The following is a 136,667-nucleotide window of genomic DNA, read 5'->3' on the forward strand; positions in this document are numbered from 1 at the left end:
TGTAGAAATTCTGGAGATGGATTCACAACAATGAATGATTATGAATGAATATTATTAATTTATAATTAATGCCACAGAGCAGTGCATTTAAGAAATGGTTTAAAAGGTTTGTTTTATATTATGTATACTTCACTGTGTACGGGAGAGGAAAATTCCTCTCTCTGTTACACTTCTAGGCTCTCTGGATGGAGCCTTGGAAATTCAAATGATGTAAGACAGATGAACAGGAGAAATACAGTTTATTAACCTGTGCAGCATGCACATTTATGGAAAAATCTTACATCCTTTACAGATTGCTATTGTTGTACTCAGACAGTTTTGCAAAAGTGCTTTATATTCAAGAAGATTCATAGGAAGGACTTTTGGTAAATATGGGTTTCTGATAAATTTCAGACCATGCTGTTCAACTTTGTAAGAAATTTTATAAATCTAGCAGAAAGCCTGATTGCTTCATAATACTGTTAACAAAAAGGATTAGTTTCTGAGTGAACTGGTGAATATGGTTATGATTTTTATGGTTTTTGTCTAAAATATTACCAGTTTAAGTTTGCATTTTCCAGATATAATGAAACCCTTCCCTTCAAGATAATTGTGACTTATAACTTGGAAAATTAGACCTTTGTAAGTAGAACTAAAACATGTATTTTCTTTCTACCTGATCCCTTCAAAAATTGGAAACTCTTAGGTTGCCAGCAGCTGTATCAGATAAATAAGGAAGGCCACCTTCTAACAGGGACAACTCTCCCACATCCAGTTGATAATTGTGTTCCCTGAACAAAGTTTCTCATCTGTAAAGTGGGTACTGAAAATCAGTATCAATTTCATGGAGTTATTTTTTATGTGAAAGTGCTTAGTGCAGTTCCTAGCACAGAAGAGATGTTCAATAAGTGGAAACAATTATGGAAAGGTATTTTACCAGAGTATTAAATTGACTGTCCCTTGCTATGGTGTGAATGTTTGTGTAAAAGGAATGAAAATGATATTCTTGAGGTTATAGCTTAAAGGGTACTGTTGCTGGTATAAAGAGCACAATTGGCAAGAAAACAGCCAACCAATATTTCCTCCACAGAAGAGAGATCAAAACCCAAGTCAGAGGAGAGCAAAGGTCTGGGAATGAGAGGCAGAGAACTGGAGACGCATGTCCCCAGTGATCACCATCCCCAAAGTAGGGTGATACAGGATATGATAGAAACCCCTTCAACTATGGCTCATCCCTTACCTCCTTCTAGAAGCCAGCAGAGTTATCAGTTTTGTAGAGGAGACTCTCATGCCATAAACCTGTGTTATGAGTGAAGTAGAACACCCTAATTTCCCACTTGGGGTCTGGAAAATTCAGAAAGTAGGAGGCAGTAGGCTTATGGAGTCTGGATCCGGGATGAGAGAATGCCATAGAGGGAGATGAAGCCTGTGCCATCCAGCTGGGGAGCAGATGAGAACAAAATTACATCCTGCCTTTAAAATCCCATGAAGCAAAGTGAGGTGAAAGTCACTCAGTCATGTCAAACTCTTTGTGATCCCATGGATTACACAGTCTATGGAATTATCCAGGCCAGAATATTGGAGTGGGTAGTCTTTTGATTTTCCAGGGGATCTTCCCAACCCAGGGATGGAATCAAGGTCTCCTGCATTGCAGGCAGATTCTTTACCAGCTGAGCCACCAGGGAAGCCCAAGAATACTGTGGGTAGCCTATCCCTTCTCCAGCAGATCTTTCCAACCTAGGAATCAAACTGGGGTCTCCTACATTGCAGGTGGATTCTTTACCAACTGAGCTATCAGGGAAGCCCTAAAATCCCATAGCAAAGTAGATTTTAAAAATAAAACAAATTAAAAAAGCAAAATCTGCTGGGAAAGCAGAAACCAGACTTTGCTAAAGTTTGAGGGACACTAGGACAATAAATGAGAATTCCTCTTAAATGTAGGTCAACTACTTTACAATCAGGTTAGATCTATAATTGCTATCCTTCATTCTCCAGGTTACCAGTGGTGCAGGAAAAGGAAATATCATGTCCTGGGAGCCCTGAGATTAGCTTCACAGTGAGGGTCCATAGCTTCTGCAGGAATGAATACAAAAGCAAGCTGAAATAGAGTGAAAATGGACTGATTCCAGGAGGTACACACTCCACAGACAGAATGTGGACTTTCTCAGAAGGCAAGAGTGCCCCCAAAGTATGGGGTTGTGAATTTTTATGGACTGGGTAATTTCATAGAATAGCGAGTGGGAGGAATATTCTTGCTATTCTGAGGAAGGGACGGGGAGTGTCAGGAACTGGGTCACTGCACACTGACCCCACTGCATACTGGCCTTTCATAGTCAGCCTTGGAATTAGCACAGTGCCTGTTGTGGTGTGAGGGGAGTGATTTGCAGTGTAATGATGAAGGTGTAATGAGTTAGAGGTCAGTGACCAGACCATGTCAACACCTTGATTATAGCTGGTCTGAGCCAGTTTTTGTGGGATCCTGTTTTTCTTAAGATCTGTGTCCCCTCCTCATTCTGTTAACAATTGTGCCCCCTCTTCCCTGTCTCACAAGCACAGACACACCGTGCTCAGGTCCTGAGAGCAGTTCTGGGAAAGGGACAGAGCAGGAGGTGAGGGGGGAATTCCCCACAGTAGCAGGGAGTTCTCTTTACTGCACAGTCAGAAACACCAGGGAGGATGAATCTGCTGTCAGTCACTACATCAGCCACCTGATACATAAGTGGCTTAAAACAGTGGTTACTTATTTATTACACAGTACAGTTGTGAGGTCTGATTGTTGCTGGCCTCCTGGGCCCACTCACAGGCCTGCCCACAGCTGAGAGCCCCTCGCTGGCACTGGGTGTCCAGACAGGCCTCACTTCCACTGTGGGCCGAGGATGGCTGGAGGAGTGGGGTTGGCCTGGTTTCTCTCTTCATGTGGCCTCTTATCTCAGGCTGCTGACAGCTCAGTGTTCAGGGAGGGAGTCTCTGATGGAGTCACCTCTGTGATGACCTCTCCTAAAGGATTAGAAGGCAGTGGTGAGCAGACAAAAAGGAGAGAGTGTGGTAAGAGGGTGGAAATTGACTTATAAAAGAGAATAACATGTGCCAAGACCTTGTGAGGTAGGAGGAAGTATGATGCTTTCTAGAAAAACAGAATGAAGTTACTTTCGTTACTGCAAGGAATATAAGAAAAGAGGGGAAGTGAGTGTCAGGTCATGCAAGTTCAAGGAACTAAGGAGTTCTTTCTTCCTATGTTTTTAATCTTTGTACTAAGAGTGGGAAACCATTGAAAAGTTTTACACAGTGAGGGTGACATGATCTGATATTCTCTTTAAAGAAGGGGCATGATAATGCATTTCAGTTTTTACAAGGGGACAGGAGCAGGCTTTCTCAACCTTAGCACTGTTGACATTTGAACCAGACAAATCTTTTTTTGGTGAAGAGACCTGTATATTGCAGGATGTGTAACAGCATCTCTGACCTCTGTCTACTGGTTTGCCAGTAGTCATCTCCCCACTTTAGTTGTGACAACCAAAAACATATCCAGACATTGTTGATGAGATGTCCTTGGGGAAGCCAATTCCTAGCTGAGAGCCACAGGGCTGGAGTGAATGTAGGGTTTCCTCTGTCTTCCAGGAGAGAAATTATCATCACCTGGCTTGAGTGGTGGAGGAGAAGCTGATATAAGCAGATGGGTCTGCAGAGACCAGGAGATGAACTCAGCAGTACTTGGGTGGACAGACACATCATGATGATCCAGTCCTCAGTATTTTCTCTGCTTCCCTCCTTCAACATTCCACCTGCTCTGAAGAAAGAATCTGGTCTTGTGTTGGGGATACTCATAGTTGGGTGGCAAAGGATAGTTATGTGTAATGTAAAGTTCTCTTTCACCCTGTTGTAGTTTGCTGATGCAACACTCATATAGTATCAAAGTTTGATCAAGGAACTGATTGAAAATCAGCAAGGCAGGGGAAAAAAAAAAAGTTAAGAAACAACAGCAACAAAATGGACTTCCCTGATGGTACAGTGGTTAAGACTATGTGCTTCCAATGCAGGAGGGACAGGTTTAATCTTAGTTTCCCTCATCAGGGAACTAAGATCCCACCTGCCACAGTGTGACATTTAAAAAAATAAGAAATAAGGCAGGTTATTGTTTGTTTACTTGTTTTATTTTTGGCTGTGGTGGTCTTTTGGCCTTTCTTGCCTTCATATGGCTTTCTCTGGTAGGGGAGAGCAGGGGCTACTCTTCATTGTGGTGTGTGGGCTCCTCATTGCGCTGGCTTCTCATTGTGAAGCACAGGCTCTAGGCATGTGGGCTTCAGTAGTTGCAGCATGGGCACTCAGCAGTTGTGGCATACAGGCTTGGATGTTTCACAGCATGTGGAATCTTCCCGGACCAGGGATTGAACCTGTGTCCACTGCATTGGCAGGTGGATTCTTATTCACTGTGCCACCAGGGAACTCCTCCCAGGCTTATTTTTGAATGAGGGAAATCTAGAGGTCTGAATAGCAAACTGAGACATGAGGGCAATGGAGAGAGGGCTCTGGAATGAACTTGTATGTGGCACTCGCAGCAAAACTTAGAACATCTTTCTGCAGAGGCAACCATGTTCTTTTAAAATATAATTGTGCCTTCATTCCCTTGGATTTTGTGGATCATATTCAGTCACTTAGTCATGTCCAACTCTTTGTGACCTTATGAACTATAGAACAACAGACTCCTCTGTCCTTCACTGTCTCCCGGAGTTTGCTCAAATTCATATCCATTTAGTCGATGAAGCTATCTAAGCGTCTCATCTTGTGCCACCCCCTTCTCCTTTGCCTTCAGTCTTTCCCAGCATCAGAGTCTTTTCCAATGAGTTGGCTTTTTGCATTAGGTGGCCAAAGTATTGGAGTTTCATCAACAGTCTGTCCAATGAATATTCAGGGTTGATTTCCTTTAGGATTGACTGGTTTGATATCCTTGCTATTCAAGGGATTCTCAAGAGTCTTCTCCAGACCACAATTCGAAAATATCTATTCTTTGGCCCTCAGCCTTCCATACCCAGCTATGGGAAAAACCCTAGCTCTGACTATACGGAACTTTGTCAGCAATGTAACGTCTGCTTTTTACTACACTATCTAGTTTCTCATAGCTTCCCTTCCAAGGAGCAAATTTCTTTTAATTTCATAACTGCAGTCACTGTCTGCAGTGATTTTGGAGCCTAAAAAAATAAAATTTGTTACTGCTTTCAATTTTCCTTTTCTGTTTGCCATGAAGTGATGGGATCATATACCATGATCTTAATTTTTTTCATGTTGAGTTGCAAGCCAGCTTTTTACTCTCCTCTTTACCCTCATCAAGAGGCTCTTTGTTTCCTATTCACTTTCTGCCATTAGAGTGGTATTATCCACATGTCTGAGCCTGTTGATTTTTCTTCTGGAAATCTTGATTCCAACTTGTGTTTCATCCAGCCCAGCATTTTGCATGATGTAGTCTGCATAGAAGTTAAATAAGCAGGGTGACAACATATAGCCTTGACGTACCCCTTTCCCAAATTTGAATCAATCCGTTGTTCCACATCTGGTTCTAAGTTTTGCTTCTTGACCCTCATATAGGTTTATTTTTACATAATGAATAGTAATTCTCTATCTTGTGCCTGCCGGTTAAGGAAGTATCATGAGGAATTATGAGTTCCCAACCCTAAAACACTGGGAGTTCATCTGATCAGAGACCCTGACCTTAGTTCTTATTTGTTCATATCCTATCATGGGAAGTAGATGTTTAAACTTTTTATTATGGAAATTTTAAAACATATAGAAAAGTATAATACAACATTGAACTTCCACAAAACAAGCTTCAACAATTATCTTCATGTTGTCCATCTCATTTCATTAAACTCTGCTTTTTTTTGCAGCAGAGCCACCAGTATTTAGCACGACTCCCAGATTCATATATTTTCACCCACTGATACGCCAGTACACATTTCTAAAAGTTAAAAACTAGAGAAAGAGAAGCACAGTACAATTATCCCTTTAATAATCACCTTAACATTAATAGGGGCTTCCCTGGTAGTACAGTGGTAAGGAATCTGCCTGCAATGTGGGAGACCCAGGTTCGATCCCTGGGTTGGGAAGATCCCCTGGAGAAGGAAATGGCCACCCACTCCAGTATTCTTACCTGGAGAATCCGATGGACTGAGGAGCCTGGCAGGCAGCAATCAATGGGGTAAAAAAGAGTCGGACATGACAGAGTGACTAATCCTTCAGTTCAGTCGCTTAGTCGTGTCCGAATCTTTGCAACCCCATGAATCGCAGCGTGCCAAGCCTCCCTGTCCATCATCAACTCCCAGAGTTCACTCAGACTAATGTCCATCAAGTCAGTGATGCCATCCAGCCATCTTATGCTATGCCGTCCCCTTCTCCTCCTGCCCCCAATCCCTCCCAACATCAGAGTGTTTTCCAATGAGTCAACTCTTCACATGAGGTGGCCAAAGTACTGGAGTTTCAGCTTTAGCATCATTCTTTCGAAGAAATCCCAAGGTTGATCTCCTTCAGAATGGACTGTTTGGATCCCCCTGCAGTCCAAGGGACTCTCAAGAGGCTTCTCCAACACCGCAGTTCAAAAGCATCAATTCTTCAGCGCTCAGCTTTCTTCACAGTCCAACTCTCACATGCATACATGACCACTGGAAAAATCATAGCCTTGACTAGATGGACCTTTGTTGGCAAAGTAATGTCTCTGCTTTTGAATATGCTATCTAGGTTGGTCATAACTTTCCTTCCAAGGAATAAGCGTCTTTTAATTTCATGGCTGCAGTCCCCATCTGCAGTGATTTTGAAGCCACAAAAAAATAAAGTCTGACACTGTTTCCACTGTTTCCCCATCTATTTCCCATAAAGTGATGGGACCAGATGCCATGACCTTTGTTTTCTGAACGTTGAGTTTTAAGCCAACTTTTTCACTCCCCTCTTTCACCTTCATCAAGAGGCTTTTTAGTTCCTCTTTGCTTTCTTCCATAAGGGTGGTGTCATCTGCATATCTGAGGTCATTGATATTTCTCCCAGAAATCTTGATTCCAGCTTGTGCTTCTTCCAGCCCAGCTTTTCTCATGATGTACCCTGCATATAAGTTAGATAAGCAGGGTGACAATATACAGCCTTGACATACTCCTTTTCCTATTTGGAACCAGTCTGTTGTTCCATGTCCAGTTCTAACTGTTGCTTCCTGACCTGCATATAGGTTTCTCAAGAGGCAGATCAGGTGCTCTGGTATTCCCATCTCTTTCAGAATTTTCCACAGTTTATTGTGATCCACACAGTCAAAGGCTTTGGCGTAGTCAATAGAGCAGAAATAGATGTTTTTCTGGAACTCTCATGCTTTTTCCATGATCCAGAGGATGTTGGCAATTTGGTCTCTGGTTCCTCTGCCTTTTCTAAAACCAGCTTGAACAACTGGAAGTTCACGGTTCGCATATTGCTGAAGCCTGGCTTGGAGAATTTTGAGCATTACTTTAGTAGCGTGTGAGATGAGTGCAATTGTGCGGTAGTTTGAGCATTCTTTGGCATTGCCTTTCTTTGGGATTGGAATAGAAACTAAACTTTTCCAGTCCTGTGGCCATTGCTGAGTTTTCCAAATTTGCTAGCAAATTGAGTGCAGCACTTTCACAGCATCATCTCTCAGGATTTGAAATAGCTCCACTGGAATTCCATCACGTCCACTACCTTTGTTCATAGTGATGCTTTCTAAGGCCCACTTGACTTCACATTCCAGGATGTCTGGCTCTAGGTGAGTGATCACACCATCGTGATTATCTGGGTCATGAAGATCTTTTTTGAACAGTTTTTCTGTGTATTCTTGCCACCTCTTCTTAATATCTTCTGCTTCTGTGAGGTCCCCATTTCTGTCCTTTATCGAGCCCTTCTTTGCATGAAATGTTCCGTTGGTATCTCTAATTTTCTTGAAGAGATCCCTAGTCTTTCTCATTCTGTTGTTTTCCTCTATTTCTTTGCATTGATCGCTGAGGAAGGCTTTCTTATCTCTCCTTGCTATTATTTGGAACTCTGCATTCAGATGCTTATATCTTTCTTTTTCTCCTTTACTTTTCACTTCTCTTCTTTTCACAGCTATTTGTAAGGCTTCCCTAGACACCCATTTTGCTTTTTTGCATTTCTTTTCTATGGGAATGGTCTTGATCCCTGTCTCCTGTACATGTCACGAACCTCAGTCCATAGTTCATCAGGCACTCTATCAGATCTAGTCACTTAAATCTATTTCTCACTTCCATTGTATAATCATAAGGGATTTGATTTAGGTCATACCTGACTGGTCTAGTGGTTTTCCCTACTTTCTTCAATTTAAGTCTGAACTTGGCAATAAGGAGTTCATGATGTGAGTCACAGTCAGCTCCTGTTCTTGTTTTTGTTGACTGTATACAGCTTCTCCATCTTTGGCTGCAAAGAATATAATCAATCTGATTTCAGTGTTGACTATCTGGTGATGTCCATGTTGTTGGGTATTTGCTATGACCAGTGAATTTTCTTGGCAAAACTCTATTAGTCTTTGCCCTGCTTCATTCTGTATTCCAAGGCCAAATTTGCCTGTTACTCCAGGTGTTTCATTCTTCCTACTTTTGCATTCCAGTCCCCTATAATGAAAAGGACATCTTTTTAGGGTATTAGTTCTAAAAGGTCTTGTAGGTCTTCATAGAACTGTTCAACTTCAGCTTCTTCAGTGTTCCTGGTTGGGGCATAGACTTGGGTTACCATGATATTGAATGGTTTGCCTTGGAAATGAACAGAGATCATTCTGTCGTTTTTGAGATTGCTTCCAAGTACTGCATTTTGAACTCTTTTGTTGACCATGATGGCTACTCCATTTCTTCTGAGGGATTCCTGCCCGCAGCAGTAGATATAATGGTCATCTGAGTTAAATTCACCCATTCCAGTCCATTTTAGTTCGCTGCTTCCTAGAATGTTGACATTCACTCTTGCCATCTCTTGTTTAACGACTTCCAATTTGCCTTGATTCATGGACCTGACATTCCAGGTTCCTATGCAATATTGCTCTTTACAGCATCGGCCCTTGCTTCTATCACCAGTCACATCCACAACTGGGTATTGTTTTTGTTTTAGCTCCATCCCTTCATTCTTTCTGGAGTTATTTCTCCACTGATCTCCAGTAGCATACTGGGCACCTACTGACCTGGGAGTTCCTCTTTCAGTATCCTATCATTTTGCCTTTCCATACTGTTCATGGGGTTCTCAAGGCAAGAATACTGAAGTGGTTTGCCATTCCCTTCTCCAGTGGACCACATTCTGTTAGCCCTCTCCACCATGACCCGCCCATCTTGGGTTGCCCCACAGGCATGGCTTAGTTTCATTGAGTTAGACAAGGCTGTGGTTCTAGTGTGATTAGATTAACGAGCTTTCTATGAGTATGGTTTCAGTGTGTCTGCCCTCTGATGCCCTCTTGCAACACCTACCATCTTACTTGGGTTTCTCTTACCTTGGACATGGGATATCTCTTCACGGCTGCTCCAGCAAAGTACAGCCGCTGCTCCTTACCTTGGATGAGGGGTGTCTCCTCACCGCCGCCCCTTCTGACCTTGAACATAGAATATCTCCTCTAGGCCCTCCTGCGCCCACGCAGCCACCACTCCTTGGAGGTGGGGTTGCTCTTCCCAGCCACCGCCCCTGGCCTCGGGCATGGGTAGCTCCTCTAGGTCGCTACCCCTAACCTCGGATGCGGGGTAACTCCTCTTGGCTGCCTCCTCTTGGGCGTGGAGTCCTCCCGGCTTCTGCCCCTGACCTCGGACATGGGGTAGCCACCTGCGGCTAATCCTTACCTTTACCTTAATATTAATATATGTGTGTGTGCATATAATACATATCCATAATACACTCACACTCAGTACTGTATCTCAAGAACATCTTAAGAAACTAACATCTTAAGATGCCTGCCAAAATCTTAATGCTATGGTTTCACTACAGTTTCCTTCAGATCTATCAGCCTTTATAAGTATATGCATTTAATTCAGCACTACAATCCTTTATTTATGGAACCCAAGAGGTTGTTCTAATGATCCCTGCTTCCTTTTCTAAGTCATCACAAGCCATTGGTTTATTACCGCACTTTGGAATTTTACATGAAAGAAGTTTCTGGAATGGTTTATTTCTTCCCATTGAAACACTGAATAAGCAGCTTCAGTCTTGATACCACTCCTTTTCTTTTGTCATTATTATGCAATGGGCAGAGGAACCTGGCAGGCTACACTGCATGGGGTCACAAAGAGTCGGACATGACTCAGCAGCTAATACTTTTACTTTCACTTTGAGGAGAAGTAGGAACAGACCAAAGACCTGGAGTGTTGGGAGGGGCTGCCGGTGACATGGAGGTCATGAGCCAACAAAGGTAACTTTTCTTCCCTGTCACAGTTGTAGGGGATCTGGTTCTGGTGAAAATGCTGTGATGTTTGCCTTTGCAACATGTTATGAGCTGAGAGAAGAACCCAATCAACACCTAGACCCTCTTGCCTTTTCCATCCTTCCACCTTCCACCTTTTCCTTCTGAGTGAAGTCACTCAAATATCAAGGGCTAAGCTTTTAAACAACAGAGAAGATGGTTTAAGAAATATTTCAGCTCTGAGTCAGAACTCTGGGGAGCCCTGCATGCATGTGAGGGGAAGACCAACAGCAGAGGGAACAGAAGGGTGGAGGTGGGGGACCGGGGGGGGGACTGGCCGTAGGGTCAGAGGATGCTCATTTATCTCACCCTCCTCCCACCTCTCAGTCATGGGCTCACTAGCAGTCAGGGGGCTGGGGATGGAGACACGACAAGCCTTCTCTTGGCCTCAGCCCTACTTTTCTGAGGAAGATGAGGGAAGAATTTGCAGAGGCTGAAGGACAGGACTTAGTGATATCCATATCCTTCCTTCCCTGGGAGGGGATGCTCGATCTGGACACTATAAAATGTGTGATGTCCATACTAAAATGGCTTCTTTTGGGGTTGAGAGTAGCAACTATTTATACAAGGAGACATGTGTTTCCCTCAAGTTCAGTTTTCATTCACAGCCTTGACCTCAGAGCCTCAACATATCAGAGAACCAGCCAGAGTGAGCCCTTAGGGAATGTCTGCATGGCACATTCATCCTGAGAGCCCCCTTCACACACAGAGAACAGTCTTTGTACAAATCACAGCAAATGGCAAGCAAGTTACTTTCTGAACTCACAAGTTCTTTTCTCCCTTCCCTTTCCAACTGTCTTCTATTTAAATGAAACATGTGTCCTTACTCTGATGCCCTCCCCCCACCACACCTGAAATGTATTAGCCACTAAGTCCCTAGTTCAAGGGGAAAGAGAAGCATTTGGGACTGGAAAGTTATTCACCTACAGCCTGGGCACTTTCAAAGTCTAGCTGAACTAGATGAGCCCTCCTGTGTGCCAGGTTCCCAGTTAGGTGCTGGGGTCAGTGGAAGAGACACAGCTGCTGCTCTTCCAGGCTGAAGGAGGAAGAAGACAAGAAAGGAGCGGATACAAGAGAGTCAGGAGAGGGGACAGGGAAGTGTGGGTCTCATCTCATGGAGGAGAAGTCCTGTTTGGCAGACCCATGTTTCACGTGTGACCTGAGAGTAAGAGTCAGTCAATAAAAGACAGAAGGGAGTTTCCAGGCAGTGGAAATATGGGCCCAAAGATCCAGAACAAAGGAGAGGTTGGTGAATTCGAGGAACTGAAAGGGATTAAGACACATTGGAGCTCGGGCTGGAGAGAAGAGAGAAAGTCTGGAGATGCCGACCTAGGGATCGAACCCAGGTCCCCTGCGTTGCAGGCAGATTCTTTACTGTCTGAGCCACCAGGGAAGCTGTAAAGAACTGTACCTGGATAAAGAAACAGTAAACGTGATCAGGTGATTCTGCAGGAGCAGGAGTGTGTGTTTCTGTGTGTGGAGGGTGGGGTAGATGGGGAGGGTGAGGCTCGGGCCCCTTCCCTTCTAGTTGCCTGTGTGGCCTACTGGGCCCACATTCCATGGCCTTTCCCCTTTGCTCACCTGGATGCCTGGATTCTGCTGCTCCCTGGTGGTAGTTTTCAGTATGGCATAGTTATCCGTGGAAAGAAAAGTGAAAGTGAGTCACTCAGTCCTGTCTGACTCTTTGGGACTCCATGAACTATAGCATCCATGGAATTCTCCAGGCAAGAATACTGGAGTGGGTCGACTTTCCCTTCTCCAGGTTATCTTCCCAACCCAGGGATTGAACCCAGGTCTCCCACATTGCAGGTGGATTGTTTACCAGCTGAGCCACAGGGAAGAGTTTTCATAAAAGCCTGGCCTTAGTTCAGCACAACCTTAAGAGCATGAGTCCCAAGCTGTGGCTTGCTGGGAGGGAAATCCTGGGAACTATATGTGATGAGCATCTTGGCAGTAACTTCAGGAATCACTACTGAGCAGGAAAGCTCAGGAAGCCTTAGGTCACTGGCCAAGCACGTGTCTGGCACATGCCTGTGACTGGAGCCTTCCTGTGCCTGCAGTTCGAGGAAATTGGTCTTATGAGCCAGTGACAAGTGCCTAAGATATCAAGCATCAGGAAGTGCCGAGGTGTAAGGTGATAAGCTTCACAATAAATAGAAACAGCCCCTTATTCTGCTCTGTGTGGCAGGATGTCCTTTAACTTATCATGTTTAATTTTAACTCAAGCTTAGAGGGTACTAGGATCCCCATCTCAGAGACAAGGAAACAAGCCTATAGAGCTTAAGTACCTTGATCGATGTCATAGACTCTTAACTGACAGATGCAGCTTCTGAGCCCTTGTAGGACCACACAGTATCTCAGTTCCATCCATGTCCCAGCAGGACCAGGAGGTCTCCCTGCCCAAAGATCTGCTCAGCGGCTTCAGCCTGACCCTGTGGGTGGGTCCGTGTGGTCTCTCCAGGTGCCCACAGCCCCTTTGCTCCTATTGCCCCGATTTGGATCCTTCCTTCTGCAGGGCAGCCCCCAAGAACCCCACGGTCGGCAGGAAGACACACTTGCCCCGTTCTGGCAGTTCCTCCTGTAGTCAGCTCCCAAGGGTGGGGTCAGGCCAGGTTTCAGGCCAGGTTGTGAGGAGAATCAGGAGAGAAGCAGGAAGGTAAGAGCTGGTGATCGGCACCTTTCTTTGACCTGGGACCTCCCTCTCTTTCCCCTGATGCTTCCTGCCCCTTGGGGGAGGTCCTCTCCACACATACCCCCATTACAAGTGCTCCTGTAGCTCTGTTGCAGATCAAAAGTCAAAAGGAAAGGGTCAGAATGCGGAGTCCTAGGCACCAGCCCCAAAGATCTGATCCAAGGGGTCTGGGAATTTAAATTTTTGATAAACAACCCAGTGGATTCCATCAGGAGTTCCGGCAGGGATTCTAAGGTCTAGGTGCTCAGAGCACGGCCTGGAGGGGGTGGGGCTCCAGGTGGCCACACCCCCTGGTCTTCTCTGGCTGCCTGCACCTGGGGGATTGTGCAACCACAGGATGACCCGAGCAGAGCCTCTAAACCAGCGCTTCTCAAACTGTAATGTGATCAGGACTCACCTGGAATCTGGAGATTCTGAGTCAATGGGTCTGCGGTAGAGACAAGATTCCATGTTCCCAACAGCCTCCCAGGGCAAGCTGGTTCTGCTGGCCCACAGGCCATGCTTAGAACAGCAGAGCCCTAGGGCAGAGTGGGCAGAATTTTCCTACAAAGTGCCAGGAAGTCCATAAGGTCTCTACTCAGAAAAAAACATCTACTTCTGCTTTATTGACTACACTAAAGCCTTTGAATGGATTCATCACCACAAACTGGAAAATTCTTCAAGAGATGGGAATACCAGACCACCTTACCTGACTTCTGAGAAATCTATATGCAGGTCAAGAAACAATATTAAGAAGCAGATGTGGAACAACTGACAGGGTCAAAATTGCAAAAAGAGTATAACAAGGCTGTATATTGTCTTGCTTATTTAACTTATTGGCACCCCACTCCAGTACTCTTGCCTGGAAAATCCCATGGACTGAGGAGCCTGGTAGGCTGTAGTTCATGGGGTCGCAAAGAGTTGGCCATGACTGAGCGACTTCACTTTCACTTTTCACTTTCATACATTGGAGAAGGAAATGGCAACACACTCCAGTGTTCTTGCCTGGAGAATCCCAGGGATGGGGGAGCCTGGTGGGCTGCCGTCTATGGGGTCGCACAGAGTCAAACACGACTGAAGTGACTTAGCAGCAGCAGCAGAATACATCATGTAAATGACAGGCTGGATGAATCACAAGCGGGAATCAAAATTTCTAGGAGAAATATCAACAGCCTCAGATAGGCAGTTGATACCACTCTAATGGCAGAAAATGAAGAGGAACTAAAGAACCTCTTGATGAGGATGAAAGAGGAGAGTGAAAAAGCTGGCTTGAAACTCATCATTAAAAAAATCTAAGATCATGGCATCAGATTCCATCACTTCATGTCAAATAGAAAAGGAAAAAGTGGAAGCAGTGACAGATTTTATTTTGGGGGGTTCTAAAATCACTGCAGATGGTGACTGCAGCTATAAAAATAAAAAGGCACTTGCTCCTTGGAAGGAAAACTATGACGAACCTGCTGCTGCTACTGCTAAGTCGCTTCAGTCATGTCCAACTCTGTGCGACCCCATAGATGGCAGCCCACCAGACTCCCCCGTCCCTGGGATTCTCCAGGGACAAACACTGGAGTGGGTTGCCATTTCCTTCTCCAATGCATGAAAGTGAAAAGTGAAAGTGAAGTCGCTCAGTTGTGTCTGACCCTCAGCGACCCCATGGACTGCAGCCTACCAGGCTCTTCCATCCATGGGATTTTCCAGGCAAGAGTACTGGAGTGGGGTGCCATTGCCTTCTCCGATGACAAACCTAGACAGCATATTAAAAAACAGAGACATCACTTTTCCAACAAAGGTCTGTATAGTCAAAGCTACGGTTTTTTCCAGTAGATATGAACGGATGTGTGATCTAGACTATAAAAAAGGCTTATCACCAAAGAATTGATGCTTTTGAACTGTGGTGTTGGAGAAGACTCTTGAGAGTCCCTTGGACTGCAAGGAGAACCAACCAGTCAATCCTAAAGGAAATCAACCCTGAATATTCATTGGAAGAACTGATCTTGAAGCTGAAGCTCCAATACTTTGGCCACCTGATGCAAAGAGCTGACTCATCAGAAATGACCCCAGTGCTGGGAAAGATGGAAGGAGAAAGGATAAGGGAGTAACAGAGGATGAAATGGCTATATAGCATCACCAACTCAATGGACATGTATTTGAGGAGATAGTAGAGGACAGAGGAGCCTGGCATGCTACAGTGCAGGGGGAGGGACTGAACAATAATTCATTGGAAGGACTGATGCTGAAGCTGAAGGCCAAATACTTTGGCCACCTCATGCATAGAGCCAACTCATTGGGAAAGACTCTGATGCTGGAAAAGACTGAAGGCGAGAGAAAAAAAAAAACGGTGGCAGAGGATGAGATAGCATCACCACCACAATGGACATAAGTCTGAGCAAACTCCAGAAGATAGTGAAGGACAGAGGAGTCTGGCTTACTGCAGTCCACGGGGTCGCAAAGAGTCGGACATGACAGTGACTGAACAACAACAACAACAACAAATTCTTTCTTCTTCTTCATGGGGCCTGGGGGATGGGTGGCAGGCAAGAAAACCAGAAACAATATACTGTTGCCATTATCTTACACATCAAAAGCCATGAGGATCAGCAATGAACTTATCTACGAAACAGAAACAGACTCACAGAAATAGAGAACAGATTTGTGGTTGCCAAGGGGGAGGACATGTAGGAGAGAGATAGATTGGGAGTTCTGGATTAGCAGATGCAAACTATTTATATCTAGAATGGATAAACAACAAGGTCCTACATCATAGCACAGGGAAGTATATTCAATATCCTGTCATACATCATAACAGAAAAAAATGAAAAAGAACCTATGTATGCAGATGGTGATTGCAGCCATGAAATTAAAAGACGCTTACTCCTTGGAAGAAAAGTTATGACCAACCTAGACAGCATATTCAAAAGCAGAGACATTACTTTGCCAACAAAGGTCCATCTAATCAGGCTATGGTTTTTCCAGTGGTCATGTATGGATGTGAAAGTTGGACTGTGAAGAAAGCTGAGTGCCGAAGAATTGATGCTTTTGACCTGTGGTGTTGGAGAAGACTCTTGAGAGTCCCTTGGACTGCAAGGAGATCCAACCAGTCCATTCTAAAGGAGATCAGTCCTGGGTGTTCTTTGGAAGGACTGATGCTAAAGCTGAAACTCCAATACTTTGGCCTCATGCAAAGAGTTGACTCATTGGAAAAGACTCTGATGCTGGGAGGGATTGAGGGCAGGAGGAGAAGGGGATGACAGAGGATGAGATGGCTGGATGACATCACCGACTCAATGGACATGAGTTTGGGTGAACTCTGAAAGTTGGTGATGGACAGGGAGGACTGGTGTGCTGGAATTCATGGGGTTGCAAAGAGTTGGACATGACTGAGCAACTGAACTGAACTGAACTGAACTGATATGTAAACTGAATCTCAGAAGAAATTACCACAACATTGTAAATCAACTATACTTCAATGAAATACATTTTTAAAGAAACAAGGAAAAAAAAAAAAGCCAAGGGTGTCAGTAGGTTCATTATTAGTAACATTAACTCTGGTCATTTGCTTAGCCTGGAGTCTACCAGATTTTTCCAATTTAAAAATACAATCCTTCTCTAAAGAATTAATCTGGGAAGATACTTTGAGTCTATGAAAATTCCATGTCTTCCTCAACTCGCCAAATATTCACCACCAATTCAGCTAATGATGAATTTTGTCTGAATTATTTATAACAACGATGGCTGCTATATGGTGCTATTGTGTCAATATTTCTACATTTGTGAGTTGGCATTCTATTGCAAAAAGAACTTTCCCTTTCAATTTTTATATCTTATCAGAATCAGTATAGAACCGTCTTATGGACTCTGTGGGAGAGCGAGAGGGTGGGAAGATTTGGGAGAATGGCATTGAAACATGTATAATATCATATATGAAACGAGTCGCCAGTCCAGGTTCGATGCACGATACTGGATGCTTGGGGCTGGTGCACTGGGACGACCCAGAGAGATGGTGTGGGGAGGGAGAAGGGTGGAGGGTTCAGGATGGGGAACACATGTATACCTGTGGTGGATTCATTTCAATATTTGGCAAAACTAATACAATATTTTAAAGTTTAAAAATAAAATAAAAAAAATACTCATGGATTTTTAAAAATTTTAGTGTTGTAAAATTTAGGGTTTAAAAACCCTCAATCCTCTTTTGCTACTTACTTACAACACTTCTAATGTGATATAAACTCCATCTTAGAGACTCATTGCTTTTCTAGGTAGTCTGCAAAATTTAATTAAAAAATATTTTTTCCAATAATGCCATCCAAATTTAAATATGATTAACCATTGGATCAAACACTGGTTTGGAATACCCAAAGCCTCCAACTATTGGGATGGATAATTGTGAGCATGATTACTGAATGAAAGAGTGTATTTAGTTGGAACCATCCAATGTAAGCTTTGTGTAAAGCAGTCTTAGTGTGTCTAAGTCTTAACCTTGGTTTTTAAAATATCACACAATCCCAATTTGACTCCTAAGGCAAGTCTGATGGGCCTGGTGTATAGATGGAGGTCTCATAGGGCTGGGGCATCTTATTCCTTCTGGTAATGTTATTTTTTTAGTTCTAAGTTAGAATATATATATATTTCTCCCAGCTTTCAACCCATTGTTGTTTTAGTTTATGAAAAAAAAAATTCCTTTGGAAAATTAGGTTTAAAAAGCAAAATTTCAATTAATCCATATTCTTTCTATCTTTAAAGGAAAATTAACAGCTTCCACATAAAAACTTGTGCATTGAAAAAAAAAAAACAAAAACAAACCTCTGGAGGATTTTAAAGTGGCCAGTTGTGTTTCCAGAGACCTTCCTCAACATTGGGCCCATGCTGCTGATTAGAGAGTAGAATCAGTATCAATATATGCATAGTATTGTTTTTAGACTTAAAAAAAAAAAACAACTCTAAACTTGAACAGTAATCTAATTATTTCTAACTTTTAAATTCTATTAAATATATGGATAATGTATAATAGGGCCTTTTGAAAGCTTATATGTTCCTATTTTAAACATAAATATGATGGTAACAATTAATAAAGAAGGTAGCGCTAGAGAGGGTAGTACTGATTGACAGCTAATCACACATTAAGCATTGTTCAAAAGCAGTGTTTCTCACCTATCTGGGGTTAAGAAGGAGTTTTATTTAATTTTACATTTTCAGCCCACTGCCATCTAATCACTGATCCACTGAGCATGGCTATGTGTAGCTCAGCCTTGTGCCCCTCTCCCTGAAAGTGCAACACACACACTGGTTTCTGGGCTGTTCAGGATTCCACCCATCCTGAGTGTGGCTGTCACAGCAATAGCTGATGGCTATGAGTTTCCAGCTTTATTAAATTTCCTGTACTTCTTTAAGACCTATTTGCAAAGAGTTCATGGCACTAGTGCACAGACCCCACTGGAGCATCACTGTCATAGTTAATCTTTGCAACAGGGCTCTGAGAATTGTACTATCCCCACCACAACCTTCAGATAAAGACCCTGAAGCATGGTGCACTTCTCAACCTTAAGAGCCCATGATTAGCAGGTAGCAGAATATGTATCCAAACCCAGTCAGTGCCCAGAGGAGCCAGTATTTGTCCCTGGAAGGCTGACTCCAGAACTTGTGCTCCTTCCTGTGTGCTTGTGTCATTTTAACTACATGTGAAGGAAGAGCAGTTTGGTTTAGGCCATCAGATGAGGACCTCCTCAAATACATCTTCTACAGTCTACAAACCTCCTTCATCCATGCCCATCCTGCTCTCCTCTCTTGGTGATTAGGAATCACCTAGGTCAATGATTCCACCCTGTGTCTTTGGATGCTCTTGGTCCATCCATCATCCCAACCAAAGCAACTGTTCAAGAGCAGGAATTAAATTAATTTCTCAAAGAAGCTGAGATTTCAATGGGTAAGACACTTACCCAAGCATGTAACTATGGTTACATGACTGTAGGGTGTGTCCAGAGCCCATTTTGTTAAGGATGGTGCCAGTTTATTGTCTTGGAACCTTGGCTGGTTATCATTTTCCTTTCACTCTCAAGTGTCCCACTCTGGACAGTACATTCTTTGGGCACCCACACTGCTAGTGAGGAGTAGAGAAAGACCTGACAGGCATAACAGTGTGGCTGACTCCAAAACCAGGACTTTCTCTTATCCCAGGCTACCTCTTAAAATTTCAAAATTATAATGTTTAGAAGGAAAGTTTGTTCTCAGTCATCATTTATTCATCCAGTAAATATTTACTGAGCAACCCCTGTGTGACAGACGCTGTGCTGGAAGATGTAATTAAAAAGTGACTAGGGCACAATTCCAAGTATTTTCTCACTTGATTTAGTGAGGAAACAGACCATGTGTGAACACTCACAGACAGGGCAGACTCCATGATTTAGATGGCCCAGTGCACAGTGGAAAGAACAGGGCCCTTGTTTACAAATAAAGTATCTCAGGATGGTGACAATGGGACACTAACCAAGCATGGTTCAGTTTAACACATGAGAGGTGCTCAGGGTATTACAGAAGTACGAGTTACCTGGGATGATGACTGATCTTAAGGTGACTTCTTAGAAGAGGTGAAAATTGGGCTAACCCTTGAAAATGAGGATTTCTGTCCTACATGGACCTTCTCCCCTGTTTTTTATACCAGGAGGTAGTGAGGAGAATCACTAAGTCACCATTTTGACTTACACATCAGTCAAGAATTTCCCCCACAGTACACCCTCATCACCTCTGGAGCTGTGATACATGCTGTGGGGGGAACATGGAGACGTGCTGTCCTGACCTCCCTTCAAGGACTTGTTGTCCAACTGCTGTAAGTGCTGCCAGTGGGCAATATTAAACCACCAGCCCCTCTAGGGGCAGCCTACGTACGATGATCCATCCAGGGAGAGGTATAAAGTCCTGGCCAGTGGACGTGTCAGGACAACCCTGAAGGGCCATCATCACTCCAGGTCCACACGGGGTCAGCTCAGGTCATCTGGCCAATGATGCAGCTTGATCCTTCCCTCTGCCCTACCCTGTTTCTTCCCTGTTGATTCCACAGTGTTGACCCCAAGGGCACCCCTGATACACATCCCAGCACTAAACTCCATCCGAGTAAGCATGTCAGAGAACCAGCCCGCAACACGTATCAGAAAACATTCCAGTACTCAGGGAGGATTTTCATTTGAAAATTACTGATTACACACATATTTATAACATTTTAAAACCCCCAAATAAAACACAAAATGGTAGAAATAAGGACTTTTGTGTGAATGTGGTTACCTTTGGTTTAAAATCCAAAATCTAACATTGTCTGACCAAAATGAAATTAAGTTATATAGTAATAAAAGAAAACTATTATGTTGGAATATATGAAAGTGCCATTTTATAGCTTATAAAAAGACTGAATGTTAGCAGTTTGACATAATTCATTCTAATAGAAAAAATTCATTAGCATTTAAAATTTAGAGAACATTATACTTCTGAATAACTCATAGGTAAAAGATATAGTTAATTAAATTAGGAATTAGAAAATACATAATACTATGGCTAGTGATTGGTGGTAAGTATCAAAACTTGCAGGTTGCAGCTAAAGTGGATCTCAGAAAAATATGTTGGCTTTATATCCTTATATTAGAAAAATAATGATGTTATTAATCTGTTTCCAATTTAAGAATTTAGAGAAAAAATTCTGAAAGTAAAGGAAAAGTTGAAGGAAAGAATGAAACGATGAGCTAGGGAAAGAAAAACAAAACAGAAAGCATCAATCAAGCACAAAGCTGATTCTTTGAAAACAGGAAAAAAGTTATGCAAGGTTGTTAATAAAAATGAGAAGGCTCAAAGAAAATTAAAAAGCCCAAAGAACACAGAGATGCTACAGTTTAAATATATAAGGTATTGTGAATACATTTATGCCAATCAAGCTCAAAACTCACAGGAAACAGATCCACTCCTAGAAAAATGAAACTTACCAAAATGACTCTGCAGAAATAACACACTGAATAGGAAGCACATAATTACCAAAAGTTACCTAGACAATGTGGCTGCACAACACTGTGAATGTGATTAATACCACTGAACTGTATGATCAAAAATGGCTATATGGTAAATTTCATGCTATATATACTTTACCACAATTTTTAGAAAATGTAAAAAAATAAAATCTTCTATCTAGAAGACAGTCTAGAACATGGCTGTCCTTCATTAGCAAATACCCTGGAAGTGTTCCTACTTTGATAAAACATATTTTCTCTTCCTTCTCTTTTAGAGGACTTCCCCAATGGCTCAGCGGTAAAGCATCTGCCTGCAATGCAGGAGACACAGGAGAAGAACACATAATATTGTCCCTCTGTATTTTAAACATATTTCTTTTTGGAGGGTGATACCCTCTCTTCTATAATGTCATTTAAACTACAGGTATGTTTTTCCTATTAGTTTTTTCTGTAGTATTTTAACTAGAGGTCTTTGAGTGGCAAAATGGACAGTAGGTCTGTTAAAGGAAGTGGTTACACAAAACGGCAACTTCCCACAGTCTTCAAGTAAACAGAATCCCTGATGTAATTGGAAAGTAATACGTAATTCTGGGAACAGTAAAAAAAATAATCTGTGACAACTTTGTCTCAAATCTTAGAAAATCAGTTTGGCTCTGGCATCTCTCAAGACACAAAACCTGGGAGACAGCTTTTATTGATGGCCTGCAACCTCTGATTTGGATAAGAAAGAAAATAGTTTAACATATAAATTAACATAATAAATCATTTTGCAAGAGCTTGAAATCACTGCGTGAAGTTGGAGGAAAAAATTATAGATTAACATCTTGGAATATGTAAATAGTTGTTGCTGGTATAAAAAATGTATAATATAATTTATGCAGTGCAAAAACCTATTGGAAAAATGCCTTTGGAATAGACATGAACTCATGGTAGAAACAGAACATTGACTCAAAAATTGTTGAGGCTGAGGGCTGTCCACTGGAAATATTATAATCACACGGTCACTGTAATATCTGGCTATTTCCTTTCAGTGTGCACCTAAGGGGGGAAAAAGACAAAAACAACATGGTTAAGAATTTTAAAGTCCTTCAAAGGCAACACATTTCTAGGTTAACTTCTTCATGTGAAGCAAATCATACTGAAGGAGGAGACAGAACAGGCTCTATCTTGAAAGCAGGACTCCATCTTGGGCCGAACTGTGGACTTTGAGCTATATGCCCAGTATCTATGGAAACAACATACCAACTGGAAAACCAGGTCCCCAGAAGGAAGAGCCCCAGGGCTCTACATCGCCTAAAAGAATACCCTAATTATCTGTGTGACCGAATAGAATCATACATTCTATTATGCTTATTGGGGTATAACCACAAGCCTATTGATAACTGTTCACTGTTTAACTACCTAGGCTTAAGGCTTATGAATCATGGGTTAACTTTGATTGTATCTTTCTTTTTCTTTTGTTCAGACTAGTTTCAGGGAATTTTGGAGAGGTGGGTTTGGGCTCGAATGCTTAGGATATATAAGGTTTTCACAAAAACTGGTTGGGGTCCTTGGCTAAGAGAAGACCCTCCCTTGGGCCCGCCGGTTTAATAAACAGCACTCCACTATCTGCATTGTCCTTCTGAGTAAGTTTGTTTCCTGGAACGCATGGCTACACCATATCACTAGTGGAGGCACAATTTAAAAAACCAGGGGTGTATTTATTCTATGGAGAAACTAGCCTCCCTCAGTGGGACTAGACTTAATGCCACACAACTTGTAGATACACTTGCATTCTGATGATTCTGATTCATTCTGATCATTCCGTTTTGTCACTAGGGTAAACTGATAAGTAAAATCATTTTACTGACTCAAAGCCTGGAGATAAGTTAAAAACAAGGTGACAAAGAGGCTGGGAAATCTATTAATAGTGCCTGCCAAGGGTTTCTCATCTTCACACATAAAATGAGCACAACAAATTTGGATGTCAATATCAGGTTGTAATCTCTACATTTTATAAACTCTGATTGACAAGCACTGAAAATAAGGAGTAGGACATGGAAAAAGCATAACACTTTTTCATGTAGCCATGAAAAAGAATGAGACAACTGTATGTACTAATATAATGAGATACAATATGGAAAGAACAACTATCATTCGTGCTTAAAAACCAGAAGACCACATATTCACAAGTTCTTCCTGATACACAGAACAGTCAGCAGTGGTGCTGGGGCTCCACCTGGGGGATGAACTTGTAATGACAGGAATGGAAAGTGATTTACTTTTTGCTTATAATTTTTTTAAAAGTATTTTTTAAAGTGTTTACCTTTTCTAGCAGTAGATGTATCATTTGTTTTAAAACATTATTAAAATACATTTTAATTATTTAGAGTAGTGGCCCCCAACCTTTTTGGCACCAAGGACCCAGTTTCATGGAAGACAAGTTGTCCACAGACAGGACAGGGGTGGGAGGGGAGTTGGGGAGGTTCAGGTGTAATGTGAGTGATGGGGCAGCAGACGAAGCTTTGCTCCTTTGCCCACCACTCACCTCCTGCTGTGTGCCCATGGACCAGCACCAGACTGCAGTCCAGAGGTTGGGGATCCCTGATTTAGAGTCTCTAAAGTTACTTAGAAGAACTGTGGGTATATTTTTTATTATTGAGATGCAAGGCTTCTGTCTATGACCTTTTGAAAAATGATCACACTTTTACACTGTAAAATGCTCTACAGTCTCAAAGTACGTAAGCATGTGCTCTATCATCTGATCCCCATGATAAACTGAAGAAGCCTGCAGGACTGTAATCCCTGCTTTACACACAGGTGAAGACCTGAGGTTCAGAGACCTGGGGGACACAAGGCCACATGGATGCTAAGTGCCTCCTCCATCTATTCAAACTGGTCCAGGCTCCTCGAGCTAGAATATGAGGATTTTATAACTTCTGGGCTCTATTAGGTGATTTCCTGAATAGACAAATTGACACCTCTGTTACACACTGGGAACAAAGAAACTTCAGAAAACCTCAACCAGATTTGCTTCATCACAGAACAGAATGGACGATAGGCATTCATACTTTGAGGTGAACTGTGTCCCCTCCAATTTTTACATGTTGAAGTCCTAAACCCCCTAGTACCTCAGAATGTGACTGTATTTGGAGACAGGGTATTTAAAGAGGCAATAAAGTTAAAATGAAGTCATACAGGTGGGTCCTAACCTAACAGACTGGAGCTCTTATAAGAAGAGGAGATCAGGACACAGGCACACAGAAGGAAGACCATGTGAGACACAGAGAGAAGACGGCATATATAGAGTAAAAACTTGCTGATTTAGGCTAATGCTTCCAGTGTTATAACTCTGAACAATGCATTGGTATCTGATGCTTGCACATTCAAAAAATTGATAATCTGACAGCTTACCTAAAAGGATGCAGAGTATGCAGAAATAATGCCAAGAAAATATTCCACTGGAATGGGAATCAAGAAATGGATTTCTGAAGAGGTGACCTAACCCAGGTGTAGGACTGAAATCCAAAAGTGAGGTTCTGCACTCTGTGAACTTGGGTGATGGCCCCACCTTGGCTACTATGTGAAAGGAGCAGTGTTCTCAGACTCAACACAGAACATAGTACTTAAGGTGGCACTCAGCCTCCCCCAGCAATTCCCGCTTTGTGCACCCTGGATCAGCTCTGTGACCTTAGGTGAGCCCTGGACCCAATCTCCTCATCCATGACATGAATAAAAATGGACCATCATGAGATTAAGTGAAATCATATATGTGAGAACGATGTAGAAGAAATGATAAAGAACTATACAAATGTAACTTACCATTAATATCGTTAGAGTAGGTGCAGGATTACTAGACAGGAATCACAAGATTTCTAATTCTGTGACCTATGTCTGCTTCCATATGTATGTTACACAGACTTAAAATATTCACTGAAAGAACAGATTTCTAATTCTGTATCTGCTGCAAACCAGCTTAACACTAGTTATATACATAGGGAAACTGTGGAAAATTCTTACAGAGATGGGAATACCAGACCACCTGACCTGCCTCTTGAGAAACCTGTATGCAGGTCAGGAAGCAACAGTTAGAACTGGACATCGAACAACAGACTGGTTCCAAATAGGAAAAGGAGTCCGTCAAGGCTGTATATTGTCACCCTGCTTATTTAACTTATATGCAGAGTACATCCTGAGAAATGCTGGGCTGGAAGAAGCACAAGCTGGAATCAAGATTGCTGAGAGAAATATCAATATCCTCAGATTTGCAGATGACACCACCCTTATGGAAGAAAGTGAAGAGGAACTAAAAAGCCTCTTGATGAAAGTGAAAGAGGAGAGTGAAAAAGTTGGCTTAAAGCTCAACATTCAGAAAACGAAGATCATGGCATCTGGTCCCATCACTTCATGGAAAATAGATGGGGAAACAGTGGAAGCAGTGTCAGACTTTATTTTTTGGGGCTCCAAAATCACTGTAGATGGTGATTGCAGCCATGAAATTAAAAGACGCTTACTCCTTGGAAGGAAAGTTATGACCAACCTAGATAGCATATTGAAAAGCAGAGATATTACTTTGCCAACAAATGTCCATCTAGTCAAGGCTATGGTTTTTCCAGTGGTCATGTATGGATGTGAGAGTTGGACTGTGAAGAAAGCTGAGTGCCAAAGAATTGATGCTTTTGAACTGTGGTGTTGGAGAAGACTCTTGAGAGTCCCTTGGACTGCAAGGAGATCCAACCAGTCCATACTAAAGGAGATCAGTCCTGGGTGTTCTTTGGAAGGAATGATGCTAAAGCTGAATCTCCAGTACTTTGGCCACCTCATGCGAAGCGTTGACTCATTGGAAAAGACCCTGATGCTGGGAGGGATTGGGGGCAGGAGGAGAAGGGGACGACAGAGGATGAGATGGCTGGATGGCATCACCAACTCAATGGACGTGAGTCTGAGTGAACTCCGGGAGATGGTGATGGACAGGGAGGCCCGGTGTGCTGCAATTCATGCGATCACAAAGAGCTGGACACGACTGAGTGACTGAACTGAACTGAACCTTCCTTCTAAAGGGCCTTAGTTTCCTCACCTATAAAGTGAGGGTGTTGAATCCTATTATCTTATGATATCTGGACCTATCTAAAGTTCTGTGATCTATTTCTCATTACTCAATGTCTTAATAATATATAATGATAATATAGTTTCTAAATGAAGACTTTGACACATAGGTGGGTACAACTATTTTTGATGCGAAAAGCATAAGGTCAAAAGAGCAAAAGGGTTTGGGAGGTTCCTGGGTCTCTTGGTCTCAGGAGGGAAGCTCTGACTAGGAGATACTCTAGTAGATGAAAGCACTTTGTGAATTTCAGGCAGAAAAATACAGAGTTCTTTGTTCAGCTTCTCAACATTTGCACACAATATAAGTACTTATGAAAAGTTCAGAACACAGACTTCCTTGTCCCTAAGCCTAAGTATGAACTCTAACTCTGCCACCTCTTCAGCCAGCTCTGCGACCCAGGCAATTTCCTACCTGTGAACAGTGGAAGGTCCTGCTCGGCATTTCCTCCTTTCTAAGGAGGACTGAGATGAGACACTGGTAGAGGGAACTTAGACAACAATTCATATAAAGCTTTCATATAGAAGTACTTAAGATATTGGGACATGTTTTCTTTAAGAAATATTTTAGTAAACTTCTTCTACTTACAAATGAAAATCTAGGAAATGCAGAAAAGTATGAAGAAGGGAAAATATATCCATAATCTAACAGAGATAAATTTTCAATGGGAAACCTCACCACAGGCAGCTGGAAGCCTCATCCCATCCCAAGCCATGAATGATAAGGGGCAAGAACACCAGACCTCCCTTCTCTCCCTCCATCTTCTCATCAACCCTATTCCCACTCCCACCTTGTTTCAAATTACAGATGGCTGTATGACAATGGCTAAGTCTCCTAAACCAGACGTCAGTTACCACCTCATCATTTTTAGGAAGATGTCATGTGACCTGAATGTTACCCATGCACAGAGCTTAGTGCTTCATACACCTCATCTCTGTGAAAGTGCTTTGTAAACCTTCACGCATCATTCAGACTACAGTGTGAAGCTATTGTAAGTTCTTGATTTGTCCTGAAGACAGTTACATCTTCTAGAAGGTAGAGGAAGCATGGGAGGCAAATGGACCTAATTCTAAACAACAAAGAATTAGGGAGAAATTGACAGTATTGGGTTGGCATTTTCTTTACAGATTAGAAAACAGAACAGGCCTACACCTTTCCCTGTAAAGTCTTCCTAGAACCAAAATATTCCAAAATTTTCCTTAAACTCTCAAATTCCCTGGATATTCTTTGACAGCAATCAGAATGAACGTAAAGGGTCTGCAAAATGGGTGTTCTGTTCTCTCTGAGAATCTGAATCCAGGGTCCAAAATGTGGAAAGTCCAATTTGACATCTCTCTCTCAGGCACAGGTGTGGTCACAGAGAAGAGCACATATCCCGACCCCACTCACAGCACTGCTGCAGATTCTCAGCAGACCTGCCTTCTATCTGCCATGTGTTGTTAAGACCAAGTCATGAAGCTTCCTCTCTGGAGGCTTATAAGGGCACAGAGTGCTTGTTATCAGACCCCTGGTGGAACTCATGTGAAGGGTGAACCCTGGAGATGAACTTTAATTACAACTTCCCGCAGCAGGCTCACCTGTTTTGCCCTTTCAGTGAGGGCAGCAGCCTCGGTCTCACCCAGTTGTTGTACCATCTTATAAAATAGTTTGTCTTTATTTTGCAGCAAACCATATGGGTTATCATATTCTTTAAGTCTCCCTGAATCCAAAACCTGTTGAACAGCAGAAAGAAAGCCATTAGCACACAATGTCTCCCAGGAACATATTATAACTCAGACAGTATTTCAAAAAGAGGCAGCACAGGGAGAATAGAGAGAATCTGTTTAGATGGTATGACTGGCTGGTGTTTAAATGGCTCGATTACCTTGTTTTACTAGGCAAAGGCCTAAGCCAACCATTTAATATTATAATATTATAGGAAAGGAAGAAAACAAAAGTTTTAGACTAGGATTACTGGCACTCTGTAGCATCTTACATTCTGCCCAGAGCATTTGGTGTTGTTATCTTTACCTACTGCTTTTAACTCTCAGGCTCTGAGCTTTCAAGCAATTTATACAGATACATTGAGTTGGAAAATAACTTGATTCAAGAAAATCAAAGTCCATTTATCTAAAAAGTAGGTTGATGTCATATAAATGAAAGGGCAGTGCCCTGACAACAAATTAATGGCCAAGTTGATTTGGAAATTCAAGCAATATTTGAGGAAAAGAGTAAGTGCTTCTGGGACTTCTTTAGGGTCCTGGATTATGTCAGCTGCTAAGAGGAGCAGAATCCCTTATCTGAGAGGTTGGGATGCTTCATGAAGTTGGATGTGGTGTAGTTTACTTTTCCGAGTGAAAGCCTGGTAAAAAGATCTGGTACATAAGCAGCTTTTGCAGGACTGCTCTGCACAAAAGAAATTTATAAAAACCAGTTTTCTCTTTGGACAAGACTAAAGAAGCAAGTAAGAAATTGAGCTTCAAATTCCTGTGATTACAGCCTGCAGAGCACACAGGGCCAGCCCAACCTGAACTGCCTAGGATCTGAATCTGTTTTCACAAACTATCTTTCTTCCCCTTTCTTTCCTCAGCTTCCTGCCTTTTACCCCTTTTATTGCTCATTAGTAAGTCTGCTAATTTGAAACTGAAAGGGAGAGGAAGGGGCTCTCAACTCTTTCTGCGTATTAGTGACTGTGGTTAATGGTTCTGGAGGGGAAAAAGGTGATACAAATTTAAAAATAGTTTTGATGTTCAGTGATATTTAATTCATTTAGGTCATATTTAGAGTAAATGTATCTTAAGAGAATATGCTGGATGGGCTTCCCTGGTGGCTCAGTGGTAAAAGAATCTGCCTGCCATTGCAGGAGTCATGAGTTTGATCCATGGTCCAGGAAGATCCCACGTGTCACAGAGCAACTAAGACCATGCTCCATAACTATAGAGCCTATGCTCTAGAACCTGGGAGCCACAACTACTGGTCCCACATACATAGAGCCTGTGTTCTGCAGCAAGAGAAGCCATGCAATGAGAAGACTGCATACTGCAATGAAGAGTAGCTCCCACTCACTGCAACTAGAGAAAAGACCACACAGCAAGGAAGACCCAGCACAGGGAAAAATTAATAAATAAGATTAATTTTTTTAAAAAGAAGAGAATATGCTGGAACTCTAAACAAGACATGGATTGTTTTTCCACATCCAGATACTGCAGCTAATTTCATCCTTTGTATTTAACTGGAAACTTTTATTAAGTGGCATAAAGGCCATTTTCCTGTTAATCTTTTGTTTACTACTGTGAATCATTGCTAAGGGCAGCTTTCTCTAAAGAGTTCAAAAATACCTGAATCTGTCTCAGTTCAGTCACTCAGTTGTGTCCAACTCTTTTCAACCCCATGGACTGCAGCACGCCAGCCCTCCCTGACCATCACCAAGTCCCAGAGTTTACTCAAATTCATGTCCATTGACTTGGTCATGCCATCCAACTATCGCATCCTCTGTCATCTCCTTCTCCCTCCACCTTCAATCTTTCCCAGTATCAGGGTCTTTTCCAATGAGTCAGTTCTTCACATCAGGTGGGGAGTTTCAGCTTCAGCATCAGTCCTTCCAACTAATATTCATGACTGATTTCCTTTAGGATGGATTGGTTGGATCTCCTTGCAGTCCTGGGGACTCTCAAGAGTCTTCTCCAACACCATAGTTCAAAAGCATCCATTCTTCAGCACTCTGCTTTCTTTATAGTCCAACTTTCACATCCATATATGACTACTGGAAAACCATAACTTTGACTAGATAGATCTTTGTTGGTAAAGTGATGTCTCTGTTTTTTAATATGCTGTCTAGGTTGGTCATAACTTTCCTTCCAAGGAGCAAGCGTCTTTTAATTTCATGGCTGCAATCACCATCTGCAGTGATTTTGGAGCCCAACAATTCTATTACTGTTTCCACTCTTCCCCATCTATTTGCCATGAAGTGATGGGATCAGATGCCATGATCTTAATTTTCTGAATGTTGAGCTTTAAGCCAACTTTTTCACTCTCCTTTTTCACTTTCATCAAGAGGCTTTTTAGTTCTTCACTTTCTGCCATAAGTGTGGTGTCATCTGCATATCTGAGGTTATCGATATTTCTCCTGGCAATCTTGATTCCAGCTTGTAATTCATCCAGCCTGGCATTTCTCATGATGTACTCTGCATATAAGTTAAATAAGCAGGGTGACAATATACAGCCTTGACATACTCCTTTCCCAATTTGGAACCAGTCTGTTGTTCCATGTCCAGTTCTAACTGTTGCTTTTTGACCTGCATACAGATTTCTCATGAGGAAGGTAAGGTGGTCTGGTATTCCTATCTCTTTAAGAATTTTCCATAGTTTGTGAAATTATACAGTAACTAGAATTATAGAGCAGCTATAACGATTGTGGAAAAGTTTGACATATAGTGAGAATTACCAAAAGGTGAGACAGAGACATGGAATGAGCAAACACTGTTGGGAAAATGATGCCCATAGACTTCGAAGCAGGGTCATGATAAGCTCTCAAGTTGTAAAAAATGCAGTTCTGGGAAGTGCAATAAAACAAGGTATGTCTGTATTTCTAAAGCAAACAATACTAATAAGGTTCAAAATTGGGAAAGAAGCATGTCAAGGCTGTATATTGTCACCCTACTTATTTAACTTATATCCAGAGAACATCATGCAAAATACTGGGCTGCAGGAAGCACAAGCTGGAATCAAGATTGCTGGGAGAAATATCAATAACCACAGATATGACACAGATGACACCACCCTTATAGCAGAAAGCAAAGAGGAACTGAAAACCTCTGGATGAAGGTGAAAGAGAAGAGTGAAAAAGCTGGCTTAAAACTCAACATTCAAAAGACTAAGATCATGGCATCCAATCCTACACGTCACAGCAAATAGACAGAGAAACAATGGACATAGTGACAGCTTTTATTTTCTTGGGCTCCAAAATCACTGCAGACCATGACTGCAGTCATGAAATTAAAAGACGCTTGCTCCTTGGAAGAAAAGCTATGACCAACCTAGACAGCATATTAAAAAGCAGAGACATTACTTTACCGACAAAGGTCCATATAGTCAAATATATGGTTTTACCAGTAGTCAAATACAGATGTGAGAATTGGACCATAAATAAAGCAGAGTGCTGAAGAATTGATGCTTTTGAACTGTGGTATTAGAGAAGACTCTTTAGAGTCCCTTGGACTTCAAGAAGATAAAACCAGTCAATCCTAAAGGAAATTAACCCTGAATATTCATTGGAATGACTGCTGCTGAAGTTTAAGCTCCAATAGATTGACCACCTGATGTGAGGAGCCTACTCATTGGAAAAGACACTGATGCTGGGAAAGTTTGAAGGCAGGAGGAGGAGGGGATGACAGAGGATGTGATGTTTGGATGGAATTACTGACTCAATGGACATGAATTTGAACAAACTATGGGATATAGTGAAGGAAAGAGAGGCCTGGCATGCCAAAGTCCAGGGGGTCACAAAGAGTCGGACACAACTGAGCGACTGAACAACAACAATTTTCAGGAATGAGAGGAGAAACTAAGAGAAAATTAAATTACTGGAGGTTCCTATCAAGTTTTACAAGGATGGATATGCTGAAAAACTTAACATAAATGAAAAAAGCTAAAATGGTAGGGTCTTACCATTATCTGTGTACAGTCAATGACGTTGCTCAAACTGTGTGTGATGGTTAGCACAGTGCACTGGGAAAATTTCTCATGAATTGTTTTTTGTATTAACTCATCAGTTCTATATTTAAAAAAAGTTAATATAGTTCAGTAAAGACATGACAAGCAGACTTAAGACTTAAAAATATATGATATTTTTATAATGTTTCTAAAAATCAGTATGTTAACATATAATCTTGTTCCTAAAAAACTAAGCATAAAAATCTATTTAGAAATTTACTCTTTTTCATAAAATGATGGAAAATAATCTTCCCTCAAAATTGCTTGAAACTATAAGGAGCTGGATTTAGGAATATAGCTCTCTCAGGATGCCTCATAACAACATTAATGCCATACAAAATGTCTTGGTTTTTCCTTTGTTTTCTGGAATTGATATTATCAAAAGATATCCATTGGACTAAGAGAGCACTTAGAAACATTTCTAAGCATCACTAAATGTTTTCCATTTACCACACTGACAAGTCAGATTCAAGGTTTCCCGGTCTCAGCTCCATACCTTGGATCCACATTCGATGTGGCTTTGTCAATAATCAATATCCGATTTTCTCTGAGGATAGCCCTAGCAAGACACACCAATTGTCTCTGTCCAGAACTCAAGTTCAACCCGGATTCTGCTAATTCAGCATTCATTTTACCAGGAAGACCTTCAATAGCTTCTTTAAGTTGCACCTGTAGGTACAGAAAGAATGACTTTTTCCTAAGCAAACTATTACTAAAGTAGACAAACCTCTTAGACATTAGAGCTTTGATGTCCTCAGGACTTCTTACACATATTGCATGTACAGCCAGGGTGATAGGAAGAGCTCTTTCCAATGAGCATTCACTGAGAAAGATGGTGGAGTCAACTAAGGACAGAAAGATCTCAGTGTCCTCCATCCCTGCTACAGGATATACACCAGAAACCCTGCCTAGGGATTAGTTAAGTAAGTCTCTCAAAAAATGAAGCCATTTCTCCCAGTGTGGTTTCAACAGAAAAGTTAAAATGATCTTTATGGTTGAGTCAAGTTTCCCAAAGTACACTTTGCATAGGAGTTGGTACACTAAAGAAAAACTTTAAAAATATTTACAGTAAGTCTTTTTCTCTGAAGATATAATCTTACCAACACTTTACCATTTGTTGAAGTTTACAATATGCAAATTCAAACAATGGCAACTGGAGCCTATTTTGATAACAACTCTTTCCCAAGTTTAATTCTATAAATAGTGGACCAATCAAGTGCATTTTCCTCAGTGTCATAAATGTCTTACAGTGAATGAAAACTCATTCACGGAGTTTCATATGAAAACTCATTATATGAAAATAAGACACAACACCTTATTTCCCCCAGAATATGGATATAGGTGATGTCTATATTAATCTATCTTCATAAAATTGTACTTATTAGAGGAAAAACAAATTTTTGACTACCACAGATACTTGAAAAGTACGTTTGGTGGTAGGGGTCAATTAAATAAGTATTTACTTTGGAAAAATATTATAGAGCATGAACCAAACTCAGGCTATACTTAAAGAACAAAGACAAAATGCACTTCAAATTAAGAGACCAACAGATTGATGAGTGATGGCCGATAAGTTATCTGACACATTATAATGTCAGATAATAACACACCAAGGGTTAGTGAGGAGTATTTTCATTTTTTTATTTTCAGGTATCCTAAATGATGGAACATATCTATGAATGTAAACCTGAATTGTGCTATTGATGGAGTCCAATCCCAAGAAAGGGGAATTCTGAGTTAGAATTAAATATGGTATTGTTATGCAGCATTATCCTGAGAAGTACACACAATCTAAAGGGTAAGACTTGGACTGTGGTACAAGTGGTTGGACTTTCTTAAGACACATCCTGACTCACACTTGCCCCTGACTTGGATGACATCTCATCACTAATTTGGTTTTCTACTTTCCTTCGATTTTGTCCATATCCACTTTATGAGGAAAAAGGGTTGTTAGAGGAAATGTTTTCAGAAAATGATGTTTTCTGAGACTCTGTTTTCATTTATAAATCAGGGATGGCTATGAGAATATACTGAATATAAAGGTTTTCTGTAGTGTAATCATAAAATCAAGTTATAATTAAGTATTAAAATGGGAAAAAGGATAGTAGAAGGGGTAAACAAAAATAACTAGGAATTATAACTAGTGAATCTGAAAATATCCTGGATAACAGTGTAATATTACTATTAAATTTATTGATTGAGATAACTGTATTAGGACATATAAGAGAATGTCCTGTTCTCACAAGGTATATATTTATATGTTTAAAGCCAGAAAGAAAAACACCAATACAGTATACTAACACATATATATGGAATTCAGAAAGATGGTAACAATAACCCGTATATGAGACAGCAAAAGAGACACTGATGTATAGAACAGTCTTTTGGACTCTGTGGGAGAGGGAGACTGTGGGATGATTTGGGAGAATGGCATTGAAACATGAATAATATCATATATGAAATGAGTCGCCAGTCCAGGTTTGATGAAGGATACTGGATGCTTGGGGCTGGTGCACTGAGACAACTCAGAGGGATGGTACAGGGAGGGAGGAAGGAGGAGGGTTCAGGATGGGGAACGTGTGTATACCTGTGATGTATTCATATTGATATATGGTAAAACCAATACAATATTGTAAAGTTAAAAAATAAAATTAAATTTTAAAAAGTGATTCTAACTTTTAAATAAACATTTCTTCAACTTACAAACAATTCATCAAAATATAGACTTTTAAAAGAGAGGAAGAAAAAACAGGAAGACATAACAGCTGATGAATCCAGGTGAAGGTGTATATGTCTTCATCATATTATTCCTTTCATGTTCCTGTAATTTGAAATTTTTAAAACAAAAAATTGGAGGCTTGGTACTTCCCTGGTGGTCCAGTGGTTAAGAATCCACCTGCCAATGCAGGGAACATGGGTTCGATCCCTGGCTCAGGAAGATCCCACATGGAATGGAGTAAGTAAACCCATGTGCCACAACTACTGAGGCCACATTCTAAAGCCCACAAGCCTCAGCTATAGAGCCTGCGTGTCGCAACTACTGAAGTCTGTGTCTCTAGAGCTAAAGAGCCGCAACAAGGGAAGCCATGGCAATGAGAAGCCCATGCACTGCAATAAAGAGATAGCCTGCCAGGGTCCAGCCCCGGCTGATCCAAGGTATTCGAAGGAGAGACGGCGTAGGCGAGGATCAGGAAACAACTGCTTAATTAAACGTTAATTAAGGATATAAAGAGTAATAGAATGAGGATAGCTCAGTAGGAAAATTCAGTGGAGAAAAGAGGCTGAGTAGCTTGGTTTACGCGGGAGACCAATAAAACTTCAAGACAAGAAGTTTGCACCACTTACGTAGGCCGCAGGCATCCTTCCATTCTCCCGAAGGAGAGGAGACATTGAGGCCTCCCCGGTCGGATCTTAGAAGCCCAGGCATAATTAGCAAGCATGGCGGGTTCTGCGCTCCAGATGGAGACTCAGCCAGAATTTGAGAGAGAGAGCGACATGGGGAGACCAAGTTTCGGTGAACAAGGCCCGCACTTTATTTTCCAAAGTAGTTTTTATACCTTAAGTTGTGCATAGAGGATAATGGGGGAAGGGGTGGAGTCATGCAAGGACAGCAGTTCCTGGTCCTAATCGAAGCCAGGCTTTCAAACTTATCATATGCAAAAGTTCAGGTGAATTACATCATCTTCTGGCCAGGAGGCCTGTTAACATTTTAAGAAACTTATTTTTCTCTAAAGGTGATTATTCCAAAGTCAGGCGCCAGCCTCCAAAAAAGCATTGGACAGAGTTGCATTCCTATAGGGCAAAGGTGAGGTGGGCTCAATCAAGAAAAGAATTAACTCAAGGGTGCAAGGTTACAAACATTGAGGCTACTACTTACATTTCTATACACACATTATATCAATCAATACATTGCCAAGGACACAGTAGGTAAGGAGTATGGAGACTTAGCAGCAAACATTGGCCCAATAAGTGAAAAACCCTTCACCAATACAATTTCTAATCAATCTTTTAACTACTCAAAGGAATCTGTGTTTAGACCATTTAGAACATCTCCTGCCTCTCACAGCTGGGAAGCTCTGAACAATCACATGTGGCTGGAAAAACCTATTCAGGCAGGCTAGAGGATATCCAAAGGAGTTTGTAGGTTAAATACTGTCACACCCAGGAATTATTAACTGGAGCTGTAAGCTAACTCTTTTTTCAGAGAGAGGTAGTGGGGGACAGACCCCCATAAAGTCAGAGGTGTAGGTGAAAGCACAAAGCAGAAAGTAGGCAGATTCTGGTTTTGGGGGTAGATGCTTGAGAATTTCCAGGGGGACTCCTGAGGCTCGATCCCACCTTTGCGTATGCCAAGCCTCCTTCCTCATGACCTTTGCCATGGGTGGAGCTCCTGTTCCCAGCAGTGATAGAATTCTAGTTGAGCTATTCCAGATCCTGAAAGATGATGCTGTGGAAAGTGCTGCACTCAATATGCAATATGCAATATGCACTCAATATGCAATATGCCGGCTCCTGGCAATAGTCCATTTGCTGCAGCTATAGTAAGTCTGGGAGAAGGCAATGTCACCCCACTCCAGTACTGTTGCCTGGAAAATCCCATGGATGGAGGAGCCTGGTAGGCTGCAGTCCACAGGGTCGCTAAGAGTCAGACACGACTGAGCGACTTCGCTTTCACTTTCCACTTTCATGCATTGGAGAAGGAAATGGCAACCCACTCCAGTGTTCTTGCCTGGAGAATCCCATGGACAGAGAAGCCTGGTAGGCTGCAGTCCATGGGGTCGCACAGAGTCAGACACGACTGAAGTGACTAAGCAGCAGCAGCAGCAGAGAACGTCTGCAAGCAGCAATGAAGAACTAGCACAGCAAAAAAAAAAAAAAACTGGAGGATTAAAGGCAGGCAGCCTGGGCATAAGTCCTACCTAGCTCTGCCAACTGGGCAAGTTACTAAACTTACTCTGCCTTAGCTTCCTAAATTCTCAGACTATAATACCATAATTATAAAGGTGGGTACCTCATAACATTGATAGAGTACAAAATAAATCAGTACATGTAGAATTTACAGCAGATCAATAGATATTGCCCATTATTACTAATGCTTCCAGTATGCTACTGGGGAAGAGTGGAGAAGAATTACCAATAGCCCCAGAATGAATGAAGCAGCTTGGCCAAAGCAAATATGATGCTCAGTTGTTGATGTGTCTGTTGGTGAAAGTAAAATAAAATGGCGCAAAGAACAGTATTGTATAGGAACCTGAAATGTTAGGTCCATGAATCAAGGAAAATCAGACATGGTCAAGCAGGAGATGGTAAGAATAAACAATGACATTCTAGGAATCAGCGAACTAAAATGGTTGGGAATGCGTGAATTGAATTCAAATAGCCATTATATTTACTACTGTGGGCAAGAATCCCATAGAAGACACAAAGTAACCCTCATAATCAACAAAAGTCCGAAACACAGTACTTGGGTGCAACCTCAAAAATGAATGATCTCAGTTTGTTTTCAAGGCAAGCCATTCAACATCACAGTAATCAAAGTCTATGTCCCTACTACCAAAGTTGAAAAAGCTGAAGTTGATCAGTTCTGTGAAGACCTAGAAGACCTCCTAGCTGCTAAGTCGCTTCAGTCGTGTCCAACTCTGTGCAACCCCATAGACGGCAGCCTACCAGGCTCCCCTGTCCCTGAGATTCTCCAGGCAAGAACACTGGAGTGGGTTGCCATTTCCTTCTCCAATGCATGAAAGTGAAAAGTGAAAGTGAAGTCACTCAGTCATGCCCAACTCTTAGCGACCCCATGGACTGCAGCCTACCAGGCTCCTCCGCCCATGAGATTTTCCAGGCAAGAGTACTGGAGTGGGGTGCCATTGCCTTCTCCAAGACCTCCTAGAACTAACACCTAAAAAAGATATTCTATTCATCATCAGAGATTGGAATGCAAAAGTAGGAAGTCAAAATATACCTTGAGTAACAGGCAAGTTTGGCCTGGGAGAACAAAATGAAGCAGGCAAAGGTTGATTGAACTCTGCCAAGAGAATGCACTAGTCATAAAAAAAAAAATACTCTTTTTCAACAACACAACAGACAACTTTACACATGGGCATCACCAAATGGTCAATACTGAAATCAAAATGATTACATTCTTTGTAGCGGAAGATGGAGAAGCTATACACAATCAGCAAAAACAAGACTGGGAGCTGACTATGGCTCAGATCACCAACCTCCCATAGCAAAATTCAGGCTTAAACTAAAGAAAACCATGAAAAACACTAGACAGACATTTATGACTTAAATCAAATCCTGTACGAATTTGCAGAGGAGATAACAAATAGATTCAAGGGACTAGATCTAGATAACAGTGTGCCTGAAGAACTATTGACAGAAGTACATAATATTGTGCAGGAGGTGGCAAACAAACCATCCCAAAGAAAAAGAAAAGCAAGAAGGCAAAGTGGTTATCTGAGGAGGCTTTCTGAATAGCAGAAGAACGAAAAGAGGTGAAAAATAAGGGAGAGAGGGAAAGGTACATCAGATTAAACACAGAGCTTTGAAGAATAGGTAGGAGAGATAAGAAGGCCTTCTTCAATGAACAAAGCTTAATAACACAAGAAAACAACAAAAGGGGAAAGACTAGAGGTGTCTTCAGGAAAACTGGAAACATCAAGGGAGCATTCTGCCCAAAGATGATCACAATAAAGGATAAAAATGGCAGAGACCTAGTAAATGCTAAAGAGATCAAGAAGAGGTGGAAAGAATACACCAAAGAACTAAAAAAAAAAATCTTAGTGAACTGGATTACTACGATGGCGTGGTTAGTCACCCAGATCCAGACATTCTGGAGTGCAAAGTCAAGTGGGCCTTAAGAAGCACTGCTGTTAATAAAGCTAATCGACGCAATGAAATTCCAGAAGAACTATTCAAATCTCTAAAGGACAATGCCATCAAGATTTTGCATACATTATGTTGGCAAATCTGTAAGACTCAGCAGCGGCCACAGGACTGAAAAAGGTCAATCCTCATCCTAATTCCCAAGAAGGGTAGTACCAAGAATGTGCCAGCCATCAATTGTACTCATTTCCCAAGCTGGTAAGGTCATGTTTAAAATCATCCATGCTAGGCTTCATCATTATGTGAATCAAGAACTTCCAGATGTCTAAGATGGATTTAGAAAAGGAAGAGGAACTAGAGATCAAATTGCCAACATTCACTGGATTATAGAGGAAGCAAGGGAATTTCACAGAAACATTTATCTTTGTTTAATCAACTATGTTAAAGTCTTTGACGTGTAGATTATGACAAACTGTGGAAAGCTCTTAGAGAGATGGGACTATCAAACCATCTTACCTGTCTCCTGAGAAGCCTGTATGTGGGTCAAGAAGCAACAGTTAGAACCCTGTATGGAATAACTGATTGGTTCAAGATAGAGAAAGGAGTACAACAGGGCTGTCTGTTGTCACCCTGTTTGCTTAACCTACATGCTGAGCAAATCATGAAGAATGCCGGGCTGGATAAGTTACAAGCCTGAATCAAGACAGGCTAGAGAAACATCAATAACCTCAGACATGCAGATAATACCACTCTAATGGCAGAAAGCAAAGAACTAAAGAGCCTCTTGATGAGGGTGAAGGAAGAGAGTGAAAGAGCAGGCTTAAGACTAAATACTAAAAAAAGAAAAAGAAAGAAAAAAAAAAACTAAGATCATGGCATCACATCCCATTACTGCATGGTAAATAGAAGGGGAAAAAGTGGAAGTAGTGACAAATTTCCCTTCTTTGGCTCCAAAATCACTACAGATGGTGACTACACCCATGAAATCAGAAGATGATTGCTTCTTGGCTGAAAATGATGACAAACCTAGACAGTGTGTTGAAAAGCAGAGACATTACTGTGCCAACCAAGATCCATATAGTGAAGGCTATGGTCTTCCCAGTGGTCACATATGGTTGTGAGAACTGGACCACAAAGAAGGCAGAATGCGAAAGAATTGATTCCTTCAGTGTGGTGCTGGAGAAGATTTCTGAAAGTCCCTTGGATAGCAAGGAGATCAAACCAGTCAATCTTAAGGGAGATCAAGTCTGAATATTTACTGGAAGAACTGACGCCGAAGATGAAGCTCCAGTCTTCTGGCCATCAGACAACTCACTGGAAAAGTCCCTGATGCTGGGAAAGATTGAGGGCAGAAGAAGAAGAGAGTGTCAGAGGATGACAAGGCTGAATGGCTTCACTGATGCAATGAACATGAACTTGGGCAAACTCCAGGAGATGGTGAGGGCCAGGAAGGCCTGGCGTGCTGCAGTCCATGGGGTAGCAAAGAGTCAGACACAACTGGGCAACTGAACAACAGTAACAACCTCCTAACATTGATAGAGTATAAAATGAATCAGTACATGTAGAATTTATAACAGATCAATAGATATTGCCCAATATTAGTAATGCCCTCAGCTAGCACCTCTTCCAGAGAAGGCAATGGCAACCCACTCCAGTACTCTTGCCTGGAAAATCCTATGGACGGAGGAGCCCGGTGGGCTGCAGTCCATGGGGTTGCGAAGAGTCAGACACGACTGAGCGACTTCACTTTCACATTTCACTTTCATACACTGGAGAAGGAAATGGCAACCCACTCCAGTGTTCTTGCCTGGAGAATCCCAGGGATGGCAGAGCCTGGTGGGCTGCCATCTATGGGGTCGCACAGAGTCGGGCACGACTGAAGCGACTTAGCAGCAGCAGCAGTGCCTCTTCACGTTCTGCTCCATTTTCTTCCTTTGCAGGTATCAGCATTGAGACTTTGTTACATATGCACAGGCTTGTTTTCCATCTTCTCCAAGAGAATTTAAGCTCCAACAGGGCAGAGACTTTGTCTCTTGATGACTGATAGCCCCAGAATCTGTAACACTGCCTGTCTAACAAGCTCTCAGAAGATATTTGTTGGCTGTATGAATGAAGGCATAAGTGAATCTCCTTGTGTGATATGTCTGTTCCTATAAATTAGAAAATAAATCCATATAGATAAATAATTTTATATAACACTATTTTCTTATTAAGAATAAGTGTAAAAGGAATGTATTGTTATAACAATTAACTGGCTCCAAGATATCATAACATCACACTTTAAACAGTGGAAAGCACTGAAAAAGTTATTATTTAAGGAAAATGGATCAAATAATATTATGACTCAGGGAATTAAAACAGGGGCTCTATAACAATCTAGAAGGATGGGATGGGGAAGGAGATGGGAATGAGGTCCAGGAGGGATAGGACATGGGTGTGACTATGGTTAATTCTTGTTGATGTTTGACAGAAAATAACAACAAAATTCTGTACAGCAATTTTCCTTCAATTAAAAAAATAAATAAATTAAAAAAACTATAATCTCAGTACAGAATACTTCAGATTGTTTTTGAGCTTGGGAAAAAATAGAATATAGCAAAATTGAAAAATAATAAACTGAAATGTAAGGCACTCTATCACCTTAAACATTTTCAAAATAATCTACTAAATGTACTGTATATACCAACCAGGCACCAGCACCCCTCACAGGCAGTCAACATAGATGTCAGATAGTTTCTATATTTTGTGGAACCTTCTTACTTTTCAAAAAGAAAGGCTGGTGTGGGCTAGAATGAGACAGGGAAATGCAATCAACAGACAGGGAAGAGGTTTTACTAGAGCAGGACCAGCAGTAAAAGAAATCGAGGGAGAGCCCCTTCACCAAAACATAAGGCCCCAGGAAATGGACATATAAACTGTCCCACAGCAAGGACTGAACCACGTGATTCCTAATGCACGTGCTGCTGATGCCCAGATTTCTGTATCTTGGTTTTCCTCTGTGATGAGACATTTTGTTGTTCAGTCGCTCAGTCATGTCCGACTATTTGTCAGACTGCAGCACACCAGGCTTCCCTGTCCTTCACCATCTCCTTACTGGATGCTAGGGGCTGGTGCACTGGGACGACCCAGAGGGATGGTATGGGGAGGGAGGAGGGTGGAGGGTTCAGGATGGGGAACACATGTACACCTGTGGCGGATTCATTTCGATATTTGGCAAAACTAATACAATATTGTAAAGTTTAAAAACAAAAAAACTAATGCCCATTGAGCTGATGATATCATCGAACCATCTCATCCTCTGTCTCCCTCTCCTCCTCCTGCCCTCAATATTTCCCAGCATCAGGGTATTTTCCAATGAGTCAGCTCTTTGCATCAGGTGGCCAAAGTATTGCAGCTTTAGCTTCAGCAGCAGTCCTTCCAATATATATTGAGTTGATTTCTTTTAGGATTGACTGATTTGATCTCCTTGCTCTCCATGGGACTCTCAAGAGTCTTCTCCAGCACCACAGTTCAAAAGCATCAATTCAGCCTTCCTTATGGTCCAACTTTCACATCCATCCGTGACTACTGGAAACACCATAGTTTTGACTATATGGACATATGAGACATACTTCTGTCCTAATAAAGATACTATCAGTGTTGACCATTTGACTGTGTGCTTTCTTCCCAGTTTTGATGTAATAGCCCATATACTTAATTCCATATCCTAGAATCTAAGCTGTTTTGTTTTTGTTTTTAGAAGCAAGACTTCAATGATTCATTTTGAGAGTTTTATCTACTGTGATCTTTTAACCTTTGATAAAGTGCTTCATTTTCAGGTACATTCCTGTTACATTTGTGGAGTTGCCTTTGCACCCCAATCAGCACTAATTTCTGATGAACTTTTGTCAGTTTATAGTAAGTTAATTAGTTTTCAGTATATGAAAAATGTATTTTCAGCATATTTTGAAAAATAACCAAGATGAGACAGGCAGCATCCACAGGACTGTATCCCTTCTGAATGTCCACCTCTCCCAAGGAAGAAGGAAGAAATAGAACTAGAGGACTTTAAAAGAGGAAACATAGTGGTTTCCTCCTACTCACTCTCAGGCCAACTCTGTGAGTTTGGGTTCACATGTCCAGTTTGGCATCATTTATAAACTAGTAACTAGGGTTTTGATTTCACTTAAAAATTGATCTCACTGATTTAGTGATACCTCTTAGAGTGATGGGCTTCCCAGGTGGTGCAGGGATAAAGAATCCTCCTGCCAGTGCAGGAGATGCAAGATACGTGAGTTTGATTCCTGGTTTGGGAAGATTCTCTGGAATAGGAAATGGCCATCCACTCCAGTATTTCTTGTCTGGAAAACTCCATGGACAGATGTTTCTGGCGGAGTATAGTTACATAGGGGGTCGCAAAGAGTCAGACATGACTGAGCATGCACATGCATGCACTTAGAGTGATTAATCATCCCATTATTCTTTTTCTCTAGGAATGATTTATCACATTTGTATGTTTTTCAATGAAAGATTTGGTAGGTTTTCTTTAAAACAGTCATAAAGAAGCAATTCCTAGAGAAACACAATGATGGGATGATTTCTCCAAGCATTATCACTAAAGCTAACATGGTCAATCCCAGAAGCAATACATCTAAACCACACACTTCACTTTTGAAATAAACTCATATTTATTTCTTTTTATAGAAACCTCCAAATGTACTTTATTTTATTTTTTTTTTTACAGAAAATTTTAGAAGAAGGGCCTCTGTCCTTGAGTCATTTGTATCCCCCATAGCAATGATCTCCACTCAAAGGGTAGATCTTAGTATTATCTACCACTTGTACCACCTCATCATTTTTAGAATTTAGATTAGCATTGACCCTTTGTCCATGGAACAATATGTTCTGAAATTCTAGACTAATTTTGCTACCTGAGAATCCATGAAAAAAAGATCTCAAACTTGGAAACAAATAGGAAAATAATTAACTAGTACTTCCTTTTTTTTAAGATGTCATAATTTCACCATTAAATAGTCCTGTGAGTTCAAGATCAGCAGATCATCCTTTCTTGTTTTTCACATTTGATGGTTAACTAATCTCCCCACCTCTTCTCTTTAGAATTGCACTGTAAAAGACTCACAAACTTAAATGAAATCAGAGGTGTAATTCTTTTCAGGCAGGAAAAAGTGAAGCAATTGGCCCAACTTAGGAAAATAAAATCCCCACAGTTGCTGGAAAGCAGGGTGGGTGTGTAAAGACTGTGTGCTTACATCCTTCAGAAACCAGAATTACTGGATGGACATTGTCAGACCTCCAAATCTGCCTGCTCATAGTCAAGGCTCGCCTACATTTTACAGGTTTCAGAGCTTCCCTGGAAGGGTGACTCTAAATGGCACACACAACAACTCAAAACATCACGAACAATTGGTCACTCAGATTTGCACAGTAGAAATTTTTTTAAAAGAAATACACCGCACTTCTCTGAAATGAAAAGATCAATAAAACATCTAGCAGTTATTTTTTCATGTCAAAATGTATTTTTCCTATTTTCCTCTAAGAGTATTATAGTGTCTGGTCTTACATTCAGTCTTTAAATCATTTTGAGTTTATTTCTGTATATGGTATTAGGGAGTATTCTCATTTCATTCTTTTACATGTAGCTGTCCAGTTTTCCCAGCAGCTGGGAAGAGGCTGTCTTTTTGAAGAGACTGTCTTTTCTCCATTGAAAAGAGAAAAGACCATCTTTTCTCCATTGCACATTCTTGCCTCCTTTGTTATAGATTTGGTGACTATCTGTGAGTTCATCTCTGGGCTCTCTAGCCTGTTCCATTGATTTATGTTTCTGTCTTTGTGCCAGTGCCATACATCTAGAGTACTGCAGCTCTGTAGTGAGTTGACCAAAAAATTCATTTAGGTTTTCCCATAACATTTTATGTAACAAACTTTTTGACCAACTCAGTGTCTTAAATCAGGGAACCTTATTTCTCCAGCTTAATTTTTCTTTCTCAAGAGTGCTTTGACTATTTGAGGTTTTTTGTGTTTCCATACAAATTGTAAAATTTGGGGCTCTAATTCTATGAAAAATGTCATTGGATTTTTCTGATAGGGATTGTACTGAACCTGTAGATTGCTTTGGGTAGTATAGTCATTTTCACAATATTGATTCTTCCAGCCCAAGAACATGGTATATCCCTCCATCTGGTTGTGTCATATTTGGTTTCCCTTGTCAGTATCTTTTAGTGTTCTGAGTACAGGTCTTTTGCCTCCTTAGGTGGGTTTATTCTTAGGTATTTTATTCTTTTTGTTGCAATAGTAAATGGGATTATTTTCTTAATCTCTCAGACCTTTCATTGTTAGTGTATAAGAATGCACATGCTTATTTTTTAAAAGCACAAGACTGAGCTAGGTTCTATGAGAAATTAGAAGTCTGTCTACTGTTTAGATATCTAGACTTTCTGCCATCAGTAGAAGTGATTTGTAAAACAAGGAAAATATACAAAGTACTTTGTATTAAAATACACAAGGCAATGGAAACTTAATAGTCAATTTTTTTTTTCATTCAATGGTAAGGAAATTCAAAGAAGTGGGGAAAGGGAGAACATGATACAAATAACAGAAAATTCTCTAGAAATGAACCTGTCCACATAAAAAGTAAGCAAACACTCTAGGGTTCTGTTAGCTGCATTCATGCTACAGCATTAAAATGGCATAATCACCAATAAATAATCATTAGCACATTCCAGTTATATATTCTATCTTTATAAACACTTTCCTGTGAAACTGCATAGCATTTTATTGGTATAATCTGTCACATTTTTAAGTTAATAATGAAAAATTACTATTGTCTCCACATCATGGATGTTTCCTAAGACCAGAGGAATAAAATGAACATTGGAGGGTAATTAGGGTAATTAATTCACCAGGTCACTAGTGGAATTTGATCCCACAGCTTTAACATCTAATTTAGTGTTCTGCTAAGGACAAGATAATGTATCTAGTTGCTCACAGTATTAGGGAAAAAGCAAAAACAGAAACATGAAGCATTATATTGTTGGTTTTCATCACCATCATCAATACACACATTTTAAGTGCACTCATGTCATCAGAATTTTCCTAGGAGGTAAACAAAGTCAGTTAAACTGATAAGCTCCCTTTAATTACCTTCAATGTTAAAAATGTATATACACATATACTCATACTTACACATTACATTTAATAAATTACCTCTTCTAAGACTTTCCACAGTTCCACATCCATATGCTCATGAAAGGGATCCAGATTTTTCCTCATTGTTCCAGTAAATAAAACAGGTTCCTAAATGCAACAAAATAGTGAATGTTTTTACCTTAACCTCTTTTCATTTTATTCCAGTGCTTACAGGACAGAAATAAAATATAAAATATCAAAATTCACTGTGATCATTAATAATAAGGTTTCAAATGTATATTTACAAAATAGTATCTCTAAAATAATTTTCCATTGTACAAAGCATGCTACTAAATATCCTCTGGACTATTGAACACTAACAGAAGGTAGTGTTGAAGAAGCTTTTTCATATTAAGAAAGAAACTGAAGAATAGAAAGGAAGATCTGTTTGTTTATTTGTTTTAAATACCTTCCTGGTAATGAATATCTACTTAAACACACACACAAAATGATGATATAAGTATTTGAGAAACTTTACATCAAGATTTACATAAATTAACTGTCAATCCTGGTGTGATGCTGGGAAACATCAAAAGCATGATTAGTTGAGGTTTGTGCCTCAAAGCAAAATTGTGAACTATTTTCACATTGCAATGAAGAATAAACTAGGATATTTTCTCCATTTGGTAAAACAGTATTCTGGGATGGGGACTCTCTCAATAGGTGTGAATGAACATCCCCACACATGCAAAGAGAAGTCAGCTCCTGGGGCCTGTGGCTCCTCTGTCCATGGAGAGAGATTCTGTGATCCTGCACCAGCTGGTCCCACATTCTCTCACCTGTACATCAGCACAGAACACCTCAGAGAGCCTCGTTACTAACTTCAAAGCCAGGAGGACCTAAAACCCACTGTGACCTGTGTCATAATAATATTATTTTAATTTAATAGCTCCTTTTATTCATCTATTTTAGGAGGAGCCACAGGTAAATTACTCTGGAAATGCATCCCTCTTCTTGTGGCTCAGATGTTAAGAGTCTGCCTGCAATATGGGAGATCCGGGTTCAATTCCTAGGTTGGGTAGATCCCCTGGAGAAGGAAATGGCAGCCCACTCCAGTGTTCTTGCTTGGAAAATCCCATGGATGGAGAAGCCTGGCAGGCTACAGTCCATGGGGTCACAAAGAGTTGGACATGACTGAGCGACTTGATTTTCTTTCTTTTCTTTCATTCTGTGTTTAAGAGAGAATCTTGTACATAAACTCATGTAGGCCATTTAAGTTTCTTATGGAAGGCTCAAGTAAGCGAGGACATAAAATATGAGCAGCAGAGAAGAGCCCAACTGGCTCTTTTCAACGAAGGGGGCAGAACAAGGGGATGCACACGTGTAGGAATAAGAGGAGACTTGATTCTTCCACAAGTGCCCGGGAACTGATCAGAATCACCATGTTCAATTCCTGCCTGGACTTAGAGCTGTTCTGTTCCTCATCATTTCACAAAAGCCTGAGAAGGAAAATGAATATAGATAATTCTTCACTCCAGCCATGAAGAAGAATGTCACTCGGAGCGCCTCCCACATCGTCTTTCCCTATTGTCTTAGTTTTAAGTCTTGTAAGAGAGAAATGGATGCAGAAAGCACATGGTAGGCCATCAAAAAAAGATGTACCCCTAAGTAGAATGCAAAATTAAAAAGACATTATAAGGGGAGCTACATTTGCACATTGTTGAGCAAACAGCCAATATGCTTCTAAAGCACTGAAAATCACTGGTCACAGGATGTTTCAAAATGGTTACTGAATTGAACTGAAAAATCACAAGAACCACATTTAAGGCCTCCTTTAAAACTCTGGAATTTAGGATCAAAGACTAAATAACCATCTAAGCAATGGTAAGAGTTCCTTGTCAGGGAATAATCATCATTCTACTTCAGATTTTTAGAAAACGTTTTATTCTTTGTAAGATTGCAACATGCAGGCAATTTCTCTTCCTTTAGCTGTTTCCATTAGATTTACACATATGACGTCACCAGGAAAGAGGAAACTGGTCTGTGATATTCCCCCCTTTCCTCTGACTCTCCTCCACCTTCCCTCCAAGGATCTAAACTATGGCAGGATTTTACTCTGGGGCCCAAAACAAGAGACGTTTCAAGCATTTGTGTTTGAGGAGATAAAGGGCTTGAAAAAGGCCAGCTTAAGCAACCAGCTTTGAGCTCAATTGGGAAAAGTGAGATGGGGTCTCTCTGCTTACAATGATGACAAGAATGCTTTGCTCATCCTGGCTTACACGACCTGAACACTTTTTCTCTCAGGTTCCTCTCATAAAGCAAATTCACATCCTGTTAAGACGTCTAAGGTATGAAGCATCAACCTGGTTTTCAAAATATAGTCTATTAAAGTGCTATCTAAGATAGTCTATGAAAAAAATCAGCTTACTATTTTTTAAGTTCTTATTATTTATCATTTTTATTTTTATATATTTTATTTTTTTTTACTTTACAATATTGTATTGGTTTTGCCATACATCAACATGCATCTGCCGTGGGTATACACATGTTCCCCATCCTGAACCACCCTCCCACCTCAGCTTATTTTTTAAAGACCTTTCTTCCTTCCTTAAACAATGAAAAGTGTCACAGTATTAGCACATTTGTGAAGGGCAGTTTTGGTGATTCAGGAGAACAGGCACAGTGTCCTCATTTAAAATTCAGTCACCAATTACATAATTAGAGCCTCTTTTTATTGTCACCTCCCTCACCTTCTTCTCTTGGGAACACTCTTTGAAGGGGATGAAGTTCTTTAAAGACTAGGGGACTAAAGCAGGATTCTTTGCAGAAAGAGGAGTCCCTCACTTCTGAGCCCCTGACCAGTGCCTGCAGCTGCTTCAGACTGAGCTTTTATCAGAGCCCTCAGACACTACGTAGGCCTTAAGGAGGTTCTGCTAATTATCACCAAACCACTGCTGAATGTCATACAAAAAACAGAAATTAAGCATTTCCCATTGTAATAAGGGTCCCCACTCAAGTCTATACCATCAATCTAAAAGGATATATTGAGAATTATGAACGTTTATTTTGCAGTATTAAATGGAAGATATAGTTTAGTAAATAAGACTATTTCTCTTTGCTAAGACATTTCAAAATCAGTAAAGTTTTAATCGAAACTTGCTGAATAAAAAGAATGACTAATTAAAAGTTTAACTGATTGAAGTTATATTTTTCTTTAAAGCTGGCAGGCAATTTTTGATCAATCTGTTTTAATATGTCAGTGTTTTATGCATAGTGTTCATTTCAGTTTCTACTCATTCTACTTCCAACATTTGCCAAATAAGAAACCATTATCTTCAAAAGGTAATAAATGTGCCCACAGTAAACATATACCGCAAGGGCAAATAAGGGTCAAATGAATGATCATTTCTGATAGATATTAAATTACCCACCTCTAAGCAATAAAGTTAAGAAATTAATCTTATAAATAAGTGCAGGCAGAACAGTGTAGAGATTTATGGTAGGACACACAACCTACATGTAAATATACACTATTTATTGTCTCTTGCATTTTTTCTGAAGGTACACAATTAAACCTCATATAATAAGAGTAAGCAGCTCAACAGGTAAAGAATCCACAATGTAGGAGATGTGGATTGGAACTTTGAGTCAGGAAAATCCCCTGGAAAAGGGAACACCTATCCAGTACTTTTGCCTGGAGAATCCCATAGACAGAGGAGCCTGATGGGGTACAGTCCATGGGGTCACAAAGAGCTGGACACGACTGAGCACACTCTTGCACAACTGGCACCACAGAGTCAGGAAAACAGACACTTATTCAATGTAATATTTTAAGTGGAGCATTAGATTCAAAACTGTTTTTCATCATGGTTTAATTGTTTCCTTTGTTACTAATATAATACAAGTTCATATTGGATGTGCGTAGAGAAATTAACTGACAACACGGTGTCACTCAGGCTCTCCTGCCCCACTCTCTCCCCACCTCTTACCTTGTGCTCTGTAAAAAAACCATACTACTGACATTGGTAGTACTGGGCCTGAGCACCCACTTGGTGATGGGCCACTTTCGTCTGTTTTAGTATATCAGTAGACTTTGAAGACTCCTGGCTGCTGCTGCCCAGAGAGAACAAAACTTTCTGTAGTCCCCACAGCTCCTCAAATCTTCTTCTAGCTTCCCCAGTGGCACCTTATCTACCCTGGGTCTAGTGAACCATATGAGTGGAAAGACAGTGTGTGACCCAAAAATGGCCACTCTGAATCAGAACATTTAATGTAGTACAGCGATCATACTAGACCCTTTGTAGAGGGTGCTAGAAGACGAACCTCTCATTATCTTACAAAGAAACCTAACCACTAGCCTTCAGAGGCTTAAAAAGACCTGGGATGAAGGCAAAAAACATACAAGTGGTTACAAACAAAGCAGATGAAGCACAGCACTGTACCCTGATCATGTCAGTCCCAAATCAGGAAACTGCATTCCACTGAAGTATATTTTCAAGTGTATCTACCACTGCGGCTTCCTTTGTAAAATGTATAAAGGCTATGTTTTCATTTTTAATCTGAGTAGAAAGGCTACATTTTCATTTCTAATCTGAGCACCTTATTTAAGGGGTAGAGTGAAAAAGTTGGCTTAAAGCTCAACATTCAGAAAATGAAGATCATGGCATCTGCTCCCATCCCTTCATGGGAAATAGATGGGGAAACAGTGGAAACAGTGTCAGACTTTATTTTTTGGGCTCCAAAATCACTGCAGATGGTGACTGCAGCCATGAAATTAAAAGACGCTTACTCCTTGGAAGGAAAGTTATGACCAACTAGATAGCATATTCAAAAGCAGAGATATTACTTTGCCAACAAAGGTTTATCTAGTTAGGTCAGATCAGATCAGTTGCTCAGTCATGTCCGACTCTTTGTGACCCCATGAATCCCAGCACGCCAGGCCTCCCTGTCCATCACCAACTCCCGGAGTTCACCCAGACTCACGTCCATCGAGTCAGCGATGCCATCCAGCCATCTCATCTTCTGTCATCCCCTTCTCCTCCTGCCCCCAATCCCTCCCAGCATCAGAGTCTTTTCCAATGAGTCAACACTTCACATGAGGTCACCAAAGTACTGGAGTTTCAGCTTTAGCATCATTCTTTCCAAAGAAATCTCAGGGCTGATCTCCTTCAGAATGGACTGGTTGGATCTCCTTGCAGTCCAAGGGACTCTCAAGAGTCTTCTCCAACACCACAGTTCAAAAGCATCAATTCTTTGGCACTCAGCCTTCTTCACAGTCCAACTCTCACATCCATACATGACCACAGGAAAAACCATAGCCTTGACTAGACGAACCTTTGTTGGCAAAGTAATGTCTCTGCTTTTGAATATGCTATCTAGGTTGGTCACAACTTTCCATCCAAGGAGTAAGTGTCTTTTAATTTCATGACTGCAGTCACCATCTGCAGTGATTTTGGAGCCCAGAAAAATAAAGTCTGACAGTGTTTGCACTGTTTCCCCATCTATTTCCCATGAAGTGGTGGGACCGGATGCCATGATCTTTGTTTTCTGAATGTTGAGCTTTAAGCCAACTTTTTCACTCTCCACTTTCACTTTCATCAAGAGGCTTTTGAGTTCCTCTTCACATTCTGCCATAAGGGTGGTGTCATCTGCATATCTGAGGTTATTGATATTTCTCCTGGCAATCTTGATTCCAGTTTGTATTTCTTCCAGTCCAGCGTTTGTCATGATGTACTCTGCATATAAGTTAAATAAACAGGGTGACAATATACAGCCTTGACGAATTCCTTTTCCTATTTGAAACCAGTCTGTTGTTCCATGTCCAGTTCTAATTGTTGCTTCCTGACCTGCATACAAATTTCTCAAGAGGCAGATCAGGTGGTCTGGTATTCCCATCTCTTTCAGAATTTCCCACAGTTTATTGTGATTCACACAGTCAAAGGCTTTGGTATACTCAATAAAGCAGAAATAGATGTTTTTCTGGAACTCTCTTGCTTTTTCTATGATCCAGCGGATGTTGGCATTTGATCTCTGGTTCCTCTGCCTTTTCTAAAACCAGCTTGAACATCTGGAAGTTCATGGTTCACATATTGTTGAAGCCTAGCTTGGAGAATTTTGAGCATTACTTTACTAGCGTGTGAGATGAGTGCAATTGTGTGGTAGTTTGAGCATTCTTTCGAATTGCCTTTCTTTGGGATTGGAATGAAAACTGATCTTTTCCAGTCCTGTGGCCACTGCTGAGTTTTCCAAATTTGCTGGCATATTGAGTGCAGCACTTTCACAGCATCATCTTTCAGGATTTGGAATAGTTCAACTGGAATTCCATCACCTCCACTAGCTTTGTTCGTAGTGATGCTTTCTAAGGCCCACTTGACTTCACATTCCAGGATGTCTGGCTCTAGGTCAGTCATCACATCATTGTGATTATCTGGGTCATGAAGATCTTTTTTGTACAGTTCTTCTGTGTATTCTTGCCATCTCTTCTTAATATCTTCTGCTTCTGTTAGGTCCACACCATTTCTGTCCTTTATTGAGCTCATCTTTTCATGAAATGTTCCTTTTGTATCTCTGATTTTCTTGAAGAGATCCCTAGTCTTTCCCATTCTGTTGTTTCCTCTATTTCTTGTCTAGTCAAGGCTATGGTTTTTCCTGTGGTCATGTATGGATGTGAGAGTTAGACTGTGAAGAAGGCTGAGTGCCAAAGAATTGATGCTTTTGAACTGTGGTGTTGGAGAAGACTCTTGAGAGTCCCTTGGACTGCAAGGAGATCCAACCAGTCCATTCTGAAGGAGATCAGCCCTGGGATTCCTTTGGCAGGAATGATTCTAAAGCTGAAACTCCAGTACTTTGGTGACCTCATGTGAAGTGTTGACTCATTGGAAAAGACTCTGATGCTGGGAGGGATTGGGGGCAGGAGGAGAAGGGGACGACAGAGGATGAGATGGCTGGATGGTATCATTGACTCGATGGACGTGAGTCTGGGTGTACTCCAGGAGTTGGTGATGGACAGGGAGGCCTGGCCTGCTGTGACTCATGGGGTCGCAAAGAGTCAGACACGACTGAGCGAATGAACTGAACTGAAATGAGTGTCTCTCTTTCAAGAATGTGGGAATCACATGAAGTTGCTTTAATCTTGTTTTCTTTTTCTTCTTTTTTAATCCTAAACCCTCTGAATGAACTGATCATCACCCATAAAGTGAGTGAAGGTCACTCAGTCATGTCCGACTCTTTGCGACCCCGTGGACTATACAGTCCATGGAATTCTTTAGGCCAGAATACTGGGTGGGTACCCTTTCCCTTCTCCAGGGGATCTTCCCAACCCAGGGATCTAACTCAGGTCTCCCACAGTGCAGGTGGATTCTTTACCAGCTAAGCCATAGGGAAGCCCAAGAATCCTGGATTGGGTAGCCTATCCCTTCTCCAGTGGATCTTCCTGACCCAGGAATCAAACCAGGGTCTCCTCCATTGCAGGTGGATTCTCTACCAACTGAGCTATGAGGGACGCAGCTATAATCATCACCCATATTCAGACAAAAACATTCTTTTCCAAGAAATGAAAAAGAATTTAAGTCCCTAAAGTCCTCCTTCAGGGGCTCCAGGAAGCAATTCCATGGGATTTAATGGAGTCTTCAGTGTCAGGAACAAAGGGCCAACTGCATTAGGCTAGATTCCAGTGTATATCTTAACAACAGTAAAGAAATGTATAGTATATCCACCTATTTTCTTTTTCTTTTTCTCTTTTTCTCAACAAGAAACAATGGAAATAAAGCCAGGTAATCACAGAGAAGTCATAGAGACAGCTCTACCTTCACCTTCAACCTACTGCAGAAAACTCACAGAATGGAAATAAGAAAGAGCAGAGAGGGCTATTTAAAAACTACCAAGTTTTTGCTTTGATTTTTAAAAAAACTATTAAATATAAAAATGAATCTGATTAATCAGGATAAAGATGATGGCTGCTGATCTGTGCCAACACTTGCAGTGCAAACATAAATACTGAATGTGTATGGAATCCCTCTTAAACTGCAAATATTTCCTTTGTGCCAACAGCATAAGGGGCTCTTGGTGCAGAGAATCATCTGAAGAGGGTCTGAAATCCATTTTCCACATCCTTTCAGATAAGCAGCTACTCCAGAATATAATCTCCCCTTGATATTCTTTATGGGGAGCATACTTACCTAAATACTTCAGGTTGTGAGCACAAAGGATACATACACTTCATCTACCTGTTATGTTTAAGAAAATTATTTAGGAAAAAGTTTCATTTTTGCTTTTCCTGAAACTGTGAACACAAAGTGAGGAGTACTTTCTTAAGAATACAGTATTTGTCTCTGAAAGTTCCCTACCAGACTCCAGGACTGATGGTCTATGTCACCACTACCCTGCCTCTGGTTCCTATGCAGGTCCTTGATGATGTCACACCTCCCTCACTTCTGACCTGCTCATGGTGGAGTCAACAGTGATGGGGGTGAGCCTGGGGGAGAGAGAGATGACACTGGAAGCTCACTGCTACTCCCAGGATCACAGGGAGCGGGGAACCAAGTAGGATGATGCAGGCCTGGATCACCTAAGTGGGGCAACTCACAGAAACAGCTCCCCCTCTACAGAGTCTGCTCTCAGCTTCCCAGGTTCCCTAAATCAGGATATTGAGACACAGGCATCATTGCTTCCTATTGGTACTTAAACAAGTAGCTTAATTAACCAAACCAACAGATTTTCTCCACTTCCACAGCCAGCTAGACATTGTAAAGAGAAAGGGCTCTTGGCTGGGGAGGAGTGAGATTTTGAGTATCTTTCCCTGACACTTATTAGTCCATGGTGTATAAGTGAACAAATCTGTTTCTAAACAGATACTGTCCAAATAACAGACATAACATTAGAAGTAGTATCTTCCAGTTTTGCTTTATACATATTCATGTTTGTTATGGTTAGGGGAATCCTTTTTAGTGGGTTGGTAGGAAAAAATGGGAAAATATCTGATGAGAATATCATTCAACAAACATATTTTTTTAAAAAGACAATTCTTTTTTTTTTAATTTTATTTTATTTTTAAACCTCAAACACTGTATTAGTTTTACCAAACATCAAAACGAATCCGCCACAGGTATACATGTTACCGTTTATTAGCTATTTGGTTCAGAGTATGTTACAAATCTCCCTGAGCCCTTATTCCATTACCGGAAAATAGGCTCTACTGTGAGAACCTGAAACATCAATGAAGCTCCTAAAGTGATGCTAACATAGACCAGTGAAGCCCAGTCCAACGGGATGACAATGAGGAGCCATGTTTGGAAACTGCAGGTGCAGTCAGTGGATCATGATATCAATTTTGGGCTTGTGACCATCATTTTGTCTTTTGTATGAACTAAAATATAACATATATAATAGAAAATATTGGAGCACAGTGCAAGAATAACATTGTTTCATAAAATTTTTGTTTCTCGTGTGTGTGTCTGTATGTGTGTGTATGTGTGTGTGAGAGAGAGACGTTTGCACAAGCATGAAATCATAATACGAAGCAGTTTTACTGTGGATTACAGTCAACAGCATGTTGAAGTCACTAATAGAACAGTTAGCTACTCAGGTTCTGGAGTTGGGAATCTCCTCAAATTTGAACAATGCTTATATATTTTGTAAATTGATTCCTTGTTGGTCACATCATTTGTAAGTATTTTCTGCCTTTCCATAGGTTGTTTTTTTTGTTCTGTTTATGGTTTCCTTTGCTGTGCAAAATCTTTTAAATTTCATTAGGCCTCATTTGTCTATTTTTGCTTTTGTTTCTTTTACTGTAGGAGATGGAACCAAGAAAATATCACTGTAATTTATGTCAAATAGTATTCTGCCTGCATTTTCCTCTAGGAGTTTTGTAGTACCTGGTCTTACATTTAGGTCTTTAATTCATTTTAAGTTTATTTTTGTATATGGTGTTATAGAATGTTCTAATTTCATTCTTCTACATGTTGTGTCCAGATTTCCCAGCATCACTTATTAGAGAGACTGTCATTTATCCATTGTATTATATAGTCTCACCTTCTTTGTCTTAGATGAATTGACCATAAGTGTGGGGGTTTATTTCTGAACTTTCTATGTTATTTCACTAATCTATATGTCTGATTTCTGTGCCATTATCATACTGTTTTTATTAAAGTAGCTTTTGTAGTATGGTATGAAGTCACAGCATGTGATTCCTCCAGGTCTGTTCTTCTTTCTAAAGACTGTTTCTAGTATTCAAGGTTTTCTGTGTTTCCATAAAAATTTTAATTTTTTTTGTTCTTGTTTTATGAAAAATATTATTGTTAACTTGATAGGAATTGCACTCAATTTGTAGGGTACCTTGACTAGTGTGGTCATTTTAACAATATTGAAACTTCCAATTAAGAACATGGTATATCTTTCCATGGACTTCCCTGGTGGCTCAGATGGTAAAGCGTCTGTCTACAATGCGGGAGACCTGGGTTCCATCCCTGGGTCAGGAAGATCCACTGGAGAAGGAAATGGCAACCCACTCCAGTACTATTGCCTGGAAAATCCCATGGACAGAGGAGCCTGGTAGGCTACAGTCCATGGGGTTGCAAAGAGTCGGACACGACTGAGTGACTTTTTCATTAAAGTAGCTTTTGTAGTATGGTATGAAGTCACAGCGTGTGATTCCGCCAGGTCTGTTCTTCTTTCTAAAGACTGTTTCTAGTATTCAAGATTTTCTGTGTTTCCATAAAAATTTTAATTTTTTTTGTTCTTGTTTTATGAAAAATATTATTGTTAACTTGATAGGAATTGCACTCAATTTGTAGGGTACCTTGACTAGTATGGTCATTTTAACAATATTGAAACTTCCAATTTAAGAACATAGTATATCTTTCCATCTGTTCACGTTGTCTTTAATTTCTTTAATCAGTGTCTTACAGTTTCCTTTTGCCTCCTTAAATAGGTTTATTCTCAGATTTTTTGTTCATTTTCTCATGCAATGATAAATGGGTATTTCCCTTAATTTCTCTTTCTGTTTTCTTGATGATAATGCATAGAAGTGCAACAGATGTCTGTATATATAATAGCTTATAAATCTCAATATCAAAAAAACAAACTACTCAATCAAAAAATAGACAGAATGCCTAAGAAGAAATTTCTCCAAATAAGAAATACACATGGCCAAGAGGGACATGAAAAGATGCTCAATATCACTAATTATTAGATAAATGCAAATCCAAACTACAATGAGGTATTGCCTCACATCAGACAGAATGGCCATCATTAAAAAGCCTACAAAAAATAAATAGTGAAGGAGGTATGGAGAAAAGAGGACCCTTATACACTGTTGGTAAATTGGGAATGTAAATTGGTACATTATGGAAAACAGTATGGAAGTTTCTTAAAAAAAAAAAAAAAAAAAAAAAAAACAAGAGTTATCATATGACCCAGCAAACCCACTCCTATCCACGTATCCAGAAAAGACAAAAACTCTAATTCAAAAGATACATGCTCCCCGATGTTCACAGCAGCACTACTTACAAGACATGGAAGCAACCTAATTGTCCATTGACAGATGAACTGATAAATCAGTTGCTTCCATGTCTTGTTAAGTAGTGCTTATAAGACATTAAGCATCTCTTTATCTGTTCAACTGATAAAAGCACCTCTTTATCAGTTCATCTGTCAATGTATATTTAGGTTGCTTCCATGTCTTGTTAAGTAGTGCTTACAAGTAGTATGCATATATATATATATATATATATATACACATGCATATATATATATATACATATATATAGCACTATATATATATATACACACTATATTTATATATACATACACAGTATATACACACAAAGACATACACATAGAATATTACTCAGTCATAAAGAAGAATGAAATAATGCAATTTGTAGTAACATGGATGGACCTAGAGATTATCATACCAAGTAGGTCAGAGAAAGACAAATGTAGTATGATATCACTTATATGTAGAATCTAAAAAAGATGATATAAATGAACTTATTTATAAAACAGAAATAATCTCACCAACATAGAAAACAAACTAGATTACCAAAGGGCAAAGCAGGAGGAAGGGATAAATCAGGAATTTGTGATTAACAGATACACACTACTGTATATATATATAAAAAAAAAGAACAAGGATCTATTGTATAGCACAGGTAACTATACTCAGTATTTTGTAATAACCTATAATGGAAAATAGAATGAAAAAGAATATACTTGCTCACACACACATACACACACACACACACACACACACACACATAAAATTGAATCACTTTGTTGAACATTTGAAGCACTGTAAAGAACCATACTTCAACTTAAAAAAAAATAAACAGACACACACAGAATTCAAACCCTGACTTCACTGCTTGCTGCTTACCTGGGCAGTGGGTTAAGCTCACAGTTGTTGTTGTTTAATCACTAAGTCATGTATGACTCTTTTGCAACCCCATGGACTGTAGCTGTCAGGCTCCTGTGTCCATGGGATTTCTCAGGCAAGAATACTAGAGTGGGGTGCCATTTCCTTCTCCAGGGAATCTTCCCAACCCAGGGATCAAACCCACGTCTGTGCACTGGCAAGAAGATTCTTTACTGCTGAGCCACCAAGGATGCCCTAAACTCACATGTTGTGGTTTTTAAATCTGTCAGATAAGGAAAACAGGAGAATTGTGAGGATTAGCTAGGACATGGTAGGGATAAAGTCTAAAACCTGTTAGGGATTCCACAAACTTTTGAAAATATTACTAATACCTGTGTAGCTTGTAAGAGTCTGCAACAAGCACTGGAACAACAGAAATGAGAGACACAGGCCCTGTCCTTAAGGACAGGGAGACAATAGTTAAGAATATGGGGAGAGCTGAGAAAAAGGCCAGAGGTCTTGGTGGGGGACTGGAAAGTAAGAGTGTGTACAGGGTGGTAGTCAGGAAAGAAGCTGGTGGGAAGGGAATATGAAATCAAAATGAAATTAAAAGTGATATTCTCTCCTCTTGTTCCTCATAGAAAAGAGGTTAGACATATTTTTCTGGTTTACTTTTCCCCAAAACTCCTATTGTGTGTGTTGGGTTGGTGGGGGGTGTTTTTCTGGTTTTTATTTTTTGCTTTACTGTTTAAACTTATATAAATAATTTGGTTTATAACCAATAAATATAAATAAAATCACACAAAAAAACATAAATAGAAATTGAAAAGCAAAATTGTTTCAGAATGTATTACTCTTTTTATTTAAGTAGAAACAATCTCTGAAAGTCCAGTGCCCCAATCCTTAAGAATAAAGATAATTACTACTGACTGAGCATTCTCAAGAACCAGACATGGAACACAAACATTTTCTCACCCAGCTACATCTTCACAACATATCTGTGCAGCAGTAATTCCTAGATCTAGTTTAAGGATAAGGAGTCTGAAGTTTGGAAACCGAGTGACTTCATCAAGTCTCAACAGTTGTAAGAGGCACAGCAGGAATTAAAATGTGGGTCATGGTAACATTTGGTCTAAATTCTTAAATATTCTATCCCTGGCTGCCTTCTGTATGATTTCCTGAGACCTTTCACATTGCAGGGTACCAGGGTCTAGCCCCGGTTGGATCCAGGAATATCTTCAGGAGGATGGCTTTGGTGAAAGAGTAGCAAAAGGGGAGAGACAGAAGCTTGATCTGACTGGTTTACATGGGAAACCAATAAAGTTCGTGACACCAAACTTGCTCTGACCACGGAGGCCGCAGGCGCCCTCTCGAATAGCTGAAGGTGCCCCACCTTAGGTACCTTCTCGAGTGGGTCTTAGAAGCCCAGGCAGGTAAGTGGTCTCAGAGAGCCCCCACGCTCCGATCAGTCATCCTGAAGGAAGAACAGAGAAGAAAAGGAGAGAAAAGGAAGCAAGAACAACAAGGGGAGACCAAGCCTGATGAGCGAGGCCCGTAGCTTTATTTTTAAAGGGAGCTTATATACCTTAATTTGTGCATAGAGGATAATAGGGGGTATAAAGTCATGCAAAGTCGGCAGTCCTTGATCCTTATTGAGACCAGCCTTTCTTTTCTGTAAACTTATCGTATGCAAATGCTTTAGGTGATTTACATCATCTTCTGGCCAGGAGGCCTATTAACATTTTATGACTCTTTGTTCTGATAAAGGTTAGTTAACCAGAAAACTTTTTTTTTCTAAGAGTGATCATTTTAAAGTTTGGTGCCATCCTCCGAAAGTGTTAGATAAATTTGCATTCCTATAGGGCAAAGGTGTAGTGGGCTTGCAACAAGGAAAGAATTTATTACCTTAAGGATCTAAACTTGCTAACACCAAGGCCACTACTTATTTTTTTCTATATATCAACTATATTAATTATAATCCCAAGGACACAATACAGGGGACGTGGAAACTTGGCAGCAAGCATTGGCTCAACAATGAAATCCTCCACCAGTTCTATTCTAATAATTTCTAACTCTCCGAGAGGCTCTATATTATTTGAATATCTTAAGCTTCCCATGCCTCTCACAGTTAGGAGGCTGTAAACAATCGTATGCGTAGCTGTAGGAGTCCGGATAAACCTGTCAGGCAAGTTAGAGAGCCATCTGAGGGGTTTGGATTGAAACACTCCTACTATGCCCAGGAGGCTAATTAACTAGAGCTCTAAGTTGATTTTCTTCAGAGAAAGGTGGTCGGGGATAGGCCCCCGTTAATGTCAGAGGAGTTGGTGAAAGTCGTAAAATAGCAAAACAGACAGATTCTGGTTCTGGGGGTAGATGCTCAAGCAGATCCAGGGGCCCCCTTGAGTCCTGGCTCGCCTTTGCATATCAGGCCTTTCCACATGACCTTTGTCATGGGTGGGAACTCCTGCGCTGGCTCCCAGCAGTAGGGTCTCTGTAGAAACTCTCTCTTTTATCAACCAACATTGTGCCTTGGAGACAAAGGCATATAAAGTGGAATAATAAGTTTTGTAGTTATAATGGTTGGTGATCATTATTTACCTGAATACAAAGTTTAGCACTGCTTTGTAATCATGTTCTCCTCCTCCTCCAGAGTGTGTACACAGAGCATGAGCAAAAGTATGGTGGAGACTGATAGAACAGAACCAAAACCTAGTGATGTCGAGAGATGTTTAGTCTTCGCTCAGATGTGATTCCAAATATTACCAGCAGGGCCAAGAATCATCCCATGTTTTTCTTTATTGATAAAGTTCTCTTATACACACAAGTATACAACCTATTTTTTTAATTAAGAGATATTAAAAATAACACAGGGCACATTTATAGATTCTTTCATCTGAGGATATAAAAGGACTTAGACACGTCGACTATTTCTGCTAATTAGTCTCATTTGATTCATTTCAGAGATCGGTACAATCAAAACTTGGGAATCTAAACTCCTTCATTCTACTGAAACTACTAAGTCATGAATCTGGTAGCCAGAGGAAATCTTTAAATATAAGGGTTACAGGTGCTGAAAATTTATTCCAATTTTTCCTGAAAGGCATATATTTTAAAAATTGTTTTTAAACTGTGGCAAAATAGTGTGGCTCAGCAGTAAAGAATCTGCCTGCCAATGTCTGCAATGGAGGAAATGTGGGTTTGATCACTGGGTTGAGGAGCTCTGGAGAAGGAAATGGCAATGCACTCCAGTATTCTTGATTGGAAAATCCAATGGACAGAGGAGCCTGGTAGGTTGTAGTCCATGTGGTGCAAAAAGTCAGACATGACTTAGTCACTCAACAAGACATAATATTTACCATCTTAATGACTTTTAAGTATACATTTCAGTAATATTAAATACACTCCCATTATTGTACGGCCATCACCACCATCTAGCCACAGACTCCTTCCATTTTGCACAAGTGAAACTCTATAGCCATTAAACAACTTCCCTCCCTGCAACTCTAGGTACCCACCATTCTTCCTGTCTCTATGAACTGACTAACCTGGGTACTTCATATTAATAAAATTATATAGCAATTATCATCTGTGACTGGCTTATTTCACTTAACATAGTTTCCTCAAGGTTCATCTGTATTGTAGCATGTGTCAGAATTGGCTTTCTTTCTAAGGCTGAATTATATTCCATTGTGTACATGTGTGTGTGTGTATGTATGTATGTGTGTTTATATATATATATATAAACACACATATATATATATAACAGAGTCGGACATGGCTGAAGTGACTTAGCAGCAGCAGCAGCAACCATTTTTTGTTTTTGCAGTTATCTGTCAATGGGACCTTAGGTGACTCCATATTTTTGCTATTGTGAATAATGTTGCTATGAACACACATATATAGAGATCTACTCATGACCCTGCTTTCAATATTTGGGGTTTATATCCTAAAATAGAATTGCAGTATCATATGATAATTCTGGTTCCAAATTGGGAAAGGAGTATGTCAAGGCTGTATATTGTCACTCTGCTTATTTAACTTAATTGCAAGTACACAGGATTAGAAAAGTTCAGTTTTCATTCCAATCCCAAAGAAAGGCAATGCCAAAGAAAGTTCAAACTACAACACAATTGCACTCATCTCACACACTAGTAAAGAAATGCTCAAAATTCTCCAAGCCAGGCTTCAACAGTATGTGAACCATGAATTTCCAGATGTTCAAGCTGGATTTAGGAAAGGCAGAGGAACCAGAGATCAAATTGCCAACATCTGCTGGATCATCGAAAAGGCAAGAGAGTTCCAGAAAAATATTTACTTATGCTTTAGTGACTATGCCAAAGCTTTTGACTGTGTGGACCACAACAAACTGTAGAAAATTCTTACAGAGATGAGAATACCAGACCACCTGATCTGCCTCCTGAGAAATCCGTATGCAGGTCAAGAAGCAACAGTTAGTACTGTACCTGGAACAACAGACTGGTTCTAAATCAGGAAAAAAGCACATCAAGGCAGTTTATTGTCACCCTGATTATTTAACTTATATGCACAGTACATCATGCAAAATGCTGGCCAGGATGAAGCACAAGCTGGAATCAAGATCGCGGGAGAAATATCAATAACCTCAGATATGCAGATAACTCCACCCTTATGGCAGAAAGTGAAGAAGAAATAAAGAGCCTCTTGATGAAAGTGAAAGAGGAGAGTGAAAAAGTTGGCTTAAAACTCAACATTCAGAAAACTAAGATCATGGCATCTGGTCACATCACTTCATGGCAAATAGGAGAAACAATGGAAACAGTGAGAGACTTTGTTTCCTTGGGCTCCAAAATCACTGAAGAATGTGATTGCAGCCATGAAATTAAAAGATGCTTGCTCCTTGGAAGAAAAGTTATGACCAACCTAGACAGCATATTCAAAAGCAGAGACATTACTTTGCCAACAAAGGTCCATCTAGTCAGGCTATGGTTTTCCCGGTGGTCATGTATGGATGTGAAAGTTGGACTGTGAAGAAAGCTGAGCGCCGAAGAATTGATGCTTTTGAACTGTGGTGTTGGAGAAGACTCTTGAGAGTCCCTAAGACTGCAAGGAGATAAAATCAGCCCATTCTAGAGGAAATCAGTCCTGAATATTCATTGGAAGGACTGATGTTGAAGCTGAAACTCCAATACTTTGGCCACCTGATGCAAAGAACTGACTCACTTGAAAAGACCCTCATGCTGGGAAAGATTGACGGCAGGAGGAGAAGGGGATGACAGAGGTTAAGATGGTTGTATGGCATCACTGACTTGATGAACGTGAGTTTGAGCAAGCTCCGGATATTGGTGATGGATGGGAAAGCCTGGCGTGCTGCAGTCCCTGGGGTCGCAAAGAGTTGGACACAACTGAGCAACTGTACTGAACTGAACTGATGATAATACTATTTTTAACTTTCAGGAGTTTCTACTGTGCATATTTATATAATCCAGCCTCTAAAACACTCCCTAAAAATCATATTTCTTTAGCAAGAAGAACAAAAACAGCAAACCAAAAACAAACCCACATGAAACAAACAAAAACAAAGAATCAGAACAAAGGAATACAGAATCAGAGCCCAGGAAGAGATCAATTCAAAGCTTCACCATCACAACCATCACATAAGGGGTCTACATGAAGCACCGCACATGAACTGGCCCATTTAACCCTCACAACAGCTCAACGAGTTGGACTGTTAGCTGCCTTGTAAGGGAGAAAAAACTGAGGTACACAAAGATGGAATTCCAAGTCCTCTGTTCTAAGTCATTATTCTGTACTGCCTCCCTGGTTAAAATAATTTACTAATAGCTGAATTCTGAAAGACTCCCCAAAGCATCTATATACCCTATAATTTTCAAAGCCCCACAGTTTCACAGAAAGTCCTCCAGGGAGGTAATCACCCTTGAAAAGGTGGTTTTATTTCCTACAACAAAATTCCATCATTAAAACACAAAATTCAGGTTTCCCTATAGGAATCTCTCCAGTGCTGCACAAACCAGTTATCATTTTGCCTTAGAATTATGTGGTTATTAATAGACAAAATCATGACACCTAAAAAAGTCTAAGTCCAGAAATCTGTCTGGGTCAGTTATAAAATAACACGTACACAAAAGAAACAAATGAATAAACAAACAGAGTCTGGTATCTGATAAAATGCCCATTGAAAATACCTGCTGCCAAAGATATTCTCTATTGGGAGAAAAAGGATCAACCTTTCATGCAATTTGGAAAAAAAAAAAAAAAAAACAATCAAATTAAAAGCAATTAAATCAGGTGCCTCATAAAAAGAACACGTGAGAATACTCTGATGTGCATACCTGAGGTGCAACTGTCATTTTCTTCCTTAAATCATGAAGTCCAATTTCAGTTGTCCAGATGCCATCAATTAGAATTCTACCTTCAGGCTCTGACAATCTAAGAAGGGCAGCAATGAGGGAACTTTTTCCAGCTCCCGTTCTTCCCACGATGCCAACCTGTGAAGTGATCCAGGAAGAATTAAGAATTAACAGTATGCAACCAACCTAGCAGAAAATCTGATTGCTGAAGATGATTTTAGAAAGTTCTATATAAAGAGTAGTCTCTGAGTTTCTCAAACATGGATGGCACTATTGATATTTTGTTGAGGGGATAGGGGACTACCCTGTGTATTTCTGGAGGGTTAACAGTAGCCACTCTACCCACTGGATACCAGAATCACCCCACAAACTATGGCGACCAAAAATTTCAGACATTGACAACTGTCCCCTGGTTGGGAACCCATGGTCACAAGACAGGTTAAAACTAATAGAATCAATATACTAGCAGTGAAAAGCCAGCAGTCTTCTAAGTGGTCCATAAGAAGTCAGCTTATAAATTAGCTTTATCCCTACTTGTCTGGGTATTTTGACTTTTAGAATTATATGGGTAATTGTACAGAGATGTCAAGTCTAGTCAGAAGTGTGATACATAACCAAATACTCACTTTTTCAGGGATCTGTTATTTAAGAGGAATTATTCTTTGGTAGAGAAAATAAATCACTTATGTTAAATATTTTGATTATATTCTATCTTGAAAGGAAACACCTTAAAATTATAAAATGCATTTCTCAGTGTCTTAAAAGACAGTGGCCAATAGACAGAATACACATAATGAGTCAACAACAACACAAACAACATTTGCTATTTATATGGGGCCTTTCATTTGAGCAGTTCAAAAGGCATTTTATAACAAATTAATACTTACAACTGAATCTTGGAAAGATACATGTCAAGTGTCAGTCTAGTTATTAAAACCAAAACAGAGATAGGGAGTTTGGGACTGACATGTACACACTGCTATATTTAAAATGGATAACCAACAAGAACCTACTGTACAGCACAGGCAGCTCTGCTCAATGCTATGTAATAATCTAAATGGAAAAGAATTTGAAAAAGAATACACACATGTATATGTATAACTGAATCACTCTGCTGTACACATTAAGCTAACATACCACTGTTAATCAACTATAATATAAAATTTAAAGATTTTTTTAAAAAGCAGAGAAAAATTAAGTGTACTAACAGTAAGATTAAAGAATCTGTATAATACAGGTAAAAATCTTGGTGGGGAATAAAACTATACTGTAAAGACTGGCTTTTAACTATGTGCATTCAATATGTATGCAGAGACATTTTTTTTTTTTTTTCCTGACCAATGAGCTTGCTCAACTGCAAATTCCCTGGTGGGAACTTCCCAAGAGATGATTTCAATTTCTCTATTTAGGGATTTGGAATCAATGAGGGGTGTAAGACATGCATTCAATCATTTGTCAATTAACTCAGTAAATTTTTAAAACTCTTGGATTTGAACAGAGAACTAAATTTTTCTGAGCACTGTTATCAGAATGCCCATGCTCAGAACCTTTCATATTTTCTCACTTGAATATCTCCAAAGTATCGAATCTTAGCCTGCAAAATCAATCATGGCATTTAAAAAAATAATTTATCATTACAGAGGTTAAATGTAAGAAAAGAGGGTTTACCTAATTTTATTATCTTTGAGGCCATTTTGTACCTTATATTATACCCTAATTTATATAATATAGATGGACCAGTCTCTGTACATAGGCAGGTCTAGGGTATGTATGGATGTATATGTATGTGTGTGTGTGTGTGTGTGTGTGTGTGTATACATATATACATATATATATATATATAAACTCATGTGCTCTGTGTACACACAGACCTCAAAGATATTGCAGAGTTGGTTCCAGACCACCTCAATAATATAAATACCACAATATTGACACTATATTATAGTCTACATTATGTCTACAATGTACATACCTTAATTTTCAAATACTTTATTGTTCTAAAAACACTAACCACTATCTGAGCCTTTATTCGGTTATAGTAACATGAAATTTCAGATCACCACAATAAAAGCAAAACAAAAAAGTTTGAAATATTGCAAGAATCACCAAAATGTGAGAGATACAAACTGAGCAAATGCTGTAGGAAAAATGGTGCTGATTCATTTCCTCGATGCAGGGCTGCGATGAATGCTCAATTTTTTTTTTTTTTAAAGCACTATCTGTGATGCACAATCAAACCAGGTATGTCTGTATTTATGGCTATTCCCATATATAAATATATATATTTATGTATGTATATGTGTATATATATATATACAGCCATATATATGGCTGTTCCCATATATAAATCAACACAAATCAGGACACAGGTGAGAACTGTGTCTATGAGAATGTTACTCTCAGCTCCACTAAAACAGATCCACCTGTGCAAACAGGAACAAACTCTTGGTAAATGGCCAAGATTCTCAGGGGCACCACAGGCTGCTCACAACAGGACTGTGAGCTCCAAACCCCAGTGAGGAGAGTAAGAAAAAGGCTACTCAAAGAAAACCAGGCTCTGGCTATTTCTACCATTCAGTAATCAAAACTATAGTCTCAAGTCTTTCCCAGGTCATCAATGTGTTTTACCAATTGGCCATGCAGAGTGTCACCAGCAGGAATAAGTTTGCATTCCTAACAAAAAGATATTTGGAGACAATCTTATTTTAGCTGCTTTGTGATGGCCCCTTGCTGTTTTCCCAGACCATAGAGGTGTTGGTTTCTGATGATCACACCAACTTGTTAGATAATTGCATTTAGATCTCTCTTCATATACCAAACCTAACATGATCAACACCCAATGGCCCACACAAAACAGCTGCTTCCTCTGATTTCCCCACTCTAATCTCATTACTTCTTTCCCAGGCTCATAGGCTCAAAATGTCTACCTTACTTCCAGTTTTCCCAAAGTCCAGTGTAGTGCCAAGCCCTGAAAATTCTTCCCATGCAATGCTTCATGACTCAATTCCTCATTTTAAGGACCACATTCAGTACTGGAATGCCAGCTGTACTACTTTTGAAAAACAGAATAAATTCTTTCCTTAATTATGTTGTTGTTGTTGTTTAGTTGCTAAGTTGTATCTGACTCTTTTGTAATCCCATGGACTGTAGCCTGCCAGGCTCCTCTGTCCATGAGATTTCCCAGGCAAGAATATCAGAGTGGGTAGCCATTTCCTTCTCCAGGAGATCTTTCTGACCCATAGACTGAACCCATGTCTCCTGCATTGCAGGTGAATTCTTTACCACTGAGCCACCTGGGAAGCCCACAGAAGATTACTTCAGTCAGTCAGTTCAGTTGCTCAGTCGTGTCCGACTCTGTGACCCCATGGACTGCAGCATGCCAGGCGTCCCTGTCCATTACCAACTCCTGGAGTTTGCTCAAACTCATGACAGCCAGCCAACCTGACCTCAGGTACCCTCTTTGCTCAGTGAAGTCATCCCTCTTGTTCCACCCATCACATTTTATGCATCTATGTTCATGTTATGCTTCAACTCTCCCGTCATAAGATCTCTATGTTAGACATGTTCCTTTAACTGCAGATACACCTCTCCCCTAGAGAAGAAAACGGCAACCCCTCCAGTGTTCTTTCCTGGAGAATCCCAGGGATGGGGGAGCCTGGTGAGCTGCCGTCTATGGGGTCGCACAGAGTCGGACACGACTGAAGCGACTTAACAGCAACAGTAACAGCACACCTCTCCCCACTTTCTCTGTTTTAGCTACACAGAGGGACAAGATAAAAGTATCAGGCCATCTAAGTAGCCTGGCAACTAAGGCCATGCCTAAAGTGTCAGGCAACTAAGTCTACCTGAAATAACAGAGCCTAAAAGTCACAAGATGGGACTCAAGTCCACATATATTGACTTCTTTTCCATCTGCTGATGGTTTTCTTATCACCTGGATGGCCTGACACTTTATTATGTCCCTCTCTGTAGGTAAAACAGAGAAAGTGAGGTCAGGTGGGCTGGCTGTCTGCAGGAAGAACCTACCCATAGTTGGGCTGGGAGAGAAACCTGCAGCTAAGTGGGGTACATTGTTCCTGGGGAACAGGCCAAACAGACCTCTTGCCCTGCTTGGGGAGCAAGACTCATTTTGGATCCCATCAGGTGGTGAAAGAGTCACACATATATGCTGTTGGGTGGGGCTGTCTCTGACTCCAGGTCCAGGCAGGGCTGAGCCTGTGGGGAATCCCTCTAGTCCTTGCAAGAGTCTGATGTGGGGAAGGCGGGAGCAGGATGAAAACTGCCCATGATGAAGACAGACTCCATGGAAAGGATTCAAACAAATGCAGTGGGATCACACAGAATTGGATTATAATGTAGAGGTGTGATTTGCAGAATATGAAAGTAAATAAATCTATAGGGTATTAAGTGCTGTAGAATGTTCCAGAGCCTCACGCTCAAACACAGCAGGCATTTCAATGATTCATGAGTTTGGTTTCAAACTGTCAAAGGACATTTCTTGGGAATCATGGGTTATGTGTCATCAAAAACTGTCTATGGGAGAGAAAGGACTTTCTTGGAAGGTCCTGTTCAAATGCAATGCTGAGAAAGTGGTCTGGGTGAGCCTGAGATTCTGTATAAGAAGATTGAAGATATGCAGGTGATACTGACCCTGGCAACACAGTCTGAGTCACAAGGAATCAGGAAACTTGGAGGGAAAGTGGGACAAACTGGAAGTGAGGGGATGAGTTACTGAGAAAATATGTAAAAAAAGGAGAAAATGTAGGAAACCAATATTTTTACACATCATAGCAAGTATCTGTTAAATTTCAAGTAATATCTCTGAGCAAGAAAAAAATAACAAAGCAAAATCAATCTACCTCTAGAGATGGAAAATGCTTTAAAATTGCCCAGGAATCTTTAAAATTATCAAAGCAACCAAAGATCATCTAAATGAGAAATTCAGCCCAAGTCAAAATCTACCCAGGAAGCCTAGGGTTGCATTGATCTCATTTTGGATCTTTAGATTTACTTGGTATTTCTTCCATGAATTAAAAACCAGTATAGCACCAATGACACTTTTCTATTAACTTTAACTTCCATGAATCAGGACAGCAGAGGACATGGCAGAAAGACAACAGAGCACCTCTTCTACTGGGTGGGCTCACTCCCAAGTCCTCCTATCTCCTGCAGCAGCCTTTCTTAATCAAAGCCAACTCCAAAGGACTTTCAGGAGTGACAGGGCTGGGACAGGTGAGTAGGAAAGGAAAACTGGGTTGTACACTGCTGCTGCTGCTGTTAAGTCACTTCAGTCATGTCTAACTCTGTGCGACCCCATAGACGGCAGCCCACCAGACTTCCTCGCCCCTGGGATTCTCCAGGCAAGAATACTGGAGTGGGTTGCCATTTCCTTCTCCAATGCATGAAAGTGAAAAGTCAAAGTGAAGTCGCTCAGTCGTGCCCAACTCTTAGCGACCCCATGGACTGCAGCCTACCACACTCCTCTGTCCATGGATTTTCCAGGCAAGAGTACTGGAGTGAGGTGCCTTTGCCTTCTCAATGGGTTGTACACAGGTAGAGTGAAATCATTTCAAGAACACACTGCCTGGGTATCATCTCACAACACAGAAGTGAAGCTAATGGTGATGCTGAGTGGACCAAGACACAGATCAAAAGTCAGATTGTCATATTAATTCAGTCTCCAAATTAAATGTTTCCTCAAACATTTTAGAATCTCAGATAGTCCTACGATTTTGGGAGATTTAAGATGGAAGAATACAAAACTGTTATGTTCTTAAGCTATATATGAAGTTTATAAGATAATTCATATTTTATGGCTTTGGAAGAAACACACACAAATTAGTGGAGTTATACTGACAAGGTGAAATCTGATGGACACAGAACTATGAGTAATCAAACACTGATTTGCCTACAGTACTCTCAGGGACAGGGCTGCATCAAGAGCTGTGGTTAATGTTTCCAAACACGGAAGTCCTCACCTTCTTCCTGACCTACAGTGAGACGAGAAATAATTAGGAGCCAACTTTTGCTCAGTGACTAACTGAAGCTGCTCCCTGAGTCTCTTTGAGGCATTAAGTTGAATGTTTATTCTTTCATGTTACAAGGCTATCATTCATTATATCATGGCTATAGTCTTCTAGGTATGTCTGTGGTGGAGAGTTTTAAAGAGTGGTTATTTAAATGTAATCTATTGCTTACCCAGTTGTCTTGTGAGTATGTTTTGGTTACTGGTTGTTCACATGTGTGTGTTACTCTCCTATCCAGCAGTCCCCAGCACCCTCTATGTACCTGTAATGCCATTCTCTAGGGAACGAGGATGAAAATAAGATGCTCCCTGAACTTAAACCTCAGGGTTCTGTGAGATACAGACTCAAAATTACAAAGGATAGCACAGGTGCTATATCTTTTATGTTAATTGTGGCAAAATACATGTAGAAACCTGTATACTGGTCAAGAAGCAACAGTTAGAACCAGACATGGAATAACAGACTGGTTCAAATTTGGGAAAGGAGTATGTCAAGGCTGTATATTGTAACCCTGTTTTTTTTTACTTACATGCAAAGTACTTAATGCAAAATACTGGATGGATGAAGTACAAGCTGGAATCAAGATTGCGGAAGAAATATCAATAACCTCAGATATGCAGATGACACAACTCTTATGGCAGAAAGTGAAGAGGAACTAAAGAGCCTTTTGATGAAAGTGAAAGAAGAGAGTGAAAAGCTGTTAAAACTCAACATTCAAAAAACTAAGGTCATGGCATCCAATCCCCTCATTTCATAGCAAATAGATGAGGAAACAATGGAAACAGTGAGAGACTTTATTTTCTTGGACTCCAAAATCACTGCAGATAGTGACTACAGCCATGGAATTAAAAGACACTTGCTACTTGGAGGAAATTTATGACCAACCTAGGCAGCATATTAAAAAGCAGAGATATTACTTTGCTGACAAAGTTCCATATATTTAAAGCTATGGTTTTTCCAGTAGTCATGTATGGATGTGAGAGTTGGACCATAAAGAAAGCTGAGCACCAAAGAACTGATGCTTTTGAACTGTGGTGTTGGAGAAGACTGTCAAGAATCTTGAACTCCTTGGACTGCAAGGACATCAAACCAGTCAATCCTAAAGGAAATCAATACTGAATATTCATTAGAAGGACTAATGCTGAAGCTGAAGCTGAAGCTGAAGCTTCAGTACTTTGGCACCTGATGGGAAGGCCTGACTCATTAGAAAAGACCCTGATGTTGGGAAATATTGAAGGCAGGAGGAGAAGGGGATGACAGAGGATGAGATGGTTGGATGGCATCACGGACTCAATGGACATGAGTTTGAGCAAGCTCTGGAAGTGGTGATAGACAGGGAAGCCTGGTGTGCTGCAGTCCATGTGAGTTACAGAGAGTCAGACATGACTGAGTGACTGAACAACACCATCAACATGTAACATGAAATTTACTAATTTACCTATATTAAGTGATTATAGTGTCAAGTATATTCACATTGTTGTATAACCAAACCTCAGAACATATATTCCCTTGTAAAACTGAAATTCTGTACCTATTAAACAACAATAACCTATTCTCTTTCCTCCATCACTGGGGACCATCATTCTACTTTCTGTCTTTGATTTCTCCAGGAACCTCATAAAAAATGAATCATATGGTATTGGATCCGTTTGTGTCTGGTTTATTTCATATGTCATGATAACCTCAAGGTTCATCGATGGTCATTTTTTCCTTTTTTAAAGCTACATATCATTTAATGGTAAGGGTATACCATATTTGTTTATCCATTCATCTGTGACTTTCATCATGGACATCATCATCTTGGGTTGCTTCCAACTTTTGTCTACTGTGAACACAGGTCTACTATAAGCCCTATGTTGAATATATAAGATGCTATGGAAGCAGAGAGGGGCCTGAAGAAGCAGATGCATTAGAGCTGACTTTCTCCATCCAGACAACAGAAGGGAAGTGTCTCTGAGGTGGAGTGGCAGTGTATGCACACCGGAAGCAGGCAGGACATGGTGCTTTGGGAGAATCTACACATGACCTGAGTGTAGAGGGTGTGAGCATGTTAGGACTCAGTGCTGGACAGGTAGGTGGGGAAGAGCTTCCTACCACCTTGTGTGTTGTGGTTTATTTTCTTCTTTAAGATCCTGCCCTGGTCCTAGTCGAGGGCTCCAAACTGAGTGTAAATAGGAACATCACCTGAAGACATGGACGCTGACAGGACCAGATCACAAACCTCTCGGCTGTCTCCCAAGTGCATCTTCCTCCGCTCCCTTCAATTAGCTTTCATCTACTCTGAGTGAATCTCTGGGCCATGTCTCCACCTGGGGGCTCTGGTTCCTCACCCCTGACTGAGTCATGATTCTGGGCTCCTCAGTTTTCACTACAAGCTCATCCCACGGCCCCTGCTGAAGTGGACTTAGGGCTTCACTAGGCTTCTAGCAACCGGAGAAGGTGATGGTACCCCACTCCAGTACTCTTGCCTGGAAAATCCCATGGACGGAGGATCCTGGTAGGCTGCAAGCATTGGAGAAGTAAATGGCAACCCACTCCAGTGTTCTTGCCTGGAGAATCCCAGGAACGGGGGAGACTGGTGGGCTGCTGTCTATGGGGTTGCACAGAGTCGGACACGACTGAAGTGACTTAGCAGCAGCAGCATGCTTCTAGCAACAGGTCAACTAGGCCGGTAAGGATCAGATCTATGCTAAAGAAAGAAGTCTTTTGCTGTCTCGCATACAGGGTTATCGTTACCATCTTTCTAAATTCCATATATATGCGCACTGGGATGACCCAGAGGGATGGTACGGGAGGGATGTGGGATGGGGGTTCAGGATGGGGAACACGTGTACACCCATGGCAGATTCATGTTGATGTATGGCAAAATCAATACAATATTGTAAAGTAATTAGCCTCCAATTAAAATAAATAAATTAAAAAAAGAAAGAAAGAAACAAGTAGTCTGTGGGAGGGAGGGCAGGGAGATGGCAGCTCAGTGTAGGTGAGTGGAGGACAAGTTTACGGCAAGGGCCAAGGGAGAGAGGAGGAGGCTGCAACCAGCGAGTAACATAGGAATAAGAGAATATTTCAGAAATACAAAGATGAAAAGATGGAAAGGAAGAAAGTGGAGAGATATTGGGAGAGTTCATGACAGGGAGCTGGGCTCACTTTCCAAACTATGAATAATCAGGTGTCATGTATAGTGTCCTGGGTCAGGTTAAACTCCAGCTCCAGAGCCCAGGGCCAACAAACACCATGAGTGAGCTCATGACCCAGGGAAAGAAATGCTGGGATCCCCATCCCATGGTCAGTTTCCAAGAAGGATTCTCGTATAATGTTATTGATCTAATCTGCATCCGAGAGAATCCTCTGGACTCATAGACAAGGAAACCAACAGCGGATATAGCACTAAATCTTTAGTTCAATTTTAAAGAGGCAAATGGCTTAAACAAACCTTTTCACTTGAGAATATGTATGGTGTCAGGTCCTTCAATACCAGAGGCTCATCTAAGCTGTATCTGAAGTTCACACTGTAAAAGTCAATCACTCCTGTATGGGGCCAGGCTAGTGGTGGTCGAAACTTGTATTCCCAGAGCACTTCTTTCTCACACTCTGTATATTCAATCCCCCTTTCTACTGAAATCATCTGAAATACATAAGACATCACAGGAGTTAGGAAAGGAGGGTGTTGCTTATGGATGTTTAGAGACTATAAATGAAACCTTCTGCTTTTATATCTTTACATCAGCTTTTCCATGGTTCAGAAGATCTCAGGTCTTAGCATCCACGAAGGAGAGAAGTAGGAGTTTTATGAGGCCTTTGACAATTTGCAAACTTGTTCATGGTCTTGTAACTTTGTCATTTACAGGTACTTCCTTCAATATTATATGAAAACTAAAAGAATTAGAGAAATGAATGCAAAGATTTTATTGATCCAGTTTTCACACCTGAATTAAAAAAATAAGGGAATTTTGTTTAAGAAAAGAATACTTATGGACACCAATCAGTAATGTGCAGCTACAGAAGGGCCATCTGCTATAGATGAGCAGAACTGGATGGTTATCAAACCTCATTTTAATAATTAGTCACTCTCTGCTTTATTAAAAGCAAGAAGTGGAAAGTTTTCATTTTCATTTGTTTTTCTCCCTTTGGGAGAAGGTGCAAATATTCAAAAGAGATTATAATTTACATATTGACTAAGGTCTCTTAAAGTGGCAAAACTCCACAACTCTGATAGTGCATTCTGAGCGGGAGCTTATATGACCAGAAAGAAGAGACACCAGCAAATTCAGGTGTTCAGCACACACAAGAACAGATGCTAAAATGGGAGTGGAGGAATCTACTAATTAAATAAACTAATCTCAAAATGCTGAATCCTTTATCTTAACCAACAATGAGGAATTATCTATTAAGAAGCAAAGATAAAAAAGCCACTAAGAAATTAACCTTTATTCTCTCCAGGATTTCAGAACATTTCTCCTGCAGAGATATTTATTATATTTGAAGACAGTTTGTGATGAATATAAAACCTGCCGACACAGTACACATAAGACTGAGAAAAACACATATATATTTTATTTTGTATTAACTTTAAATAGATGGAAGAGGATGCAAAAAAAAAGAAAGAAAGAGAGAAAACCCTGTTAATCATGATGTAAAAGCAAGAATTTTATGGTTCTACCTAAGAATTTCTTTTATTCCAGCTAATGGCCAGGAGATTTGAAAAGGCTAAGAACAATAAGGTAAACATCACCATATTCTCAGCTTCGATGCTTTGCCTGACACAACACTGGAACATCCCCGTGAGTGTGAGCGTGAGGGCGAGAGAGAGCACCAGGCCAATCTTTCCGGGGTTCAAAGCTAAACATAGAAGAAGAGGAATGAAGTCAGAATGGTTCTTAAACCCTTGTTCAGCTCCTTCTGTAACTTTACAAAGAAGATTCCTTTATCATATTTCAATCATTCATATGTCATGATCGTATTATTCATACTTTTACTATGTGGATTGAGATCATAATACAGTGGGAAAAATGACTATGAAAGACTGTGAGATGTGTTTATTAATCCCATCAGGATTTACATATATGTGACAATATCATATAGGTGAGGAATCAAGTCATTATTCAGACTTCCATCATTATGTCTGCAAGAACCATTAGGTAATATAACTTTCTACATATCCAATGCAGCTGCAGTTGGAAACCAAAAAAAAGGCAATAGGTTTTAAGAGCAAGTGCTTTTAAATCTAAAATACTACTCTAATTGTTCCATATTAAAGATTCAATGCAGCTAGTATGGAATCATTAGGGACGGTGAATTCATGCCACACACACCAACAACAGCTCATCTGGTACCCACACAGTTGGACAATGTTCTTCGCTGCAGAAAATCTTTCTCAATCCAGTGTACCAGGCATCTACAACCAAGAGATTTGAATAGCCCTAAAGCTAAAACCTAACCTCTAAGCTGAAGGAAAAGCTTAATGGTAAACCTAGTTCTCTCCTCCCAACTACAGGATACTACCAAGAATGTTCAGCTTGCTACAGTTGTGTAGACTTCAACCATTCAACAAAAGATGAAACGATTAAAAGTCTCATATTAAGACACAAATGACTTCATATAGACCACACTGTGAAATCATATGCTGCAAACACTTTAATATAATTCATTATAACCAGTTTATGATATTAGATGAGGTGGCAATAATTTAATAACTGTAAACAAGACTATAAACTGTAAGCATACCACAAACCATTATTCACAACTGTACTTACTTTCTGCCAGAGTCAGGGCCCCAAAGGCAACAACAGTGACAAAGATGGCACAGATGACATCCAGATACACAGCGAGCCATCGGGACGTCATTAAAAGCAGGAACCAAGCCTCTGGATTTTTGAACCGTAATAAGCACAGTACATAAATAGAAAAACCATGTTAGCTGCTTCTAAAGAGGGAGAGCATTTTGCTCAGTTGAAATACAAAAGATTTTTATACAAGATAGAACAGCAAAGATACACACCTAAGGAGCCTAAAGATTCCAGAAAGCTACATTTTGACACAAGACAACATATAGGACACATAGGAACAAGTTCAAGGGCTTTGTGGGGAGCATGAACCAAAACATACAACTCATGGCTTATAAACAGAAACATGATTCTAATAAAGAAGATGGGAAATGGTCTCACTGCTGTGTTTCCTGCAGTGCTGCGCCTCACCGTGAAGATCATCCTCTCATAGGGTTGACTGTTCCCAGCTCTCAGACAGCAGACAGCACAGCCCTGCTGTTTCCCACACATTCTGATCTTACTACGGAGCCCTGCACAGTGTTTGTTCTCAGGAGCCAGTATCTAAATGACCATGAGCTAACCAGATTGGCATGTGTCTTTCGAAATGCCATTTTACCTTCAAAACACAATAAAGATTGGAAAGATAGGCCAAATTTTTATAAACTTAGAGGAAATTCTGAAATTTCTACCTAGAAAAAAAAATTCAGAGATAAAGAACACACATGAAGTCGGCAGCAAATCTGATGATCAGGAAATGATTTTCCTTAATCATGTCAGCCACCCTGCATGCTCTGAAAAGAGAATTGGCAAACTACAGTTTTGGAGCCAAGAATAGCCACCATTGGGTTCTGAAAATAAGGTTTTATTGGAAAGCAACCACAGCCATTTGCTGATGTATTATCTTTGCCTGTCTCCATAGTGAGTAGTTACAACTGAGACTATACAGTACACAAAGCCTACAATATTTTTATCCAGCTTTTTGCCAAAAGAAAGTTTGCTGACTCCTGTCCTAAAGGGACAGAAAGCCATAGGGCACAGTGATGGAAGGACAATGCAAGGCAGTCAGGGGAGAAAAGCAGGCATGTGGGAGGGGAAGAGAGGTGCACAGAGTAGATGCTGAGAGGAAGGGGTGGGGACGAGGTGTGCAGAGAAGGACAATGGGGCACACAGAAAGAGGAGCTGGCCAGCAAGACCACCTAAGGGGGAGGTCAGGCCTGAGAAGGCAGCACACCCCATCCTTTGAAATCACTTTCAGAAATGTACAGACCTGAGTGCAAGTCCTGACATGCGTCGAACACTTCCTGAAACCTCTGTTCAGCTTTGTACGCCCGGATGGTCCAGAGTCCCTGGAGAGAAGATGCTAAGTGCGAAAACACTGGGCTCCGTGCTGGGGAAGCAGAGACAGACACATGGCAGAGAAAGTCAGGGAGGCTGGATGCGAGGAAACCCACTGCCTCCTGGGCTTTATGGTCACATGTCCCACCAAAAGACACACCTGTGGCTTCTTGGTGGGCTGCCTGGGGAGGAGGGACAACATCCCTTCTGGAGAGGGTCCTCCATGTGACCCTCAAACTCTTGCTCACACCAACCTTTACTTTAAAAACCTAGAAATGAAAGATTCTCTTTGAACCTTTCTTTGACCAAATTCAAATCACAGCTAGAATTCTTTACTACTTCTTTTATCAAGGTCCTCCTCAAACACGCCTCTCTCCAAATTCTTCTGGTATATTTCCAGGTGGAAATTGTTCATATTTTCAAAATATATTGAAGCACAGTTGATTCACAGTATTGTGTTGGTTTCAGGTATATAGTATAGAAATTCAGTTATTTTTTTCTGATTATAGTCCATTACAGATTATTATAAGATACTGAAAAAATTCCCTGTGCTTTACAGTAAATCTTTGTTACTCACCTATTTCAAGCGGTATTGTGTATTAATCCCATTCTCCTAATATGTTCCTCCCTCTTAGTTCCCCAACTTTGGTAACCATAAGTTTGTTTCTATGTCTCTAAGCCATATTATCTTTTAGATTCTATGTATAAGTGATGTGATATCATATTTATTTTTCTGTGGCTTACTTTACTAAGAATAATATTCTCTAGGCCCATACATATTGCTGCAAATGGAAGTATTACATGCTTTTTCATGGCTGAGCATTATTCACTAATTTTTGAGTCAGTAGCATTCCAAAATTTAATTCCTCATTAGAGTCCTCACCAAGATAAAGTTTGATGAGCAACCTGTGTGCTATGTCCTTCTTAGATGAGTAGCCTAAAGTCTGGGATAGAGTCAGTACATCCCCTACTCTGCACCAGACCCAGACCCAGGACAGGGTGAGACGAGTAAGGGGAGCAGACAGTCTGCCACCTCCCCCGTCCTGGGCCTCTCCCTGCACCTGTGCCAGGAGCCTCTGTGCGGGTCATGGAGCACCCGGCACTGCACCACCCTTGTACCCACAGGACCCGGCAGACGAGGAGAGTTTGAACAGTCTTGACTTCTGCTCTGGGAACCTGATGGATGTTTTCATAACTGCCCTGCTGGATACCTGTCCTGGTATTTGGAGGTCACTGTGACATGCGACATTCACATCACCATTTTAGATTCTGACAGTGGCCTCAGTGTCCATTTTCTTTTGAGTGACTTCATGTGGGTTTGGGATCTGGTGTCACATGATTGCCCATTCATTTCCTGCCATCTTCTCTAAGAGCATAGTGACCACAAGCACCTGGGTCAGGCTCTTGCCTGTCAGGGAACAGGTGGGCTGCAGGCTCCCAGGCAGAGAGGACTCCTTATGGTTTTCATTCCCCACCATGAACGAGGATGTAACTTGCTCTTCTCAGGGGCAGATAGTGAGCCTGTGACCTCTGTCTGGGATGAGCGGTAACGTGTTTTAACAGCAGAAAATACTGACATCACTTTGTTACCTGTGCGTCTCCTAGAGAAGCATGAGTGCTAAGTTGCTTGTTGTTTCCAACTCTTTGAGACCCTATGGACCATAGCCCTCCAGGCTTCTCTGTCCATGGGATTCTCCAGGCAAGAACACTGGAGTGGGTAGCCATTTCCTCCTTCAGGGGATCTTGCTGACCCAGGGATCCAACCCCTGTCTCTTATGAATCTGGCATTGGCAGGTGTGTTCTTTACCACTAGCACCACCTTGGAAACCCCTCCTAGATAAGACCTGTTAGTAAAACCTGGGTGTTTAGAGGAAGTTATGATCATTTATCTTACAGGAGGCTACAGAGACTTTATAAAATGATGAGGGAAAAGAATCAAGGGGGTAAACTCTAAACTGTTTTCAAGTCCTCTCTCCTTAGCCTAGCATCTGAATGGTTCAGTCAGTACCAATGTGCACACAGGCACTACAGGTGTGTGTGTGGGGGTGGGGTGGGGCACAAACAGGCAAAGATACAGAACCCTCTTCTGTGCTTAGTGTCTCCAGTTCTATAAAGAAGGAAGGAACAGGTTTCCTCCCATGAGATACTAGAGCTTAGAGAGGGTCAGAAGCTCTGGGCTGGGGGCCAGCTGACCATCCACTCAGCCCTGGGGCTTTTTCCACCTATGATATCTGACCAGGAACCTTAACTGTTAGAGGCCTCACCTGTGGAACTGATACAGGGAAAACACCTTCTCTGAAAAGCTACATTTTCTAACATTTCCCCTTTGTACTTAATTCAGGCACAGAGCTTAAAGTGATTCAGTGATGTTTTTGATCATCCGGTTGGGTACCTGTGTTTTCATTCCAACATCCACACTACTCTTCATTTAACTAACTATTTATTTTACTTTCCTATAATTTTACACTTATAAAAGCAAAATGAACATAGACTGAGCTCCTGCTCCAAATTAGAAAGGCCTTTTCTTCACCCCAGCAGGTGTCCCAACTCAACCCCAGAATCCAGTCAGTCTGGAAGCAGGGTGCTCACAGGGATGATGCAGGTGAATTCTGGGGCCATCACCCTGTTAGAAGGATGCCACAAGTCCAGCTCCAGGGAGTATATAGAACTCACTAGAACCAGGCTCTCACTTCCAGAGTAAATGTTGTGATGTCAACACACACAGACAAGGCTTCTGAGAAAGAAGTAGATGTGGCTGTTCCCCCAGGGAGATCCTGGAGTGAACTCTCCAGCACGGCCTCCCTCACCTCCTTCTCTCTTCAGATCAAAGTGCAGCTGATTCTCTCCAGCAGGGATGGAGGGTGGGGTTGACTTTAGAAACCAGGTATCATCTCAGCCTTGAACACCAGAGAACCAAACACCCCATGACCTACCTCACCTCATGCCCAAGAGTTACAGCAGGTCAGAGGGAATCAGGACCTGTGAAAAGCCATCCTGTTTCTTTCAAATCTCATTTAGGGCTGAGCAGGATGCCAGAATGAATGAAATGGAGTGTCTGCAAAGAAAATTAACTAGTACAGGGGTAGAGGGGATGTCAAGGCTTTGATCTTACCTTGCTCAATGTAACAACACCCTTTTTCTCAAAAACACTGAGCTTGCTGTTCTGAAGAAGACTATGTAACATCCATGGCAGCAGTCTGCAGTCACAGACATGTGTAACCCTACAGTTCACATGCCTGACAGCTATGTTTTCCACAACCTTGAGGACACCTGGGGACACACCCCACCAGGACTGCAGATCTTCCCGGGCAAGGGACCCCATGTTGACAGCATGGCTGCAGGTTATCATTCAAGTCGTGTGAGACCTGCTAGTTGTGAATAAGTTTTTAATCCCTTCATGTTCATGGTTCTAGTGCCTTTAGTAGTGGCCACCAAGCACTTTACAAGCATCAGTTCAATAAATCCTCATGAGAACTCCAAAGACTGAAGGATTAAGAGAACTCTCTGCTCAGTATTAAGTATATTGACCCACATTAGTGATAAACCTGGGTGTTGAGAGTCAACCATGCCTTACTTCCAAGGCTGTGCTTAATCGCAACAGTTGTGTCTCAGAGAGAGAATAATCAGGATTAAGGATGCCCATGTGTGACGATGCACATTTTTTTCCAGAAAAATTATTATATTATTGTATTATTAATAAAATATTATTGATTTATTAATATTATATATTATTATTATTTATGTTCAGAAAACCTCCAACCTCTGGGTGCAAAGAGCCCCAATATTGTACAAGGATGATGCCAAAGTCCTCAAACTCCCCAGAACAAACACAGAAAATCCTGTACTTCTTCTTGAAAAAGACTGCTGACTGACTGAATTTCATGGGCATCCTCAAACGATAAAACGTCTGAAGCTTTGTCTACACAGAGGACTGGATGGAGCTCATCACTCCCTCTTCTGCCTCCCCAGGTCGCATCAGCACAATGTCACTCACATCTGGGCTCTACTGCTATTGATCCATTCAAACATCTCACAAAAATGGACTTTATGAAACTTTAGCTGGTTCTCTTGATGACTGAATTTTTTTATGTAGCTTTTATGAAACTGATGATCACTATCCTTTTCACAAATAATTAGAATAAATACTTCTTAAGTGTTTACTACAGAAACAAAACATGCAAATGTCACAATGAAAAAAGCTTCTGTGACTGGATGAATTGAGACATTTTTCCATTAGTAGATACAAAGAACCATGGGACTCAATATGCTTCTCTACTTGGCTTGGTATCTAGAAGGTTAAGTTGGTATTAATTTGAAATAATTATTAATGGTTGAGGTCTCTGATACAAACCTTCCCTCCTCACTTTTCAGCTATAGTTCTTATAACTTTTTAAGAAATACATAGCAATTCGATTTCCCTTATTTTTTGTTTTATTAGTGATGAAATATATATATTAATAATGAGATAAATTCAATTATTTCATAATCTGTGATTACCTATAGAATGATTAATCATAAAATGTGTTCTCCTTTTTTTTTTTTTTTTTTTTTTTTTGATCTGCACCAATCACAGGATCTAAATTGAAGTTACTCAATCAGAAAAGTCCCTGTTCTCCATTATTCTAAAACCCTAAATTGAGTGGGGTAGTAGGCCAGATGTGAACAGACTCTCTCCTAACACTATTTATATAAAAAAACCAGGAAAAGTCCCTGTTCTCCATTATTCTAAAACTAGAAAGTTGAGTGGGGTAGTAGGCCAGATGCATACTGAACATATTCCCCCTCTTGTGTTCTCCTAGGGGATCATTTTCAGCACTATTTATATGAGTAGTTTAGAAAAACAGGGGATCACACTGTTGTATCACCCCAAACACTGGTGATGATAAAGAGCAAAGCTGAAAATAACAGGACTTATCTTTTCAATACATTTAACAACTGCAACTTACATAAACATGTGAAAGAATGTATTTTTCAAATATATCAGTTCTAACATATATTTCCTGATGTCTCCTATCCTTTTCCTAATTGTTTCCTTTCTTGTCATCTCTGGTAACTTAAGGAGAAGAAAAATTCTCTGTTTTCCTTCTGCTTAGTTCCAACATGTTGAAATATTTTATTTTTAAAAAATGTATAGGCTTGATACTCTGTGTTAGGAAGTATGTCATGAACCAGAGAGAAACAGTGCCTGTCCTCATGGTGCTTATATTCCCTGTCCTAAGATTCAAACTGGAACTGACCCATCACCAGGTCCATTTGCCTTAAGGGACACATGGACTCAGTGGTAATATGTTCAATTACCTAAAATTAACTTAGTGAGAAATTCAAGAATGAATCTGCAGAATTTCAGGGGTGTGGTTAATTATAGCATAAATGAAAGCCAGCCTGTACTGCCCTCCCAACCTGAGAGCCTTGGTACTCACTTGTGGATTCCAGGCGTTTCACATCTCGTGATGTCTCTAAGGAATATCGCCGGAGAACAAAGAAAATGATGCCAAGGGGAATCACAGGTATAGCCACCCAAGGAATCGTAGCCACCATCACAGCCACCACACCAATCACAAGTAGAAACATCTGAAATAACAAAAATACAGAGACCTCCATGTCAAGGATACTTTTCAAGATAAACTTTAATGGTTTGTGTTGTTAGGATTGAACTCCTTTCCTTGAAAGACTTGTTGGAACAGCAAGGAATGCTTTTCTATCCAAAGAAATAAAATTATAGGCGATCCTCATGATGTTTATTGTATGAGCCAAACACTCTGATAAGAACTTCCTAGTTATCTGCTCTTGTGATACACTCAGTAGCACTATGAGAGAGTCATTACTATCTTTAACAGAAGAGAATATATGAGGTTTAGAGAGTAGGAGCTGAATCCCAAACTATCAGGAGTCAGCAGGTGTTACTAGAGGGATGAGCGAGCAGGCATCAAGGATGAGGAATCCGGAAGCCTCAGCTATACATGCAGGGATAAAGAAGTGGTTAATTACAAATTCAGGGTCCAGAAATGTAGGAAAAAAATTAAAATATTGATCTTTGGAAGTGGAAATTCCTCTTTCTTGGTTTTCTATCCATAGTTAACATTTACTGAGTGCTGACTGTGTTCAGGGCTGAACATTTGATACTTCACATGCATTAACTTGTTTATCCTCACAAGAGCTCTACCTAGGAACAGTATTATCTCATTTTACAGATGGAGACACTGAGGCCCAGGGAGAGGAAAACCTGATAGACACTGCAAAGTATAAGTCACAAAGCCGGGAAGCCCATGTCATGAGACTTTATGACATATTTAAGCTTTCCCCTAACATACAGCCAACTTTCTATCATCGTGCTAAGTATATAAAATGTACATTTCAAAGGTTAGTGATTATAACAACAGCAGACACCATTTACCAGGCATTTACTATATGCAAGGCACTGTGCTAAAAGTTCCATGAACATTCACTTAATTACCACATCATCTGTGAGATGATTTTATCTTGGAGAATAGTCTTCTACAAATCATTGGTTGATGCTGATGTAAGCATTCAAAACTTTATCAGGAAAAGTATGATACTGTGGTGGGCAGCTTCAGGCAATAAGAATACAGTCAATACTTAGCATCTGCTTGCTAAGAGAGAAGTGGGTTGGTGGAGACATGCAGATTCACAAGGCCTAGGCCAAGGCCTCTGGAGTTTATGATCTCAGATGGATACAAATCCATGGTGATTTGAACATGGTACTGAATGCTAGGGAAACACAGAGAGGAATACCTGAAAATTCTTAGACAATTCTGAGAAGACTTAGGACTGAAATTTACAGGCTGGTTTAACAAATAGAAAGAGTAATCACAGTAGGTGGTGATCACAGTTGATGGAGATTTGGACTGAAAAGGAGTTGGGATTAAGTTAAGATATTTGTCCAAATTAACACCAGTTGTTCTGTGTCCTCTCAGCACCACTATCACTTGCATCCCACATATGCCACCTCAGAGCCTCCCTACCTTGTCACCCAGGGCAGCTGGCCCCAGAATGTCATGTCTCTGAGGGATGGATTAGGGGGGTAATGTCTGTTATCACAGAGACTCAGGTTATCATTTCACAGCTCTTCCTGATCAGTTTTCTCAGAGGATATTCACAACCATCTTCTGAATGAGAAAAGCAAAAACTTTATTTTCATTTACAGATAATACATGAAGCTAGGAGGGTAAGTGGTTGTCCTAAGTTTTCCAGGGAAGGACTGCAGGTCATGGAGAAAGACAGGAGCAGTTTGTACTCAGAAAATCCTAGAGCCATAGCTGTAGGCAGGGGGAGCCTGAGAGGAGGAGGAGGAAATGTCCGGAACCATGACTTTGTGTCTAGGAGCCCTTGTGAGCCAAATAGCATGTTCTGGATGGAGATCCATGTGCCTTTCCTGTTTTTCCCGATCTCTGCTGTCGTATCAATACAAAACTCAGAGTGAAGAGGACAGAATTCTGAAGGAATAAATTCCAATCATAAGTGGAGAAAAATAGGGCTGTCTGACCTCTCTCCTATTAGACCTACAGATGAATGATTTCTTAAAGCCACTGCATTAACTGTGTATCCCACCATGCTGGACTCTCCATGCTCATGGGGAGGGGTCCTTCCAGCTCCTGCTATGTCTAGTCTTTAGTCACTTGGCTCCCCATTGTTGGTTATCAAAAAATCCTACTAAAATGTCAACCAGGGAAAAATACAAATTACAGTTTTTTAGCAGACCCGCATCATTTGGACAACATCCACCAGTTTCAATGATCTGGCTCTCCCCACGTGAGGGCCTTTTATGACTAACCTAGCTTGGCAGATAACCTGGAAAGCAGAGGTAAGATCAAAATGAAGGGCTCCACAGGGGCCTGTACCAATGTTTCTTCCTTAGGTACCCACTGAAGAACACCCAGGGCTGATCTCTTTTAGAATGGACCAGTTGGAACTCCTTGCAGTCCAAGGGACTCTCAAGAGTCTTCTCCAACACCACAGTTCAAAAGCACCAATTCTTCAGTGCTCAGCTTTCTTCACAGTCCAACTCTCACATCCATACATGACCACTGGAAAAACCATACCCTTGACTAGACAGACCTTTGTTGGCAAAGTAATGTCTCTGCTTTTCAACATGCTATCTAGGTTGGTCATAACTTTTCTTCCAAGGAGTAAGTATCTTTTAACTTCATGCCTGCAGTCACCATCTGCAGTGATTTTGGAGCCCCAAAAGATAAAGTCTGACACTGTTTCCACTGTTTCCCCATCTATTTCCCATGAAATGATGTGACCAGTGCCACGATCTTCGTTTTCTGAATGTTGAGCTTTTAGCTAACTTTTTCACTTTCCCTGGGTATTCTTTGGAAGGAATGATGCTAAAGCTGAAACTCCAGTATTTTGGCCACCTCATGCAAAGAGTTGACTCATTGGAAAAGACTCTGATGCTGGGAGGGATTGGGGGCAGGAGGGGAAGGGGACCACAGAGGATGAGATGGCTGGATGGCATCACCGACTCGATGGATGTGAGTTTGAGTGAACTCCAGGAGATGGTGATGGACAAGGAGGCCTGGCATGCTGCAATTCATGGGACTGCAAAGAGTCTGACATGACTGAGTGACTGAACTGAAATGAACTGAAGACCCATTACTGCTGGGAGCCAGCACGGGAGTTCCTACCCATGACAAGGTCATGTGGGAGAGCCCTGATGGGCAAGGCGAGTCAGGGCTCAAGGGCCCCCCTGGATCTGCCTGAGCAGCTACCCCAAAACCAGAATCTGTCTGTTTTACTATTTCACGACTTTCACCAACTCTTCTGACATTAACAGGGGCTATCCCTGACCACCTTTCTCTGAAAAAAATCAACTTAGAGCTCTAGTTAATAAGTCTCCTGGGCATAATAGGAGTGTTTCAATTCAAACCCCTCTGATGACTTTCTAGGTTTGTTTGGACTCTTGCAGCTACGCATGTGATTGTTCACAGCCTCCCAACCACGAGAGGCATGGGAAGCTTAAGATATTCTAACAATGCAGAGCTTCTCAGAGAGTTAAAATTGTTAGAATAGAACTAGTAGAGGATTTCTTTGTTGAGCTAATGCTTGCTGCCAAGTTTCCATATCCCTTATGTACTGTGTCCCTGGGAGTGTATTGATTAATATAGTTGGTATATAGAAATGTAAGTAGTAGCTTTAATGTTTGTAACCTTGTACCCTTGAGTTAATTCTTTTCTTGTTATAACCCACCACACTTTTTCCCTATAGGAATGCAACTTTATCTAATGCTTTCAGAGGGTGGCACCTGACTTTAGAATAATCACCTTTAGAGAAAATAAGTTTTCTGATTGACTAACCATTATTCAGAAGAAAGGGTCATAAAATGTTAAGAGGCCTCCTGGCCAGAAGATGATGTAAATCACCTAAAGCCTTTGTATATGATAAGTTTGCAGAAAGAAAGCCTGGCTTTGATATACTCAAGGACTGCTGACCTTGCATGACTCTACACCCCTATTATCCTCTATGCACAATTTAAGGTATAAAAGCTACTTTGGAAAATAAAGTTGCGGACCTTGCTCAACAGGCTTGGTCTCCCCGTGTCGTTCTTGCTTCCTTTTCTCTTCTTTTCTTCTCTGTTCTTCCTTCAGGATGACTAATTTGGAGCGTGGGGGCCCTCTGAGACCACTTATTTGCCCAGGCTTCTAAGATCTACTTGAGAAGGTGCCTGAGGTGGGGCACCTTCTGTGATTTGAGAGGACGTCTGTGGCCTCCGTGGTCAGTGCAAACCTGATGTCACAGGTTTTATTGGCTTTCTGTGTAAACCAGTTAGTTCAAGCCTCTGTCTCTTTCTCCTTTTATCTATCCTTTCACCAACGCTGACCTCCCGAGGGAATCCCTGGATCCAACCGGGGCTGGACCCTGGTACATTACTAATGCTCTCAGAAGCTCCCTAGTTAGGTTAGGTCCTTCAGATTTCATGACCCTAAATTCTGAAGTAATTCAAAGAGGATGTCTCTAACAGGTTTATTTATACTTGTAGGTAATACTTTAGCCACTCTCATTGTGGATTGGATATTATACATATATATACACATATATAATGTATGGGTTTATATTTATACATATGTAGATTTGTGAGTCTTTTATTATCAGCTATCTCAAACCCATTATAGAAGTTTGTAGAAGATGAAAATAGCATCCAAGAAAAAAATCAACATCTACAGAAGGAAACAAAAGATTCTAGTATGCTTCCTTGAAGCCAATCTCATTTCTTTCTCAGACATTCCCAGGAATTTCAAAAAGTCCAACTCAAGATACACACACAATTCCCCTGATTGGATTTCAGGCCCATCTGATGGCCCACATCACCATGGACAGTGCTTCTGTACCTCTCTCACACAGGCACAGAGACAATGATGGGTATACAGAAAAATCCATACTGACCCAGAGTAAGTGACCCAAGTCCTGATGCCCCTCAAAATAAGGAGGATAATTATTTTAATATATTTTCCATTTGGAGCACACCATTTGGGAAATTCTATCCAAAGTCTATGAATCCACATAAATAAATAAATAAAAATTCTTAGATGAAATCTTCACTTGAGAGAAAATGGTGATTTTTCACAATTCAGAAAAATTCTTTAGTTTGTAGAGAACGACAGCCTACATCTGAAAGGGAAATTCCACTAGACCAGTATTGTGCTAAGACAGGGTTTAGGGCTAACCTTCTTGAATAAACAGGGAGAGTAAGACTCTATACCTCACTCTCAACCTTAGTAAAAACTGGGATATACCAACAACATGAAAGGATGGTGGTAGGATTTAAATGAGGTAATGCTAACTAGTGCTAACTAGCTAACTAGTTCATACACAACAAATAAAAACTCTAACTCCATCATTAACATCCTTTAGCATGTTCTGGACACCAGAAGCCAGGGGAGGAGGGATGAGGTATTCAAAGACTTATGGGCCCAAAGAATCTTAAGAATCTCATGAAGTTGGACCCCAAAAGACCACTCATTCTAACCACTAGAACACCTTAGCATTATCCAAGGACATATTTGAGCAGGTGCTATTTTTCCTTTAGTTTAGTTAAGTGAAAGTCGCTCAGTCGGGTCCAACTCTTTGTGACCCCATGGACTATACAGTTCATGGAATTCTCTAGGCCAGAATACTGGAGTGGATAGCCTTTCCCTTCTCCAGGGGATCTTCCCAACCCAGGGCTCAAACCCAGGTTTCCTGCATTGCAGGCGGATTCTTTACTAGCTGAACCACAAGGCCTAGATGTGGTAATGATGTCACATGTACCAACATGATTGTGGCTTTTCTCTGGTCACAGTGAAAAATGTATCTGAGGTCTATTTTGTTTGAAGATGCAATTTTAAAATAATATGACCAGTATACTTCATGACTACAATTTCTGTCCTCCCTGTATTATCTACCCAATTCTAGGCCTTCCAAAGATTGATATCCTTAGGGATATGGCAGCAAGTAACATTTTTGAGATGGTCTTTTCTCATTCTATATATTCTTTCTCTTTCCAGTTATCCTTTTTATTGGTGCAGATTTACTGTTTTGAAACTCCTGAGCATTTATGGGTGACTAAGGGGGAAAGTGGTGGACCTCTGGATCAACAAAACCAAACCAGATTATTCAATATAGTCAAAGAGAAGATAAATTTCACATTTTCTATTTTATGCACCAGGAATTGTTATATTGATACCAGTAGAAGTACAAAATCTAGATTTTGTAAACTTGTGAATCTCAGGAAATTCAACTGTGTCCACTCCAGGTCAGCATTCTTAATGCAGGTAAGTAGCCTGGTTAGGATGTCAGGATGACTAAGGTAGAGAACATGTCACCACCACCTATGGAAGGAAGTCTAACAAGCACCTTTCATCCCGCGAAAGGATGCTGTGCTATGAGCAGCTGTTTATGACAAGCCACACTGGCATCTAAATGAATAGTACGTGAAGTATACAAAAAAACAGCAAAGAAAATAACGCTTGTGTAAATGTTAATGGTTTTGTTTAAAAAATGTGCCCAACCAAAAAAATTGAAAAATAGGACCTTGCTTTATTGTTAGAGTCCATGACAAATTTTCTCATTACACTGAAGTTCCACAATTCTCTAGATCTAGCCAACAAGCAAAGAAATCATGGTCACCCAACACACCTAAATATCATTAACAGATGACATTTCATAAGGCTTATCATGAGTCTCATGTTGCTAGTATTTCATAGGCTTTATTTAATCTCATTCTCACATCAATATGAGTAGGATGGATTATCCTCTCCATTTACAAAGTAGGAAACTTTGCAGTGATGTTCAGAGGGGTTTATTGATTTGCCCAAATTCAGAAAATTCTGTCATTTTGACCCCAAGTTTGTTCTTTTAATTTCTGCCTTATACTATATCACATATAGAGATAAAATTCACATTTAAAAAATAATATCTAAACATACTCTTTTATATATTTTTCCTTCTGTCTGCATTTTCTAATTTTGTTGGGTTTCTTGGGGCCATATCTGGTCTTTCCCATGAGGGGACCAGTTCTAGATTCCCAGCTAATTAGGTAGTAACAGCCTGCTCAGTTCAGAGAGCAGACTGATCATTAAAAGATCCTAAAAGTGCTCACTAATAGAACACACTAACGTGTCAATTTAAGAACTGTACTTTTAAAAATAAAAAGAAAAATCTTTCTTTATAAGAATGATGAGTTATAATCCCAGGAAGCAAAATTATGGGGGGGAGGGGTGGAAATCTAATTTTAAAAAAATACATAAACCCCAAGGACACAACATTAGACTCAGTAGTTTAAATGGTTAACATCTATATTTGGATGATAATGAAATGTTAAAATCTCACATGTAGAGTTAACACTGTATACTAATACTGCAGATTTTAACATATTCCTTTCTCAAACACAGTTTGAAATACAAGGACCTGTTTGCCTCCTTGGCATTTAATTTCCAAATTGCTTACAGTCCTATAGAAATTCCCAGGTATTTACCTACATGTAACTTTAAATGTAATTCCAAGGGATTTTGTTCCTGATATTTTGTGTGAAGCTTGTGCCAAAGAACATGTTTTCTATAAACAGCAGTAAAAATATATTCTCCTTATTTTATGCAAATAAATATGCTATCTATATTTTTGGCTTATTACATTCTTGCATGAGAGGATTCCCTGATGGCTCAAACAATAAAGAACCTGCCTGCAATGAGGGAGACCTGGGTTCAATCCCTGGGTTAGGAAGATCACCTGGGGGAGGGAATGGAAGCCCACTCCAGTATTCTTGCCTGGAGAATCACCATGGACAGAGAAGCCTGGTGGGCTGCAGTCCACGGGGCCACAAAGTGTTGGACATGACTGAGCGATAAAGTGCAACACATTTTTATGTAAATTCTTTCTTGCTTGCTTTTATACTTATATTAGGTACAATATGAAATATATATTTAATCAGTAGATAGTACTTTTATTATTTGTTTACAGTATTAAAAAAACAGAATCAGGATCGTTAAGACTGCTAACATCTCAAAAGAATTTCCGAGATTTTAATTCTGCAGTCAGACTCTTAAGAACTCTGTTTCAAGTTGTGGTAGGTACAAATCATCCAGATTGCCCTACACTATTATTGATTTTGCAAAAGTATAACTTAAGTACAATAAACGAAGCAAGAGTCACTTCTTGGTAAGAAAACAAGACAAGATTTCCTTTAAAGAGAAAAAATGACGACTAGTTTTGATCAGTGGTTTATGGATGTGGGTGTAGGAGAGATTCTTCTATCCATTTATTCTGGAAATATAAGAGATAAAAAAATAACCTGTCAATGAAAAGGCTATCACATAGATTGTGCTTCTGGATAACACAAGATTCTTGTGGATGCAATAAAACCCTGAACAGACTACATGAAATTCTGAAAGGATTGAGAAATAAAATGTAATTCCTATCCAATGATACTCATTACCCTTCAATTACAGGGAGAATAGAAGCAAAAAGAAACCATGGAAGGTTTTAAAGGTAAGCTCCTAATTGTAACATCAACCTAGGGTCAGTATTGAATCTGCGTGTAAGCTGATATGGTACCCTGCACATCTCAATAAGTTCAGAGATCAGCTCTGGTTCCCAGATCCTTGCTTTATCACCCCTGTTTGTTTTGATCTCACCCACCTTGGTTAACTCTGTTAAATCAGAACATTATAAAACACTGGGGTGTCTTCTTTGTATGCTGAGGTCTATACAAACCCTAAGACAAAACTTTTCTAAACTTGTCCTTTCCTTGGGATACACTAACCACACTCTTCACCCCTCATTTCGCTGCCTTGTATCTTTTCACAACCACACCAACTCTGGGACCTGTATATTCTTCAGGCAGCTCACAACTGAGAGCACAGCTAACTTCATTGAAGAGTGAAAGGTGGGGTTTGATTTATAGTCTGTTAACCAGCACAACAGAAAGCATTAGGGAAACATGGTGCACTTCCTCCTTTGTGTTCAGTGTATCTCATTGATCAATAGCTTCCTTTCTACCTTTTGTTAGGATTCAAGTTTATTAAAAATTCAATACTGGAAACCATTTATTTGCTAATTTTACAAAGAATACCTTAAAAATAATAGCACAGAGAACTCTACTCAATATTCTGTGGTAATCTATTTGAGAAAATAATCTAAAAAAAGAATGAATATATGTATAACCAAATCACTTTGCTGTACACATGAAACTAACACAACATTATAAATTAACTATACTTCAATAAAATTAAATTTTGAAAAAAAGTTTTTTAAAAAAGTTAAATTCAAGGGTTTTCAGACCCATCTTATAATTCAAAAATTCAGCATATGTATGCATAATAATAGAAATAAGAAGAAAAGTAGACCTGAATGAAATAAAAAACTAACTTCTAAGCAAAAAACTCAACAAACACAAAGCCTGGTTCTTTGAAAGCACCATGAAATATAAAAGATAAAAAATGAAGGGAAAATTTACCATTAACATGAATCAAAAGAAGATAATACAGCATACTAATGAATTGAATCTAACAACATAAAATAGATAATACTCCACAATCAGACTTGGCTAGGCAAGTCCAAAATCCGCAGGGCTGGCTGTTACAAAGGACAGGCTGGAATTCTTGGGCAGGAGCTGAAGCTGTTATCCACAGAATGAATTTCTTTTTTCTTTAGGGAAGCTGTAGCTCTTAGTGCATTTCAATTAACTGAACTGTGTCCATAGAACTATACAGGGTATTTGCCCTTACTTAAAATAAACTGACTATGGACTTTAATCATCACATCTATAAAATACCTACAGAGCAACACAGATATCATCTACAGATTGAATAACTGGGGAATGTAGTGTGGTCAAGTTGACACTTTTTTATTTATATGATAATATACATGTTTCAACACCATTCTCCCAAATCAACCTACCCTTGCCTTCTCCCACAGATCCAAAAGACTGTTCAATACATCTGTGTCCCTTTTGCTGTCTCGCATACAGGGTTATTGTTACCATATTTCTAAATTCCATATATATGCCTTATTATACTGTATTGGTGTTTTTCTTTCTGGCTTAGTTCACTCTGTATAATAGGCTCCAGTTTCATCCACCTCATTAGAACTGATTCACATGCATTCTTTTTAATGGCTGAGTAATACTCCATTGTGTATATGTACCACAGCTTTCTTATCCATTCATCTGCTGATGGACATCTAGGTTGCTTCCATGTCCTGGCTATTCTAAACAGTGCTGCAATGAACATTGGGGTACACGTGTCTCTTTCAATTCTGGTTTCCTCGGTGTGTATGCCCAGCAGTGGGATTGCTGGGTTGTATGGCAGTTATATTTCCAGTTTTTTTAAGGAATCTCCACACTGTTCTCAATAGTGGCTGTACTAGTTTGCATTCCCACCAACAGTGTAAGAGGGTTCCCTTTTCTCCACACCCTCTCCAGCATTTATTGCTTGTAGACTTTTGGATAGCAACCATTCTGACTGGCGTGAAATGGTACCTCACTGTGGTTTTAATTTGCATTTCTCTGATGATGAGTGATGTTGAGCATCTTTTCATGTGTTTGTTAGCCATCTGTATGTCTTCTTTGGAGAAATATCTGTTTAGTTATTTGGCCCATATTTGATTTGGTCGTTTATTTTTCTGGAATTGAGCTGCAGGAGTTGCTTGTATATTTTTGAGATTAACTCTTTGTCAGTTGCTTCATTTCCTATTATTTTCTCCGATTCTGAAGCCTGTCTTTTCACCTTGCTTATAGTTTCCTTTGTGGTGCAGAAGCTTTTAATTTTAATTAGGTCCCACTTGTTTATTTTTGCTTTTATTTCCAATATTTGGGGAGATGGGTCATAGAGGGTCTTGCTGTGATTTATGTCAGAGAGTGTTTTGCCTATATTCTCCTCTAGGAGTTTTATAGTTTCTGGTTTTACATTTAGATCTTTAACCCATTTTTGAGTTTATTTTTGTATATGGTGTTAGAAAGTATCTTAGTTTCATTCTTTTACAAGTGGTTGACCAATTTTCCCAGCACCACTTGTTAAAGAGATTGTCTTTTCTCCATTGTATATTCTTGCCTCCTTTGTCAAAGATAAGGTGTGCATAGGTGCGTGGATTCATTTCTGGGCTTTCTATTTTGTTCCATTGATCTATATTTCTTTCTTTGTGCCAGTACCATACTGTTTTGACGACTGTCACTTTGTAGTAGAGCCTGAAGTCAAGCATTAAAGTTGACACTTTAATGACCATCACAAAAAGGAAACTTTTCCCATGTCCTCTCATGAGGCCTGCATAATTCTAATACAAAAAGCTGACAATATATTTTAAGAAAAGCAAATTACAGACCAATATTCTTCACAAACAACAGATAAATTGTTGTTTTTGTCAAAAAATTCTTGACAAAATATTAACAAACTACAAACACTTCAGTTCAGTTCACTGGCTCAGTCATGCCCAACTCTTTGCGACCCCATGAATTGCAGCACGCCAGGCCTCCCTGTCCATCACCAACTCCTGGAGTTCACGCAAACTCATCTCCATCAAGTCGGTGATGCCATCCAGCCATCTCATCCTCTGTCGTTCCCTTCTCCTCCTGCCTCCAATCCCTCCAAGCATCACATCTTTTCCAATGAGTCAACACTTTGTATGAGGTGGCCGAAGTATTGGAGTTTTAGCATTAGCATCAGTCCTTCCAATGAACACCCAGGACTGATCTCCTTTAGGATGGACTGGTTGGATCTCCTTGCAGTCCAAGGGACTCTCAAGAGTCTTCGCCCACACCACAGTTCAAAAGCATCAATTCTTCAGCGCTCAGCTTTCTTCAGAGTCCAACTCTCACATCTATACATGACCACTGGAAAAACAATAGCCTTGACTAGACAGACCTTTGTTGGCAAAATAATGTCTCTGCTTTTCAATATGCCATCTAGGTTGGTCATAACTTTCCTTCCAAGTTGTAAGCGTCTTTTAATTTCATGGCTGCAATCACCATCTGAAGTGATTTTGAAGCCCCCCAAAATAAAGTCTGACATTGTTTCCACTGTTTCCCCATCTGTTTTCCATGAAGTGATGGGACCGGATGCCATGATCTTAGTTTTCCAAATGTTGAGCTTTAAGCCAACTTTTTCACTCTCCTCTTTCACTTTCATCAAGATGCTTTTTAGTTCCTCTTCACTTTCTGCCATAAGGGTGGTGTCATCTGCATATCTGAGGTTATTGATATTTCTCCCGGCAATCTTGATTCCAGCTTGTGCTTCTTCCAGCCCAATGTTTCTCAGGATGTACTCTGAATATAAGTTAAATAAGCAGCATGACAATATACAGCTTTGATGTACTCCTTTTCCTATTTGGAATCAGTCTTTTGTTCCATGTTCAGTTCTAATTGTTGCTTCCTGACCTGCATATAGCTTTCTCAAGAGGCAGGTCAGGTGGTCTGGTATTCCCATCTCTTTCAGAATTTTCCACAGTTTATTGTGATCCACACAATCAAAGGCTTTGGCATAGTTAATAAAGCAGAAATAGGTGCTTTTCTGGAACTCTCTTGCTTTTTCCTTGATCCAGCGGATGTTGGCAATTTGATCTCTGGTTCCTCTGCCTTTTCTAAAACCAGCTTGAACATCTGGAAGTTCACGGTTCATGTATTGCTGAAGCCTGGCTTGGAGAATTTTGAGTATTACTTTACTAGCATGTGAGATGAGTGCAGTTGTGTGGTAGTTTGAGCATTCTTTGGCATTGCCTTTCTTTGGGATTGGAATGAAAACTGACCTTTTCCAGTCCTGTGGCCACTGCTGAGTTTTCCAAATTTGCTGGCATATTGAGTGCAGCACTTTCACAGCATCATCTTTCAGGATTTGGAATAGCTCAACTGGAATTCCATTACCTCCACTAGCTTTGTTAGTAGTGACGCTTTCTAAGGCCCAATTGACTTCACATTCCAGGATGTCTGGTTCTAGGTCAGTGATCACACCATCGTGATTATCTGGGTCATGAAGATCTTTTTTGAACAGTTCTTCTGTGTATTCTTGCCACCTCTTCCTAATATCTTCTGCTTCTCTTAGGTCTCTACCATTTCTGTCCTTTATCGAGCCCATCTTTGCATGAAATGTTCCCTTGTTATCTCTAATTTTGTTGAAGATATCTCTGCTTCTTCTGCTAAGTCACTTCAGTTGTGTCCGACTCTGTGAGACCCCATAGACGGCAGCCCACCAGGCTCCCCTGTCCCTGGGGTTCTCCAGGCAAGAACACTGGAGTAGGTTGCCATTTCCTTCTCCAATGCATGAAAGTGAAAAGTGAAAGGGAATTCGCTCAGTCGTGTCCGACTCTTAGCGACCCTATGGACTGCAACCTACCAGGCTCCTGGATCCATGGGATTCTCCAGGCAAGAGTACTGGAGTGGGGGGCCATTGCCTTCTCCATGAAGATATCTCTAGTCTTTCCCATTCTGTTGTTTTCCTCTATTTCTTTGCATTGATCACTGAGGAAGGCTTTCTTATCTCTCCTTGCTATTCTTTGGAACTCTGAATTCAGATGCTTGTATCTTTCCTTTTCCCCTTTGCTTTTCATTTCTCTTCTTTTTACAGCTATTTGTAAGGCCTCCCCAGACAGCTATTTTGCTTTTTTGCATTTCTTTTCCAATAGGATGGTCTTTATTCCTGTCTCCTGTACAATGTCACAAACCTCAGTCCATAGTTCATCAGGCATTTTATCTATTGGATCTATTCCCTTACATCTATTTCTCAATTCCACTGTATAATCATAAGGGATTTGATTTAGGTTATACCTGAATGACCTAGTGGTTTTTCCTACTTCCTTCACTTTAAGTCTGAATTTGGCAATAAGGAGTTCATGATGTGAGCCACAGTCAGCTCCTGGTCTTGTTTTTGCTTACTGTATAGAGCTTCTCCATCTTTGGCTGCAAAGAATATAATCAATCTGATTTGGGTGTTGACCATCTGGTGATCATGTGTAAGGTCTTCTCTTGTGTTATTGGAAAAGGGTGTTTGCTATGACCAGTGTGTTTTCTTGGCAAAACTCTATTAGCCTTTGCCCTGCTTCATTTCATATTCCAAGGCCAAATTTGCCTGTTACCCCAAGTGTTTCTTGACTTCCTACTTTTGCATTCCAGTCCCCTATAATGACAAGGACATCTTTTTGGGGTGTTAGTTGAAAAGGTCTTGTAGGTCTTCATAGAACCATTCAACTTCAGCTTCTTCAGTGATACTGGTTGGGGCATAGACTTGGATCACTGTGATATTGAATAGTTTGCCTTGGAAATGAACAGAGATTATTCTGTCGTTTTTGAGATTGCAACCAGGTAATGCATTTTGGGCTCTTTTGTTGACCATGATGGCTATTCCATTTCTTCTTAGGGATTCCTGCCCACAGTAGTAGATATAATGATCATCTGAGTTAAATTCACCCATTCCAGTCCATCTTAATTCGCTGATTCCTAAAATGTCGACGTTCACTATTGCCATCTCCTGTTTGACCACTTCCAATTTGCCCTGATTCATGGAAGTGACATTCCAGGTTCCTATGCAATATTGCTCTTTACAGCATCAGACCTTGCTTCTATCATCCGTCACATCCACAACTAGGTATTGTTTTTGTGTTGGCTCCATCCCTTCATTCCTTATGGAGTTATTTCTCCACTGATATCCTGTAGCATATTGGGCACCTACTGACCTGAGGAGTTCCTCTTTCAGTGTCCTATCATTTTGTCTTCAAACTACATACAGCAATGCATAAAAAAGAGGCTACATTTTGACAAAGTAAAGTTTATTCAAGTAATGCAAGTTTAACCTTCAAATACCAATCAGTATAATTCACATTAAAAGAGTTAAGATAAATAATCACATGATTATTTGAAGAGATGTAGAAAAATTATTTGTCCAAATTCAACACTTATTCTTTACTAGTAAAAAAAAAACACAAACAAACAAAATCTTGGCAATTGAGGAGTTAAAGGAAATGTTTTCAATCTGACAATGGATATCTATTTTAAAATTGTAGTTAATATAATTTGTAATGAAGAAATACTGAAATATTTTGCCCCAAGAGTACAAGATTGTCTTATATAATCATTTCTATTCAACACTGTACTGGAAAGTCTAGCTACAACAAGTCAAGAAAAGGAAATAAAAGTCATAAATACTGGAAATGAAGAAACAAAACTGTCATTATTTACAGCTGACATAATTGTATGTGTACAAAATTCTACATAATTAAAAAAAAAAAAAAAAAAACACAAACTCCAGGCAAAGCAAAGCGAATTTATAAATAAATCAACCATATTTCTATAGACTAGCAACAAGAAATTGAATAATGGTATAAAAAAAAAAAATCTAATAGGACTTCCCTGGTGGTCCGAATGGATAAGAATCTACCTGCTAAAGCAGGACACATGGGTTCAATCCCTGGATCTGAAAGATTCCACATAACAAGGAGCAACTAAACCCATGGCCACGCCTACTAACCCCATGCTCTAGAACCAGAGTGCTGCAGCTCTGAAGACCATATGCCCTAGAGTCCATGCTCTGGAATAAGAGAAACTACCACAGTGAGAAGCCCATGCACAGCAACTAGAGAAAGCCCACGCATAGCAACAGAGACCCAGCACAGGCAAAAATAAATAAATACATTTTTTAAAACCCAATAATAGAGTGAAAAAGCAAATATGCATGAATATATTTAACCAGAGAAGTATAAGATGTATATATTAAAAATTAAGAAACATTTCTAAAATCAAACAATACCTAAATAAGTGGAGAGAGACATCATATTTACAGTTGCAGATTCAACATTGTTAAGACTTAGATTCCTCAAATTATCTACAGTTAAAAGGAAATATTAATAAAATTATCAGTGGGTTTTTATGGAAAAAAAAATTGAAAGGCTTCTAAAATTTACACAGAAAAGTATCCAGGATGATAAAACAACCTTGACAAAGGAGTACAAAGTTAGAGGACTTAGACTATGGGTTTCATCTTTTATGAAAATGTACAATAACCAAGATTGCAGTATTGATATAAGGGTAAACATATTAGTGGAACAAAATAAAGTATACAGACACAGACCTACTTGCATAGATTCAAAGGATTGTAACCAAAGTGCTAACTGAATGTAAGAAAGTCATTTAATAAATGTGGCCAAGATGACTGGAAAAAATAAACCTCAACCACTAACTACTCTTCCATACACAAAAGTTAGTGCAAGGTGTATCATTTCCTAAAAAGGTAAAATAACAGGAAAGCTAGACCTGAAAATCAATGAGACTAGAACATTCTCTCCTCATTAATGAAAATGTTTCCTACTGAAATCAGGTAGCATTGATCCCTGTCCCTCTATATGGTCATGCAAAAATGTGATGAATTCTGATTCTGACTGGTAACTAACCATGAGCTAAGCATGCAGTAGAAACCCAACCTTGATCTAGCTTGCTATAGCAAAGAAACAGAACCATTCACAAAATCTTTTCAAAGTAATTCACAATCACTGTCAAAATGTGACAATGTTTTTGGGAAAGATTGCTTCTGAGGATAAATTATGAAGCTAAAGCCAGCAGGACACATTCATAAAGCAAGTTTGCAGAAAATTTTAAAAAAAAAATCAGAATTTTTTTTTTTTTTATTTTTGCATTAAAAGTCCTCTGCCTCTGAATCTCAGCTCACTTCTTATTGGTAAACAATAGAAGCTTTTGCTTATAGGCTGTTTGCATTCAGATGCTCAATGCTGCATTTCTGTGTACAGCTTTTGATAAATTCCTTTCATTTCCAAAATTAACACTTGGATAGAAAAGAAAGTTCCCCACAGGCTTAATCACCGAAAAGCATATAGAATTAAAAAACAAACAAACACCCCACATGAGCAACAATACTGAATGAAGAAAAGGGAACTGAGATGACCCTACATCATTCTTCAGAAACTCAAGTTCACAGAAAAAAAAAGGCTAGATAGAAGGCTCGATTTCTTTTTTTTTTTTCTTAACAAACGTTAAGACAGAGCAATCAACATGTAAAAAGAAAAACTGCCAATCAAAAATGAACCAGATATTTTCTGAGATAACTTTGATCCCATAGTCAAATTACTGGCTTAAAGCCTTTCTATCTAAAAGGAAAGATATAAACATCTGAATGCAGAGTTCCAAAGAATAGCAAGGAGAGATAAGAAAGCCTTCTTCAGCGATCAATGCAAAGAAATAGAGGAAAACAACAGAATGGGAAAGACTAGGGATCTCTTCAGGAAAATCAGAGATACCAAAGGAACATTTCATGCAAAGATGGGCTCAGTAAAAGACAGAAATGGTATGGACCTAACAGAAGCAGAAGATATTAAGAACAGATGGCAAGAATACAGAGAAGAACTGTACAAAAAAGATCTTCACGACCCAGATAATCACAATGGTGTGATCACTGACCTAGAGCCAGACATCCTGGAATGCGAAGTCAAGTGGGCCTTAGAAAGCGTCACTACTAACAAAGCTAGTGGAGGTGATGGAATTCCAGTTGAGCTATTCCAAATCCTGAAAGATGATGCTGTGAAAGTGCTGCACTCAATATGCCAGCAAATTTGGAAAACTCAGCAGTGGCCACAGGACTGGAAAAGGTCAGTTTTCATTCCAATCCCAAAGAAAGGCAATGCCAATGAATGCTCAAACTACCGCACAATTGCACTCATCTCACACACTAGTAAAGTAATGCTCAAAATTCTCCAAGCCAGGCTTCAGCAATATGTGACCCGTGAACTTCCTGATGTTCAAGCTGGTTTTAGAAAAGGCAGAGGAACCAGAGATCAAATTGCCAACATCTGCTGGATCATGGAAAAAGCAAGAGAGTTCCAGAAAAGCACCTATTTCTGCTTTATTGACTATGCCAAAGCCTTTGACTGTATGGATCACAATAAACTGTGGAAAATTCTGAAAGAGATGTGAATACCAAACCACCTAATCTGTCTCTTGAGAAATCTGTATGCAGGTCAGGAAGCAACAGTTGGAACTGGACATTGAACAACAGACTGGTTCCAAATAGGAAAAGAAGTTCGTAAAGGCTGTATATTGTCACCCTGTTTATTTAACTTATGCAGAGTACATAATGAAAAACACTGGACTGGAAGAAACACAAGCTGGAATCAAGACTGCCAGGAGAAATATCAATAACCTCAGATATGCAGATGACACCACCCTTATGGCAGGAATCAAGATTGCCGGGAGAAATATCAATAACCTCAGATATGCAGATGACACCACCCTTATGGCAGAAAGTGAAGAGGAACTCAAAAGCCTCTTGGTGAAAGTGAAACTGGAGAATGAAAAAGTTGGCTTAAAGCTCAACATTCAGAAAACGAAGATCATGGCATCCAGTCCCATCACTTCATGGGAAATAGATGGGGAAACAGTGTCAGACTTTATTTTTCTGGGCTCCAAAGTCACTACAGATGGTGACTGCAGCCATGAAATTAAAAGACGTTTATTCCTTGGAAGGAAAGTTATGACCAACCTAGATAGCATATTCAAAAGCAGAGACATTACTTTGCCAACAAAGGTCCATATAGTCAAGGCTATGGTTTTTCCTGTGGTCATGTATGGATGGGAGAATTGGACTGTGAAGAAGGCTGAGTGCCGAAGAATTGATGCTTTTGAACTGTGATGTTGGAGAAGACTCTTGAGAGTCCCTTGGACTGCAAGGAGATCCAACCAGTCCATTCTGAAGGAGATCAGCCCTGGGATTTCTTTGGAAGGAATGATGCTGAAGCTGAAACTCCAATACTTTGGCCACCTCATGCGAAGAGTTGACTCATTGGAAAAGACTCTGATGCTGGGAGGGATTGGGGGCAAGAGGAGAAGGGGACGACAGAGGATGAGATGGCTGGATGGCATCACTGACTCGATGGACGTGAGTCTGAGTGAACTCCGGGAGTTGGTGATGGACAGGGAGGCCTGGTGTGCTGTGATTCATGGGGTCGCTAAGAGTCGGACACGACTGAGCCACTGATCTGATCTGATCTGATCTGATCTGATTGTCCTTGTTGGGCATCCCAGGTGGCTCAGTGGTAAAAAATTGGCCTGACAATGAAGGAGACGTGGGTTTGATCCCTGGGTCAGGAAGGTCCCCTGGAGAAGGGAATGGCTACTCACTCCAGTATTCCTGCCGGAGAAATCCCATGGACAGAGGAACCTGGAAGGCTACAGTCCATGGGGTCACAAAAGAGTCAGACATGACTTAGTGACTAAACAACAACATTATCCTAGTTAAAGTATTATTTTTACCTTATTTTTACCAATCTTTTCTTTCTAAGTAACCACATCTGGCTTTATCCAAATAAATTGGTACAGTAAATATTTGTCTTATGTGGTAAATCAGTGCATAATTTAGCTTATCTAGGCTATCTTTCCATGAAAGATGGTTGTTTCTGTCATGAAATATGTTCACAGTAAAGGGAATCCACATCAGACACCTGGAAAGCAGAGGGAGAACCATTCATCCAGCATGTCGCTGCTTCAGACTAACCTTGACGTGACTGTGTAGACACTCCTGCCCCAGATGTTACTCATGTTAGCTCAGCCTTCCAATCAGAACAGCACCTTTCTCTAACAAACACAGCCTCTTAGTGAAGATAACAGGACACATCACCAGGCTGAAAAGCCCACCCTCAGCCCCTGTGCGGAGAAGGCAATGGCACCCCACTCCAGTACTCTTGCCTGGAAAATCCCATGGATGGAGGAGCCTGGTAGGCTACAGTCCATAGGGTCGCACAGAGTCGGACATGACTGAAGCGACTTAACAGCAGCAGCAGCAGCCACTGTGAGAAGGCCTTGAGAAACAGGCACTCTTCTGTTCCCTGTGAGAACTCTGACAGGACTGTTTTGTTACCTGGATGAAATCTTGAAATATCAGGGGCAGCAAGTCATCCATATGCCCAATGTCTTTGGAGAAACGATTCAAAATTCTTCCTGCAAGAACAGGACACAAGAAATGACTCATTTCCTCAGATAGGAGCTTTAAGAGAAACAATTCGTGAACAAATAAAAGCAATATTCTTAAAGTATATGTAGTTAGGAACTTCTCTAGTGGCACAGTGTATAAAAATCCGCCTGTCAGTGCAGGAGACATGTGTTTGATTCTTAGGTTGGGATGATCCCATGCAGGAGAAAAGGCAACCCACTCCAGTATCCTTGCTTAGAAAAATCCCATGGACTCAGGAGCATTGCAGGCTACATTCCATGTGGTTGCAAAAGAGTTGGATAAAACTCAGCAACTAAACAACAACAAAATATTAATATATTATAGATTCACATGAAATAAGCTGACATCCAAGGTAAAAAGAAAAAAGAAAATAGGATGAAATTCTACCAAATGACAGTGGGTTGAAACTGAGCTCTGATTTTTTAAAAAATCGGGAGAGTTTTGTGGCAGCATCAGGAAGGGTTGGTGAATTTCAGAATGTTCCCTTCTTTTAGATTCAGTCCATCTAAGATTCACTCCAGTGCTAAACTGGTAATAAACAGTTCCAAAATATGTAAGTTAATCCATATTAATTTTGTTATCCATATAATTTAGTTATCCATATTAATTTTGTTGTGACAATTTTTAAATAAACATAATTATAATCTCTCTTTTATAATTAAGTAACAGAAAAAGATATTTTCTGTATCATACATCAAACCTGGGCTGGTGATTCATTTCATATATGATATTATACCTGTTTCAATGCCATTCTCCCAAATCATCCCACTCTCTCCCTCTCCCACAGAGTCCAAAAGACTGTTTTATACATCTGTGCCTTTTTTGCTATATGGAAAAACCAATACAATCTTGTAAAGTAATTAGTCTCCAGTAAAAAAAATAAATAAATAAATAAAAGTCTTTAGAAGTTCTAAAAAATATATATATAATTTAATTTATATAAATATAAATATAAATATATATATATATATTATTATATATATATATTACTGAGATGACTTTGATCCCATAATCAAATCACTGGCTTCAAGGCTTTGTGTCTTCAATAACTGCTCTCTCTAGTCCATGTTGGGCTTTCCAGGTTGCTCAGTGGTAAAGAATCTACCTGCCAATACAGGGATATAGGTTTGATTCCTGGGTCAGGAAGATCCTCTGGAGAAGGAAATAGCAACCACTCCATTATTCTTGGCTTGGAAATCCCATGGACAGAAGACCCTGGTGGGCTGCAGTTCATGGGGTTGCAAAGAGTGGGACAAGACCTAGCAACTAAACCACCAACTACCATAACTTCTCTGTAATTTTTTTTTTTTTTCCCTCGAGATGATTCATAGCATCTATCATTTTGGGAAATTGTGGATTCTGGTCATTTCCAAATTGTGAGTTTACTACTGGGATAGTAAGTTTTATTTTCAGAGGTGTACAAGATGTGACAAACACAGACTTATGAATAAGCATCTAAGAATATCAGAAGGATGTAGGCAGGAAAACAGAAATATTACTGAATGACTAAGGATCACTTATCATTGATTTTCTTTCCCTTGTCATAATCACAACAATAGCATATACAGAAGGCTGTAGGATTAGAAGATGAGAACGAATTTCTAGTAAATACCTAGTGTGAACTAAAAATGCCACTTGTCATTTCTGTAAACAAAGGTTGCTGCAACCATTATGACTCTGCAGCTACCCCTGCAAGGGCATTGCACCCTTTGGAAACTTGGGATGAGAAAGCATAGGGTACTGGCCCCAGATAGCAGAGGTGCCCATCAAAGGAACTGTAACAGGGAACAGTCAATTTTGACTCCATGTTGAATCTGCTTGACTTTAACTTTAGCTATTCATTGTTTGTGTCAGCAAAGCTTGCCCCTCTGCCTGAATGTTAAATTAAAATGGCTCTTTTTCAGCTCATGGGGAGACAATCTAATCCTCACCATCTGTGAATGGCTGCAGAAAAGAAAAAGTAATACATTTCCTCCTATTTTGCAAAATAAATGGTCTTTTAACTTTACTTCCTCACCTTCTCTCCTTCTTTGTTCTATAAAACAGATGAGCATCCAGACCCCAATAAGATGGTTTTTTGAGGCATTAGTCTGCCATCTTCTCAGTCTGCCAATTTTCCAAACAATGTCATTATTCCTGACCATAATACTTGTCTGTAAGATTTATTGGCCTGTCATGTGGTGAGCAGAGTGAGCTTGAACTCAGGAACATGGCTATACATGGTTTTCTCTTTGTGACATAACATACCAGAAACAAAGTCCACCAGAAACAATCTATTACAAATTCCACTTTCAGAAATAAACACAAGGTAGAGTTTGATTTAATACACCATTAAAAGGGTAAATAACTTATGCCCCTAAACCTTTGCAAATAACCTAGTACTTATTTGGGTTTCTATTTTCTTAAAGGAATGAAGTGAAGTGAAGTCGCTCAGTTGTGTCCGACTCTTTGCCACCCTGTGGACTGTAGCCCACCAGGCTCCTCCGTCCATGGGATTCTCCAGGCCAGAATATTGGAGTGGGTTTCCATTTCCTTCTCCAGGGGATCTTCTGGACCTAGGGATTGAATCCAGGTCTCCTGCATTGCAGGGAGACGCTTTAACCTCTGAGCCACCAGAGAAGCCCTTGAAGGAATGTTCTGATAACAGGTACAGGAGGGAGAGAAAAGACAAAGACACACACTGTATATGCCTGCTGCTCCAGGATTAGTGACTTGAAGATTTAAACTTGGTTCAAAATTCTTGAATAATAAATAAATCAGTATCTGGAGAAGCCTACTGGCCATCAAGAGCCTGGTTAACTGTGGTCGCAAGCATTCAGAGGCTGTGATAAGAGAAATTCAGTCCCATGTGATGCTGCCAAATGTACAACTGTAGTTTTCACACTAACCGGCAAAGCAGAGCAACTTCACAGCCATAATAGCATGGCTATCACTTCCTCACTCCAGCTTCATAATAAGATGAGATTGTGTGGCCCTCTACACTTTACCATCCTGTGTTCCACACAGTGCCTGGACCAAACAACATGTGCTGAAAAAAATCTGCACAAGATGCTGCCCTGAATAATATTATTTAATCCTCACAACAGTCTTATGAAACAGGTAGGGCAGCAGGTATTCCCATTTCACAGGAGAGGAAGTTCCCAAACACTGTGTCATCATCCTCACTAAGGTTCATTGGGTACTGACCCTGTGGTAAGTGCTGTGAATGTATTAACCCCCTTAACGTGCACAATTTCAAATTATTTGTGAGTGTGTTAATAGTATTTTCATTTTATAGGTAAGAAAATGAGACACAGAGAAATTAAATAACTAGCACATAAATATTAACATAACTATAAGTGGCTATTACTGTTAGTAACTATCTCCAGGACTGAATCCAGGAAGTTGGCTCCGGAGTCCATACTTTTTTTTTTTTTTTTTTTTTTAAATTTTTTGGCTGTGCTGTGCAGCATGTGAGATCTTAGTTCCCTGACCAGGGTTTGAACCTGGGCCCCCTACACTGGAAGCACAGAGTCTTAACCACTGGACCAGCAGGGAAGTCCCCAGAGTCCACATTTATAACCATGACAACATCCTGTCTGGAGATTTGCCTATAGTAGCATCTACCTTCTTTGGCCTTGATCACACAGCTAGTTGATGGCCAGGCCAAGGCTACTCCAGTCACATCCTGGCCTCAAAAGGCCCTGTCAATCATCACCTGCATAACAAAGCCTCCCTGGGCCTCAGCACAAGTCTAACCACCCGAACAGAGCGGGCATGTGCACTGATGAACTAGCTCTTCATAGGAACCCAGGTCAAGAGGCTACCTTCAGAAGCAAGACAGGTCGAAGACCTCAAGGAGGAGGAAGCAACCACTAGGAAACCTTCAGGGACACTCTTATTTTATACTGAAGATCCACCTGCTACCTACCACAAGATTCTTAAATGTAACCAAAAGTCTATTATAAAACTAGAAAGCCGATCTTATTGAAGAGGATGTTTACATTTCACTGATCTTATATTTTAATTAATTTTCCATTACCATTTATTTAAACCTCAAAATATGAGCACATGCCAGAGCTCCATGGTACCAGAAATGGATGGGCAGTGAAAGAAAGAAACACACAGCCTGTCTTCTGTAGAGATGTTTCCAGAAGAAAGTCCTTCCTACTTAGCTTAACACTATGTAACACAGCCAGCATTTCAGCAAAACTAGTCAAAAACACTTCAACATATTTACACCATATGTTGGGTGTTTTATATGCCACATGACAAATGGATTCTTAAATCATCCTGCAAAGTAAACATTCATTAATCTTTACAGACATGTACAAGTTGGAATAAAAGCTTATATGCTCCTATATTCAGATTTTCTCTGGTAGGAAAATGTATCAGTCAAGACTTTTGTAGAAAATGAATAAGCATGCACAGTAATTTTCTTCCAAGCATCTCTTCCATTTTCAAATATGAAAATGTACTCAGGCACTAAATGTGTTATATAGACATTATCACTGAGGAACTTGGTGTCTGACTTACCTATTGGATTTCTACTGAAGAACAATACCCGGGCTCTCAAAAGAGTCTCCAACATTTTGTTGTGCAAAGTTTGTGAAGAATTAACAAGGATGTAGAATATCAACAGAGACCTTGTAATGCCAAAAAGGACGGTAGATACAGTTAACCCTGAAATAAAGAAATAACACTTAGCACAAGATCTCTGCCTTATCCTTAATGATGCTAAAGGATTGCAGGCAGTTTACAAAGATCAATTCAGTTCAGTTTAGTCACTCAGTCATGTCCAACTCTTTGCGAACCCATGGACTGCAGCACTCCAGGCTTCTCTGTCCATCACCAATTCCCAAGGCTTGCTCAAACTCATGTCCATCAAGTCAGTGATGCCATCCAACCATCTCATCCTCTGTTATCCCCTTCTCCTTCTGCCTTCAATCTTTCCCAGCATCAGGGTCTTTTCAAATGAGTCAGTTCTTTACATCAGGTGGCCAAAGTATTAGAGTTTCAGCTTCAGCATCAGCCCTTCCAATGAATATTCAGGATTGATTTCCTTCAAGACGGACTGGTTGGATCTCCTAGGTGTACAAGGGACTCTCAAGAGTCCTCTCCAACACCACAGTTCAAAAGCATCAGTTCTTTGGCACTCAGCTTTCTTTAGAGTCCAACTCTCACATCCATACATGACTACTGGAAAAACTATAGCTTTGACTAGATGGACCTTTGTTGGCAAAGTAATGTCTCTGTTTTTTAGTATGCTGTCTAGGTTGGTCATAACTTTTCCTCCAAGGAGCAAGCATCTTTTACGTTCATGGCTGCAGTCACCATCTGCAGTGATTTTGGAGCCCCCAAAAATAAAGTCTGCCACTGTTTTCATTGCTTGCCCATCTATTTGCCATGAAGTGATGGGACAAGATGCCATGACCTTAGTTTTCTGAATGCTGAGTTTTAAACCAACATTTTCACTTTCCTCTTTCACTTTCATCAAGAGGCTCTTTAGTTCTTCTTTGCTTTCTGTCATAAGGGTGGTGCCATCTGCTGTCTGAGGGCACTGATATTTCTCCTGGTAATCTTGATTCCAGCTTGTGCTTCATCCAGCCCAGAATTTCTGATGATATACAGCATTTCTCATAACGTATATAAGTTAAATAAGCAGGGTGACAGTACACAGTCTTGATGTACTCCTATTGACGTATTGTGTGTTTTATTCTATATATAAAATTTATATAGAAACTTACATATATAGGATAAATAAATTTTATATATGTAAATATATAAAGTAAATTCTGTAAGAGTTTAATGCTTTGACACAAATACATTTATAGTTCAGTTCAGTCTCTCAGTCGTGTCTGATTCTTTGTGACCCCATGAATCGCAGCACACCAGGCTTCCCTGTCCATCACCAACTCCCAGAGTTTACTCAGACTCACGTCCATCAAGTCAACGATGCCATCCAGCCATCTCATCCTCTGTTGCCCCCTTCTCCTCCTGCCCCCAATCCCTCCCAGCATTAGAGTATTTTCCAATGTGTCAACTATTTGCATGAGGTGGCCAAAGTACTGGAGTTTCAGCTTCACCATCAGTCCTTCCAAAGAAATCCCAGGGCTGATCTCCTTCAGAATGGACTGGTTGGATCTTGCAGTCCAAGGGACTCTCAAGAGTCTTCTCCAACACCACAGTTCAAAAGCTTCAATTCTTCAGCGCTCAGCTTTCTTCACAGTCCAAATCTCACATCCAAACATGACCATAGGAAAAACCATAGCCTTGACTAGATGGACCTTTGCTGGCAAAGTAATGTCTCTGATTTTCAATATGCTATCTAGGTTGGTCATAACTTTTATTCCAAGGAGTAAGCGTCTTTTAATTTCATGGCTGCAATCACCATCTGAAGTGATTTTGGAGCCCCCAAAATAAAGTCTGACACTGCTTCCACTGTTTCCCCATCTATTTCCCATGAAGTGATGGGACCGGATGCCATGATCTTCATTTTCTGAATGTTGAGCTTTAAGCCAACTCTTTCACTCTGCACTTTCACTTTCATCAAGAGGCTTTTAGTTCCTCTTCACTTTCTTCCATAAGGGTGGTGTCATCTGCATATCTGAGGTTATTGATTTTTCTCCCGGCAATCTTGATTCCAGCTTGTGCTTCTTCCAGCCCAGCATTTCTCAGGATGTACTCTGCATATAAGTTAAATAAGCAGGGTGACAATATACAGCCTTGATGTACTCCTTTTCCTATTTGGAACCAGTGTGTTGTTACATGTCCAGTTCTAACTGTTGCTTCCTGACCTGCATATAGGTTTCTCAAGAGACAGGTCAGGTGGTCTGGTATTCCCATCTCTGTAAGAATTTTCCACAGTTTATTGTGATCCACACAGTCAAAGGCTTTGGCATAGTCAATAAAACAGAAATAGATGTTTTTCTGGAACTCTCTTGCTTTTTCCTTGATCCAGTGGATGTTGGCAATTTGATCTCTGGTTCCTCTGCCTTTTCTGAAACCAGTCTGAACATTAGGAAGTTCACGGTTCACATATTGCTGAAGCCTGGCTTGGAGAATTTTGAGCATTACTTTACTAGCATGTGAGATGAGTGCAATTATGTGGTAGTTTGAGCATTCTTTGGCATTGCCTTTCTTTGGGATTGGAATAAAAACTGACCTTTTCCAGTCCTATAAAGAAGAATATAAAAATCAATGTTTTCCTCTCAGTAAATAGCAACATGAGGGGAGGGAATCATGTGTAAACTACAGTTTCATTTTAGGCTTTCCTAATTCAATTACAAATTCTAAAAAATTTTCACAAGATTGATAATTATAAAAAGCAGTTGATCTTCCTTTTTCCACATTTCAAATTTCACTATTTACTTCATGTCCTGTAATCTAAAACTGAGGCATGCTCTGGTACCAGCAGGTGAATTAAGAGGAATAGGGTAAATGATTTACCATTTCCTTATAATTTACAAGGAAATTTACTTCCATGTAAACTAGCTTCTTAAGAACCTACTGTATAGCACAGGGAACTCTAGTCAATGTTATGTGGTGACCTAAATGGGAAGGAAATCTAGCAAAGAGAGATGATACATTTATAATTGGTTCACTTTGCTGTACAACATAACATTGGAGAGCAACTATAGTGTAATAAAATTTAAAATATTAAATATAAAGTAGCTACTTCTATGCCCAAGTAGCTTTAAAGAGTATGAAAAGACCATGTTAAGTTGCAAGTGGACAATCTCTTTAAATAATTGAATTGCAAGAAACTACAAATTATATTATGATGTGAGATAATTAATCTAAACAAGCAATTAATCCCTAAGTGTTTTGTAGACGCTCAAAGCATTTGCAAATAAAGACAATCATTTAAATTTGTTTATCAATGACATAAATGAACACTTCTATGCATATAAAAATTAAAACAGCCCTCCAAACATCTCATCAATTCACAGTGCTAAATAGAGTTGGGAGAACTTCTGTAATAAATACTCCATCAAGCATTTTTTATTTTTCATTCAGCTGACCAGTGTTATTTAAATTCTGAAAGCTGCTCAAATTCCTGAATTCTATCAGTAGGGATTTGCCTTAGCCCACCACCCCATATGAAGGTATAACAGAATCCCTTCTTCTTCCTTAAGCCCTCCTTATCCACCAATTCAGAACGTAAATAGCTGGTGGATTCAAGTTTCTTAGCAAGTGATCAACTAAATAAATACCAAATTTCAAAGAGTGGAATTTTACACTAATTCACTCTTTTGTAGAAAACTTGTACAGGCACTTCCTATGAGGATATTTGAGTTTAAAAAAAAAAATTATTGGGTTATAGTTGCTTTATAATGTTGTGTTAGCTTCTGTTGTACAAGGAAGTGAATCAGCTCTATATTTACATATAACTCCTCCCTTTTGGACCTCCGTCCCCTGCACCCCTGTCCTGTAGGTCATCACAGAGCACAGAGCTGAGCTCCCTGTGCTATACAGCAGCTTTCAACTAGCTATCTGTTTTATGCATGGTAGTGTATATATGTCAATCCTAATCTCCAAATTCATCTTCCTCACCTCCACACCCCTCGCTGTGTTCACACGTCTATTCTCTACATCTACAACTCTATTCAGTTCAGTTCAGTGGCTCAGTTGTGTCTGACTCTTTGCGACCCCATGAATCGCAACACGCCAGGCCTCCCTATCCATCACCATCTCCCGGAGTTCACTGAGACTCACGTCCATTGAGTCAGTGATGCCATCCAGCCATCTCATCCTCTGTTGTCCCCTTCTCCTCCTGCCCCCAATCCCTCCAAGCATCAGAGTCTTTTCCAATGAGTCAACTCTTCACATGAGGTGGCCAAAGTACTGGAGTTTCAGCTTTAGCATCATTCCTTCCAAAGAAATCCCAGGGCTGATCTCCTTCAGAATGGACTGGTTGGATCTCCTTGCAGTCCAAGGGACTCTCAAGAGTCTTCTCCAACACCACAGTTCAAAAGCATCAGTTCTCTGGCTCTCAGCTTTCTTCACCGTCCAACTCTCACATCCATACATGACCATAGGAAAAACCATAGCTTGACTAGACGAACCTTTGTTGGCAAAGTAATGTCTCTGCTTTTGAATATGCTATCTAGGTTGGTCATAACTTTCCTTCCAAGGAGTAAACGTCTTTTAATTTAATGGCTGCAGTAACCATTTGCAGTGATTTTGGAGCCCAGAAAAACAAAGTCTGACACTTTTCCCCATCTATTTCCCATGAAGTGATGGGACCGGATGCCATGATCTTCGTTTTTTGAATGTTGAGCTTTAAGCCAACTTTTTCACTCTCATCTTTCACTTTCATTAAGAGGCTTTTTAGTTCCGCCTCATTTTCTGCCATAAGGGTGGTGTCATCTGCATATCTGAGTTTATTGATATTTCTCCCGGCAATCTTGATTCCAGCTTTTGTTTCTTCCAGTCCAGCGTTTCAACTCTATTCCTGCCTTTCAAATAGGTTTATCTATACTATTTTTCTAGATTCCATATATATGCATTAATATAACCTTTTTTTGTTTGTTTTTCTCTTTCTGACTTACTTTACTCTGTATGATAGACTCTAGGTCCATCCATGTCTCTACAAATGACCAAATTTTGTTCATTTCTATGAATGAGTAATAATCCAGTGTACATATGTACCATAAATGAGATGAAAAGATAACTCCGAGAATGGGAGAAAATAACTTCAAATTAAGCAACTGACCTTGGAAGAGCAATCTAGAGAGCATATTAAAAGCCAAAGACATTACTTTGCCAATAAAGGTCCATCTAGTCAAAGCCATGCTTTTTCCAGTAGTCATGTATCGATATGAGAGTTGGAGTATAAAAAAAGCTGATCGCTGAAGAATTGATGCTTTTGAATTATGGTGTTGGAGAAGACTCTTGAGAGTCCCTTGGACTGCAAGGAGATCCAACCAGTCCATCCTAAAGGAAATAAGTCCTGAATATTCATAGGAAGGGCTGATGCTGAAGCTGAAACTCCAATACTTTGGCCACCTGATGCAAAGAAGTGACTCATTTGAAAAGACCCTGATGCTGGGTAAGATTGAAGGTGGAGGGAGAAGGAGATGACAGAGGATGTGATAGTTGGATGGCATCACCAAGTCAATGGACATGAGTTTGAGTAAGCTCTGGGAGTTCATGATGGACCTCCCTGGTAGCTCAGATGGTAAAGCGGTAAAGCCTACAGTGTGGGAGATCTGTGTTCAATTCCTGGGTTGGGAAGATCTCCTGGAGAAGGAAATGGCAACCCACTCCAGTATTCTTGCCTGGAAAATCCCGTGGATGGAAAAGCCTGGTAGGCTATAGTCCATGGGGTTGCAAAGAGTTGGACACAACTGAGCAACTTCACTTTCACTTCTTCTGGGAGTTTGTGATGGACAGGGAAGCCTGGCGTGCTGTAGTTCATGGGGTCGCAAAGAGTCAGACACAACTGAGCAACTGAACTGAACTGAAGCACAAATAGTTCATGCAGCCCAATATTAAAACACACACACACACACACACACACACACACAACCCAATCAAAAAATGGACAGGAAATCTAAACAGACATTTCTCCAAAGAAGACATACAGTTGGCCAAGTGCACATGAAAATACATTCAACATCACTATTAGAGAAGTACAGACCAAAAGTACAATAAGGTATCACCTCACACCAGTCAGAATGACCATCATCAAAAAAATACACAAACAATAAATACTAGAGAGGGTGTGGAGAAAAGGGAATGCTTTTGGACTGTTGGCAGGAACATAAATTGATACAGCTGCTATGGACAACAGTATGGAGGTTCTTCAAAAAACTAAAAACAGAAATACTGTATGACTCAGCAGTCCCACTACTGGGCAAATACCCTGAGAAAAGCATAATTCAAAAAGATGGATGCACCCCAATGTTCACAGCAGCACTATTTACAAAATTCAGGACGTGGAAGCAACCTAAATGTCCATCAACAGGTGAATGGATAAAGAAGGTATTTAAAATTTTAGCTGAAGATATCCTTTAAATATCATGTAATGCTATATATATTCTAAACCCTCTTGTGAATATAATCATGTTAATATTAGTCTGGCAAGCCATATGTTAAACTAATCATTTTGGGAGGAGATAACACCGATCTCAAAGTAAGAAAGAGAAGGAATCCTAATCCGAGGCACTGGATTTCCCCTGCTTAGCTTCTCAAGCAATTAGTGAATCTCAAGAGATGAGCAGTGTGGTGAAGGATCAAGGTGAACCACAGGGTGGGGATCCATTTCTAATCCCCTTGCCCATCCATATAATGATATAAGATTTAGCAAAAGCAACCTATGAGAATATAAATAACAATATATTTCCAGTGACTGATTTCCAAATGTGCAATTCTGGTATAACTACCAAAATCCAGTACACAGCAAATTAAGAGTCTTCATTCAATTTCTTTTCTTCTAGTAGATCTTTAAAATAATTATTCTAATTAACTCACAGAGTAAATGCAACTCAGACACTTAAACTGTTAAGACATTACTCAATTACTCTAGAAGTCCTTGTTGCTCACATGGACTCATTGTAAGTACCTTAAACTCTGGTTCAAAAGAGCAGATGACTCAACTTTACCTGAATAAACTCCTAAGAACCAGTTCAGAACAAGCATCACATTGACATCTTTTACTAAAGCCCCAGAATACAGGTCACTTTGTACATTCGCCCTGTGGAACAAGGAAGAAAAAATATTATACTATACATATACATAGAATTAACACAAATATCAAAAAAGTTACCTCAATTCGAGAAATGTATTTGTGCTGGAAATTGTTTCCCAACTCACAAGCCCCTGTGGTGTCTCTCTGTTAAATATTTGAATCATGACTTTCAGTTCTCAAAATTGTCTATGAAGATAGACTTAGAAAATGAACTTATGGTTGCTAAGTTCATTTTAGCTTCCCCTCTAACTATGGGGAAGTATAGTTAGAGAGTTTGGGATGGTCATGCACAAACTGCTATATTTAAAATAGATAACCAACGAGGACTTATTGTACAGCACGTGGAACTCTGCTCAGTGTTATGAGGCAGCCTGGATGGGAGGGGTTTGGGGGGAGAATGGATACATATAGATGTATGGTTGAATCTCTTGCTGTTCATCTGAACATTGTTAATATCACAACAGTGTTAATCAGCTATATCTCAATACAAAGTTAAAAGTTCTAACAAAAGAAAAAAAGTTGTCTGTGAAGAAGCTGCTTAAAGAAGGGACATGAGGAGAGACAACCAGGGAATCATATTCCACCCACAAGAAGTTTAATTTTAATTCAGGCAAACTACGTGAGGGTCAGAAGAGGAGGCTGAACAAGCCTCACCTCTCCCCCTGACTCTGTGGGGAAGTGAAGCTTTGTGTAGACTTCAGAGCACTTTGGGTCAGACCAGGAATCACTCACCAGTCTGTAAGCCACCAGTCCTGCAGGACATAGGCAACCTGGAGCAGGAAACAACAGTCACTCACACACTGACATCGCTGAGCCCTCATACCCCGCTCACTAGGATGAGGGGCAGAAAGGCTCCAGAACAAAGGACCACGGAGAAGGTTCTTCCGGCTCCTATCTGCACCAAACCTCACACCCCAGATGACCACAGGTGAGTACATGTTTCATTTTTAAATCTTTAAAACATATTCTCTTTTCCCTAGAAAACTTTGCTCCCACATATAATGTGTTTCAATACAAATCCAAGTGAACCTCAAAATGCAATAATAGCAGTACAAATGTTGGGATTTTTCAAAGGAAAAATCTTGACAAGTACTATGATGGTCAGTTTTCTGTGTCAGCTTGGCCAGGACAGTCTCCAGTGATTCAACCAACACTCATCTAGATGTTGCTGTGAAGGTATTTTGTGGATGTGGTTCACATCCATCATTAGAACTTAAGTAGAGGAGATCACCCTTAACACTGTGGTGGCCTCATCAAGTCAGACAAAGGCCTGAGAGCAAAACCTGAGGCTTTCTGGAGGAGGAAGAAATTCTGCCTCAAGATATCAGGGTCAGCTCCTGCCTGAGGTTCCAGCCTGCAGGCCTGCCTTTCTGATTTCACATTCAACCAGCTAGATCCCAAAACATCATAAGTCAATTCTGTGAGATAAATCTCTTAACACACATTTAAAAATAATTATAAAATATAATATAAATAGTATGTAAACATCAAACTAAGAGCACAAGCCAAAATAAATGCCCTTACATACCTGAGCTGCAAAGCTTACTAGAATAAAGAAGATGATGACAGGCCAGTCAGCACCAGCTGTGAAATAATTCTTATAGGTCTTAAAACCAACTTTTCCTTCCAAATGGCCCTCTAGAGGTAGTGTAACCTGTATATTCTCAGTCTAGAAGGGAAAAATGACAGTGAGAGATGAAATTTTGAAAGAGATGAAATTTTAAACAATGAGCCCCAAATTGCAAGAGTTCAACAACGCCCTCCACCGCAAAGCTGTGGGGAAACCGATACATCTCATACACTGGTAGAAGTGCAACACGATCCATCTCCTACAGAGAAGGGAGTGGGAATATCTGGCCAAACCACATATGCATTTACCCCTGGACCCAGCCATTCCACTCCTAGGAATTTATAAGAAATAGGGAAACATCATTTGCATGAGGTCATTCCCTGTTGGATGACTTTGCTTAAAGTAGATCATGCCTCTTAGCACATGCATGAAAGTAAAGTCACTCAGTCGTGTCCAACTCTTTCCGACCCCATGGACTGTAGCCTACCAGGCTCCTCTGTCCATGGGATTTTCCAGGCAATAGTACTGGAGTGGATTGCCATTTCCTTCTCTAGGGGATCTTCCTGACCCAGGGATTGAACCCAGGTCTCCCGCATTGTAAACAGACGCTTTACTGTCTGAGCCACCAGGGAAGTCCATAGCACATGCATAACACAATCAATTAATGTATAAATGCAGAAGCTTGCTCTAAAATAATACACAAAATGATATGGAGCTGATGTATCCTGCTATATGACTTGTGTCACTCAATAATAAAAATATAAAACATACTTGGGTCTCAAAATACTGGCCAAACACAGTAAACTGAGTTGACAGAGAGAGTTGGAGTAATATGAGTTTGGACAGCACATGACAAGCATAAGATCTGAATCTATTTGGTTCCTAAATTTCAGAGAGTGATTCCTGAGTGTGGAATGTGAGGGACCAATCCGAACACTTATCAGAATCATCCAGGCTCTTGGGTTTGGATATAAAAGAATATCTGTGTATGTTTTTAAGGGAGATCTAGTGCATTTCTGAATTTCTGATTGGAGGACTTAAAATGCATTATAGAGTCACTGGAGCCACGGATATCCTTGGCTCTATGCTGGCCACTGTGATTCAAGATCAATAAGATGTGGTCAGTCTTGACTGGTAAGAAAGGAGGATGGGAACTAACTCCAGAGTGTCTACCATGTATCAGGGCCTTTGAACACACTACCTCTGATTTATGACAAACCTTCTGACAAAATAATATTATCAGTCATCTGCAGTGCCAGAACATTCCAACATATAGGGAAAGTAGCCAATTTAATGGAGAAGGCAATGGCACCCCACTCCAGTACTCTTGCCTGGAAAATCCCACGGATGGAGGAGCCTGGTGGGCTGCAGTCCATGGGTTCACTGGGAGTCGGACACGACTGAGCGACTTCACTTTCACTTTTCACTTTCATGCATTGGAGAAGGAAATGGCAACCCACTCCAGTGTTCTTGCCTGGAGAATCCCAGGGACAGGGGAGCCTGGTGGGCTGCAGTCTATGGGGTCGCACAGAGTCGGACACGACTGAAGCGACTTAGCAGCTGCAGCAGCCGACTTAATGTAGTCACAGCAGGACTCAGTCTAAGGGGTTCTTAACATTAAGCCTCTGGGTGCATAAGGGAAGCCAGGGACCTTCAGAGCAAGTAGTACGTAACTAAGGTAAACTGAAGAGTTATCAATCAGTGTGAGGCACATATACCCCGAAATTCACAGCAGTGCACCCACTACTGATCTCCATAAGATCCTCCATCCTACACTCAAAGGAGAGCTCCAAGCAGGCTTTCTTCCTTCATACCAATTCCATGGAACAAGACTTTTGAAACCTTAGGGTCTACCTGGGGACAAATGAAGAATCAGGAGCAGAGCAGACTGAAGGTCCACAAGGCCACCAAGAGCACACAGACTCGGGCACCCTGCAGGATGAGAAACTCACATCTTGGTCTTCTGGAGCCACATCTTTCAACGAGGGTCTGGGAGACTGGAGAGACTGACCCAAAGACTCGGAGATCAGAGTGGGAGTTCCTGGAATTGGAGATGGTTCAGACTGCTCATTCTCCTTCTCAAAAAGGGAAAAAATATCTACCCCGGTTTCAGGAACTCAGAGTAAGTCCCCCTTTTCACCGTTTTGCCCTGAAATAAAAAAAAAAAAAATTGAGGGGATTTAATTTATATTTGATAATATTAAACCAACTTAAATACTAATAAAAAAAAAAGCTTATCTGGTCTTAAATTATGATTTTTGAAAAAAAAAAAAAAAAAAGATCCCTGGGTCTAGAATACTTGCTGAGAAATCTAATTCAGGCAACTCGACACAGAACTGAGCATTGTGTTCTCTGCCAAACCCTGTGTTAGGTGTTGGATGATGTGAAAGAAATGTGTTCTCATCTGTTAAAAATGGAGGCCCTTTGACATAAGTACCCTGGGCACTTAGGGAAGCAAGAAGCATAGAAGTTGGTGTGAAGATTGGCACAGTCTTTTTAGACATCATAGGAATTGAGAGAAGCCTCATGTGACAAGCAGAATTTTAAAAAATAGTCAACTGGGAAGAATATTCCAGGAGAAAGTTAAACTTGACCCATAAACACATATACATAGGTAAGGGTCACTCAGCAAATCTTTGCTGACCGCTGTCATAGTATCACGTGTCCCACTGGGATAAGACACGCAGGAATCAGTCCTGGACAGAGAACCCACGAGATGCATCTTCATGATCTGTCCAACTGCCCCACACACTCAGGAAGTTCTCAACTGAAAATTCAGTATTCCAATTGTTCAAGTAATTAAACAAGGAGGCTATGAGTCTCTAAAGCCTTGGCAGCCTGTGCCCACAAACCAAAATCTAAGCCAGAATCAAGGCACTTACTCCTCTCATCCTATTCCCTGAGGTGAGCCACTGGGAGAAACCCAGTGAAGCCTTTGGGTACCATCTGATACTGCAGAACTAGAAAGTTATGCAGGATATAGTATGTCTTGTTCCACTTGGGAGGTGAAATTCTCACACCTCTTTAATGAAATCACCACTCACCACTTCATATCTGTAATATGCACAATGAAATGACTAGTGGTACAAAGACAGAAATTTCACCCAGCAGCCTAGCACTGACAATTCCAAGAGGACAAGGGGGCAGCCATACCCTCTCTGCTGTGAGAGAGGGACCAGACAAACAGTGAGGATGGACCGCAACTCATCCAGGAGTACTCACCAGTGGACAAATAGTTGTTTTGTTAGTACTAAATTGGGGGTAGTGTCTTCAAAGGAGGCCATAAGGGGGCCCCAAAACATCTAGGGACTGGTTACATAGGTTATTCTTTGCTCATAACACTGTCAACACTGGGTTTGCACTCTAGAATCACCCCCTCTGAACATGAAATCAACTGCTCTCAACCTTGAAAACCTTATCCCCACCTGGAAGAATGAAGAAGAGGCGACACACGGAACTGCTTTCAGAGAGAGAGAGGTTCTGCGTTTTAATAATCTTTCTTAGAGCAGAATTTCATTTCATAAGTCAGGGATCTGACCAAGAGCCTGTATAACAGGCAGGGGTTAACGGCAGAAGTGCTGAGGCCCAGGGGCAAATGAGCCAAGGAGTGAAGCATCAAACTACCACCAAATCTGCAAACTTCTCACTACTCTCCACCCCACCCCCAGTCATGCTAGGAGCTGTGGACTGGATGGTGGCTTCTCCTCAAAAAGACAACTTCCAACATGACACCTGTGAACACAACCTTATTTGGAAAAAGGGTCTTTGCAGATGTAATAAAGTTAAGATGAGGTCACACTGGAGCAGGGTGACCCTACATCCACTTGATGTAAGGGTCTGATGTCCCTATGAGAAGAGACTCAGACATGAGAACAATGGCCATATGACATTAGAAGCAGAAACCACAGCACTGCAGCTGGAAGCCAACAAACACAAGGAAGGCTGGTGAGCATCAGAGGCTAGAAGGAAGAATTGTCCCCTGGAGCCTTCAGGGAGAGCACAGCCCTGCCAGCACCTGGATTTGGGATCCGTAGTCTGCAGAACAGGGATACAATAAATTTCTGTTGTTTAAAGTCACCCAGCTTTGTGACAGTAGCTCTAGAAACTGATACTCTAGCCTGAGCCCACACTTCTGGTCTCCTCAACTTTACTAAGCCTTGTAACTGCTTCTTTTGTCACCCCTCCAGTGCCCAGCAGGACTTTCTTAACTCCCACATCAGACCACATATCTCCTCTGCTCTGGACCATCCAAGGCTTCCATCCCACTTCTGGTCCCCTGCCCACTGCTTGGAGACAAGCTCCCTCCCGTCCCCCTGCTCACTCTCCTCAGACACGCTGGTCTTCCTGCTGTTCCTCCAACCTGCCAGGTCAGCTCCTTCCTGAGGACTCCCTGCCTTAGACCCCCTCCCCCAGGTGACTGTGTGGCCCCCACCTTCATGTCACTCAGACCTTGTGAGGCACCAGCTCCTCAGGGAAGGAGCCAGGATGTCACCTTCTCTGTCACATCCTCCCCATAAGAACAGGAGCTCCATGAAGGCAGGTGCTTGTCCTCCTGCTGCATAGGCTCCCACACATATCAGACACATAGAGACCTGGGCAGTGAGACCAGCGACTGGTGACACCAGCAGAGTGGGCATCTCTGACCCAGGTGCTCAGCTACCCAGCCTCACTTTTGGTGCTAATAGAAGATGCTCTTTAGACAAACTGCACATGATAATCGCATGGGTACAGACAGGTCTTAGTATCTCTAATTTCTAAGTAATACACTTTGACTTAAGTCATGGAAGAGGAAAATAAAAAGTTCTAAATAAAATTGCATCATTATCCTTAACAGATTTCATTAGAACAGTGATGATTCAATAACCCTGTGTTTGCAATTTTATACACTTTAGCGTTTATGTGGCTTAAAGGATAGTAGTGACATTTCTACAGGTCTTTGGATTCATGCCTCAAGGCATGAACACCAACTCTTAGAAAAAGGGGGCAAAAAACTGAGGGAGAAGAGGGCATTTATCATGAATCCAAGGACAGTGACCTCCAGAGAGGTGTGTCTTTGAACATACCTGAGTGCTAGCAATTCCCCAGACTTCTATAAATTACTTACATCTTTCAGTATCAGAATCTGACTTGCATACTTTAGGTACTGCAGCTGATGAGTCACTAAGATTGTGATCTTCTCCTTCAAGGCCTGACGAATACACCTACAAATGTAAAAGACACAGTAAGCAAAAGCACATTAATGGGGGTGCTTCACACTGGAAACTTGTATTTTGAAAACAGTGAGACAAAGACAGTCAAAGATCTTTAAGTTAAATACCAAGTCAATAATAAAAATTAAATAAACATAAATCAATTAATCTTACTAGGTTCTTAAATTTATCAGTAGCAAGCTTGAACCTAGCTCTGCTTAAAAATTCTGAAAAAGAGTCCAGTGAAGGAGGCACCAACAGCTGAGTATTTTTTTCCCCTAAAATTCAGCTTAACAATTATTTACATGTTCCATAAAGAAAAACAACTGAGTAATACTGAGATTCCAAAATTTGACTGAACTAAAAGACTATCTTAATGCTATGTGGGAATTGGAGGAGAGGAATCTATATAATATAAAAATGTGTACATTCTTAGATAGCTTTTTAGGTTATTATTTATAATTAATGATGTAAATATTAGCAACAAAAAATAATAGATTCTTTAATAGCACCTTTGTCAGAGTGTGTTTTCTATACTGCTGTTGGTGCTAAGTCACGTCAGTCGTGTCCAACTCTGTGCGACCCCATAGACGGCAGCCCACCAGGCTCCCCTGTCCCTGGGATTCTCCAGGCAAGAACACTGGAGTGGGTTGCCATTTCCTTCTCCAGTGCATGAAAGTGGAAAGTGAAAGGGAAGTCGCTCAGTCGTGTCCAACTCCCAGTGACCCCATGGACTGCAGCCTACCAGGCTCCTCTGTCCATGAGATTTTCCAGGCAAGAGTACTGAAGTGGGGTGCCATTGCCTTCTCTGGTTTTCTAGACACTTCTTACTAAATAATATTAAATAGAAAATGAACGCCAGCATGGCCTCCATCATTCTCTACAACATTCCTAGTCCCATCCAGGAAGCAAGTCTTCTTTCATTAGGACTGAAAACCTTTAAAATATGTAAATAAAAGAACAGAATCAAAGTGGCCCAAATCACAGTGGAAATAACCCAATGGCTCAAAGGACACGTCAGTTCTCTGTAGTCAAGACACCCTTCACTATTCAACATTAAATTTTTTTCACAGTAAAAAAAAAAAAAAAAACAAACAAAAAAAAAAAAAAAACTGCTCCTACACTCTAAATGCAGACCTCTAGGAACTCAGCCCCAGTCTCAACCACAGGGTCCACAACCCTTCAGGGAAGCGAGTGGCCAGGTCTGGGGTCCCACTGACCACGGGCAGGGCTCCAGGCGTGAACTCTGGGAGCCCAAGACTCTCACAGAGCAAATCTCAGGAACCTGGGCCAAAGCTTAGCTGAGTGAGTCAGATGAAGAGTCTGGAGGCAGCAGACTGCAGCTCAGTCCCTGCAGCTCAGTCCCTGCAGCTCAGTCCCTCTCATGAAGCTGATGACCTCAAGTGACTAAACCTCAGCTTCTTCATCTCAAAACAAGGCCAGTGACAACCCATCCACACATTCAGAGAAACCAAACCACCAGTCCGCTCAGTAAATGTCAGCCCCCTTCCCTACTCCTTCCTAACCATGAGCAGTCCTGTGCTTTGGACTCAGGATAGAAAAGTCCCAAGGGGACACTCTGGACACTGGGTCTGTGATCAGAATCAAGATTCCGTGGTGTATACACAAACACCATTGCTTCATTAAGTCCAAAAGGATTCATTTTTTACCTTTTGACATGTCAGTCCATGACATTGATAGAGTCATTTCCTAGGCAGGTTGATAGGGAGTCTAAGGGTCCCCAAGGAGAGAGGGGTCTGGAATTCTCAAGGAGGAAGAAAGGACAAACTTTTTTCTTTCTCCACATTCCTTAGGATTATATAACAATAATGTATCCTGCCTGAGGACAGTCTCTGGATTAAGGACAGTCTTTGGATTAAACCTTCTTGCTAATTCTGTTATCTTAAAATGTAAATTATGGGAGTAGGTCTGATGAGGTCTTTACAACCTCCAGACATTCTTTGGATTCACTGGAGAGTATATAACTTCATTGTTAACACTAGCAAGCAGGTACTCTTTCTACCCCCTTCTGATGCCTATGTCAGAAGCTTTCTCTATCTCCTTTATACTTTAATAAAACTTTATTACACAAAAGCTCCGAGCGATCAAGCCTCGTCTCTGGCCCCAGATTGAATTCTTCTCCTCCGGGGGCCAAGAATCCCGGTGTATTCGTGTGATTCAACAACAACCTTTCATCTTGGGGGCTTGTCTGGGATCCTTCAGGACAAGGTAAGGATGCTTGGAGCTTTAGTTCTTTGTTCTCTTAGCGAACACATTTTCTGCTGTGCTTTACTAACGCTACGGTGTGCTTGTGTGAATGGATGGCATGCCCTGCATGAAGCAAGTAAGGGGCCCTGCTCTGCGGTTCCATGGTGATCTCATACAGCTTATGGCAGAAACCTGTCGGGGCGTTATACCGACCTGCCAATGCCAAGAGGCACCCAATGTCTCCTTCGGGAACCGACCAGAAATCGGCAAAGCGTGTGGACCGAACTCTCCTTTCTCGGTCAAGCTTTTCGGTCTATTTGACCATTTCATAACTCTTTGGGAATTAGAAGTACTAACCTAATCTATCGGATCATAGACTTTCAAGGGACTTGTGATCTATACTGTTATTGTGTACTATGGCTTAGGTCCCAAACTTGGATTAGTAGTCAAGAAAGTGTCTAGCCTCGCTAGGAATCAAAAGTTTGTAAGCTAGATGGAGCTCTAGCTCCCAGAACATCTCTGAGGTTAAAGATTACTCAGATTGGGACTGCGATGTTTTTTTTTTTCTTTGGTAACACCGGCTCTTAGTGGATCAGAGGAGGCTATTATACTGGTGTGGTGATGCTTGGAAAGAACATCTCAGTTTTATGTTCATGTCGGTCTTATTGTAGTCAGGAAATACTCAGGGTCGTGCACAGGCACTCAGGTGACGAATGTTTCCTACAGCGGTCTTAGCTTGGGAGGCATTCCGGAAGGTTACTCTGGTTCACCCCAGGAGACATCAGAGGCAAGCAAGGTTGAGGGTGAAGAGCTGGACGTCAAGTAGGGATGCTATCAAGTCTACCCCTGGTACATCCCCACCCCATCTCGGTGGTAGAACCAGGAGGGATGAGTACGGCGCCTGCGTTGGTAAGGGACAGACTAAGTCCGACCAGGAAGGAAAAGCTTTTGGTGTAACGTCTGTCTACACCCCCATCTACAGCAGGGAGGGACGCCTCCGGTAGAAAAAATGGCACTGGTCGCTTTTTTTCTCTCTTACAGATGGGAGCTAACAATTCCAGCCTCACTCCTTTGAACTGTATCCTGAAAAACTGGGATAGATTTGATCCCCAGGGCTTAAAGAAGACACACCTGGTCTTCCTATGTGATACTGCATGGCCACGGTATCCATTGGAGGACGGCGAACGGTGGCCAGTTGGAGGGTCTCTTAAGTATAATACTGTTCTACAATTAGACCGGTTCTGTAAGGAACAAGGGAAATGGGTAGAAGTAGCATATGTGTTGCCCTTTTTCTCTCTGCGAAATATGCCAGACTTATGTCCTAAGGGTATAGATTTGGGCGTGAAATCTTCAGCTCCCTCCTGTCCTCTTACTTTGCCCCCATACCGGGGACTCCAAACTGGGATTCAAACTGCCCACATGGAGGTCCAAACAACTCCTGTCTCAGTACGACCTCAGACTACTCTGGTTTCAGTAGAAACTCAGACCATCGAAGTAAGAGATGAGATGGAGGACAGGAGACAAAGAGAAGAGGAGAAACAGGTTTCTCCAATCTATCCCTGGGATCATATGCGCAGAGCAGCCAGAGAGACTGAGGAACAGCCACACAAGCTGTTGCCTCTTTATGAAACACCCACCGGGAGAAATAATCAGTCTGTGAGAGTTAATAAGCCTTTTTCTTATCAAGAAATACAAAGAATCAAGGAGGATCTGGGAGACTATTTAGAGGACCCAGAAAAAATATATCAGAGCTTTTAAAGGTGTTACTTTGCTTTATGACCTCACTTGGAAAGATGTGACGTATATCGTGGGACAAACGCTGACTCCTGAGTCAAAGACTCGAGTTTTGGGAAAAGCGGTTGCTTATGGAGATGAGTGGCTTGGTAATGAATCAGTAGGGAAGAGGGAGAACGAGATAGCGGCCCTCCCCACTGGGAATCAGGCGGTCCCAACTATAGAACCAGACTGGGACTACAACACAGCTAAAGGAAGATGGGATCAGAATCATTTTGTTAGATGTATTCTTGAGGGACTTAGGCAGGCGCGTTCTAAGCCTTTAAACTATGGCAAATTGGCAGATATAGAACAGGAGGAGAAAGAAGCTCCTGGTAAATTCCTAGATAGACTGAGAGAAGGCCTTCACAGATTCACTGAGATTGATCCCGAAAGTGAAGAGGGAAAAGTGATCTTAAAACATAGATTTCTCACTCAGTCGGCTCCAGATATCCGCCGTAAGCTATTAAAACAGGCGTATGGACCAAATCAGTCTTTAGATACTCTGTTACAACTGGCTCAGACAGTCTATTATGGTAGAGAATATGAAGAAAAGAAAGAAAGACAAAAAAAGACAAAGGAAAAGGCAGAAGCCTTCGCCATGGCTATGAAAAACGTTCTTAAACAGCCTGAGAAAAATGCCCAGAGGGGCCCAGGTGAAAACGGATGGGCTTGCTATTACTGTGGAAAGGAGAGGCACCTCAAGCGGGATTGCCCTCAGGCATCTAAGCCACCCCCGGCTCCCTGTCCGGTCTGCAAAGGACCACACTGGAAGAGAGACTGTCCCCAGAGGCGTAGGTCTCCGGGGTCAGACTCTCAAGACAATCAGGACTGAAGGGGCCCGGGGGTCCCCACACAAGCTCCCGTCCTAATTACACCTGAGGAACCCCGGGTATTAATAGTTGTAGGGGGCCAATCCGTCGATTTCCTTTTAGATACTGGCGCAACTTATTCTGTGCTTACTGAAGCCCCTGGCCCACTTTCTTCCTGATCCGCTTCCGTAATGGGACTGTCTGGACGAGCCAAAAGGTATTATTTCAGTTATTCTTTATCTTGCAACTGGGATTCTGTGCTGTTTTCACAGGAGTTTCTCATTGTGCCAGAATCTCCCTCACCCCTTTTGGGAAGGGATATACTGAGCAAGGTCCATGCCTCTGTTTTCATGAATATGGAGCCCTCCCTTTCTCTCCCTTTAGTTGAACAAAATGTAAATCCTTGAGTATGGACTGATGGAAAATCTGTGGGTCGAGCACAAAATGCTATTCCTGTAGTTGTTAAGCTCAAAACCCCACGTATTTCTACATAAAAGCAGTATCCACTGAAACCTGAAGTTAAGGGAAGGGTTAAAACCCATCATCAAAAATTTAAAGGAGCAGGGACTATTAATTCCCTGTAACAGTCCTTGCAACACTCCTATTTTGGGTAAAAAAAAATCGAATGGTAAATGGAGACTAGTTCAAGACTTGAATAATAAATGAGGCTGTAGTTCCTTTACACCCGTGGTGCCTAATCCTTATACTCTATTGTCTGAAATTCCTGAACGGGCCAAATATTTCTCAGTAATTGATTTAAAGGATGCCTTCTATTCAGTGCCTTTGGCGGAAGAAAGTCAATTCCTATTTGCCTTTGAAGACCCTACGCAGCCAGCTTCTCAGTTAACCTGGACAGTTTTGCCCCAGGATTCGTGACAGTCCTCACTTATTTGGACAAAGTTTGTCACGGGATCTACAAAACTTTAATAGCTCTGAAGCAGTGGTGTTACAATATGTTGTGGGGGCGGTGAGGCATTCCACTCATGACAAAGGTCATGAGGAAGGAGGCTCGGCATACGCAAAGGCGGGATCGAGCCTCAGGAGTCCCCGGATATTCTCGAGCATTTTCCCAAAAAAAAACCAGAGTCTGCCTACTTTATTGCTTTGTGCTCTCACCTCTGACTTTACTGGGGCTGTCCCCTACCACCATCATCTCTCTCTGTCAAAGAGTTACATTACTTTGCCAATTAATAAAGTTCCTGGGCAATTAGGAGTGTTTAAATCCAAATCCCTCAGATGGCTCTCTAACTGAGGGCCTGACAAGTTTACCCGGACTCCTGCAGCTATGCAGAAGATTGTTTACAGTCTCCTAGCCTCCAGAGGCACGGGAACCTTAAGATATTCAAATAGATCAGAGCCTCTCAGAGAGTTAAAAACTGTCAGAATAAACTAGTAAAGGATTTCATTGATGAGTCAATGTTTGTTGCCAAGTTTTCACATCCCTAAATTGTATCCTTGAATGTATTAAATTAATAGTTGGTATATAGAAAAATAAGTAGTGGCCTTGGTGTTAGTAACTTTAGACCCTTAAGGTAATAAATTCTTTCTTTGTTGTAAACCCATTACACATCCGCCCTATAGGAATGCAATTTTATCTTTGGAAGATGGTGCCAAACCTTAAAATAATTACTCTTAGAAAATAAGTCTTTGTTGATAAGTCCTTGTCAAGAGTCATAAAATGTTAGTAGGCCTTCTGGCCAGAAGATGATGTAAATCACCTAAACCATTTGTATACGATAAATTTGCAGGAAAGAAACCTTGGTTTTTGATAAGAATCAAAGACTGCTGACTTTGCATCCCCTATTATCCTCTATGTGTAACTTAGGGTATAAAAGCCCCTGTTAAAAAATAAAGCTATGGGCCTTGTTCACCAGTAACAGTCTCCCCATGTCATTCTTCCCTTTAACTTCCAGCTGAGTCTCCATCTGGGTAAATGGAGACCCACCACGATTTACTAATTATGCCTGGGCTTCTAAGACCCACTCGAGAAGGTGTCTAGGGTGAGGCACCTTCCACTATTCTGAGAGGGCGCCAAATATTTCTCGTAAGTGGTGCAAACTTCTTGTCTTGAAGTTTTATTGGTCTCCAGCGTAAACCAAGCTACTCAGCTTTCTTTTCTCCACTGAATTTTCCTACTGAGCTATCCTCATTCTATTGTTCTCTATATCTCTAATTAGCATATAAATAGTCGCCTAGGCCGTCTCTCCTTGAATACCATGGATCAGCTGGGGCTGGTCCCCGGCATGTAGATGATATTTTGCTCTGTGCTGAGACAGAGGAAGCTTGTTCATAAGCCTCAGAAGATTTCTTAAACTTTCTGGCAGACTGTGGTTACAAGGCATCAAGAGAAAAGGCTCAGCTTTGTCAACAATCGATTAGATATCTGGGCCTAATCATATCAGAAAGGACTAGGGCCATAGGCCCTGACAGAATTAAACCTATACTAAATCATCGCCTACCTATGACTTTAAGACAACTGAGAAGATTTTTTGGGAATCACAGGTTACTGTCGCATTTGGATTCAGGTTATAGGAACTTGCCCGACCTTTATATAAACTTATAGCTGAAACTCAGCAGGCCCAAACTGACAAACTGGTTTGGTCTCCAGAAACTCAAAAGGCTTTTAAGGTTCTTCAGACTGCTCTCCTGCAAGCTCCAGCTCTGAGCTTGCCCACAGGGTCAGAATTTAATTTGTTTGTCACTGAAAGAAAAGGTGTGGCATTGGGAGTTTTGACACAACCCCGAGGGCCTCACCAGCAACATATTGCTTATCTAAGCAGAGAATTAGATGTAGTTTCACGTGGGTGGCCCCACTGCCTAAAAGTAATTGCGGCAGCAGCTTTATTAGCACCTGAAGCTTTAAAAATAGTTAATGGACGAAACCTTACTGTACTGACTTCTCATGATGTGAGTGGAATCTTAAATTCTAAGGTTAATATTTGGATGACAGACAGTAGGCTTCTTAAGTATCAGTCATTGTTGTTAGAAGGACCAGAAGCTAAGCTTAAAGTTTGTGGAAATTTAAATCCTGGCACTTTCCTTCCTGAGAAGGAAAATGAAACACCTGATCACGATTGTTCTCAATTCCTAACTTTGAACTATGCAGCTTGGGAGGATCTAAAGGATACCCCATTAGACAATCCTGACATGGAAATATTTACAGATGGCAGTTCTTTTGTTCAGGATGGAAACCGTAAAGCAGGTTACTCCGTGGTGACTGCTGAACAGGTTTTGGAAGCAAAATCTCTCCCCCAGGGAACCAGTGCTCAGTTAGCAGAGCTTGTGGCCCTGACCCGAGCTCTAGAATTAAGCAAAGGGCAGCAGATGGGCCTGATAATCTATGTGAGTCTACTTCTGCTGACTCCAAATATCCTGAGTCTGCCATTGGATCCTCAAGACAATGTCTTCTTGTCCTGGGCTCACTCCTATGCTGCATTCCACAATCGGTCTAACTGCTGGGTCTGCGGAGCGCTCCCCTCTTCGTCAGTGGAAGGCTTCCCGTGGTGGACATCCCCACTTCAAGGAAAAGACTTTCTCTAAGTCTGTGAATACCTTCGACAACAATCACATGCGATGCCTCTTCTTCATCTGATGACATCTACCAACCCTAAAATGGACTGATGCAACACTTTGTACTCTAACTATGGACATAATGTGACTTTTAATTTTGATTATACATTGCCTCGGTTCAATGACTATTTTGCTACATATAAGGTAAATAGGTCTAGATATAATGGTTTTTTACCTGACGTTTATCATATATGGGATGAGGTTACATGGCTAACTCCTGAAAAAGGACGTTTAATATCTACTGCCTCTATACGCTGGGAACAAACAGAGCCATCCCCAAAAGTTAGCCAACAACTTAATTACAATAATTGGAAACAAGTGGGATATTTGTCTCAGGAAACATGCAATGTAATCATTCCCGTGTTTTCCAATCCCAGTTCAGGTTCTCCTTTGTCTGGCCAGGCACGAGGTGGGACTGATATCTCAGTCGTGCTGGCTTGCTCCAAACGGGACTTATTGGATATGTGGCTCTTACCTATGGGCATGGCTTCCCCTGGATGGATAGGGAGATGCACCTGGGTCTAGCCTTTACTCACGGCTTTATATTTTCAGAGCTTCCAGAAAAGCCTGCTAATTTACCCCACCTTAGAACTCGGTGGGCAAGGTCTGTATTTTATTGGTATGATTATTTGGCTGCAGCGTTTGTTCCCTCTTTGGGAACTACAGATGTTATGTTACGAGTGGATGCTTTGACTAATTTTACTCAACAGGCATTACAAGATTCTCAAAAGGCTATTTCAGCTCTTAATGCTGAACAAGCACAAATTAGAAAGGTGGTTTTACAAAACAGATTGGCTCTAGATATTCTGACAGCTGCACAAGGAGGAACTTGTGCCATTATTCATACCCAGTGCTGTACATATATACCTGATATGAGCACGAATGTTACTCATTTTACTAACCACATGAACAAGATGATTAGGGCTATGGACACTCCTGAAGCCTCAATTGCTTCACTTTGGAAAACGTTAACTAATTCCCCATGGTGGACAACTATCTTAATTACAATAATTCTGGTTGTTTTGTTCTTGCTGTTTGCTCCCTGCATCTGTAATTGTATAACTGGATTTGTTTCTATCTGCATGAAAGCTTTTAAGTTACAAATGGCTGCTCAAACTCCTGCTACTGCTGTAGCTTCCTCCAGCTACTATTTGGGGCCCCTGGATCAGATATCCTCAATATGAGGATTAGGGAGAATATGTTGCCTCACCAATTTAGGGACAACGCCCCTTGTCAGCTCGGAAGTAGTTATGGAGTGAGAACGACGCCCCTTTTCCCTAGGCAACATAATTCTCCTAAAAGAAAAGGGGGGAATGATAGAGTCATTTCCTAGGCAGGTTGATAGGGAGTCTAGGGGTCCCCAAGGAGAGAGGGGTCTGGAATTCTCAAGGAGGAAGAAAGGACAAACTTTTTTCTTTCTCCACATTCCTTAGGATTATATAACAATAATGTATCCTGCCTGAGGACAGTCTCTGGATTAAGGACAGTCTTTGGATTAAACCTTCTTGCTAATTCTGTTATCTTAAAATGTAAATTATGGGAGTAGGTCTGATGAGGTCTTTACAACCTCCAGACATTCTTTGGATTCACTGGAGAGTATATAACTTCATTGTTAACACTAGCAAGCGGGTACTCTTTCTAGCCCCTTCTGATGCCTATGTCAGAAGCTTTCTCTATCTCCTTTATACTTTAATAAAACTTTATTACACAAAAGCTCCGAGCGATCAAGCCTCGTCTCTGGCCCCGGATTGAATTCTTCTCCTCCGGGGGCCAAGAATCCGGGTGTATTCGTGTTATTCAACAACAACCTTTCAACATGTCCTCTGAAGGAAAAGCAAGGGGAGTTGCTGTCTTAGATGTGGAGACATGGAAGCCCTGAGACTCTCTGGGGAAACAACCTGGAAGAAGACAGCAGGTGCAGGGTTCCTGGGACAGAACATGCTGGGCTGAGGTGCCTTCCTGCATTCACAGCTTATAGGGGATGGTGGGACTCATAAATGGTCAAGTGTACCCACTGAGGGCTGTGGGAAGACAGAGGGCACGGGTGCCCCCTAGAGGAGTGGGAGGAAACAGCAGGGCTGGTCTTCCACTTTCTGTGTCCTGGCACACTGCTCCCTGGCTCTGAGACAGAGGGACCAGTATGTACAGATAGACAGGGGTGAGAAAGGACCCCCGCAAAGCCATCATGGCTGGATACTGAGTGGGTGTGGGAATGAACTGGAAAGGCTGATGGGGGCAGACAGGAAAGAAGCCTGTTCTTTGACGACCTGGAGCTGCATCCTGAATGTGGGAATGGGGCATAGTCTGAGAAGGGCTGGAGCAGGAGGGTGAGCCATGTAAGTAGCAGCATGGGAATCTGATCAGGACAGACCTGAAGAGCTGATGATGCAGGAGACAGGGTTCTGGGATGTGGGGCTGAAACTCGTTGAGATCCATAGCATGATGCCCATGGCATGACGAGACTGCATCAGGTCACCTAAATCCTTTCACCTTCTATAGGTGATAGAACCCACTTAGTGTTCACAGAGTATAAATGCAAATCTCACAAAGCTTAATAACCTTGGATATAGATTCATGACTGAAGGAATCTGTTAATGGCAAGTAGAAGTATGATTCATTAACTTATAACACAAAGTACTCCTCATTACTAAGATCCCACACAACTATCTCTCACAACATATTGTTCCATCCAGCTCTCTAACTTGAGAACACTCTCCAGTTGCTGCTGAGTGGTTTTCTAAATTGCTTTAATGCTCTTTGCTATAAGTCACCCTAGAGAAAGTGGTTTTGATTAGCAAACAACTATCTTAACCTTGCTTCTATCAAGTATATATCTGAAGTGGTGCACCTAAAATATTTGAGAGGATTTTATAAATATCACCTGTGTTTGAAAAAGAACTCAGAAGAACTTCTGTGATCAGCACGCTGTACTTGGCACCAAAATGACTTGCTCTCCTCTCCCTGTGACACAGATGCAGTGACCAGCAGAATTTGTTCCTGCCCTGATGGAGAACTTGTGCAGATGCTCACAAGACAGGGTGACACACATTTGTGAGCTCAGGGCATGGCGCTGGGAACAAGGAGGCTGAGATACTCACGATGCCAGGAGGGTGGGGGTGGGGAATCACTGTCACAGTACGAGCTCCTGTCACTGAACTTGTGACAAGACACAAGGTACTTCTCTAAGGGAAAATTCATCAAGCCATGAACAGGAGAGGGTGGGAAAGGGGGGTCAGATCAGAGAGCTGGAGACCATGCCATTTGTCAGCTATCCTACTCTCTAGTGTTCTCAAAGATTCAGTGCTATTATGCAGGTTTGTGTGTATGTGTGTTACAATATACCTAACATGAAATTTACCATTTTAATCATATAGCCATACAGTAGCATTAAGTGCATTCACATTGTTGTGCAGCCATCACCAGCATCCACCTCTATGACTCTTTCATCACCCAAACACTAGGCACGTCTTACATCTGGGCAGTTTCCACCAAAGTATAACAATCCTTGCTTAGTGGATGTGGAATCCCAGCTCCTTGTGTCTAGAGCTCAGAGCTCCTCACATACCTACTGACTCTGCTGAAGTCCATTTACTTTGCTATCCTGGGCCTGCTATATACACCAATCATGCCCCCCTCAAATTCATATGTCACCTTAGTTATTAGTACCTTATAATTTGGTGACAGCGACCATAAAGAAGTAGTCACTATCCTTAAATACACTGCACCTAGTCTGTTCTGACTAGTGTGCTTAGATGAAGAGGAGACTAAGACATAAGGACATGGACACAGGCATATAAATCAATGAAGTTAGAACACACCCTCCCACCATGCACAAAATAAACTAAAAATGGCTTAAAGACTTAATCATAAAATATGACACCATAAAACTCCTAAAAGAGATTAAAGGCAAAATATTCTCTGATATAAGTTATACCAATGTTTTCTTAGGTCAATCTTCTAAGGCAATAGAAATATATACAAATGGTGGCTGCCCTGGTGGCTCAGTGGTAAAGAATCCACCTGCCAGTGCAGGAGACACAGGATGTTTACTGGTCCCAGAAGATCCCACACACACAGAGCAACTAAACCCATACACCACAACTACTGAGCCTGAGCTCTGGAGCCCAGGAGCTGCAACCACTGAGCCCACACATCCTAGAGCCTGTGCTCTGCAACAAGAGAAAAAGAAAGTAAAGAAAGTGAAGTCATTCAGTCATGTCTGACTCTTTGTGACCCCATGATCTGTAGCCTACCAGGCTTCTCCATCCATGGGATTTTCTAGGCAAGAATACTGGAGTGGGTTGTCATTTAATTCTCCAGGGGATCTTTCCATCCCAGGGATTGAAACTGGGTTTCCCACGTTGAAGGCAGACGGTTTACCATCTGAGCTACCAGGGAAGTCCAATGAGAAGTCCACACACCACAACTAGAGTAGCCCTTGCTCATCACAACTAGAAAAAAATAATCACAGCAACAAAGAACCCAGTATGGCCACAAATAATTATTCTTTTAATTAAAAAACAACAACAACAAATGGGACCTAATCAAACTTACAAGGTTTTGCACAGCAAAGGAAACCAGAAACACAATGAACAAACAACCTACAGCTGGGAGAAAATATTTGCAAATGATGTGACCAACAAGGGCTTAATTTATAAAATATACTAACAGCTAATACAACTCAATTAGAAAATCTAATTTAAAAAATGGGCAAAGAACTAAATAGACATTTTTTCCAAAGGACACAAATAGATGGCCAATAGGCATATGAAAAGGAGCTCACACTGTGAATTATCAAAGAAATGCAAATCAGTACTACAATCACCTCACATCAGTCAGAATCAGTTCAGTTCAGTCCCTCAGTTGTGTCTGACTTTTTATGAACCCATGGACTGCAGCACACCAGGCCTCCCTGTCCATCACCAACTCCCAGAGTTTACCCAAACTCATGTCCATCAAGTCGGTGATGCCATCCAGCCATTTCATCCTCTGTCGTTCCCTTCTCCTCCTGCCCTCAATATTTCCCAGCATCAGGGTCTTTTCAAATGAGTCAGCTCTTTGCATGAGGTGGCCAAAGTATTGGAGTTTCAACTTCAACATCAGTCCTTCCAGTGAACACCCAAGACTGATCTCCTTTAGGATGAACTGGTTGGATCTCCTTGCAGGCCAAGGGACTCTCAAGAGTCTTCTCCCACACCACAGTTCAAAAGCATCAATTCTTTGGTGCTCAGCTTTCTTTATAGTCCAGCTCTCACATCCATACAGGACTACTGGAAAAACCACAGCCTTGACTAGACAAACCTTTGTATTATATTATCTATATGTACCACAGCCATTCATCTGTCGGTGGACATTATGTTGTTTCTATATTTTGGCTATTGTGAATAGTGCTGCTATGAATATAGGGATACATGTCTTTTTGGGTTATAGTTTTGTGCATATATATGCCCAGGAGTGGGAATACTAGATTATAAGCTAATTCTATTTTTAGTTTTCTGAGGAACCTCCATGCTGTTTTCTACAGTGCCTGCAGCAACTTTCATTCCCAGGAGTAGTGTAGAAGAGTTCCCTTTTCTCCCCACCCTCTCAGCCATTGTTATTTTAGTGTTGACCATTCTAACTGGTTATTGTGAAAGTGAAGAAGAACTAAAGAGACTCTTGATCAAAGTAAAAGAGGAGAGTGAAAACGTTGATTTAAAGCTCAACATTCAGAAAACTAAGATCATGGCATCCAGTCCTATCACTTCATGGTAAATAGATGGGGAAACAGCGGAAACAGTGTCAGACTTTATTTTTTTGGGCTCCAAAATCACTGCAGATGGTGACTGCAGCCATGAAATTAAAAGATGCTTACAACTTGGAAGGAAAGTTATGAACAAACTAGATAGCACATTAAAAAGCAGAGACATTACTTTGCCAACAAAGGTCTGTCTAGTCAAGGCTATGGTTTTTCCAGCAGTCATGTATGGATGTGAGAGTTGGACTGTGAAGAAAGCTGAGTGTCAAATAATTGATGCTTTTGAACTGTGGTGTTGGAGAAGCCTCTTGAGAGTCCCTTGGACTGCAAGGAGATCCAACCAGTCCATCCTAAAAGAGATCAGTCCTGGGTGTTCTTTGGAAGGACTGATGCTAAAGCTGAAACTCCAATACTTTGGCCATCTGATGCGAAGAACTGATTCATTTGAAAAGACCCTGATGCTGGGAAAGATTGAGGGCAGGAGGAGAAGGGGACGACAGAGGATGAGATGGCTGGATGGCATCACCGACTCAATGGACATGAGTTTGGGTAAACGCCAGGAGTTGGTGATGGACAGGGAGGCCTGGTGTGCTGTAATTAATGGGGCTGCAAAGAGTCAGACATGAGTGAGCAACTGAACTGAATTGAACTCAGCAATTAAAAAAAGGAAAAAGAATGCCATTTGCAGAAACATGGATGGACCCGGAGATTATTATACTAAGTGAAGTAAGTCAGAATGAGTAAGACAAATATCATATGATATCACTTATATGTGTAATCTAAAATATGGCAAAAATTAATCTATAGACAAAAGAGAAATAGACTCACAGACGTAGTGAACGGACTTATGGCTGCACGGGTGGAAGTGGTGTGGGGGAGGGATGGACTGGGAATTTGAGGTTATCAGATGCAGACTATTACGTGTATAATGGATAGACAACAAGGTCCTACAGTACAATATAGTGAGATATACTTAATATTCTTAGATAAACCACAATGGAAAAGAATATTAAAAAAGAATGTATGTATGTATATAAATGAGTAACTTTGCCATACAAAGAAATTAACACAATAATGTAAATCAATTATATTTC

General features: G+C 40.8%; 1 protein-coding gene across 1 annotated transcript; it reads right to left on the minus strand.

Moving 5' to 3' along the window:
* Positions 1–20,246: 20,246 nt before the first annotated feature.
* LOC102287016 (ATP-binding cassette sub-family C member 4) lies at positions 20,247–121,514 on the minus strand (the record flags this gene model as incomplete). Its single annotated transcript, XM_070366866.1, is given in 20 exon segments — positions 20,247–22,060; positions 22,062–22,096; positions 27,719–27,853; positions 31,788–31,893; positions 32,329–32,501; positions 45,861–45,950; positions 64,464–64,619; positions 73,944–74,135; positions 75,243–75,349; positions 76,264–76,374; positions 77,543–77,662; positions 83,031–83,181; positions 102,948–103,027; positions 107,556–107,702; positions 114,629–114,720; positions 115,447–115,484; positions 116,243–116,383; positions 118,237–118,391; positions 118,394–118,433; positions 121,389–121,514. Coding segments are annotated over 20 exon segments (2,307 nt in total), but the record flags the coding sequence as incomplete, so codon positions are not given.
* Between the last annotated feature and the right edge of the window lie 15,153 nt (positions 121,515–136,667).

The sequence above is a fragment of the Bos mutus genome, unplaced genomic scaffold (assembly GCF_027580195.1).
Source record: "Bos mutus isolate GX-2022 unplaced genomic scaffold, NWIPB_WYAK_1.1 CTG222, whole genome shotgun sequence".
Classification (NCBI taxonomy): domain Eukaryota; kingdom Metazoa; phylum Chordata; class Mammalia; order Artiodactyla; family Bovidae; genus Bos; species Bos mutus.